Below are 144179 nucleotides of genomic sequence, written 5' to 3' on the forward strand. Positions count from 1 at the left end.
CGCAAACCTGCCAACTTAAGACTCTAGGTGTCCAATTATAGCCTTCAGTTCTTGCTGGGACTGTAAATCCCACATTTCTCTTGCATCTTTAAAGCAAAGGGCTTTAATTGAACACAGAAGCTTTAGACAAACAATAAAATCTACAGCCATGCATCTTATAAAACTCTTTTATATTATATTTTCCATATATATATGTAAGTATTTACACATTATTTTACATCATCTATACAATAAAGAATCCAATTTCAAATAGTGTTATGCAGTTAAAAAAAATAGTGATAATATCTCTGTCCTGTATCTAGTTTGCATTGTTACTGAAACCTAGTGCACGGTTCCAGCAATAAGCAGTTTCAACATAAGTATCGCTAGTTTATTCGGTTTCTCTTTGTTTTTATTTGGTAACGAAGATACCTGCCGTGCTTGGACCCTGCACTTTCTTTAAAATAAAACAAAACACAAACAGGAAGGGAAGAAAAGTTGTATATTAAAACTGAAGGTAACGCTATTGTATTTGTAGTGTCAATAGAAAGGTTTTGAAGAAGCTACTAAAGTTAATTTGGGGTCATCAATAAAATATTTTTCCCTCTATGGGGACAGCCTCAAGTAAAAACCTATGGGAGAACTCCAACTTTAGAAATACATGTATTTCTAACATTAGTAGTACTTCTTAGCGATTTAGATTAAGTAGTACAACTACCTCCCCCCCTCCTTCTAAAATAAAAATGTTGTGGGGCCTATTGAGCATGCCAATGCATCTATATGTGGAATGTTTGGCATCTTCATGCAAAGAGTGAGGATGCCGAACAACCAACCTGCAATGATTGCGGGACTGTAATTTTGAGTCACAGGCACTAGAAGTGTCCTTAGGGACAGATGTAAACAAGGCCTGTTCACAGACAATGCAGTGTTTACATTTGCCAGATTGGAAAGACAGTCTCTTTTTACCTAAACCACTACATTAAGATGTAGTAGTTCTAGTGCTTAGAGTGTCCCTTTAACATTCAAGGTTTAAAGCAAACTACACTTTGGGCACCTGCATGTATAATACTACTTTAGTAAAGGAGCTACAAAAAATTAAGCAGCCTCACTAATGTACAAATGTACATTAACATGTTCCATCTCAGGAACCTAAATGCAGAATATGCATCATATGGCTTCCATATTTTTTGGCTTGGTAAATCAGCCTACTAGAGAGAAGACATCCTACCATTGATGTCCAACCAGGGACACTCCAACCATTGTATCCTAAGCTACCCGTTATTAGTGGCTTAGTGACTTAATTAGCTGGCTGTCCAACAAATGGTCTGCAGCAGCAGGGGTGCCAAAGGTATCAGAGGCTGATCCCCTTCATTTCTATAGTGCTTTTAACTCTACAGTCAATGATTTTTAATGGTCAAAGAGAAGGAGGGTGTACACAGGCTGATGTCTTTATATTCACCCTGGCACAGCTTGGAAAATGTGTGAGGCTATTTAAACACACAGGCCATATGAAGCCAAGTGATTATTTTACAGAGATATTCTGTAATGTAGTTGTTACTCAAAGAAAAAAAAAAGTTTAAAAGTGATTTGTATCTGCAATGGCAAAATAATACAGAATACTACAAATAAATATGTGCATTAGGTTATATCGTGATGTTACTCCTAATCATAACAAAAGCAACCTGGGACATAGAGTTTGCAGGCACCTCCAGTACCAAACGGATACACAAACCCAAAAAAAACCAACCATTTGTACTCTGGTCATCTCCAGACCTTATTGTGCAATAGTCACCAAAGTCAATAGTACTACAGAGCAATAAAACACTGAAGAGATTCTTGTTTTGCATGATCTGTAAGAGCTCTGCTGTCGTACCAAACATTCATCATGCTGCGCTTGTAGTGATTATAGATCTTCAATACTGCTGCTATGAATGCCATTCAGTATTCGTTTTTGTTTTCTTTGTGCCAACCCAGCAGCACACAGCTGGCTTAATGTCAGTGTTACTGTTGCTGCACCTTGGAAGGGTCGCTCATGCTGTCTGTCCTCTGTCTGGACAGCTGCTGCTGGTGCGATGAAGCGTAAGTGTTCTGTTGTACAGGGAAAGAGGACAGGATGAGCTGTGCAGACTGGTTTCCGTGAACTAGCCGAGAAGTCTGAATGAAGCAATGAGAAAAAAAAAAAATATTAAGGCAATAGCAAAATAACATACTGCAAAAGTATAATTATAGGCATATCCAACACGAATGACTTACATTTTTTTTAGAATTTTTTTCTAAGTTGGTGAGTTTTTCCATAAGTGCCTATTTGTCTGAAAAGGGTTGACAAGTTTCAACATTTTGCTTTTTAGTGGACAGACTGACTACTACATCACAACCTTTTACGTTTTCAAAGTTCATTATGCACGCCCCATAACAACATGTGTTCACTGCATAAGTCAGAGGTCCAAATCCAGTCTGCAGGACACACCATTGAACTAGGTTTCGTCTGTATCCTCATTGGAAGAGAATAGGCAAACAACAAAACACTGTCTGCATGCTAAGAGGAGTGTGTTATGGTACAAGGAGTACAAATAATACTATGCTAATTCTGGACTCCTCTTCCATTGGCTAAACTCCAGTCTGTGGCCCGTATGACACCTAGAATGTTTACTACCTTTATTTAAGATAATTCGATCTGTCCCTCTTCAAAGAATGTGACTTTAGGCATTGAAAAACTGAATAACGTTCTAAAAAACTAATTCCCTTTACAAAGCATTAATCTGTTACCTGTAGGAACTGCTGTGGCTGCTGGGTGAGATGAGGTTGACCAGGCTGATGGTTACTGGGTATTTGCTGTTGCTCCTGTGTATTTTGCTGTTGCTGGGTAATTGAGAGGGTTTGGGGCTGCTGCTGTGTTGCAAACTGTGGGTAGGCTGCAACCACCTGCCCCATAATCATCGTGCTTGGCACCATAACCGCACTGCATCCCATTGGAGTAGTCACCAGCTTAGTCACAATCTGCTGAGCTTGAGAAAACCTGTGAAACAGCAACAGCAAATAAAATATAATTTTGATCGTGACTGGTTTATTTTCTGCAAACAAACTACATTCCCACTCCAGAAAAATATGATCACAGAGAATGTAAACATGTTTATTGCATAATACAGAGAGGAGTACAATGAATAATACATGCAGGGATTGCACAATTTAAACTGCTTTATAAGCAGGGATAACCCCATTTTATATTTATTATAATCATGTAGTATTTGTTAAGTGAAACTTCTCTATAAGCATTGACACTGGTCAAATGTGTTTGTGTTTAAACTGCAGGACAAAAAGAGAAGTCAAGCAAACTGGAAAGTAAAAAAAAAAAAAAAAAGGAACTTTGTTATAAAGATTGCTATGTATCAATGTTTAATTAGGAATCACTAGCAGACTAGAAATCTCCTCTTTTATTCAAAGACTTTTATCCTAAAAGTCAAATAACAGAGAGATCCACAATTTTTCCTTGTGAAGTTGCTATCTCTGTGACTATTATGCACAAGGGGTTGATTAAGAGAAAGACGTCATGCAATGCATCTTGTGACTGGACAGCTACATTAGAATTCCAATGACTTACTGGAGTTGGATTGGGAAGGAGTTTAGTGCTCTACTGTTTATCCCGAAACAAGCAGGTGGAAAAGTATGTTTAAAAACCAGCGGGCATTCATTATTAAACTACTGCTTACAAGTTATTTGTTGCCATAAACCGTTTATCTAACCAAAGCGGTTTCAACAGTGTCAAAAATATAAAAATAAAGATAAATCCATTTGAAGTTTCCCTTTAATTGGGGAATACCAATGGCATTCCACTTTGTTATCACAGCCTGCTGATTTAATGTTCCACCACAGTGGAAGACACTTACCATAAAAAAGTATTTTTGAAGACAAATTTCTGACAGCAAAGACAGTTTACTCACTATGTGTGAAAGGTATAATGCAAATGTAGATCTAGAAGATCTATAGAAGACTGATTACTTGCCTTATCTGTCTGTCCTGGGGAAAGGTTGACACAGTAGCTCCCTGGTTACTTTGCTGCATGCCTGGTTGCATTTGTACCATATTGCCAGTGGGTGGCTGAGAAATCACCATAGTGCTGTATAGTGGGGAAGTGAGGGTCCCCGACGTTTGATTGGCAAGTGATGTCTGTTGGTTGTGTCCTCCATGCATGTTCTGCTGACCTTGCTGAAAGTCACAGATTTCGATTAATTTGATAATTAATAACAACCTACTTTAAAACATAAAAACACACTTAATAAAAAAACGGGCACCTATACATGTAACTGGGCACCAGAGATGCGCTTATCCTCCCCAGTATTAAAACTAGCAGACACACAAACTCCCTATGTATTATGTATCAGTATGATCATATCCATATTCAGCGTGTCTCTGGCACAAACTTCACATGCTAGATTGTTTTTTTAATAGAGAACATTGTTATTATTTGCAATAAGTATTTTTTATGGCAGCAAAATGCCTGAAGGTCTGAAAGAAATATGTAGGACATAAAGCCCACAAGGGATGGGGCAGATCTTTATTTTTGTATTTCGAATGAACTGGTCATACTAGGAACTGGGGGCACCCCGGCATATGACATCAATTAGTGCTACCTTCCTCTAGACCAGACATAGGCAACCTTCGGCACTGCAGATGTTTTGGATTACACCTCCCATGATGCTTTGCCAGCATTATGGTGGATGTAGTCCACAACATCTGGAGTGCCAGATGACCATCACGAGAAGGGATGCAAAGTCATCGAGTGGTTGATGAAGTACACATTACCTGATTGGTATTTTGTAATGGCTGCTGCAATATGTGCTGACTTGTTAGCTGACCCGTATTCATGGTTCCTTGAAGTTGGTTGGTTTGGACCACTTGACTTTGCATGGTAAGCTGCGGAAGTTGCTGGATGCTGGGTGCGGTGCCTGTAGATACTTGCACTGGCCCAAAGTTTATCCCCGGTGCCGGTTGCTGCAAGAACATCTTTAGAAAAACAAACATGCTTTCAGTTTAGACAGGATGAGAGCAGGATATGGAGGCTTGTGAGCATGCAGGGCAAAACGGTGTAGAGTGCCAATCAGATGGTCTCTCTAAAACCATCTGACTAAAATGGCAGAGTTTTAAGCCTCTAGTGACTCAATTGAGGGGACGGTCATATTGTCAGCCACTAAAGAAAGTAAAGTTACCCCTCCAAATAAATCATTGTTCTTTCTTGCAGAACGGCATTGTTTTCAACTGCAGGGTAAGAAGGGGGAGAGGGCCACATGGAATCTACACCACTTCATTAAGATCAAGTATCCTTTAATATGTAGCTTAGAAGACTAACTCATTATAGATAAATACATTCCCATCACTAACTCATTATAAATTAATACTACGGTTACTAAACTGCTTGGTAAACAAACCAACATGCAGAATGGATCCACCATAATGGACCTTGCAAAAAAAAAAACCAAAAGCCAGAGGTTGTATTACAGCAGAAGTACAATTTGAATTTTCAAAGGAAGGGCAACAGCTACTTGATCACAACTCCCACTATTACAAGTCAGGCCACCTGCAAATGCCTTTCCCACAGAGACACACAGTTAACAAGCACTACTTAGAATATAACAATTCTAACAGGAGAGAGACATTGGTGTATGGTCAAGACAAGTCACACAATTATCTGTAAGAGCAAAAGACACAAGTTGGAGTTGTCAAGTTTCTCTTTAAAGCCATCTGCTTCAGCTAATACACTAACAGTCCAAACATACAAAACCTCTAAAATAATGACTGCAAAACCAATATCTGGGAGACTTGGACTAAGTTAGTTTGGAATGCTAAGCACAGCTGGTAGCTTTAAAGTATTGCAAAGAAAATCAAACAGGGATTATTATTTTTACTCCTGGAAGCATCCCTGACCTGGAATCCTTGTCCATGCACCATGTGCAACTGTTCCTGGATTTTGCGCAGTTCTTCCTGCTGCCGGTGAATATTTTCCTCGATCATCCGTGTCCTCTGCTCCAGCTGATCTTTAAGATGTTTCATCGCTCCATACTGTGATGTAAACTGGGAGAATGGCTGATAATCATTAAGAAAATTACATTGGTTTAAAAAATTTCAACAACAGCTCTAACGTTTACATTTCAACTACTGCACTGTGGCTCTGTCTGCCATGCAGCAAAGCAAAGATTTAAATAAAAGGCAGTGGAGAGGATGTTTATTAGAATTGGGAAAACAGACAATACAATACCGAGAACCCAATACAAAAGGAATAGAGAACTGCATGTGGGCTTAGATCTTGCATTTACAGCCTGTTTATATAAGGTACTAAGCTAAATGGCTCATGAGCTTACATTCTGAAAATTCTAAGTCCATATAACCACATGATTGTTTATATATAAAAAAAAAAATACTAAAAATTCAGTATACAGGAGCTAATATTTATAATATAAAATAAGTGAAATAAAATATACAAATAAAATAAAAAAGGCAGGAATATATATATTAAAATAAAATGGATAAATTGGAATAGGAAGAAAAAAAAAGGAAAGGGTGTATATAACATATGAACTATGAAAATACTGAATAAATTACTGTAATAAAGCACTGACCTAAAATACATGAATAAACATAGATCCGAATTCAATGAATAAATACAAATCTTATATGTATTTTATTATTTATATAGCGCCATAACATTCCATAGCGCTGTACAATGGGTGGACTAACAGACATGTTAGACGATGGACGTACAGGAACAGAGAAGTGGAGGGCCCTGCTCAATGAGCTTACATTCTAGTATTCATCGAGGGCGTAGTAGGTAATTTTTTGACAGTTGCAGGAGAGGAGTCATGGGGTATTGGGGATAAAAACCTGCTAACAGTTTAAATGATATGCTTTCTTGAAGAAAGTGAGTTTTCAATGATTTTTTTTGAATGAGTGGAGACTGGGTGAAAGTCTTACAGAGAAGGGAAGGGAGTTAGACAGAATAGGTGAAGCCCTGGAGAAATCTTGGAGGCGAGCATTAGAGGCGAGAGTATGGACAGAGGATATACGTAGGTCTTTGGCCTCGACTGGACATACTTGTGTATTATAGAGGATAGGTAGGTTGGAGCAGCATTATGTAGGGACTTGTAATCAAGCAGCAGAATTTTAAATTGAGCCCTATACCTAACTGGAAGCCAATGCAGGGACTGACAGAGCGGGGAGGCATGGGAGGTGCGAGAGGACAGAAAAATGAGCCTTGCCACCGCATTCATTATAGATTGCAGCGGTACAATCTGGGAACACGTAAGATCACTGAGAAGGGTATTACAGTAGTCAAGGCGAGAGAGAACAAAAGCATGGACCAGCACCTTAGCCGCATTCGGGGTTAAATAGGGGCGAGTGCGCGCTATGTTTTTGAGATGGAATAAACTCCAAGTGTAAAAGACACAGAGAAAACAATAACTATCCCTTACTGAGATAGTGAGTGATATACTAAAGTGCCTGAATAAAAGCAGCTCAACACAAAAAGTGGAATACCTTAATCCACAATAAAGTGCAAAATACAAGAAAAAGAAAGGTATAAACAATATACCAGTATACCACTGTTAGCTAATAGCTAATAGTTTGGACTTTTATACTTGGGCTTTCTATCATTTAGCTTATATGAAGTCTAAATATTGTTTTTATTATTATTTTTTATCTCTACAATAAATTGTTATTTTTTTTATATTAGTCCATATAGTCCTTTCTAGCCTCCAGGAACACTATGTGGGGAATGCTATCCCAATAAATTAGCACATTGCCAACAAACCTCAGAGCCAGGAATTCAAGGCTCTGTTTAAGGTGAGCATAATCATTACTATCTCACTATTTTGTATACACTATCTGTACAATACCACCTATGAGGTTCTCTCTCTCTGCTTGTTCCATATCTTCTGGAGAACATCGTTTGCGATAAAGGGGTGTGTTGCTGCCTCAAGAGCAAAAAGGAGTCACTTACGGAGCCAATAGCTTATAGGCTCCAACCCACGTGAGTGGTTTCAACCAATTGCTACAATTATTCATTTTTTGTAAACCATCTGCACTATATTCTCTCTTTTTGTTGTTTTACTTTGTATGTACATTTGGACACATTGTATCACTATGTTGGAGGGGTGAGTATACCCCTTCATTATTTATATCAATATTCATTATAGCGCTCCACTCGCTGGTATATTGTTTATACCTTTCTTTTTCTTGTATTTTCCAAGTGTAAAAGAGTCCATATAAAGTCCAAAGTGTAACAAATCAAATAGGATAACAAATGAAATTTGAATATAGAAAATCAAGTTTTAATGTTGCTGTGGTATATGCAACCACAGCAGCACAGTAACCAAAAGGTAATGGTTACTGTGACTTGTTTTTTTTGCTAAATTAATATAGTACTTAGTATAATAAATTCAACTCAACAAGTAAGTACATAGCACTTGCCATATACAAAAAGTGACTATATACAGTACTGAAAATGTCCACCTGGAGGCCCCAGCCTACCATAAAATAGTAGAAAACGCTGATATATTTTAAGAAATCGACCTTGTGTAGTAATAAAAATATCCACTGGGTGGCCTCAGTGTACCTAAAAAGATAAAGTGCAATCTATAGATACAGAGATAATGCTTACCTGATTCATTCCTGGGTGCAGCTGTATCATTGTTGGGGGTTTCATTATTGGTTGAGATGACGTAGTGGCAGACTGTGAACTCATTGACTAGAAGACAACAACAAAAAAAGTTATTGATTACTTGCTGTTAGAACATGTACAGTACCAACCTGTGATTTAATTAGCAAAATAACTAGCAGAACGAATAGACAGAAGTTTTCTGCTAGCATTGTGACTAGAACAATATATCAACTTTTCTCTACTACCAATGAGACCAGCACAATGAATAGATCGACACCACATTGACAGATGTCAGTTATTTAACAAATGTGACTGGCAGAATGTTTAGATGGAATTCTAATCTCAGAAAGGAACCTTCATGACAGATACACTGTGTAATCGCCACTCTCATTAACCCCTTAAGGACGCAATTTCCGTCATGCTGGTCCTACCCTTAAGGACGCATGACAGAACATTTCCGTCATGCAGTATTTTTCCAGCAGGGTCTATTACCTTGCTGGTAACTATGAGCCCCAGGTATCATTTGATTCCTGGGGCTCCCCTCTCTCACCTGGGGCCAGAATTAGTGTCCCCAGACTGACTGATGCTCTGTTTGCAGAGCTCAAAGTGAGCGCTGCAAACAAGCATTTAAATGGGGATTTAAATCCCCACTATTACAATTTGGTGTGATCAGGGTTAAATACCTGCTAACACAAGGGAGTTCCAGGTATCAATGGAAACCTGGGGCTCCCCTCTATCAGCTGGGGACATTTTTAGTGACCCCAGCCTTTTTGGTGAGTTACATGCAGTGCTGGAAGTCAGCGCGGCATGTATCTGCTTAAATAGGCATTTAAATGCCTATATCTAGATTGTGGTGTAAGCAGGGTTAAATCCCTGCTCACACCAGGAAACCCAGGTATCATTAGAAACCTTGGTCTCCCCTCTGTCAGTTGGGGTCATTTTTAATGTCCACAGACTGACAGCTGAGCTGCATGCAGAGCTCAAAGTGAGATCGGCATGCAGCTGTTTAAATGGGGATTTAAATCCCCATAGAGCACAATGCAGTGTGAGCAGGGTTAAATCCCTGCTCACACTAGGAAACACAGGTATAATTAGAAACCTGGGTGTCCCCTCTGTCAGCTGGGGCCATTTTTAGTGGCCCCAGGTTTTTTGATGAGCTGCATGCAGAGCTCAAAGTGAGGTCGGCAAGCAGCTCTTTTAACCCCTTAAGGACCAAACTTCTGGAATAAAAAGGAATCATGACGTGTCACACACACGTCATGTGTCCTTAAGGGGTTAATGGGGATTTAAATCCCCATAGACAGCAATGTAGTGTGAGCAGGGTTAAATCCCTGCTCACACTAGGAAACCCAGGTATCATTAGAAACCTGGGGGTCCCCTCTGTCAGTTGGGGCCATTTTTAGTGGCCCCAGACTTTTTGATCAGCTGCATGCAGTGCTGAAAGTTAGCACTGCATGTAGCCATTTAAATCCACAAAGAACACTGCAGCTGAGCGATCAAGCTCAGCTACAGTCATTCTCTCAAGTGATCTGGTGCTTGGGAGACCCCCAGGGTCTGAACAAACCCTGGAGGATCACCCTCTATGCCCAAATGCCATTCTGATCAGTGCTGGGCATTTTTAGTTGCCCAGCACAGATCGCATTGCATTGGGAATAATGTCTTCAATGTAAGAGATGGGAGACTGCAATACTGAAAATAGCCAGTAGATGGCAGCAACATACCACTGTGTTTTAGTTTAAAATCCCTTTACTAATATCAGCACTGATATTAGTAGAGGGAAACCTTTGGGATTAAGATTAAATTAAGGATTACAATTAAGGATTATTATTCGGTTTAGCATAAGTACTAGATTTATTATCAGGTTTATTACTGGGTTTATTATTAAGTTTATGTTTGAGATTAGGTTTATAATTAATTGTAGTATTGGGATTATGTTTCAGATTATGATTCAGATTATGGTTCAGATTATGGTTCAGATTATGGTTCAGATTATGGTTCAGATTATGGTTCAGATTAGGATTAGGGTCAGCACGGGCATCCCTTGCTGAATATAGCAAGGGAATTCCTCGGCTGACACCAGCAGGGGGAATCATTTTAACACTATTGCTAAAGGTAGGATTGAGATTTGGATTAAGGTTATAATTAGGGTTACACATGGGATTACGTTATGGGTTAGGATTGTGGTAATGGTTTATTATTAGATTGAGGGTTAGATTTAGGATTTGGTTTAGAATTAGGGCTTGGTTTGGGATTAGAGATTTAGATTAATATTAAGATCGCTACTTTCCAAAGATATGCATATGGGGTATATTTGTACTGAGAAGATGTTGCTGAGTACAGCTAAGATAATTTTATGACAGTGGGAAACAGGATATTTAAAAAAATAATCATCAGAAATACTATGTGTATGTAAAAATGTTAAAATAAAAATGAATACCACAAACTTTGAAACAAAATGGTAACAAAATGTCACTTCAATAAAGCTTATAATATTTTATATGAGGGTCCCCATGTTGTCCCCTTTTGTAAATGGTATGCATTGGTGGCGTTATTTAAATATATGAGCGACTAAAATGCCCCAAAATGAAACGATGACCATTCGTCAATTTGCCATTTAAAAAAACCTGTAATGGGCCGGGTATGATTTTAGCCCTGTATTTTTTCACAAAAACCTAGCTAAGGTGTACAAAGGGGGTAATTTTGTACTCAGGAAATATAGCTGAGAATAATTTCGTGATTTAATTTACAGTAACATATATCAAGATTCCAAAATTAACTACTAAAATACATGTGGGTATAAAAATGCAAAAATAAAACAATATGATAACATTTGAAAGTAATTGGTGCTAACATAACTGTATAATAAAGCTCAAAATATACCATATGACATAGCCCGTGGTGTCTACTTTCACAAATGGTATGTATTTATGGAGTAATTTTAACTGTCAAACTGCTACAATGCCCTAAAATGTGATATAGACACACCAAATCCATTTATCAAAATTCTAATTGTAAAAACTGTAATGGTCAGGACTCGTTTAAGGCACTGTAGCTTCACAGGATAGTGTCAAAGACATACATTGGGGGTATTGTTTTATTCAGAAGAGTTTGCTGAGCATAATTATGGGGTTTTGATCACAGTGGCACATACCAGACTTGAAAAATGACCCCAAAAAATGTAATGTGTATGTAAAAAATGCAAAAAAAATATTTTACCACAAAGTTTGACATAAACTGGTGAAAAAATTGCATCACACTAAGGCACAATATATACCATATGAGATACACTGTAGTGTCTACTTTCACCAATGGTAGGTCATTGAGGGATAAATTCAACAGTTAAACTGCTACAATGCCCCAAAATGAGACTTGCCCCCATCAAATTCATCTATCAAAATTATCACTGTGAAAACTGAAATGGTCAGGTCTCTTTTATGGCACTATAACTTCACAGGATAGTGGCAAGGACATAGATTGGGGGTATCATTTTACTCTGTTGATATGGCTGAAAACAATATGGGGTTTTCTACAGCAGTAGTATATATCAACTTTATGAAATACACATTAAAAATCCTTGTTTTATGTGTGTATGTTAGAAATCTGAAAAAAACAATTTTACTACACGATTTAGCAGAGATTGGCAGCGAAATGGCTACGTAAAAAGTGTCAGAATACACTTTGGTAAATAGCCTGTGATGTGTGCTTTATATAAATATATACTTTTGTGCAGCAATTTTGCTTTCTGTGATGGCTATTAAGCTTACAAGACAAACATGCCAAATTCTAAAATTGCTCCACATTAAAAAAAGTTTTTACTCCTTGTATTTTGTGACCTGTAACTTTCAAAATAAGCTGAAATCCTAGACATATTATGTACTCTGAAAATCAGAACAACTAATTGAATATTTTTTAAATTACTTTCCTTAAGCTGCACTTATTATACACACATTATTATTGCCTAAACTGTGAAAAAAAAACAATTTATTTCATTTTTTTTTCATTTTTTTGGATTTTTTTAATAATAAATAAGAATTTATATATGTATATGTCACATCAGATTAAAGCCCTTTTTGTCCTTTAAAAAACGATATACAACATGTGTTGGTGTAATAAATAAGAAAAATGCAAACAGAGGTTGAACACAAACAGCAAAAAATGCAAAAAATGCTTGTGTCCTTAAGGGTAAGTCCAGTTTTTGAAGCTGCGTCCTTAAGGGGTTAAAGGTAGCGAGTATGGAACCGTATAAAAAGGACAGTGCGGTACCTGACTGCTGAATGATGATGATCTCCGCTTGTCAGGGCCAGGCAATGTTTGTCGGGGAGGGGTGCTTGTATCTGTTGTGACCTTCGTTGGGGTGGCTAGAGAAATATGAAAGTCATACATTATAGATTAGAATAACTGTTCTGTTTAAATAAACGAAAATACTTGTGCAATATATCCCTAATTGAGAGTGTCACTCATGAGAGGAATATAGAAAGGTTTATGAAGGCAACAGCAGGATCAGGAATTGCTGAGAAATTAGCGTCTTGTCTCTGCAGTTGTCACAGAAGTAGCTGAGACTTGAGATTTGCTGCAAACAAGGGGCACAGGGATATTTATTTTATGCATTTTCTCTAAAGCATTAAACCTAAACCGCTTTTGTTTAAGTGAAGAGTAAAGTTGTGAGCACTCAAGAAAATGATGTGCAGTGTGTCCAATCTTATACACAGTTTCTCTAGATGAGGCATAAAATATAACTGGGTCATGACATAAAACTGGATCGCTGTAAATGAAGGTCTATTTGTGTCAAGTCTTAAAGGGACACTGCAAAATTTCGTCTAAATTACTGTTTAGTAAATATACACCCAATGAAAATATACATGCATTTATTAATATTTTTAAAAATGCTAAGCTCTTCTCTGAAGCCTGTGCAAGCCCCCATCCTCCCCCTCCCCTCCCTTCTAACCCAGCCCAGACTTTCTGTGGCTGTCCAATCACAGACTTCTCAATGCGGTTCAAGAGGAAATTGCTGCCACAAAAACAGAGGACACACACACAAAAAAAAAAAATCACTAGAGCTTGCTGAAGTGCTTTAGGAATCTGGAGTGACCTTTAAAATATTTAACAAGAGATTGATTTCCTCTGACGTTGTTTTTTTCATGTCGAGGAAATCATTGCAAAGAAGAACATGCTCTACAGGTAATACTCAAAAATTAGAATATAGTGCAAAAGTTCACAAACAACGTCAGAAGAGTCTTACCTGGGCTAAAAAAAACAGACCTGGTCTGTTGCTCAATGGTCCAAAGTCCTCTTTTCTGATGAGAGCAACTTTTGCATCTCATTTGGAAACCAAGGACCCAGAGTCTGGAGGAAGAATGGAGAAGCACACACTGCAAGATGCTTGAAGTCCAGTGTGAAGTTTCCACAGTCTGTGTTGTTTTGGGGAGTCATGTCATCTGCTGGTGTTGGTCCACTGTGCTTCATTAAGTCCAGGGTCAACGCAGTCGTCTACCAGAAGATTTGGAGCACTTCATGCTTCCTTCCGCAGACGAGCTTTATGGGGATGCGGACTTCATTTTCCAGCAGGACTTGGCACCTGCCCACACTGCCAAAAGCACCAAAGCCTGGTTCAATGACCGTGGGATTACTGTGCTTGATTGGCCAGCAAACTCGCCTGACCTGAACCCTATAGAGAATCTATTGGGCATTGCCAAGAGAAAGATGAGAGACATGAGACCGAACAATGCAGAAGAGCTGAAGTCCGCTATTGAAGCATCCTGGTCTTCCATAACACCTCAGCAGTGTCACAGGCTGATAGCTTCCATGCCACGCGGCATTGAGGCAGTAATTGCTGCAAAGGGGGCCCAAACCAAGTACTGAGTCCATATGCTTTTCAGAGGTCTGATATTGTTCTATGTACACTCCTTATTTTATTAATTGCATGTAATATTCTAATTTACTGAGAGAGTGGATTTGGGATTTTCATGAGCTGTAAGCCATAATCATCGCACTTATGATAAATCATGGCTTGAACTATCTTGCTTTGCATGTAATACGTCTATCTCATATATTAGTTTCCCCTTTTACGTTGCAATACTGAAATAAATGAACTTTTGCACAATATTCTAATTTTTTGAGTATCACCTGTATGTTCCTTTCATTTTGTCTATGATGCACAAGGTTTCCCATATTTCATCACTAAATTACATTTAGCTTCAGCCGGTTTTAAAAAACAACCTGCATTAAGATCACAAAATATGTAAATTCCCAACACTAACATTTGAAACTAAATGGGAAATGAAATATTAATCAGTGAATGTGTTTTTTTCCCTTGATGTTGTGGAATTTCTAGTAAACTATGTAAAAAAAAAAAAATCTGAATACAAAATCGGTATATTCTGAATTTGTATTTTTAAATGTACAGCAATCGGCACCAACATTACAATGGTTACCATGGTGACTGGTCCACTTTTAGAAATGTGCACAAAGATTATTCTTTAGTCATAACCCCCTTTGTATTTATGTCTTTGTATAGCCTTGTACACCATATAATTACCACACTAACAAATACAACGTTTTGGAACCCTTAGCTTTGTGTTAACCAGTGATGATCCACTTAGCTGTGCAGTAACGATGCTGTACTCACAAGATGGGTCAGAAACGGCTGTATGAGATGATGATTTGATGGAGCTCTTTGACGATGGAGACGGCGTTCTGCTGTCATCAAACCTTTCCATCACATCCTTCAGGATGTGATTATCGGACCTGTAATCCTGATTCTAAAACAAGACACATTATGGTATACTATTAAGACTGTGGAAAGAAGGTGATAACATAGTCTAGAACGTATACATTGGAAGGGAAAAAAACCAAAACATAATACACTATGCTCGGAGACACAGAGTCGATAAAATATTATTTGGCTACACAGCGCTATTCTGTCAGCAGATAAGGGATAGCAGTAATCCTTCCAACTCCTAAAGAATCCTCCTCTGAAAATATGCTGCAGTGGAATTACTGCAATGTAAATGATGCCATTCTAAATAAACAGTATCAGTGTTTATTTCTTAAAAAATGCTAAATTAATAAAACACTGAACATAAATAATAAAACAGATATAAGTCTGGTGTTACAAAGCTCACAGATGCAAGTAAGAAATGAGAACAGAAACACAGAGATTATAGCTTTAAATCAAAATAGAGTAAACACCTAGAGGGCAGACGTTTGACACTAAACGACAAAGAGACAAGACAAAGGTAAGACGGGTAAATGAGTCACTCCCAACTCGTGAATCAATCACAGTTTTTTATGAATCACTCATTTTAAGTATGAATGAGACTGATATCCCCCCTGTAATAATATTACTTTATATATCTTCCTATCTACTGGCTGCATGACATTTAGGCTCATATAACATACATCTTGGTGTAACCATGAGATTCCCAACCTCTGGGCAGGGTCATCCATTATTAGTAGCTCTAAAGCTACATACGATTCCAGGCACAGACTCTGTTTAAGCAGCAACGATTTCTATACAGTGTAATTAGGATTAAGTAATTAAGATCTGCACTATTAGCTATGTGTGTTCATATTTAATTCAAATATTTTAATGCAGAATTCTTCAAAGCACGTATCTTATTATTTAAAATTTATAAAGATTTTAGCATGTTCCGCGCATGCCCACATTGCTCCCCTCCCCCCTTGTTTTGTGCATAGGTAAGGGCTCACTTTATCTGCAGTCATTGCTGGAGGTGAGTCTTCATTACCCAGTTCTCGTCTTCTCTCTGCTCCCACCTCGGCATAGCTGCAAAACAAAGCAAAACGTCTGTCTGTTTAGCACATAAAGAAAAACGGGCAGCGTTATTAACACCACAAAGTGTAGTGACCCGAAACCCCAAAAATGGCAAAATTCAGGCCAAAGTAATCAAGCTGTGACTAATTTAAATACAAGAGACACATTTAATTATAAAAAAGTCTATAGCAACAGAATTGTACTGAAATCCTTTAAAAATGACAGTGGGCGGCATATGGAGGACATAATTAGCAGTAAGGAAGTAGGTGGATGATGTCAAAGTAAACACATAATGTCATTAATGCCTTACATAAAACAGCTACTTGGAATTCTTAACTCCCACACCAACAAGTACAATTATATTCCACGTATATGCAGTCTATATGCGAAGAGTTACCCCACAGGATCTCGGGTGTCAATCCAGCTCATGTTATTACCTGTCATGACAAATGCAACTTAAAGGGACACTATAGGCACCCAGACCACTTTATTAGTGGTCTGGGTGCAATGTTCCTATCACACTTAGTCCTGCAAAGTACACATTGCAGTTTTGGAGAACCTGCAATGTTTATATTGCAGGACTAAGAACGCCTCTAATGACACTTGTATATTGGGTGACATCTACAGCATGATAGCAGCTGGACATGGATGCATGTGGCTGTGTTCAGTTGTCCAACCCAAAGTATGACACATTTAAGAGCCTACATATTTGCTAGTTGTTTATCAAACACAGTTAGAATTTGCACCACAACAAGAAGTTCTGTCATGTTGCCCTGACAGACTCTTTAAAAAGAAACATTCTAAGCCCTAAATGATTTCATCTATTTGAATTCGTTATGTTGACTAGAGTCCCCAGGCACAGTTCCTTCATTCAGTGTTAAATTATTTTTAAAGCAGTTTAAAACTAAATAAGGGTCCATGGCCACCCAGAGTACAGCCCCTTCTGTGGGTGTGGCTAAGGCAGAGATTATACATTGCCTTGTAGTCATACCCTTCAGTCAGTTGGAGCTCTGATAAAAGCAGTCAGCAGACACTCTCAACCACTGCTTATTGCTGCTCAGGCCAATACTTCCTCTTTAGCCAAAGCAGCACAGAGGGGATGGGCTGCCAGGGACTCTCACTTAGCATTAAAACATAAAACTATTACAGACTGCTACAGTGCTCCTACAGTGTCCATTAAAATGCTTTAGAGAATGACAGAGTCCTCTCTTTGTCACTTTATAAAAGTTGTACTCACCCAGCTACTATCAGATAGACCGGAGTGCGGTCTTACTAAACCCTCTGTGGTCCTGCACCAGCGATTGCAGGGCACGCACCTATTGGCTGGTAAGAATATCATTATTGATGATCACTTGGTAGGTGGAGCAGAGTTGTGGTGCTGGAGCATCAGAGTGTACATTAAATAGAAGCAAGTCTGTCCAGAGGCACATACTGAACACACGAGTGTACACTAGTGGTTTCAGGATGTGATTTTCAACTGACTCCATATTTGTATCAATTTGTGCTGCTTTTAGAAGTGGTAGGAGTCTATATACACAGCGTTTCTGCTCAAAACGCTGCACATACTGAAAAACTTGTACTTTTTTTCGCGAGGCCAGTTGCTCCTCCAGCACATGTTACTTAAGCAATCCAGAAATCTGTTCTGGGTTGCCTAATGTCAATTCTGTGCAAAAATGACTTCTGTCATCAGAGCGCAGAGCTCAACGGCAACAGGCATAATGAGGTTCTCCCTTGCTGGAAGCCTGTATCTCCCCGCCCCCTTCTTTCATTTAAGCACTTCCTCCACCTACCTATACACTTAAAAAAACATTAGGAATGGAATGTTTTGTTTTTTTTTTTGTTTTTTTTAAATATCCCCTCCCACCCCCACTAACGCAAATATTCCCTCTGAGCCAGTGAAACGGCCAAATGAGAGGCTTTTGATTGGATCACTAGAGGAAGGGGGTGTGGAATCCATCCATGAAACTTTACCCAGAGATGGATTCTAGGTAGGTTTACAACTTAATAGTGATTTTTATATTACAAAAACAAACAAAAATAACAGTGGTTGGACACACATATTAGGGCTTTATAAATTAAAAAGGGAATACGGAGGGGGATTACAGTAACTCTCTAAGAGAGTATTAGGTCATCTGCTAAAATAACAGAAATCTCATAAAAATCTCTGTGCCTACCCAAAATCCAGAACATACCTCATTCTTTTCTAAGAACCCAGGAACTGGGGGCTGGGCTGGACGCCATGCCGAACGGACGCACGATAGTGCAGCTCCTGCAATTTCACCCAGTTTTCATACAAAAAAAACCCCGGCCTTATACAAACTTACCGACTGGCAACAGCAACCCAGTGCAAGAAACCACCCTGGTTCCGAAGAGAGATTTGCTGCAAAGTTTTAGTCCCTCGGGGGGGCGCCCCCTGTCACCCACAACGGGTCCGCTCGGGCAGTGAGCAGGGTGGACGGCCGCCTTCCAGCTATACTGCCCACCAACGGTATGGGCACAGCACAAAGCTAGGGGGGTCCGGCCCTGCCCCCCCCCTTTGGGCCGGCGGGGGTGATCCCGTCCCCAACCCTGGGCCTACCGGCATGCAGAAACACCAGCACTCCAGGCAGCGACGGAGCTACCCCCCAAAAAACATGGAGAATGCATGGCGAGCCACCTAAGCATGAAGGGTGGCGGATGCATCCGCCGAACGTTGTCAGCAGGCCGACATGGGAAGCCGGAGCCATGCTGTACCTCCGCAGGCAGCATTACAACAACTGGCGAAGACCGGCGCCTGGGAGCTGCCACCCCCACGCACACCAAGGGCTCCCACAGAGTATGTACCCACAGCGAGAGATGGAGCCCCAGCGATAAAGGCGCACTCTCGGACCCTCTTGGTGAGCCCTGCAGAAAACAGGAACACTGAGACTGACAGCCCGCGGCCGCGAGACCACACAGGGGACACGGCATGGCTACAGGGAGCTGTCTCCCACCCAAGGCAGGCACTGGACTGAACTGTGAACACACCACAGGGGACCGATTACTCTGCAATTTAACTGGTCTGCAACTAACAGTTGGGCTCCCGAGCTCATGCTCCTATACATTACCTGGATGGGTCTCATGCCACACAGCCATGGACTTACATCTTGCATGTTGGCCGGCTTAAACTGTACATATGTGAACCGTTGACATGCTAACTATGTTGAATAAGCTTACCTACTTTATAATCTACTCTGTTTGCTGGTCAGTTAACCCTTTAATGTCTCAGAACGTGGCACGACAGATTAGTATGTAATTCTAGCACAGTTTATTTACTATAAATTTGTACCTAGCTTGTTTCCTATAGCCTAGTATGAGATTGTGCAGAACCAGCAAGAATGCCACATAGTGTATTATTCCAGACCGAATACCTTACTAAGTAAAGTGTCCTACTAGCCTCAGGGGAAGATAAGCATATACTATACATGCCACTTAAAACCTGATTGCTCATATTAACGTTATCTACCTGTTTCTATCTAACTGTTTTTGATACTAGGATAAAGCTACCAACTATAACCAATAAAATGAAGCAGTCCCTCTGGGGAGAATGTCACTTTTCAATGTATTCTTGCATAGATATCAGTTCTATATCTCCTCCTCTTCATCTCTGTATGATCACTCAATGCTTCAATAAAATAAAGAATGATAAAAAAAAAAACCCCAGGAACTAAACATGCAAAATGCAATTGTTTTTTATTAAGCAAAACGTTACTATTTTTTTTTTACCTTACTACAGTGTGTGTACAGACAATGAACTCAGGCCTGGAATTCCACTGATGGTACGTGATGTAGTATTGTGTTTGTAGCCATATCCACTGTTGTCCTTTTGTAAGAAATCTGTAATAACATGACTTGCCTTTCCCATACTGCATTACTGGAAAAACAAACAAAGTACATTTTAATAAACTGACCAACCAACAGAACTGTTGTGAAGAGAAACAAGTAAAACAAAACATTCCCCCCCATAGTATTAATTTCAAATATAAAATTGAAATGTGACAGCTGTATATCATGAGGCACATCAACTATTTGCCTTTTGCACAGCAGATCTAAATTATATGTTACCACAAAACACCCAAAATGCCATACAAATGAATACAAAGACCACCTATTGCCAATATATCTGTATGTCTTTGCAACATCCTCCTATTATAAACATAACTATGCAGCCAGACATGTGCTTGAAAGGTTAGGGTATAAATAAATAGCCTTTTTATTTATTTTCTCCACTGAGGGTTCCTTAGACTTGAGACTGGGTTAGTTCATAAATGGAATCTTCATCAAACTAAATATTAATAAGGTTGCAAGAAAAACAAAATATATACAAACTCATATGATTTCAGTATATTGAAAGGGACATTCCACACTCCGAAATCACTTCGACTTGCTTCACTTCACTTAATTTAATTGCGGCTTATAAAAGTGCAGATTTTATTGAAAATCGGCACATTAACAACTCATTTGAGAAACACCTCTGTGGATGTCAGACAGCCAGGGAGGTTTTCTTTCCAATTCTGTTAGCTCCATGGAGTAACAGAAGTGTCACTGGAGCTCTGCTAGAGTTCTACTGCCTTTTGCCCCAAATGAAAGTGCACCCACAGAGCACACTGTAGCCCTGTTAGTGGACTTACTGGCTTTTAGCCTGGAGAACTCACAGTTCAAAATTATATTGGCTGGTTACCCAGCACAAACGGAAAGTCTGGCCTGCGATAGAAGAGAGGACATGCCAAGACTGCAGACAAAATTTTCTAGCTGTTTTTATATATACCCCCAATTAATAAATTGCATGCATATTTTCATTGTGGGTAAATTTACTATTTTGTTAAGAATCACACTTTTTCATTGGAGTGATCCTTTAAAATATATTAAAGAAAATAAAGAGCTGTCCGGTTCACAGCAGCTCTGCATTTGTTGTAGACAAGCAATCATTCATAGATGCGGTGTTTTGGGCAGGTATTGTATTTGCACTATATGCACGTTATACGTAAGTATTTTTTACAATAACAAACCAAATAGCAACGTGACATCTCATTTACATAAGAGCTACTTTGTGAGGTGACCGGATTTTTTTTTCTTCCTTTGGTCAATGATTAGTTAGTTCCACAGTACCAAGGTCACATATTCTGTGAAACAAAAAGCGCCCGAGGGGTCAAGAAAGGCTCAATTTAAGTCAATAGCATGAATGTATGGACAATAATGCTAAGTGCAAGGCATATCATAGATTGAATAAACCCCAAAACAACAGGTGTCTTAAGTAGAAACTACATAAAAAAATAAAATAAATCAGTGGATGAAAAAAAAGGATGTAAACAAAAAAGTGCTTGTCCCCAGATCAGGTCAATATTCACCAATCATTCACCAGTTATCTAATTTTTATTGTACAGTGAACTACTGGGTCACAGTTAACTTTCCATTGATTAACTAGGAATGAGGCTTTTACAACCACATCATAAACACGTGTGTGTGTCTAAGCATTATTAATGGAGAACTGTCATCTCAACCCTATTTTTTATTTCATATAATAACCCTTTCATCAAGTTTTTAAAGTAAATTGTTAAATAAAGTATATGAAAAATTTAGAAAAACTAATCTCTACCTTTAGTATGTATCAGGGTCATTCATCCATATACATACACCTTGGGTCAGACAGAGTCTGTGTAGTTCAAAACATCTGGAGTGTCGAAGGTCGCCTATGCCTGCTCTATGGTCTTTCCTGCTTCACTCATTGGACAGTTTCAGGGACATCAGCAGACCCACTAAGTGTCAAACCCAAACACTGTCTGATCCAACGTGTATGTATATGGCTGAAGAATCCTGTCATATAATACGCACATTTTGGAACAAAAATATTATATATTACATACAATAATATTGCATTTACATATACAATGTATACATGAAAACAGAGAGCAGAATTAGCTCACAATATCCACTTAATATATAGTAATGTTCAAGCACAATTGGTTATGGAACTATTCCAGCAAGAAGTCTGCAGAGTTAAAACTTGTGAACTCTCCCAGTCTTATCCAGAGTGGTTTCATACCAGATGAGAAGTGGGCCGCGATATGTGGGTCTATGATATATGGCTGGTGCATGGGGCAGAGCAAGATACGCGTGTGAAAACCCAGAAAGGTGCAGTTCTTACTTCCTTAGTTGTGGAACTATAAGTACGTACTATAGACCAATAGTTTTCAGCTGGTCTATAGTAAGTCTCTAGGTATGCTCTTGGGCCAGTTGGGGACATCATACAATTTCCAGATAAGCCACCATTTACATAAGGGGCATGACGCCTGTGGTGCTTCTATTCCATGCAGGAGGCAGCATTAGTCTCTCTCTCTCTCTCTCTAGACACTAAAAGTAGAGCTGGCCACCCCAGTGTTAAGTCCTCCTTGACCTCTCTAGGAGCAAGCTGGGTCTGCAATGTGAAGCTCACCCTATGGTACAGGAGCCCGATTTATTGCACAAGGCTGGTTGCTAAAGCAGCCCAACATTACACTGTAAACCTTGTGCTGTCAGCAGCCAATCTAATCACAGGAATTTATGCTGTGCTTGGGTCAATTGTCTTAGACTGTTCTTTCTAAAATGTTTTGCTCAGAGTAGGAAGTGGCAGGTAGACACATGCTTGCAGCCGCGCAGATGAGCCAGGCAGCATTAATAGTAATGGTATTTTGTTTTGGGCTGTTCTGGCATATGTTGCATTCTCTGCTGGCCAGCTATTATTCCCTCCTAAAAAAACACTGTGGAATAATGTAAAATGCGGTGTATATGTGTGTGAATTTTATTTGCAGTGTTTTACTTTGTGTGCTGGTGGCAGTGTGAATGTTTTTGCAAGACTTGAGTGCACTGCTGTATGTTTGCAAGTGCTTGGCGGGATTGTAAGCATGTCTGAATAGTATCTGTAAGCGTACATGCAGACTTGCAGATACCAATGCTCACCCATCCTTCACTATGATATCTGAATTTTTTATTAAATGTTTTATTTTATTTAATTACACTTTAATGATATATATCCACCTACTTTAATTCCACACAGATCTTTTTAGCGGGGCACTGGATAAATGTTGGTGCTATATGAATGCTAGTAATTTCATAAGGGTCTTTTGCAACAAATATTCATATACTTTAATATTACATGATAAGAACTTGCTGGAATTATAAACATCTCGAGTTAAAAGGCACACTTCACTGCTGAAATATTTTCTCTTTTCTTTTTTTTTTTTAAGACACTGTTTAGTATATATACCCCCAATGAAACATGCATGCATTCCTGAAACTAAAGTGCCTGTTAAGGTCCCAGACATCCCTTTGATTTTTTTCCTACGCCGCACCGGTCTCGCAGCGACTGGCCTCATAAGATCCTGCCTCAGTGGCTGAAATTATCAGTTTTCAATGCTTTCCCATAAAAAAATAAATAAAAAAAAACATTGAAGACTATTGTGCATGCACAGCAAAATGCTGCACCAATCAGGATCTCCTCATAGCGATGCATTGAATCAATGCATCTCTATGGGGAACGTTCAAGCGCATCCATGTGAATAGTGGAGACGCTGAAAGCCAATGTGCAGCACTGACACAGAAAGCACCTCTAGTGACGACCACTAGGTGTTACTAGGCACCAATGTAAACACTGCCTTTTCTCTGAAAAGCCTCCAGAGACAGGCTACAGACACCACACCACTACTTAAGCTGCTTAATTATGCATTTTTGGGGGTTATATCTAAAAACAGGATGCAAAAGCTGCTGTTTACTGATCTGAAGCCTTTGCAAGTCCTTCCCCTTCTAACCCCGGCCAAGACTCTCTTTGGTTTTCCAATCACAGACTTCCTAATACAATAAAGTCTTTGCAAGGCAGGTGCTCTGGGCAATTGCCTACCTCTTGTGTTTAACTCCACTGAGATAACCAAACCAGGAAATAACAGGAAATTCTATTGAAATATGCAAATTTTGTAAAATGAAGAAAAAAGAAAAAGGAGGGCACACTCATCACACATAAAGCACTTCCGCAAACTGAATTGCTTTAGGCGTTTGGTGCATACTTTTATGGTACCAAAAAACCTTTGAATGTGTTGGCACTCTTCTACTAAATGGTGCTGGTATTGGAGGTGTTCCCCATAACAGCCTCAAAATAATAAACAAAAAATCAATAAGTTTATTATAAAAATTCTATACATAAATTCATGGGTAAGTAATCTGATGATATCCTTATGAATTCATAAATTTTACAAACTTCATCGTATATACATCCCAGAATATGTACAATTATTTACAGTCTACATACACAATATGAATGGAGTTTGACAGTTCATTGGTGTTTCAGGTGGATCCATCACTAAATAATTTTTTATATTTAGAGTAATACATATACTTCTCAGAGAAAAAATAAAAATAAAAAAAAATCAAAAATTCGAATGTTGAGAAAAAGGAAAAATATAACGAAAAAAAAATCGATAATAAAATGTTCAAAGAAAATAAGAAAAAAACAACTTTTTTTTCCCTTTTTTCTTTGAACATTTAATTATCGATTTTTTTCACATTTGTTTGTTATTTTGACTTTTTTTCTTTTGGTCCTTTTTTTATATTTTTCCTTTTTCTCAACATTTGAATGTTTTAGTTTTTTTATTTTGATTTTTTTCTCTGAGAAGTATATGTATTACTCTAAATATAAAGAATTATTTAGTGATGGATCTACCTGAAACACCAATGAACTGTCGAACTCCATTCATATTGTGTATGTAGACTGTAAATAATTGTACATATTCTGGGATGTATATAAGATGAAGTTTGTAAAATTAATGAATTCATAAAGATATCATCAGATTACTTACCCATGAATTTATGTATAGAATTTGTATAATAAATAAATGTTTCTTTTTTGCATATATATCAATTGACTCAACTCTTTTTTACAAATTCTTGTAATTAAGTGCGGTATTGAACTTATTGATTTTTCATACTTTTATGGTACACTAGAAGGTTTGCATCACTCCAAAACAGTCATAAAAATACTTACAATGCTCATGGCATTTTGCAAGGTTTTCTAGATCGTCCACATGGTAATAATCATACCCAGAGGTCCCCAGCACTTCAAAAGGTAAATATCCTATTATAGGAGGTGCTCTAAAAAAATGAAGAATCTACAGTCAGATGTAAAGTGTTATATTTTTATAGAATGAAAAATAGAAAAAAAGAAAATGGAGCAGACATCCTTGTTTTAGACAAATTGCTGTTCTAAAATGTACCTATGGTCCAAGAAGAGAAACTTCCATTCCAAACTGTGCCTGGATGTGAATTCTTCATTAGGCTCCTCCACAGTACACATTTCCTGAAAATAGGGGGCCATATCAGAATGCTAATGAAAATAAGTACACATTTATTTTTCATTTAGCCAAATTGTGTTCCTTTTTAATTCTAATTTAAAAAAAAAATAGTATAGTAGATCTGTTTGAAAATGAAGACTAGCCTTCTTACCAAAATAATTTGTCAACCTGCATTAAGAGTGGAGGTAGAACACATAGGTATATACACATACGTTATACTAAAAACAGACTTGAATGCACTCTGTGTGCCTCTATAAAACTAGCCTAATTATTGGGCATGATTTCATTTAAAGGAAAAGTCTATGTTAAAAATGAATATGTTATCTGTTTCTAGTTTATTAATGTTTATTTTGTGTACTTTTGGTTATGTAGACACACATAGCTTTTGTGTACTTTCCATTGTTAAAAGGACACTATAGGCACCCAGACCACTTCAGCTCATTGAAGTGGTCTGGGTACAGTGTCCCTATTGCCCTTAGTGCTGCAATGATAAACATTAAAAAATGGAACCTAACAGACCTTTGGTCCGGTAACTGATGCTGGGTGTCCTCACACTCTGCATGAGGACACCCAGCGTCAAATTTTTCCCCATAGGAAAGCATTGAATCTGTGAATAATAGTGCATGTGCTGCATTTTACGCGCATGCGCATTAGCGTCTGCTTGTCACAAAACGTCTAAGGAGATGGAGGTAAGTAAATAAAGGGCTATAAACCCTTTACTCACGTAGGTGGGGGCGAATCAGAGGGAGGAGGCAGAGGAAGCTATAGTGCCAGGAATACAGCTTTATATTCCTGGCACGTATAGTGTTGTTGGATTGGAAAAATCACAATAAAAACATAAATTACAAAAATGAATATATTTTTGAATGAAATGGAACAAGGCAGTTAAAAAAAAAAAATAACATGCATTTCCCTATGTCCCTAAAAAGAGGTAGGACTCTTTTGCATGTTTTACAGCTCAGCTGATCCACCCTCTTTTTACCCAGCACTTATTCACTAGTTCATGCTAGCCAGTTCTAAATCAAACGCTTCAAACATTAAATAAACACGGTTAGGATTAATCTAAAATAGTTTTGTGCTCATCACGTCCCTTTAAATATAACAAGCCCCTGCTTATCTATATTTATTATGTTATGCAGTCCATTCATTTCAAACTAAATATACTGGTCAACTGTACACTTGATGGTGCATGTTTATTTCGGATGACTATTTCTTTGACCTGCTATCTGCTTAAATAAAGTCTTAAAATAAATAAATGATATAAAATTGTCAGCTTATCATCCTTCTCTTCTTTTCAGTTCATCGTTCTTCCATTTCATAATACATGTACTCTCCTTCTGTGTAGTGTGAGCAGTGCTCCAAATCGAGAATACCTTAATAAACTGTGGTGTTGCCAGCCTCACTGTAGCTACAAAGCAGACTCTCTCTTCATAGGTAGATCTGAGAGATCGCTGTAATGCACCATCAAAACCGTTATGCATAGAATTGGACACTAAGAGAGGAGTGAAAACAAAAGGATTAACACTTAATAAAACATAACTGTTACTTTATAATACTCATCTGGAGTCTAGGTAATAACACGCAAGTTATTTTCACTAAACCAGGAAATATAGAGAAATGCAAATAACAGGCTAAACTAATCAAATCTGAAAATACATTTCCAGCTAAATTGTTCAATTCTTCACATTTCTCTGTTCAGTTAGTTTATACTATTAAAAAATCCCTCCACACATTCACCCACACCATAAAACAAACAAGTGTGGATTGTACAAAGCACTTGCTATGTACATACAATGCTATAGTATGTCAGCCACACAATTCATCACTCACTAGTCATATCCATATTATAAAAAGCAGTGCTTCATGTACATGAGTGTTAAAGGTCTACTAAAGGAATCCAGACCACGTCATTGAGACAAGATTGTCTGGTGCAGCAGGGGCCATTTAGCCTTAACCATCCAATTAATCTAATATATTGCCGTTTAGTAGATATATATTGTAATTGCAGGGTTAGCACACATATAGTGGCTGTCTTTCTGACAGCTGCTGAGGTGCTTCCACTGTGAGAACAGAGTCAAACTTGGTTCTCACAGCTCACCTCCATTTCATTGGAAAAGCAGAGCGGTCCGAACATGCACTTTTCCATTCTCAATGTTTCTCAATGTCGAGCAATGGTTTGGACGTTTAGAAGTGTTGGCGTGATGTCACGGGAGGTGGATCAAATTGCTGCAGGCACTCTATCTCAATGCTAGAAAAAAAGGTAAGTCATACCCTTTATTCCAGTTTCTATTTAGATTTAGGGACCTGGAAGCTATCTAGTTATACAGTAACTTATTAACTGTGGAATATATACACGTTTTACCCGTAACAATATGTATGACACAGAGGGCCCACAAATAACTTACCATTGTTTAAAGACTTGAAATTTCCAATAAACTTTACAAATTCGTAAGTAGCCGGCTCTTTTGGATCAACTGTGCCCCGTAGTATGTGACAGCAGAATTCAAGTTCATTTTTTGCTGAAACAGAAACATTAAATGATAATCTCCCTAGTTTGCAAAGCACAAACACAATTTGCCTCTCTTCTCAAGTGTACTCTACACATAATGGGGTTTCTTCGCAACACAGCAAATTGTGGAAAACTGACAAGAGAATTGCAAAATGAAAGCTAAAACCAGCTGAGCTCAAGAACTTTTTAAATTGTCTTTTTTTTTTTGGCAAAATATATAAATATAAATTCCATCTACTGATCCTGGTTCAGTGTGGATATGTATTGCACAGTGTCCTTTGATATTATTCTGTCCTGAAAATGAAATGATTTTGTTGAACTGGTTAAGGATCTTTGCAACACCCATTAACTACATAATTAGAAATTCATTCTATTTCCTTTAAAAGGCTGGGGAATGTATTCACTTAATAATAGGTGTGGTACGTTGACTCAAAACACATGCCAAATTGTAGGATTTTCCATATTTCCTATTTTGGATTAAAAGTAACAACAGTGACAACAGCATATTTTAGAAAAAGGGAGGCAGATTCTTAGAATCGCCTTCTAGAGTAAATAGTAGAAGCAAACATAGTTCAGGAAATTTAAAAACATGTAAATACATATAGACAGCCAAAGGAAAACCAAAATTTACCGTATACAGATATAGAACACTTAAAATATCTGCCCTATTCACCACAGAACAAATAAGCAGGATCAAACGTTTTTTTTTTTTAATTTGCTTTTTATTTCTTGTTTTTAATGGAAACAAAGATCAGGTTTGAGAAAAAAAACAAAACAAAACTTTATTAGTGAGTAAATCTCACAAATTAAAATCACTGTGGTCAGATCCAGCAGGAAACATGTAACTAACCAGTGTGTCTTGTGCCTAAGCATGTTCTTACCAAGTTTAGACTATTTACATCCAAATGTGCAGTATCTCAATTTAACTTTACTGAAGAAAAGTAAACTGTTTTTGTAAAATAGTTGTTTTTCCAGGTCAGCGCTGGCAAAATCAAACAAGGTCTGCTGTTTTCATAACTCCCAATAGTCCCCTAACTGTTGGACTCAGTCCCCTGCCCCCTCTTTTTTCTCCTGAAATCCCACTTTCTAGGAGCTCCACATTTCTGATGTGTGCGCATTTATAACTCACACGTGGGGTGCTTTAAACTAAAATAAACACATTTAGAAATTATATTCTTTGTAAATAAGAAAAATGTTAGGGTCTTGTTTTATACTGAAAACTTTTCATTTCATTTACATTTAAATTGTTATCAGTAAGTCACAAGGTCATCTAAAATAACCTGGAAAAGTCCCACCCTCAGCCACATTTCCAAAGACCCCATATAAAACGAAAGTGACCCATCTTTGGCCACTTGAAATGGTGAGTGGTATGTGTTACTGAACTGACAACTCCCATAGACCTCTGCAGAGAACATTGCATTGTGATGTTCAAATGCCAAAGGATAAGCAGTAAGACTAAATTGTGCAGGATACCAAAAATTACAATATTCTCCACTGAAGTACCTACACAAAAGTTGTTATTCACAAATGAGTTGTAATGAGTTGGCAACCAACACAATTTGGGCCAAAACAGTCAAGTTGAGCAGAGAGAGGATTTGAATACACTCAGCTATTTGGCCTTACTTTTGGAAGTCTCAGTCAGTCCAGCACAACTCATTACCTACTGAATACATCCCAGGAGGTCGGTAAAGAAGTATGACATCAATTATGTGATTTCCTTGCAGCACAAACCAAGCAACGAAAAAAGCATGAACACAGCTATAACCAGTTTTCAAGCAATCACTTACTTTTTAGATAGTCCGAGTTCAACGAACCACTTTCCAATGTGCGTGTAGAAAGGATTTTATAAACTTCTGAATGTTCCCCCTCGGGGACAAAATTAAATACACTCTGATCAACAAGATCAGACTAAAAAAAAGAAAAAAAGAGAAAAAGATATATTTTTAGTGTCAGAAAATCAATTGTTTGTTATACTGCTTAACAGCTAGTTTGTGAGATAGAAAATGTCAGTTTGAAGGGAAAAATATGAGTCATTAATATGGAATTTGTGAGCCATGAATGCTGGTTAGGAAAATCATTTGCAGAGCTATTAGTTCACTAGACTTCTAACACACAAAACACAAAAGCGTAATCAAATGTTTGTGTGACGGCACGATATGCAAATGTATAGATTAAGAAGTCACTTAATCTGTAAAATCAGATCCAGAATCACAAAAATTGTCATGTCACTGAGAATTGTGCATTTTTTGTTTTAATTGTTCAAAACATCCAAACCCTGAATATACCGGTAGTTTATAAACCAAAAATTATCACATACAAAAAAAATTTCCTTCAACAGGTGGATCATGCAACATTAAATGTATTCACAAAGCAACTTCCTAAGGTGACCGTGCAGTAAATGTAAAACAATTCCACATTAAAGGGCACATAATGTGTATATAGTTGAAGTATTCTACCCTGCATCAAGCTGAGATTGATTAAATGCCTGTATAGTCTAGACTAGAGCCAACTTCTACCTGGCTCTTTAATTTGTGAGAGTTCCAAGCTGTCTCACCATTCTGATTTGGGTTTACATACTATACCTGGATATTTTTATCATCTTTTATATTATATAGGTTAATTACCATCACCAACTGCAAACTTTTACCACTGTGTGCGCAATCACCTTGTTCCCGGTTAGATGAATCATTATTTTGGTAATATTGGTTGGAAATATTTTGCACATTTGTTTTGCTTGCAAAAGTGTCACAATTTAGTTGAGCTTTCCTGGGCCTAACTGACCAAAGACATTTTGGAATTTCTCCCCCTGTTTATTCAACAGTTTACTTCTTCCTCATTTATTACATCCATTGACAAATTTAGTTTCCAAAACCATATAGTCCTGCAATATAAAGACTCTTGACTACCGTATATACTCGAGTATAAGTCGAGTTTTTCAGCGCTGAAAAACCCCCACTCGACTTATACTCGAGTCACTGTCACTGTCTGTATTATGGCAACTTACATTGCCATAATACAGACCAGGACCGCCGGGCTCATTACAAGCCCGGCGGTCCTGTTGGGGGCTGGCAGCAAGCTGTAACTTACCTTTCCTGCAGCTCCTGTTAGCTCCCTTCTCCTGCGTTTCGGTCAGCTCCACTGTAAGTCTCGCAAGAGCCGCGGCGTCAGAGCGTTGCCATGTGTTACCGTGGTAACGCTCCGCGCGGCACTCAGACAGCGAGACTTACAGTGGAGCTAACCGGAACGTAGGAGAAGGGAGCTGACAGGAGCTGCAGGAAAGGTAAGTAACAGCTCGCTGCCAGCCCCCCTCCTACACAGCCCATCCACTGGACCACCAGGGAATGAGAGCCCCCCTCCCTGGCCAGCTAACAAACATGGAAAAAAATAATAATATAAAAAACAAAAAAAACAAAAAATATTAAAATAAAATAAAAAAATCAAATAATAAAATAATAATATTAAAATAAAAAAATTAAATTAAAATATATATTTTTTAAATATTAAAATGATAAAAATGCCCTCCCCCCACCCAGTTCAAACACACACACACACACTGCATTATATACACACTCATACAAACACACACTCTGCATTATATACACACACACTCATACAAACACACACTCTGCATTATATACACACACACTCATACAAACACACACTCTGCATTATATACACACACACTCATACAAACACACACTCTGCATTATATACACACACACTCATACAAACACACACTCTACATTATATACACACACACTCATACAAACACACACTCTGCATTATATACACACACACACTCTGCATTCACACAAACACATATTCTGCATTATATACACACACAGAGTGTGTGTATATAATGCAGAGTGTGTGTTTGTATGAGTGTGTATATAATGCAGAGTGTGTGTTTTACCCTCGACTTATCCATGAGGCATAGCATATTTCACAATTGTTGGTCACAAAACTGCACTCAACTTATACATGAGATCGACATACACGAGTACCGTATATACTCGAGTATAAGCCGAGTTTTTCAGCCCATTTTTTGGGCTGAAAAACCCCAACTCGGCTTATACTCGAGTCAAGGTCTGTATTATGGCAATTTGCATTGCCATAATACAGACTGGGGGGAGAGGGGGGCTGGCAGAGCTGTACTTACCTGTTCTGCAGCTCCTGTCAGCTCTCTCCTCCTCCGCGCCGTCCGTTCAGCACCTCGGTCAGCTCCCAGTGTAAGTCTCGCGAGAGCCGCGGCTCTCGCGAGACTTACAGTGTAAGCTGACAGAAGAGCAGAACGGACGGCGCAGAGGAGGAAAGAGCTGACAGGAGCTGCAGAACAGGTAAGTACAGCTCTGCCAGCCCCCCTCTCCCCCCCACTGAACTGCCACTGGACCACCAGGGAAGGAGAGCCCCCCTCCCTGCCATATATCAAGCAGGGAGGGGGACGAAAAAAAAATATATAAATAAAATAAGAAATAATAATAAAATAATAATAATAATAATAATAAAATAAAAATTAATAATAACAAAAAAAAAGGGGTATAAGGACCACTATGGGAGGGGGGGGGGTATAAGGACCACTATGGGAGGGAGGGAGGGAGGGTATAAGGACCACTATGGGAGGGAGGGGGGGGATAAGGACCACTATGGGAGGGAGGGGGGGGGATAAGGACCACTATGGGAGGGAGGGGGTATAAGGACCACTATGGGAGAGAGGGGGGGGATAAGGACCACTATGGGAGGGAGGGGGGGTAGAAGGACCACTATGGGAGGGAGGGGGGTATAAGGACCACTATGGGAGGGAGGGGGGGTATAAGGACCACTATGGGAGGGGGTGGGATAAGGACCACTATGGGAGGGAGGGGGGGTATATGGACCACTATGGGAGGGATGGGGGGGGATAAAGGAACACTATGGGAGGGAGAAGGGGGATAAGGACCACTATGAGAGGGAGGGGGTGGGATAAGGACCACTAGGGGAGGGGAGGGTAAGGACCACTAGGGGAGGGGTGAGTCAGGACCACTGGGGGGGGGTGAAGGAACACGGGGGTGGGGAGGTAAGGACCACTGAGGGAGGAGGAGGGGAAGTCAGGACATATGATGGGGGGGAGGGGGCGGCAAAATGTTTTTTGCCTACGGCGGCAAATATCCTTGCACCGGCCCTGCACACACTGCATTCACACACTGCATTCCTACACACACACGCTGCACTCATGCACACACACGCTGCACTCATGCACACACACGCTGCACTCATACACACACACATACGCACACACTGCATTCATTATACACACACTGTAAATAAATATTCAATTAATATATTTTTTTTAGGATCTAATTTTATTTAGAAATTTACCAGCAGCTGCTGCATTTCCCACCCTAGTCTTATACTCGAGTCAATAAGTTTTCCCAGTTTTTTGGGATAAAATTAGGGGCCTCGGCTTATATTCGGGTCGGCTTATACTCGAGTATATACGGTATATACGGTAATCTATTGTTTAAAAAAAAAAGCAAAAAAAGCCCAGTTTTGCCTGTAAGAATATATTTAGTGTACAGAAAAGTATTTGAAACACATGTCACATATTGGTACTAATCTAATCAGTAGATCATATGTCTAGGCTTTCAATCTATATTTAGTAATTATAAATCAAAATTTATAGGAAAAGAAAAACAATCAAAATGTGTTCTGTTCAATAGACAATACACACATTATGATCAATGATATGTATAATGTCTGATTTACGTGTGAAAAGTGTGCTTCCTTTTTCTTTTTACACAAAAAGTGCTGATCCTCATAGAAATCTGCACTTTTATAAAATAACCTTGTTACACCCTCCTCCCCCCACCGGCTGTTGGACACCCATCGCTGTTACTTCCTGGTTGCTTAGCTCAGTGGGGCTAAACTCAAGAAGCAGCAATTGCTTAGCACGTGCCTTGCAAATACTTCTCTTTCAGATGCATTGGGAAGTCTGTGATTGGACAGCCACAGAAAGTCTGCGCTAGTTTACAAGATAAGGGCTTACAAAGGCTTCCCAATCCATAAATTGTCTCGTCTTGTCTCGTGCCTTCTCTAACACACATCTTCAACTGCTCGCTCTCTTCTGGCATCGTCCCTGCTGACCTTAAACATGCCACTGTAGTACCTATACTAAAAAAAACATCCCTCGACCCATCCACCCCCTCTAACTACCGTCCCATATCCCTGCTCCCTTTTTCCTCAAAGCTTCTGGAAAGACTTGTCTTTACCCGTATGTCTCATTTCCTCAATTCCAACTCTCTCCTTGACCCCCTTCAATCTGGCTTCCGCCCTCTCCACTCTACAGAGACTGCCCTTATCAAAGTTACTAACGACCTAATCGCAGCTAAATCCAAAGGCCACTACTCCATACTAATTCTTCTTGACCTCTCAGCGGCCTTTGACACCGTTGATCATGCTCTCCTTCTTCAAACTCTTCAATCGCTTGGTCTCTGTGACTCTGTCCTCTCGTGGTTTTCCTCTTATCTCTCCCAACGCTCATTCAGTGTCTCTTTTTCTAATGATACCTCCTCCCCTTGCCCTGTCTCGGTTGGAGTTCCCCAAGGCTCCGTCCTTGGTCCCCTTCTATTTTCTCTTTATACTGCCTCTCTTGGCAAACTTATTACCTCTTTTGGATTTCACTACCACCTGTACGCCGATGACACCCAGCTATATCTCTCCTCCCCGGACCTCTCCCCTGCCGTCCTGCAACGTGTCACTGCTTGCCTTTCTTCCATCTCTGACTGGATGTCATCCCGCTTTCTGAAACTCAATCTCTCAAAAACTGAGCTCCTTGTCTTTCCTCCTCCTAATACTGATCCTCCTCTTTCCCTTTCCCTCCAAGTTTGTGGTACCAACATCAGTCCATCCTTGCAAGCGCGCTGTCTTGGCGTCATACTTGACTCTGGTCTCACCTTTGAGCCTCACATCCAGCATGTTGCCAAATCCTGTAGATTCCATCTTAAAAACATAGCCCGCATCCGCCCCTTTCTTGCACCAGATACTACCAAGGAGCTTGTCCATGCTCTAGTAATTTCCCGCATGGATTATTGTAACCCTCTCCTGATTGGTCTTCCCAATAGCCGTACTGCACCCTTACAGTCTGTAATGAATGCTGCTGCTAGATTGATTTTCCTCTCTAGTCGTTTCTCTCACACCTCACCCCTCTGCCAGTCCTTACATTGGCTTCCTGTATGCTATAGGAGTCAATTCAAGGTACTAATTCACACCTATAAAGCACTGAACAACTCTAGCCCCTCTTATATCTCCTCACAGATCCATAGGTATGTCCCTTCTCGGTCTCTCCGCTCTGCCCGTGACCACCTCCTGTCCGTTGTCTGCACTCGTACGGCCAACTCGCGCTTGCAGGACTTCTCACGGGCGGCTCCCTTCCTATGGAATAGCCTGCCTACCGCCATCAGACTCTCCCCTAGTCTTGCATCTTTTAAGAAGTGCCTTAAAACCCATCTCTTTAGGAAAGCTTATGGCCTCCAAGACTAACCCTTACCTCACATACCTGTCTCTTGCCCTCTCCTAAAGGGCAGCCCACCTTACTTGATTGTAAATTCCTGTCCTAATGTGTTTTACACCCCACCTCCTATAGAATGTAAGCTCGTTTGAGCAGGGTCCTCTTCAACCTATTGTTCCTGTAAGTTTATTTGTAATTGTCCTATTTATAGTTAAATCCCCCTCTCATAATATTGTAAAGCGCTACGGAATCTGTTGGCGCTATATAAATGGCAATAATAAATAAATAAATTGTAACGCTCACATTGGAGAAATGTTTGTAATATATATATATATATATATATATATATATATATAGTTGTGTTATATCAAATGTATATGTTTTTCTCTGCCCTAGTCTCCCCTGCTCCTCCTCTGCCCCAGGTGTACGTATGTACACACACACACACACACACACACACACACTGCAGATACACACATTGACATCCATGCAGATAAACAGACACTACAAAGAGATAGAGAAACACAATCACACAAACACTGCCACACATGCAGATACAATGACACACAAATACATTTACACACAAGTAAAAACACAGACACACAGATACAAATACTGCAAAACATACACACACTGCCACATACAGATACACACACAGATACACACACAGATACACACACAGATACACACACAGATACACACACAGATACACACACAGACACATTCAGATATAGAAGCAAATAAGAACACTACACAGATACAAATAGATACACTGACCACATAAAGATAAAGAAGCAAATAAAAACACACAGATACAAATACTGCAAAACATGCACACACACTGCAACACATACAGATACAAACACTGCCTCACATGCAGATAAACAGCCACAGATACAAATAATTACACACAGATATACAGACATAAAGATACACAAATTGACACACAGGCAGATATGGACACATAGATACACTGATACACATATGGATACAGATACACAAATACAAACACTACACACATACATATAGACACAAAAAGACACAAATAAACACTGACACAGATACAAACACTGTTACACGTGCAGATACACAGATACAAACACTGACACATACAGATACAGACACACACATACAAACACTGGCACATAGAGATGCACAGACACAAGCAATGACACACACACAGAGATACAAACACTATTTACACACACACACACACTGGTCACAACTTTAGCCACCCTCCAGTCCCCTACCTTTTAGGTGCAGAAGAGTGGCTTCTGCTGGCTGTGGCTGGTGGGACTTAGGGGATTGCTCCTCTCATGGTCCGGTCCCTCTTTGTGCTCGCTGCTCCCCCTTTCGACACAGCTGGGTCTGGGTGAGCTGTGAGGAAGTGACTGGCTCTCAATCCCTCCCAGCTCTCCATCTGGATTCGAAGGGGCCCGGTTGGGCTATTAAAGCGCTGCAGTGCACAACCGAGCCCCTGAAGCCAAAATTTCCACACTTTTTTTTTTTTTTTTAAACAAGTTAAACATCCAGTAACCCCAAAACAATAGCCTGGAGTCTGATTAGCAAATTGTATATGTACTCTCTGTAATGGCACAAGTGAAGGAAATTTTTTTTTTGAGATCTGTATGGGGGACTTTCCTAAGGGCCATCTACTGATATAGCTACTGCCATAACCATAGCTATATGCAATGCTCAATTTAAGCTCTGAATAAAGTTAATTAGCCAGTGATAAGCTTTTAGACCAAGATTATGACGTCACCCCATAGTCTCTCTTGTTCCAGCAAGGGGACAGCCCATTCTGATGACAATTTGAATGGTGGAGATTGTCGGTCAAAGAACATTTTGGCTCAGACAACGATAATTATATTCTTTAGGACATGGGCTTGGAGAGGAGTAAATAACTGAAAAACATACAAATCTTAGTTATTTACAATACATACGCCATTTCACTGTACTGAAGGGCAGTGAGGCTTCAACAGTAATGTCTAATCTGTAATGACAGATGTTTCTGAACTACACTTTCTGTGATACTAACCAGACATTAAAGGAAATGCATTCCACAAAACTTATGTAACACCAGGACTGGCCATCACTGACCTCTAAGGAACCTGCAAGGTTCCTGTAAGAATATGTAGCACCAGGATTTTCCATTAGTGCCCTTTGAGAAACAATTCTGTTCCTGCATGACACATCGGGAAGAAAGCAATACTTAAACATTATGCAGAAACAATGACTTGGTTACAGCATTGAACTCACTGGTAAGTGTTCAAGTAAGGGAGTCACGCTCTCTGATACATAGATAATATTCCCGTCTGTCATAACCGCCAGGAAAAACCCATCAAGTGCCTGAAATGAAAACACACCTTAAGTTATAAATTTAATGCCACACTGTGTTCACCTTTAGTAAATCTTCAAACTATCTTACCAACGATACGCAAATACATATTTCCACGCAAATACTTACGATACAGTTAATTACAGTTACAATTAAAAGGACACTTTTTAAAGAAGTTTTATTAACCTATTTAACTTTAATGAGGACAGCAGGTCACCTTTCTAATCACAATTGAATGATTACGCATTTTGAGCAAAAAGGCACGACCCAGACGAAAGCAGGATTGTTTCCATAAGTAAAAGCAATATGTCCAAAACTACAACACTGCTGGAAAATCAGAACTTTTGTGAAAGGATAACATGATAATAAAATCACAGAGTGACAGAACCACTTTTAGAAAGCCTTTGACAGCTGAAATATATATTTTTAATAAAAAAACAGAAAATCATAGAATATCATAGAACTGTTAGTTTGTTTTCTGTTTATTACAGATGGCATTGATTCTTTAATCCTGTTTTAAAAAAATCCTTGAAAATCTTTGTAACGGCTACCCAGGTTGTGAGAGGGTATCAGCCGTTGGAGACGTCCTTTTTCCCGGCAAGTGGCTGTATAGTAATGAAGTTGGTTATTCCCATCCACAAGATCCAAGAGGAGAGTCAATTTCAGCTGTTAAAAGTAAAGTAATAATGCAGTAAAAATCCCCTTCCAAGAACGAGACGAGGCTACATTTTGAAGGGTCAAGAAGAACTGAGGTTTAATGACAGGGATTCTCCTTTCATGCAGTGCTCCCATGCAAGGGAGACGCCCACAACCAATTAGACGTTAACCAATCAAACAATGGTTACAACCCACAGATTCCCTCCCCTCTGCTTGGGAGATAATTGAGTTTCTTACTGTATCTACTCAATTATCTCCAAGCTAAAACTTATATTTTTTATGCATTTTAAGAACTTTCCCATTTTACATAGTACATGAATAAAACTTACATTTTTATGAACAACATAAATCATGGAACAACATATTCAAAATTCGTGAGAATCCGTCCAGTGGTTCCAGAAATATTAAAAAGTCTCTTTGGACCGACCGCACGCCTGTTTGCATGCCCAAAAACAGTTCCACAGATTCAGGCTGTGCGGTCGGTCTATTTCTGCTTTGAAAATAACAAAGTCCCATCCGAAGACGGCGTTCGAATCGTCGAACTCACTTCGACTTTTGTCGAAGTGTCGAAGTGGAACTGGGGTGCGTTTTAGCAGTGTTCACTAGTCTAATGTAGGTCTATTTTACGCCAAAATGACAAAGTCCCATTCGAACGGGTGTTCGAATCTTTGAACGGGACTTAGTCTCCAGCCGCAGTGTCGAAGGGTAGGGGAGGTACAGGTTAGCGGTGTTCGTGCAATCGTGTGGCCGATTTACGTTCCATGGATTTGACGGCACACACCGCTGACCGCGTTCGACTGGCTGTATTAAAATGGCCGCTGCCACGTGTTCGACTGTTTAATGGCAGCCACTTCGACTACTTCGGCTGTATACGAAGTGCCATATCAAATTTACCAATCCTTTGTCCAAAAATAGTTAAAGGGCCAGACAGTCTTTCTTTAGGCAATGTGTATAATGGTAAAAGCAAACAAAAGGTAGAGGTTTGTTACAATGGTAAAATGTCCCGAACTGTGTTAAAAGTAATCCACATGAACCAGCTAAGCACATTCCATTGTGGTTATAGTCTCTGTTAATGTGCAGATACCTAGTTAGTGGTTAAAGGGCCGGTTTAGTAATAAATGTTCCCAAGCAAAGGTAATGTTCCGTTACAATCTTATACCTAAAACATTGTAGAAAAAGTATTTGTCTAATTGTCCTCGTCTGTCTCAGGGCTCACTGTGTGCATGAATCTCTCCACCCCCCCCCCCCCCCCCCAACGCATTTCTTTGGGAATAATAAAGCAGATACATTGCATGTATATTAGGCAAGCAAATAAATTAGAAGAATATAAACAAAACATAGGGTACTTCTGCACCACTAAATAATTTAAAGATATGGTGCATTCAATTTTTTTTATATTTTTAATTCTCATTCTTATGCTAGTGTCCTTATAACACTGTCAGTATCACAAACCATGCATACCTCCAACATGAGCTGGGTGAACTCTTCATTACTAAGGAATGTAGGTTTCCAGTCTTGTCGAATTTCACTGGCATCAGACTGTGCGCTAATTTCTGCAGGGGGACAGAATTCCAAAATTAAAAATAGAATAGCCAGAATTTCACATGCTAGATTTCATTTTGGGAAAATAAGAAAAGGCAGACAAATCAATATATGGTATAATTCACACATAGCTAATTGGTAGTGTACAGCCATTAACAAGCAGCTCAGTGAAGTAGCATTCTATACAAAGATTATTTCTTCATAGGGCAATAAAAATCATTCATGGTATCTACTGAACATAAAAACAAAATTAAAATAAACACGATTAAAATGTATGTCTATTTACTCACCATGGTTGAGCCAGTGATAGGCTGAGAGTGCCACCTGATGCTCTCAGCAAATCAATGCCACCACCTTGCCACTAGCACTAATGATGTTCATTAAAGGTTGCCATGAGTCTCCCGGCTACATCCCAGTTTGAAATAAAATGCTATTCTTAACTCAGATTTCACAGAAAAGCAAAGTTTCCTGGACCTGCTGCTTTGCAATAAGCTCACCTTAAGAGATGGCGGACACATCACAGCTAACTCTAGCCTTTGTATGCTCTTTTATTGATGTGCTGAGTATGCACTTAATACCAAAGAGAAAGACATTTGAAAGTCAACACGATGTTCATGTCTGGCTAATGTCTCTCCTTGTAAAAAATTTCTTGGATTAATTAAGTGTTCGTTGATTTAATGCATTAATGTTTACGTTAATGAAAAACTGGCAGACATTAAAGGCAGTTTTGTATATTCTGCTAAATTATCATCTTAAAAAGGAATTATCCCATATATGAGTTCTATCATTGGAAGAAGTTATCTGACCAATCCTTGTTTTAAAAAAAACAAACCCAGGGGCAAGGCCCAACTGCCGCGGAGGAAAGACGCATCTTGCATGAGCTCCTCCACAATCTCGATATAAAAAGCATTTTACAGCCTAAAAACTCAACAGGATAACAGCAGTCCCTGCTCCTGACACAAGGGAAAGCGATCAGAGACTCGACCGAGTGGAGTAGTTCCACTGCGGCAAATGAGGCATAACGGGTCACGGGAGGCAGCCGATCCCCAGAACCAGAGCCCGGGTGTCTTCAATCCTGTGCAAGCACCCAGTTACCTCTCCCCTTGGACCAGCAGGGGTGATCCCGGTCCCCACTGGAGTGCTACCCACTCAACTCTGCTGAATTCTGCGATTCCCGCGGACCTAACACGACGTACTAAAATGGCCGCAAATGGGAAACTCTCAGCTCCAACAAAGACCACGCTGTGGGCATCAGATGAGGAGCGACTCACTAAAGCCTTTAATTGCATATGGTAGCAATTCTGCCTCAGAATCCAGCAATAAGCAAACAGACCTGGAGTCATTCCTGCAATCCAGCCTGACCCTCCTGACAAAGTTTACTTACAATGATCAGCTGACAGAAGCCGTCGTCTTGGACCTGTGCTGGAGAGAGAGAGGCGGTCACCTTGGAAAGCGCAAAGACGCCAGAACCTCTGTTACTACTGACAACCAACGTCTTCCCAGGCCACGGTTCAACTTGGGGAAATATCCTGTGCACAACTCACACCCTCGGCAGGCAGTTGGCTCAACAGGCGCAGCATATGAAGGTCCTCAAGACCATGTCCTGGACATGAACCGTACTGGGACACGTGAGACCGGTGCTGTGGACTGTATACAGGCCTGGGGCCGATGGGGAAATGTTAAGTGGGGCTTGAGTCATCAGGGGTAACCAGGGATGAATACAAAAAATGTTGTATATTGGCTGATTTCTTTAATGTATTCTATTATCCCAGTGGCTACTGCCTACTAAACTTCTGCAGATAGCTCTAAGTTTCTTTTGCTTCTTATGTTTACTTTTGCACACCACATGCTTAAGCAATTCCTCACCCAGTGGTACTACTCATGTTCTATTACAGGTGGTCCACATTTAGCGGTGGCTCGCACTTATGACCAGGTGTAAGTGCGAGCTGTCTTGGGGATTTCCTGCTTTGGTGTGCCTGTCTATGTTCGGGGGAAACTTCCCCGAACATAGACAAACGCACCAGAGCAGGGAATCCCTTAACTCCTCACTTACCGACCAATTTGTTCTACGACCGGGTCGTAGGAACGGAACCCGTTGGGTAAGTGAGGAATGTCTGTACTTGTGTTTACTCTTTTCAACATATTCCTCATGTCCAGTTTATCTATCTAACTTAGCACTTCAAGTGTAGTTTGGCTACCAGGACCTACATATCTAGCCTGTATTACTCTTACTATTAACAAATATGCAACTTTATCAAAGCCATGTAAATGTTCCTTATTTGGTACTCTGTGCTTGCAAAGGCTATTGTGGCTGAGCAAGTCTTTCTGTATATCTATGCACTCAAAAATAAAGGATTATTTAAAAAAAAAAAAACCAACAAAAAAAAACAACAACACATATTTCATATGTATTTACAGTCTTACAACCTCAAACAAATATCCTTTATGAAAAACACAGACACTTCCTGCATTTGAATAAATGACCTACATTCCACCACTTGGTATTGCAAAGTTTCAAATCTGATATTGCTTCTTTTAAGCCCACGAACAAAAGGAATGCACAGAAAATTCAAGGTGTATCCGAGGTATTTTAGCTTTCATTTGTGTCTGGCCAGGACAGAACCTGGACTTGCACAAGCTGGTGATAAAATATGCAGTACTGCTACTCTCCTGCATCAGCCACAGCAATGTATGTAACAAGGGTGTTATTTTATTATTTCTATAGGACCTTTCTTTTTTTGAAAATCATGACTGCCATGAATAAAAGCCACCGTTTGCAAACATACCTTTGTGCTTCCGCAGGAAGTCGATGCTTTTCTGCAGGACAGTTGATTTATCCATTTTTCGTGAATTCCCCGGCAGCATAGATCCCAGCTCTTTAATGAGGACATTGAACTGATCTCTACGCTTCTTTTCAGACTTGTTCCTAGACTCCCTTCAGAAATAAAAGAGAAAAGAAGAATATATATTACCTTAAAGTGCAAGTTACCAAGAATATTTTACCTTCATTGATATAAAGTTAAAGCAACATGTTTTTAGCAACTGCATTGCAAGGTGTCGACTGTCTGTTTATTATGTTTTTTTATAACTATATTCTAATTTACATTTAAAACACAACCTTAGAAAAGCAACTGGCTAACTGCAACTGGCTCCAGGTGGGATTGAGGAACAACGCTTTTCTCTGAATACTGGCATGCATCGAATCTGTGAAATCAAATAATGAGGATTATTCGCACACTACACTAACAACGGACCCTACAATTTACTAGTGAAGATACAGTTTTCCTATCCTAAATCCTCCTCTCATTTCAAAAAGCAGAAGAGTCTCATTTAAGATTTTTGCACAACTGAGTGAGCGAACGGTTGTGATAATCATTTTAAAAAAATCTCTCACGTTCCGATTTCAACTCTTTACATGGGAGTAGTGACAGGCTGAGAGATTTTTAGGTGAAACTGCTCAGAAAAGAGTATGACACAAATCAAAGGATGGCACCAGTGCAGTGGTGGAACAACAGGGCTCATGTGATCAGGTGATCTGTGTTCTGCCTATCACAGGGGGCCCAAGAAACAGCCAGCTGGCTACGGTAGGTAGGGTGCCTCAAAAACAGGCAGCTGTGTGCTAAGGCAGAGTAGGCACCTCTCAATCCAGACAGCAGGTGCCTACTTTGAGGAAATATACCATGTGGAGAGCAAAGCAACTGTGATCTTCATGCTCCAGCAGCAAAGGTCCCACATGCACCCTGCGGTAATGCCGGGATTTGACCTCACTACGGCACCAGCATCCTTAAAGGCAAACTGGGGAGCAGTGCAGTGCAGGAAGTTCAGACTAACCTCAAGAGTCCTCAAGGAGAGGATCCACACCAGCTTTTTTTTTTTTTTTTTTTTTAAAGTCCGAGTGCCCCATTGGGCATTATTGTTTAGATTCTCCCCCCCCTCATAAATGTTAAAATAAATATCACACTAGGCTAAAACCTAACCGGAACCCCATCGCCGGGCAAAGTTTCCAGCACTGCTTGGCACTCCCCATAAGACGTCAAGCCAGCTGTCACAAGGGAGGGAAGGAGGCAGGGAAAAAATAATAGAGGTAATAGGAAGGTGGGGAGGGTTTCCGAGCAAAAAAAGGAAAGAGGGAGGGGAGATAAACGCCTCCCTTGCATGTGCTGCCTACAAGGGAGAACCTAATTAAGTTTGTTGCCAGCGTGCAATGCGCTCTGATGACAGACTTATTTTTTGCACACAACGAACATATGGCAGTCTGGTAATGAGATCCAATAGAACAATGTAGATCAGGACACAGGGAATGAGTTCCAGGCGGCCACGGTCAAATGTACACGGGGTGTAACTAGCCATGCACAAAAGTGCAAATATCTCAGTTTGTGCCGTGTTTCAAGCTGAAACCCTGCACATACAGACTCTTACCACCATAACCACCTCTAAAAGCAAACGTGATCACAGTGGTTGAGGTCACCCTTTCAAAAATAGTATTACAGAGAATCCATCAAAACAATAACAAATGTTGGTTAGAGCAGCCAATTAATAGGTATGCCAGACAGTGTCTTGCACCCAAAGAATATTTATATTAGATTACATTAGAAACAAACAGAAAGGCAGGCAAGGCTACAATGGCTCTGCCATTAAACTCCACAACTACCTTTATTTTCATAATGCAAAGATTCAATATCAGTTAGTGAAAGAGTGAAACACGAAAGCTACTAATACTTTTACCAGAGGAAGAGGTTCTATTTCAACGGTCAAAAGTAAAGACAAATAAGTCAATGGGACCTGATGGAATACACCCAAAGCTATTAAAAGAGCTTAGTGGTGTACTAGCCAAACCATTAATAGATTTATTTAACCAATCATTGTTAACAGCAGTAGTCCCAGAAAATTGGAAGTTAGCATTAGTGAAAATCTTAGAAAGCACACGTCGAAGAGACAAAAAAATGGAAGACTGCAATGTTTGGGTTTAGAAACATTTGTTTGATGTAGTAACACATTAAAGAGAGAGAGAGAGAGAGAAGGCCATGACCCTGTACTAAAGTAGCATTTCTATTTAAAAGACAATGCTTGTTTAACAATGGGTGGTGGTGAGCTGAACTGGCTGAACTATGTAATGTGCAACAAATGTCAATAAGTACTTGGGCCTACAAAACATGGTAAATACTTTGCTCAGTGGTAAGTGTCAAATTAAACATATATGCTATCAAGTCGAGGATAATTGTATTACTGCAAATTTTCGAGAATAACATTTTCACAATCACCTCCACAGTGACAGGGTTAGCCAATACTGAATAGAACTGATGAGCCTGATATACAGAAACTGTAGAAGCAATGACCCTGGCCTCAATTCACACCATTCTTTCCTTCTCTCCACCTTTTTTCTAATCAACACATTCATTAAAGGTGTGCCGATAGCACATGGACTGAAATAATGGTGTTTTATTGTATTTTTTCCATCATCATTTCTTAGCCAGTTAAAGCAATAATGATTGTCTCTTTACAGCAGTTGAAGAAAACAGACCTGTTTTTACTGTTATGTTCTGTGCTTGTTCGGTTTTAAAATCACTATATCAATAAGGATGAAGCATCCCATCATTGTTTTGCTTCTATTACATAAATGTAATTAGAGCATCAAAAAAATTTAGCTTAATAAAGCAGTTGTAATGTATAGCTCATACCCCTGCAGTCTTACTGCTAAATTCTCTGTCATTTAGGCGTTAAAACCTTTTCTGTCTGGGACTTACACAGGCCCGGACTAGCCTTTGGGAAGTTATTACGCATGTTCTCTATGGGTAACATTCAGCACCTCCATGCAGAGCGTGGAGAGGCTGAACAAAGGTGCTGCACACTGTGCACTCTGTAGCACTAACATAAGACTCTAGTGGCGTCTGAGTGACTGTCACTAGAGGTGTTACTAGGCAGCAATGTAAAGACTGCCTTTTCTCTGAAAAGGCAGCATTTACATTGAAAAGGCTACAGGACAGGCTATTGGCACCAGGACAACTACATTAAGCTATAGTGGTTCTGGTGACTATAGTGTCCCTTTAAGAATGGTATATTTCTCGTAAATTAAACTTTAAAAAAACTGGCTCCTAACTTTTTTAGCTGGCTCCTAGATGCCAAACAAATTTGTCAAGCCCTGCATTACACACACCATGCATTCACACACTCTATATCCCCTATAAATACAGATACTATAACCCTATCCACACACTAAACTCCTTAAGCACACGTATGCGCTACAACCCCTATGTGCATACACACACTAAAAATCCTAGATATACACACAATGCAACCCCCTGCAGCCTCTAGATAGACGTACAGTACAGTCCCTAGATGCACACAAAACATCCCACATGTCCACTTACTCGACAGACCCAATAAAAACGCACATATTTTACAGCCCAGAATTACACACACAAAATCCCCTAGCCACACATAGTATGCCACAAACAGACCCCTTTACACACACACTACAAAACATGCAATCTCACAAGTAACCTCCAAACACAAACAACACCACGTGAAGCATCCACACATATGCACAACACACTTGTCTGGTATCCCACTATTAAAGGACACCACAGACAAGTTAGACAGCAGGGCATGACCTATTCACCAAAACCACTTTATTAATATTGTTAACTTGTTTTGCTGCTTAGAGTATCCTTTAGGGTCGGAGTTACTTATTTGGACCCATCATGACAATAAATGTTAAGAAAATAACCATACCTTTTGGCCTTATCTTTGTCATCGTCTTCCACCAGTTCATCAAAAATACTACCATCATCCCTGTGATAAAGCACAAAGGTTATAAAGTGCGCACAGACTAAAATATACCCAAAATAGAACATTTACAATATATATATATATATATATATATATATATATATATATATATATATATATATATATATATATATATAATATAAATATTTATCATGTGGGTGTAATACACATATATAATTATATATATATATACACACACACACACGTATTACATATCATCTTCCATACTAGATTTTCAATACAATTCTTCTATCCTCTCCTCAGACAACTATCCTACTGTATGTTATATCACATTTCTGTAAAAAAGTTCTGGTTTGGGATGCCTCAATTTTGCAAACCCTTGATTCTTTTTGTTTGGTTTTCCAATGCAGACTACCTGTATTGTTTTTTTTCTTCCAGTACATAGAGGACTCAGCTGACCTTTAACACCCATTGTAGAGCAGTACACTATTTGTGAGCTTTAAAAATGGATCTTGTCAGCACAGCTTTTTCAATAGACAGTTCATGGTCCCACTTGTTTCCTTTTGATGATTTCCCTGTTTGCTCAATATTTAATGTCTGCTGCAAGTAAATCCTTATTTACTTTTGTTATTTTGCACTTTCCTGGTCTTCAACAGTATTATTATTATTATTATTCCCTATGTCCTGTCTTATCTGCTGAAACAGCAGGAAGAGAAAATTGAATAAGGATAAATATCCCTCTGTTAAATTTATGGGAATAGCCTACAATTTTATTTTCAATTTAAATCCGTCTTCAACTGCCATATAATAGAGTTTACAAAAAAAAAAACAAATAGAACTGCAGACTGATTTACAAGAAAATAATGTGTAAATTTGCTAATTTGTAAAAGCAACTATACAGAACAGCTCTTGACATTGACTTTTTTTTCCCCATAAATTTATATTTTATTGTGTTAATTACATCATTGTAAGACTTTTTCATTATATAGTACAAATGGACAAAGGCGTATGGTAATCAACATAGTAAGTGAGTATAACATCATAACTACTAGTGGCATGACATTATTGGACTGTCACTTGGGATCAAGAGGTATGGCAACAGATGAAAACCCGGTGTATGGAACCCGGTGGTTAAGCGATCAGTGCTAATTAAGTCTAGGCCTCTGAGCGGGATGTGGTTGGGTTGCCAGACCGCGGCACCTACAGAACTGACTCGCTTCAAGTGAGGCGTCTGACACTGAATGGACTGATCAGTGATCTCGAAGTGTCGAGGTTGGCGTCTGTTTCTTGATATTGGCTGCACTTTCTTGTGTATGATCTTTGGTGGTTGTGTAGTCTTGTGACTGCCCCTATATTCATAGTCCTGGTCTCTGTTTGTTGCCTCTGGGGTAGCTCCTCGTAGGTTGCTATACAATCCCAGTGCCTGCTGGAGCATTTCCGGATCCTCCGCTGACGTCAGCGGAATGGTCTCTTCTTTATTCTCTACCAAAAGGGACCCCTCTATTCCCCAGCGGTATTTCATGGAGTGTTCTCTTAAATTGACTAGCAATCTGAGTCAGCTTCCTCTTCTCTATCAGGACTGAGAACAGGATATCTGCAAATGTAGCGACAGTGTGCCCCTTATATTGTATCGTCCCCATCTCCCTCGAGCAGGTCATAATCACCGATCTCGCTGTTATATCCCGCAATTATATCTCTGGGTGCGCCACTTGGCGCTGTGGCTGATTTCCTCACTCTGAATGCGGAAGTTATCATAGGCTGTTCAGGGGTGTCTTTAATGCCCATGCTTGTAAGCAGATATTTGAGAAACATAGGTAGTGTCTCTGTGTTTACTTGTTCTGGGATGCCCCTGAGGCGTATGTTTTTCATTCTGTGGCACATTTTTAGGGTGGTCACCACTCTGTTGAGGTGCTGAACCTGGGTGGTAAGTCCTTCAAGGTTTTCATTGGTGTCTTGTAGTTGTTTGGATCAGTCAGTCTCTCTTCCCTCCAGTTCCCTCACCTTTTTGTGGACTGCACAGCCTGGGCCACATGGAGGTGTTCTTTCCAGGTCCTCCGGAGATCAACCAGGAGCCTCCTTCGTGGAGGGTGCCTCATCCTCACCTGAATCCGAGGTAGGGGGTCTTTGCCTTTGAGCAGAGGTGAGAGGATCTTCCTCCTCCAACGAGGCCTCTGATGGCTCCGGCGAGCCTTGTAGTTCCAGTGCCATTTTACACTGCTGCTGCAGTCTCGGTCTCTCGAGGGGGGAAACGAATATCCTAATGACAGGGAGCCTCTGGTTGGCGGTCTTTTCTATCTTTTCTGGTGTTTCCCCTAGGCCCGGTCGAAGCTCAGGGAAAATACGTCTGTGTTGAAGCTCTGTAGGCCACGCCACCTCTTTTTTTTTTACATTTTTAATGGCTGATACAAAGCACTTTCATGTAAGTCGGGAAAAACAAGCATGTGTCTTCAGAATTGTTAGCAGCATTTCAAACACAGACTTTGCAAGACAAATTGCTGACAAAAGTCCATTTGGAGCTCGCAGGGTTACTACAAGCTTAAAAAAAGCTCTTCTAATCAGCCACATCAAGGATATTAATCAACTCTGGGCTGCAGAGGTCTCCTGGGCACTGGCTTGAGGATTTTAAGAAATATTTTGTTCCTGTATCATACAAGGATGTCACCATCCTGTCATGGATATATCACATTATCAGGCTACATATATAGCATGTATTCTCCCAAATTTTAACTTAGAAGAAGAATCATACAGACACACACTGACATGCGGGGGATGGGACTGCAATCTTATTACAAAACATATGGACTGAGAACTGGATTTACCTGTCTGCAATGGAGCTCATCTTATGGCTGCTTAAGGAAAGGAGCAGAAAAAGCCACACTTTATCCTCGTAGGAGACATTTGTACGTTTGTCTGTGAAGAAAAAAACAACAAAAAAATGCATTAAAAACTCTGAGATCCCAAATATAAACATTATAAATATATATAACAAATCTAAATGACAGCTGCCCCAGAGGTCTTAATGCATGCTTCAAAACTAAATGACAACTGTAACCCCAAAAATAAAAAATAAATAAAAAAAAAGTCATAATGTTTTCATCAAGTGTTGAAATTAAGTAGATTTTTTTTATTTTTTTTATTAACTATATGTAAAAAAAAAAAAAAAAAAGATAAGAGAAATCAATCCCTACATTTAGTATATGACAGAGTCCTTCAGCCATATACATACACCTTGGGTCAGACTGTTAGTCTCTATGATCTCCCTTGCTTCAATGCCTGCAAAGAAGCAGGTAGGACCACAGAGACTAAGTGTCAATTTTCAAACAGTCTGACTCAAGGTGCATGCATATGGCTGACTGATCCTGCCGTATGCTAAAGGCAATGATGAGTTTCTCTCATTCCTATGACACATACTTCCTTTAAGAGAAATCCATTTTCTTTCAATACTTGATGAAATAATTATATTAAAAACAATTGAGGTGACAGTTGTCCTAGGAAAACAAATAAAACCGAAAAAGATTTCCCAAAAGTAACTTTAATTCACAAATCCCGATGTATTTAGTGAAGACTGAAAGTTTAGATTTTTATTTATTTACTGAAATGTCTTTACGGTCTTTACAAGTACATATTTTTAACACTGAAAAGTATTCCAAAAGCAGTGGGTAAGACAAAAAAAACCAACAACAAAACCTGAAATTTGCAATTCATTTAAGAATATTTTATTATTTATGTTATGTGTATAGTGAATATTAATACATTAATACAATTAACTTATAGATGTGTGACTTCTGCACAAAGACACATGTTAATGTGAAGTTTAAGAGGAATATTTGCTGCTAAGGAAAATACATCACTTAATAAAACACTGGAAATCACCCTTAACCCCTTAAGGACGCATGGCGGAAATGTTTCCGTCATGCCAGTCCTAGCCTTAAGGACGCACGACGGAAAATTTCCGTCATGCAGTATTTTTCTAGCAGGGTCTATTACCTTGCTGGTCAAATGATACCTGGGACTCCTCTCTCTCACCTGGGGCCAGAATTAGTGGCCCCAGACTGACTGATGCTCTGTTTGCAGAGCTCAAAGTGGGAATTTAAATCCCCACTATTACAATTTGGTGTGATCAGGATTAAATCCCTGCTCACACAAGAGAGTTCCAGGTATCAATGGAAACCTGGGGCTCCCCTCTATCAGCTGGGGACATTTTTAGTGACCCCAGCCTTTTTGATGAGCTACATGCAGTGCTGGAAGTCAGCGCGGCATGTATCTGCTTAAATAGGCATTTAAATGCCTATATCTAGATTTTGGTGTAAGCAGGGTTAAATCCCTGCTCACACCAGGAAACCCAGGTATCATTAGAAACCTGGGTCTCCCCTCTGTCAGTTGGGGTCATTTTTAATGTCCCCAGAATGACAGCTGAGCTGCATGCAGAGCTCAAAGTGAGATCGGTATGCAGCTGTTTAAATGGGTATTTAAATCCTCATAGAGCACAATGCAGTGTGAGCAGGGTTAAATCCCTGCTCACACTAAGAAACCCAGGTATCATTAGAAACCTGGGGGTCCCCTTTGTCAGTTGGGGCCATTTTTACTGGCCCCAGGCTTTTTGTGGAGCTGCATGCAGAGCTCAAAGTGAGGTCGGCAAGCAGCTCTTTTAATGGGGATTTAAATCCCCATAGACAGCAATGTAGTGTGAGCAGGGTCAAATGCCTGCTCACACTAGGAAACCCAGGTATCATTAGAAACCTGGGGGTCCCCTCTGTCAGCTTGGGCCATTTTCAGGCTTTTTGATGAGCTGCATGCAGAGCTCAAAGTGAGGTCGGCAAGCAGCTCTTTTAATGGGGATTTAAATCCCCATAGACAGCAATGTAGTGTGAACAGGTTTAAATCTCGGCTTACACCAGGAAACCTAGGTATCAATAGATACCTGGGACTTCCATCTGTCAGCCGGGGCCATTCTTAGTGGCCCCAGTCTTTTTGATGAGCTGCATGCAGTGCTGAAAGTCAGCACTGCATGTAGCCATTTAAATCCACAAAGAATACTGCAGCTGAGCGATCAAGCTCAGCTACAGTCATTCTCTCAAGTGATCTGGTGCTTGGGAGACCCCCAGGGTCTGAACAGACCCTGGAGGGTCACCCTCTATGCCCCGATGCGATTATGATCAGTGCTGGTCATCTTCAGTTGCCTAGCACAGATCGCATTGCATTGGGCATAATGTCTTCAATGTAAGAGATGGGAGACTGCAATACTGAAAATAGCCAGTAGATGGCAGCAACATACCACTGTCTATTTTAGTTTAAACCCCTTTACTAATATCAGTACTGATATTAGTAGAGGGAAACCTTTGGGATTAAGATTAAATTAAGGATTACAATTAAGGATTATTATTCGGTTTAGAATAAGTACTAGATTTATTATCAGGTTTATTGTTAAATTTAGGTTTAAGATTAGGTTTATAATTAATTCTAGTATTAGGATTATGTTTCAGATTAGGATTCAGATTATGGTTCATATTAGGATTGGGGTCAGCACGGGCATCCCTTGCTGAATATAGCAAGTGAATTCCTCTGCTGACACCAGCAGGGGGAATCATTTTAACACTATTGCTAAAGGTAGGATTGAGATTATGATTAAGGTTATAATTAAGGTTACACACGGGATTACGTTATGGGTTAGGATTGTGGTACGTGTTTATTATTAGATTGAGGTTTAAATTTGGGATAAGGATTTGATTTAGAATTAGGGCTTGGTTTAGGATTAGAGATTTAGATTAGGATTAAGATTGCTGCTTTCCAAAGATATACATATGGGGTATATTTGTACTGAGAAGATGTTGCGGAGTACAGCTAAAATAATTTTATGACAGTGGGACACACGGGATTTAAAAAATAAGCATTAAAAATACTATGTGTATGTAAAATGTTAAAATAAATACCACAAACTTTGAAACAGAATGGTAACAAAATGTCACTTCAATAAAGCTTATAATATTTTATGTGAGAGTCCCCATGTTGTCCACTTTTGTAAATGGTATGCATTGGTGGCATATTTTAAACATATGAGCGACTAAAATGCCCCACAATGAAACAAAGACCCATTGTCAATTTGCCATCTAAAAAAAAAAAAAAAACTGTACTGGGCCGGGTATGATTTTAGCCCTGTATTTTTTCACAAAAACCTAGCTACGGTATACAAAGGGGGTCATTTTGTACTCAGGAAATATAGCTGAGAATAATTTAGTGATTCCATTTACAGTAGCATATATCAGGTTTCCAAAATTAACCACTAAAATACAACATGTGGGTATAAAAATGCAAAAATAAAACAATATGATAAAATTTGAAAGAAATTGGTGCTGACATAACTGTCTTAATAAAGCTCAAGATATACCATATGACATAGCCCGTGGTGTCTACTTTCACAAATGGTATGCATTTATGGGGTCATTTTAAAGCGGCACTGTCATGCCGAATTCCGTTTTTTTTTTAACCCCCCTCCCGCCTCAACTACATCCAATCGACCCCCTAGTCACCCCCAAATGCCCCTATGCCCCCCACATTACCTATTTTTTATTCTTTATTTTCTGCCCCGATCTATATTCAGGGCGCCGCCATCTTTGTGTGGGTAGGTGAAGTCCCTGTGGGACACGTCATCTACCCACACTAGATAGCCCTGAGATTCCCGCACATGCCCAGTGAAACATCTGGACATGCGAACGGGAATTTCACCTATTCATTCATTCATCAGACAGACGAATGAATGGATAGAAAAAATCAGACGAACAAACTAACACTGTGTATCAGTGTTCGTTTGTTTGTTCGCTTTTATTACAAGGAGGGAGCTACCGGCGTGCAGCTCCCTCCTTGCAATATGTAAAGACAGAAGCGGCAGGGAGCAGTGCTCCCCACCACTTCATAAGCCCCCCAGGTCCCCTCCTCACTCTATGGGGGTCAATATGACCCCCATAATAGCACAAGGGAGATTAAAATTGGATTTCAAGCCATCCAATCACAGTGCTCTGTGTCATTTTACAAGCGTGGGAAAATTCCAAAGAACTTTCCCACGCTTGTAAAATGACAAAGAGCACTCTGATTGGCTTAAACCCACCAATCAGAGTGTTCTTAGGCTAATTGCAGGGCGGGGCAAGGCTTTATAAGCCTTGCCCCGCCCTGCGGAGCTCAGTCTGCGCGGAGCCCTCCATGGGTGAAGATGGATTATTTTTTTGTGCGCTCGGGTTTTTTCTTTTTCGTCGGGTTTTTTATTTTATTTTTAGTTCGACGGCTATGATGGTTTTTTATTTGGCCTTTTTTGGGGCTGAAAAATGAAGATTTTAGAAAAAAGAAGACGTCGAATGGTAAGTTTAATTTTACTTTACAGGTTAGCAATTTTATTCCCCCCTCACTATTTTTTAGGGTGAGGGGGGTAGGTAGGGGCATTTTTTATTTGGGTGGGGGGTGGGTGACTAGGGGCTTGGGCACCCCTAGTCACCTTGATGGGGGGGGGGGGATTTACTTAGTGCCCCCACCCGCCGCCCAGGGGTGGGGGCTGGGGGGGGGGGCAGTAGGTCCCCCCCCCTCTTATTACCATTATGGCCCCCACCCGCCGGCCAGGGGTGGGGGCCGGGGGGAGGACAGTAGGTCCCCCCCCTTACTACTATTATGGCCCCCACCCGCCGCCCAGGGGTGGGGGCCGGGGAGGGGGGAGGACAGTAGGTCCCCCCCCTCTTATTACCAATATGGCCCCCACCCGCCGCCCAGGGGTGGGGGCCGGGGGGGGGGAGGACAGTAGGTCCCCCCCCTCTTATTACTATTATGGCCCCCACCCGCCGGCCAGGGGTGGGGGCCGGGGGGCAAGATAGTAGGTCCCCCCCCTCCCTACTACTATTATGGCCCCCACCCGCCGCCCAGGGGGGAGGACAGTAGGTCCCCCCCCCTCATTATCTTTATGGCCCCCACCCACCGCTCAGGGGTGGGGGCCGGGGGGGGGGACGACAATAGGTCTCCCTCCCTTATTTTACTTTACAGCCCCCACCCGTCGTTTAGGGGTGGGTGGCAATATTTTTTTTTTTTTTTTTTTTTTTTTACAGTGAGCAGCCACAGGCTACTCACTGCTTACTAGACATGCCCCTCCTCGCGGTATAGCGAGTAGGGGCATATTATTTACTAATACCAAGTCATTTTTACTTAGTGTTAGTAAATGTGGCTGAAATACCAATTTAGGTCTTTCAGCCTTTTAGTAGATAGCTCCCTGATACCGTGGGAATTAGGGAGTTATCTACTAAGCGGCTGCAAGATGCAGCCACAGCAATGAATAGGATCGGAGTTTCATTCATTTGAATGAAATTCCGATCCGAACAAAGTACCGAATTGCATCCTAACACCAATGGAGAAACAGTGCTCATTCTGTTAGGATGCAATTCGGCAGTTTTGCCGGCGTTCTGTCTAAGTGACAGGACGTTCGGCAATACTGACAGGAAGCATTGTGGGAACTGGGAGGAAAGCTAGGGATCATGGGAAAATTGGTCTGACCAGCGGAAATGAAGCACACTTTGCTCCTCCGCTGGTCAGAGCTGGTCAAGCGGAGGAATCCTCCATAAGACAGAGTCCCTACTTTGTCTTATGATTTTAAAGAAAACTAAAGAAGACCGGAAGAAAAGAATAACAGATCCCGAGAGAGGGGGAGAAGAGGAAGAGATTGAGGAAAGGTAAGTTCGGCATGACAGTGCCGCTTTAACTGTCAAACTGCTACAATGCCCTAAAATTTGATATAGACACATCAAATCCATTTATCAAAATTCTAATTGTAAAAACTGTAATGGTCAGGACTCTTTTAAGGCACTGTAGCTTCACAGGATAGTGGAAAACACATACATTGGGGGCACAGTGGCACATACCAGACTTGAAAAATGAGCCCAAAAAATGTAACGTGTATGTAAGAAATGGGGAAAAAAAATATTTTACCACAAAGTTTGACATAAACTGGTGAAAAAATGGCATTACGTTAAGGCACAATATACACCATATGTGATACACTGTAGTGTCTACTTTCACCAATAGTAGGTCCTTGAGGGATAAATTTAACAGTTAAACTGCTACAATGCCCCAAAATGAGACTTGCCCCCATCAAATTCATCTATCAAAATTATCACTGTGAAAACTGAAATGGTCAGGTCTCTTTTATGACACTGTAACTTCACAGGATAGTGGCAAAGGCATAGATTGGGGGTATCGTTTTACTCAGTTGATATGGCAATCAAACAATATGGGGTTTTCTACAGCAGTAGTATATATCAGCTTTATAAAATACACATTAAAAATCCTTGTTTTATGTGTGAATGTTAGAAATCTGAAAAAAAACACAATTTTACTACACTATTTAGCAGAGATTGGCGGTGAAATGGCTACGTAAAAAGTGTCAGAATAACCTTTGGTAAAGAGCCTGTGATGTGCGCTTTATATAAATATATACTTTTGTACGGCAATTTTGCTTTCTGTGATGGCTATTAAGCTTACAAGACAAACATATCAAATTCTAAAATAGCTCCACATTAAAATTTTAATTTACTCCTTGTATTTTGTGACCTGTAACTTTCAAAATAAGCTGAAATCCTAGACATATTATGTACTCTTAAAATCAGAACAACTAATTGAATATTTTTTTAATTACTTTCTTTAAGCTGCACTTATTATACACACACATTATTATTGCCTAAACTGTAAAAGAAAAAAAGTTTTCATTTTTTTTAATAATAAATAAGAATTGATATATGTATATGTCACATCAGATTAAAGCCCCTTTTGTCCTTTAAAAAAAGATATATAACGTGTTGGTGCAATAAATAAGAAAATTGCAACGGAGGTTGAACACAAACAGCAAAAAATGCTTGTGTCTTAAGGGTAAATCCAGTTTTTGAAGCTGCGTCCTTAAAGGGTTAAAGAGACACTATAGTCACAAGAACAACTACAGCTTATCGTATTTGTTCTGGTGAGTAGAATCATTACCTTTAGGCATTTTGCAGTAAACACTGTCTTTTCAGAGAAAATGCAGTGTTTACATTACAGCCTAGGGATACCTCCACTGTCCACCCTCTGCATGAAGACACTAAACTTTCCTAATAGAGATGCACTGATTCAATGCATCTCTATGAGGAGATGCTGATTGGCCAGGGCCGTGTTTGACTTGTGCTGGCTCTTCCCCTGACCTGCCTCCTTGACAGTCTCAGTCAATCCTATAGGAAAGCATTGTGATTGGCTCACATAATCACTTCTGATGATGTCAGACATGCAGGCAGACCAGGGGCAGAGGCAGCAGCTGCAGACTTGAATACAAGTAAGATTTTACTATATTTAGGGAGGCAAGGAGGAAGGGGGGGCTAGATGGTGGTTTTAACATTATAGGGTCAGAAATACAGGTTTGTGTTCCTGACCCGATCATGTTCTTTTAACTAGTGTTAAACATTTTTAATTATTATTAAAAAATATTTTAGAATATTTACTAGAAGTGAATTTTTCTGTCTATTTTCCCACCGCTATAAATTTGTCAGTCTACTAAAACAGAAATTTCTGTGAAAACTACAAAACTATTTATTGAAAACTGTCCATTTTTAAGACCACTTTGATAAATATCCCCCATTGCTTCACTAAGCCGACTACTAAGTTCAAAGAGCAGAAAATACCAAAAAATATTGATAGAGGCACCCAGCAGTAGGACAAAGAGGTTCAAATTTCTACTTTTATTAGAAAAGTGCAAAAAATGGCACCTTTACTGAAAATATCATCATTGTAATATCATTTATCATTTTGAAACACTAATATTTGTGTTCAGCGAAGTCTCCCGAGTAAAACAGTACCCCCCATATAAAGGTTTTATGGTGTCTTGGAAAGTTACAGGGTTAAATATAGTGCTTGCAAATTAAATTCTTTGCACTTTCTGCCTTGGTTGTCAGGCACGTCAATCAAATTTGAATTCGTAAAATCACATAATTATGTTAAACGATTACTTAAATATACATGTAGAATTTTAATACATATACATATGAGTATTTAAATTCTACATATATACTTATGTAATTATATATATATTTATCTATTTATATATATATTTGCGGTTATTTGTATTTTATATATAGATTGATATAGAATGTCATTCTAAGTGTAGTTTGTTATATATATATATATATATATTTAAAAAATACAGTTAGAATGAAATTACATATGTATATTTAATTTATTTTCATTTTTTTAAAATATTTTATTTATTTATTTGAGTTATTGTAATTATACATATATATGTAACTTCATTCTAAGTGTATTTTAATATTATATATGTACTTTATTAATATTGACATACACTACGTATGACGTTACATATATAAGATGAATATATATATTATGTATATATACATACACACAATTTATTTTACATGTTTAATAATATATATTTTTTTAACACTACCCACCAGCAGGGGTACTGTCTGACAGCCCAGACAGTCCCCCTGCTGGCAGATCCACAGCCAGCTATTGCGGCCATGTGATCGCTCTTTGAGAGCAATCACATGGTCCCCGGGGGCCTGGTTTGCCGGGGGAGGGCTGCCTGGGCTGTCAGGCAGTCCTCACGAAGAGGATTGCAGCGGAGGTAAGTACCACGGAGCTCCTGGGGGCTCAAGCCGTTACAGCGGTCTATGCCGCCACAACGGTTTTAAAGCCCATTATAATGGGGACTGCATAGAACGCCGTAACGGGGTTAAGATAACAGTGTTTTGATGCTTGTAGTGTTCCTTTACCCTGCAATGTAAACATTGTAGTATCTCTGATATTGCAATGTTTTGACTTGCAAGGTTAAGGGGACAGGGCTTCTTCAACCAGACCACTTCAATGAGTTTCCTGGGTGCCTACAGTGTCCCTTTAACCCCTTAAGGACACATGACATGTGTGACATGTCCTGATTCCCTTTTATTCCAGAAGTTTGGTCCTTACGGGGTTAAGGATACATTTCAATTTACCTGGGGAAATAGAGGCACTTTTTCACCCATTCCCCAACACTTCGCCTAGCATATGAAGGGAAGAACAAAATTACAGCCACAGAGAAGCAGAAGCCTGGCTGCAGCCTGGAATAGAGTCCCAACACGTCTCTGTGTTTATGGGCTTGTGTTGCAACTGGTATGCCTAGGAACAGACAACCTCCAACACTCCTAATGCTGTGGAGCAAAGCGTAAAGGGGCACTCCGGGATTAAACTGGAATATTAACAGTGAAGTGGGCGGAGTATAAATTCTTTGCCGCCACATTAAGACTGCTATTAAATTTGCTGAGCATTTCCAATAATGCTCTTTAAAGATAAACTATTTATCCTATAAATCGCTACTAGACAAAAATATTACGGGACATGATTAGCCCCTGTAGACCAGAATGAGCTGCACATGATTAAAGCATCTCACCCAGCTGCAGGTGGACACAACCTAATCCAACACTGTCACAGGCTTGTGTCAACAAGTCACAGGCGCCAGGTTCCCACGACGACTTGGAATTTTCACCTGGCGCCTGTGTGTTTGTCAATCCGTTCAGCACCGACAACCTTAGCCCACTCATCCCCTCCCCCGGAGCAGACAAATGCGTGGAATGGGAACGGGCAGCGAGGGAGCTGTATTCTTCCTGCTCTTCTTGCTCTGTGCCTTCGCACCCTGCTGTGATGCTGGGAGCTGGAATATGACGTCACTCCGGCCCCGCTAAGGTAGGGAGCAAAGCAAAAAGAGCAGGAAGATTACAAGATCAGGGCAGCTCCAATGGGCCCCCAATCTTGATGATCTCAGCCAATCCAACCCTTTCCTATAGGAAATCATTGGGAGGCTATTGCACATGCGCGACAATACCTGCACCGCAACAATCAGCATTCCCATATAGAGAAACATTGAATCGCTGAATCTCTTTGGGGAATGTTCAGTGCCTCCATGCAGACATTTTTCTGAAAAAGTAGTATTTACATTGAAAAGCCTGCGGGGACAGGCTATAGACGCTAAACATCACTAAACTAAGCTGTAGTGGTTCTGTTGACTATAGTGTATATTTCTCATAAATTAAACTTTGCTAGTTTAAAAAAAAAAAAAAAGAAACTGGCTCCTAACTTTTTTAGCTTGCTCCAAGATTCCAAACAAATTGTCAAGCCCTGCATTACACACACTCTATACCCCCTTATAAACAAACACCGTGTTTTTTTTTTGTTGAAAAAAAAACTTTGATAGTTTAAAAAACCTGTCTCTTAATAAAATGTTTTAGCTGGCTCCCCGATAAATTTGTCAGGCCCTCCACTGAGCACTGCACCAAGATGCATAAAAAGAAATGTTGTTGTCAATATATTTCAATGCATTACTAAAGTGTAATCTCATTCATCAAACTTGTTAATGATCACTATAGAAAATCCTCTTCAAAGAGCAGCTGTGCCTTAACATTTGCAGTGTTTCACAAGTCATCACTTTTCGGAAAAAAAAAAAAACACAGGTCACAACCCGATTTAAGGTAAGGTAAATATTTTAATTGACTTCTTCTTGTCATTTCCCTCACTGTGTGAAATAAGCAAAAGAATAACACAAGTGAAGGATTCAAAATAAATACAATGAAAAAAAAAATAGAACTCTTACTTAATAATTCCCAATAGCGTGGTAACAAGTTGCACTGTGATTAATAATTACATTGTGCTATGCTTAAAACCAAAATAGCAGCAATAAGACTGCTCAGCTACCAGGGCATTTGAAGGTTTACTTCCTGTTAGTGAAAGAGTAATCAGAAAGCTGCCAAATAAAGCAAAGAGAGATTGGGAGAAAACATAGTGCAGGAAGGAATGAACAATTGAAAATAAAACAGACTGACTGAACTGAGAAATAGATTCGGAAGAGAAAGATCGTTCCTTACTTTTACACTTTATTCTATGTTGTGGTTTGCCCTTATACAGCCCACAGTGTGGCACAGGAGTGGCAAACAGTGCACACGCACATCCAAATAGTAACTTTATAAGAGGGAAATTACCATAGATTTGGCATGGTGAGAGTGTGCCTGACATGGAAACCCCCCTCCCTCCCCCCCCCCAAAAAAACCCTAATTTAACGGGACACTCCAGACCCCTAAAGCACTTTAGCTTGCTGAAAAGCTCTATTTGTGAAGAGTAGAACTCCAATGAAAACAATAATAATTAAATGCATACAAGTTTTCATTTGGGGTATATCTACTAAACTGATTTTTATTTATTTTGTATTTGAGCAATGGCGTGTCCCTTTAACTTACTCTTACATGATAGAGCAGGGGTAGGAAACCTTTGGCACTCCACTGTCACTTGCCTATCCCTGTGATAGAGAATCAAATTATACTAATCATAGTTGTAGCAAATGTATAGATCTCTCTAAAATAAAATAGGAGAAATAGCCCTATGCACCTTACTTTGATTGATATAAGTGAGTAGTCAGGGGTAGGCAACCCTTGGCACTCCAGATGTTGTGAACTACATCTCCCACAATACTTTTATAGTGATAATACGGTCACTGGTGACTATAGTGGGTAAGCCTTTAAAGCAGTAAAGTTGGCTTACTGAAGTATTTTAATTGGATGACACATTTATCCAATCAGTGCAAAAATATCCCACTCATAAAAGGGTAGGTCACGGATGATACTGCGGTTTGTGAATCTCTTAAACAAGTTATACATACATTGTTTCTGACTATACATTTTTTTTTGTTTTGTTTATTTGTATTGCTTGGCTACTTGATTTCTTAAGGACAGAATTACTTCTATGGAACAACCTACTTTGTCCCATCAGACTTTACACCTAATCTCCAGTAATTTCAGAATTCTTTCAAAACCCATATATTTAGGCAAACTTATCAGCCCCCTGGTTATTTGAATCTCTTATACCAGCCTGCGTTGTCCCTTCTAAAATTAGTGGCTCTACAGTCCATTTCTCTGTCACTCTCCAACCTATAGCTTTTCTGTACATATGTTAGTGATCTATAAATGCATCAAATGGACACTCCACTGCCCAAATACAGCAAAAATCTATATTTAGTAGATGTACCCCAATGAAAGCATGCATGCATTTCAACGAACACTATAGTGACAGAAATAGTTTAAAAAGGGAATAAGCTTGCTTCAGCTGGGATCCTCAAAACGGACGATCTCACCCAATCCAATGCTTTCCAATAGGAAAGCACTGGAAGGCTACTGCACATGCGCTGAAAACTGCAGCACTGCCCCAGTCAGCATCTCCTCATAGTGTGCGCAACACTGATCCAGGAAGCAACTCTAGTGGACGTCTGAGTGACTGCCACTAGAGGTGTTCCTAGACTGCAATGTTTCATTTGGGTAGATCTAAAAACAATTTGCAAAAATCTGCAGATTTCTTGCCTGAAGCATTTGCATTGCAAGCCCTTCCCTTCTTCTTCAGTCCAGACTTTCTGTGCCTGTCCAATCACAGACTTCCCAATGCAGCTCAGTGAGAAGTCTTTGAAAGACAGGTGATCTGAGTAATTGCTTCCTCTTGAGTTTAGCGCCACTAAGCTAACCAAACCAGTAACAGGACCGGGTATCTGATTGACAGCCAGGGGGGTGTAACAAGGTTCATTTATAAAAATGCCAATTTCTACTGAAGTCTTCACTTTTTGTAAAATGGAGAAAAACATGTACCTTTAAATTTAGAGATTTCAAGGAGCTAAAACCAAATACGTTTTTATTTGTTACAGTATTCATCCCTCTTTATTTTAGTTTTTAGGCCCATGTGAGGGAGACATGGTGGGCACACCAAGCGTCTGAATCCTATCAATGCCATCCGTAGCAGTGGGATTTGCATGGCTATTGCAGAAGTAAAATTTCTGAAATCTAAGCAAATAGCAGAGGGGCCAGGCTTTGGGTTCCAAGACATATTTAAATGGTGCACTTGTACCATGGAGATGTAATGGAACCTTTGGGTTCCAGGAGCAGCACAGTTTTTGTCAAGGTTGGAAAACTGTGACAAAAAACAGGGGGGTGGCATTCAAAGTGCTTGACAGGATAAGCTCTGGTGGTCATGGTGCTTAAAGTATCTTCTTAGTGCTACAAAACATTTTTTAGGGCTTCATATAAAGGACGTATATATACACATGAGAAAATACCAAATTAAAAGAAAACACATTGTTTAAAGAGTGTATTCATTAAGAATTACCTTTTTGTGCTTTAGCTTTAGTTAAGCTTTGGTTAAAGATCTTCAAGGTAGGAGAAGTAGCTTGGTGAAAAAAATTCAAACCTCCATTTCTGTGAACAGCATCTCCTCACTGAAATCTGTAAGGAAAAAGGAAAATATGAGAAATATATTCAACAATAGTTTGCACATTGGCTAAATCAGTACCTAAAGTATGCCTACAAAGTAGACAATAATGGAACCTTTGAACAAAAAAGTACTTTTGCATACAAAAATATTTCCAAAGCAGAGAGATTCACAACACAGCAGATTTCAGCTTTTGCAAAACAATGTCATCGGTTAGGGCGTTTGCCCACCCCTGTTGCAGGTAACATATTGATTGTCATGTGAATGGCATCTGGGCCACTGCTTGCATGAAACAGCATTTTTCAGCCTCTCCTTACACGTTCATATCTCACTTTATCAATCTTTCACCTGCAATCCTGTCCAAGTTTGTCACTTGTATATTATACAAATATAATAAAAATGGGGCCAAAAACCCGCAGGCATTTTTTGTGGAATGCTTAAACATACCATAAAAAAGAAAAAAAAGCTATCTAAAAACATATGGAGTTTGCTAATGTAACAATTAAACAACCGAAATTTTATTTAAAAAAAAATCGTGAAGAACAACAAAAGCTGAACTGCACGCCTGAAGTTACAACATAATAGGGCAAAACTGTGCACTCAAGAACAAGAGCAAAAACTAAATATATAAACAAACTAGATTACAAAATCAGAGAAAATAAAATAGTATATTATACACTATAGTCACCTTAATGTAGTTGTTCTGGTGAGTATAATCATTACCTAAAGTATTGTCATGCAAACATTGCCATTTCAGAGAAAAGGCAGTTTTAACATGTGCCCTACTGGAGGTGCGTCCTGGGGCAGTGCTGCACAGTGTGCTGAATTTCTCTCATAGAGATGCATTGATTCAAGCCCCAAAAATATGAATAGAGCTGTCAGTATGATAACATCATAATATAAGATAACAACAACCATGCTATTACTGCTATCAGTGTATTCAGCAGCTCCGCTCACCAACTGTGTGCTTGGACAGACCATCATCAAACTCCTGACATGACGTAACGCTGTATCCTAAGGGGTACCTCCAAGCATTATAATCAGTACAGAATCATATTCACAATAGATTATCCCTTTTCAGTGTTAGGGCCACATTTGGTTACTATAGCCAAACTGCAACCAAATTTAAATTCTCAAATTTACTAAAGCACAACATGGTTTGTATTTGGTCCCATTCAGTGTATGCATTGAAGTCTATAATTCTCAAATGTGAGCGCTATATACGGTAGCCTATACAGTGAGGCAACTTGTAAAAATGTGCAAAAAAATCAAACAGGTCTCTGTGAGTTAGTAGTATACAGATAGAAACACTTAAGTCCCACAGTAGTTTAGATTTATGCACAAAAAGATAGAAAAAACTTGCTTAAGAGTCCATATAGTCTTATAAGAGAGTCTTGAAGGGGTTAATCCTGTGTTGTAGTGGGAGATACACTGTAGCTTTTACCTTCAAAAGATACAAAAGAAAACTTTCATAGTGTAAAACCGTTTTAATAAATCACAAGATACCCTTCCCCCCAAATAGGAACCCTTACTTTAGCAAGTGGTGATACTTGTTTCCAAGATATCACGAAATACACATTTGTAAAGTCAGAGGCTGTGCAGCCGTTTACCGTCCGCTGCTCTCAGCAGTTTCAAAATTCCCGCCCGATCTCAGGGCTGATACGGTGGGTTCTATCCTGCAGAATGTGAGCATCAGCGTGTGGACGATTCTAATCCAGCTGTAAACATCAGACCTCTGCACCCGATGACACTTCAACGCGTTTCGCCCGCTTTGCCGGGCTTTTTCAAGATAGTGTATCGGATAAGAACAGCATCTTTAAATACATTTTCTTTTGATCAGCTAATAATCAACTGCTGATCGACTAATAGTCTTTAACATATTAAATGCAGAGGATAAACAGGATCCTGTCATTGCTTAACAATTTAAAAATGTATATAGCATACACATACTTCATATTAGTTAAAAATATTGAAACATGTGTATGCTATATACATTTTTAAATTGTTAAGCAATGACAGGATCCTGTTTATCCTCTGCATTTAATATGTTAAAGACTATTAGTCGATCAGCAGTTGATTATTAGCTGATCAAAAGAAAATGTATTTAAAGATGCTGTTCTTATCCGATACACTATCTTGAAAAAGCCCGGCAAAGCGGGCGAAACGCGTTGAAGTGTAATCGGGTGCAGAGGTCTGATGTTTACAGCCGGTTTAGAATCGTCCACACGCTGATGCTCACATTCTGCAGGATAGAACCCACCGTATCAGCGCTGAGATCGGGCGGGAATTTTGAAACTGCTGAGAGCAGCGGACGGTAAACGGCTGCACAGCCTCTGACTTTACAAATGTGTATTTCGTGATATCTTGGAAACAAGTATCACCACTTGCTAAAGTAAGGGTTCCTATTTGGGGGGAAGGGTATCTTGTGATTTATTAAAACGGTTTTACACTATGAAAGTTTTCTTTTGTATCTTTTGAAGGTAAAAGCTACAGTGTATCTCCCACTACAACACAGGATTAACCCCTTCAAGACTCTCTTATAAGACTATATGGACTCTTAAGCAAGTTTTTTCTATCTTTTTGTGCATAAATCTAAACTACTGTGGGACTTAAGTGTTTCTATCTGTATACTACTAACTCACAGAGACCTGTTTGATTTTTTTGCACATTTTTAGAGGTTGCCTCACTGTATAGGCTACCGTATATAGCGCTGACATTTTTTATTTTTTATATACTAGGGCATGATCGTTAAGGAGTTTTGCTTTATGTCTAGCTGCTAATTTTTATACTACCACATTTTTACTATTTACTATTTGTATCTTATTTATATTTACTTTTTAAAGGTGCGCTCGCCTGTATTTTAAAATTTATTTAATTCTCAAATGTGAGCAGAGATGTATCTATCGCGAGGCAAACAAGGCATTGGCCTTTGGCGGCAATTTTCAGGGAGCGGCAAGAAACGCCGCCCCCAAATGCCCAGGCTAATGCCTTGTTTGCCTCATTTTATGGGGGCCCAAGAGCTAGGTGGCTGGCCACCTTTAGGCTGTCCCGTGCTCTCTCTGCTCAGCTCCCTCGCGTGACCCGCAGTGATGCCGGGAGCCAGAATATGACGTCAGTCCAGCTCCCGGCATCACTCTGCGGCGCACGAGGGAGTTGAGCAGAGAGATCACAGCTCCCTCGCTGAAACTTAGAGCGCCCACCCGCCTGCACGTCTGGCCGCCTTCCTGCACAGCAGCCCCACTGGACCCCAGGTGAAAAGTCCACCCAGCTATCCCAAAAGTAGGGAGGCTGGGTGGATTTAAATTTAAAAAAAAATAATAATAATTGTGAGTGTTGGAGGGAAATGTGTTTCAGTGAATGTGGGGGAAGTTAGTGTGTCAGTCTGTCAGCGAGTGTGTGTCAGTCTGTCAGCGAGTGTGTGTCAGTCTGTCAGCGAGTGTGTGTCAGTCTGTCAGCGAGTGTGTGTCAGTCTGTCAGCGAGTGTGTGTCAGTCTGTCAGCGAGTGTGTGTCAGTCTGTCAGCGAGTGTGTGTCAGTCTGTCAGCGAGTGTGTGTCAGTCTGTCAGCGAGTGTGTGTCAGTCTGTCAGCGAGTGTGTGTCAGTCTGTCAGCGAGTGTGTGTCAGTCTGTCAGCGAGTGTGTGTCAGTCTGTCAGTGAGTGTGTGTCTTGGTGATTTTAACACTACAGGGTCAGGAATGCATGTTTGTGTTCCTGACCCTATAGTGTTCCCTTAAATATTGTAGAGTTAATCCATAATATTTATAAACTAATGATATAAAATGTTTTTATATCCTTATATATTTGAATTATTAAAGGAAAACTATACTAATACATACATTTATTCCTAACACTATAGTGCTGGAATGGCTGTTTGTGACCAGTCCCCCTCTCAGTGGAGTTTAAAGTTAATTAAACTTATCTTTTCTCTATCGCTGCACCGCTGTCACCATGGCAGGCCCAGCCTCCATGGCGGAGATCAATCTCCCATAGGAAAGCATTTTGCGGCTACGGTGCATACAGGGCAAAATGTCACGCTGCGCCAATTAGCACCTCCTCAGAGATACATTGTACCAATGCATCTCTATGGGGAGTGTTCAGTGTCTCCATGCAGAATGTGGAGATGTTGTATGTAGGAAGCATGCTATACACCTCTTAGGTTAACTCTGACTTCCTACGAAATGGTTATCTAAATGGAGCAAATGACAGATTTTTGCTGTATATTAGCTTGTAGTAGCAAGTGGCCAGCTGCCTGAAAATATGACTCAACTGAATTTGCAGCAGGCAGTGGCTAATTATGTTTAAAGTAAGCACTCCGTTGAGTGCTTCCATAATTTGGTTCCAGATTTTGGCCATTCAGTTGCATCTGGATAGTTGAAATCCAGATTACATTCAATCTAATTCAAAGGTGGGAATCCAAAACCCTAACATTGATAAATACTGAGAACAATGTCCAGATTTTGCAGTTCAAATGTCCTAGGATGATACTGGATTATATGTGATAATTCAGAACAAAAGCATTTGGACTTTAGTGAGTAACATCCTGGGTGTATTGGTCTTGTAAACAAACCGTTTCTATTAGTAAATATAGCTTTATGAAGGCAAGAGCATAATAGTGTGACTTGAGAAAGGGTCACAAAGCCGCATGGTAAACACTATGGTCATTGCTGAACTGCTGTTTGCTAAAATATTGAGCTGTACGTTTGCGGAATTTAAGACCATCCTGTGAATTTTCCATCTATCCCTATCTTCCTGTGGAATTTGACCCTAGTTATTTGCCAATGGACTTCTCAATGTGTTTCATGTTAAATGATTTAAGTAATTTTGAAGTTGCGTGATCAGTTCAGTGACAATCTGGTAAGCTAGTATGTCTCCTTGTAATTAGGGGGGAAAAAAGTTATACATCAAAATGCAGTCAATGTCGCATTATTTTGTCCACTCCTTTAGGTCTCTGCACAAAGCCTTATAAGCAAGGTAATAAAATGAAAGAAGAAATACATAAAATGTCAACACATACTGACATATGCACACAAAACTACATGGAAACATAGTGCAAGTGTATCATTTAGACTACTGTGCTATGTAAACAGACCTAAAGGGAATTATCTGGCACGTACTGTAAAACAATGTCAGATTAAGTCAATGAACTCCCGTATTCTATATTGTCCCAGTGACCTGCTGGCCCAGTTACCTACTTTCCACCCAAGTGCTGAGTTCATAGCAGCTACATTGCTGACTTTTACTTACTTGAACAACCAAAGCAAGCTGACAATATTAAACCAAATAACAAAACCGTGTAAAACTTTACACTGTAACATGTACAGAGGACAAAAAAATATTGCAAAAACTCAATGCAAAGAATGTTACATAAATTACTTCTATTTCTTTACACTTGCATGCTAATAGAAGATATGTCACCTTTTACATCATTTTTAATCCAGAACACAAAAGCAACTATCACTTGTGATCCTTAAAATTACACTAAAAAAAAAGCTCGTCGCCACTAAAGTGGACATGTCTACCGCCAGCTCATACAGATTTGGAATAGAAAAATAAAAAACAAGTTCATGCATAAAAACCTGGTAGAGGGAATCACAGAATTACAAACACATCTGCAAAAATCAAATACTAATTCAGTAGCTTAAAAGAATATAAAATAAAACCAAGATCATAAACAAAGTTGCTGAATCCCAATGCACTCACATGTTCCGTGCAAGCAATGTACTGCAAAGCGTACTTTCACTTGAATGTTAATGTTGTGACCTTCGTCCCTGTCCTTGGGTGGACAGAATGCACTCGTTGACATGAAAACTCAGGACGATAGGAAATATTTTACTGCATTCTATCACTACAGTAATCTAGAAACAAACATTTGGAAGCAAACATTACACAGTACCTCTACAGAGAAATACCTTGAAGTTGAAGTGTCACTATTGTTAATTACAATAGATTTTGTTTTATAATATGCAGTGTATGCCTAGGAGTCCTGTAAATTAGTATAATTGCTGCAATACTGTATGCGTGGAGGCAGGCGTGCACATGGCGCGAAGGAAGGCATGTTCAATTATGCATGCACTGGTATAACATTTCTCTGTAGATGCCCAAGTACAAATGAGGGCAACTAGACCATCATGAGAAAAGTGAGTATGCCCTGAATACAGAAGTGTGGCAAAGATACATGTATTTTGTTTTTAATCTTCAACTTTTTATTCCTCTTTCAGAGTTTTTGCAAATCCTTTCCCGTGATGATTTTACCACTGATTATGTTTACAAAATAAGATAAATCAGTATTATTAGTAAGAAGAAAGCAAGAAGAGAACACTGCCTTAAATATATACTATAAAATATAACTTTTAATGGTGAACTAAATAATTGTGCTAAATGATCACTTTGTATTTCGTTCACCATTAAAAGTTATATTTTATAGTATATATTTAAGGCAGTGTTCTTTCTCTTCTTGCGTTCAGCCACATTTCGTTTAGGGTTAACCCCTTCACTGCCTTTATACTTTATACCAGGCTTTCACTTTGTTAAACAGTATTATTAGTAGGAAAGAAAAAAAAATACGTTTTGTTCTTTCCTTATTTTTTTATTCCCTACACAAAAACTGTGCAAGCTGCCTATCTGCCTCTGCGAATTTGTCAAAAAAGGCATATTCTTATATCAGGTGTATAAAGTGATGGAAGAGGCAGAGTAAGAAATATGTTGGCGCATATAGAAAACCGTCTAAATAAAGCGCAACACTATTTATACAAAACCCCCAATGAGTCTAAACTCTGAGTATCTAATGTATCAAATATAACATTACTGGCAAGGATTATTGACTGACAGAATGCATTTCCCTGCCAAGCATTACATAGATAAATACATCATGGTGCCCAAATTGACAAACAACGCATTCAAAATATCTCTTGTATCAAATCCCTGCTCTGGCCTGAATGTCACCTGACAATTGTCTGAAATCCCTGGTTAGCATTTGAAGAAGATAATTGGTAACCATAAACTACAGTCAGATTTAGGGGTCAAAATAAATAAAAACACATTTTACCTTACATTTAAAAAATAGATCTGACCTAAAACACTAGTGACATATCACATTTACATGAATAAGGAAATGTTTATATGTGGTGCCTGTCGTACTTGTAAAAAAGTACTTTACCTAGTTAGCTGCTCGTGGGCAACAGTATGTGGGACAAATGAGACGATGCTTGAAAATTCAGTGAATAAGATTTGGATAAATAGGTTATTTTAAAATTTAAAGGAACTTTGCTGCCTACTGGATTCAAATTGAGGTTTAAGTGAATTTTAACTCTGCCCTGTTTTTGTTTGAAATATTGCATTTATTTCTAAATTATGCATAATATACATTTACGAACAAGTTTTATCTTACGCTGGAAAGCCCCATTTTGTTTGTGTAACGTCATAGATTTGGGACTACTCCTTTAAAAACAGAAGTACAGGACACTATATATACACAAGACTTGTGCTGCACATGCTGTCTTGAGAAAGGCTGCTAGTACGGGTGAAACGCATAGATTGTTTATTTTCTGTAAAGCCTATAACAGAAGCTGATAGTGTGGAGCAAGGAGTAATCTGCCTGCTGATGGGCAGTGAACTTCGAAGAAAGACCAGAAACAAGCAATAACAGATGTCCGTTGTGCTGGGCAATGTTAGTCTCGCTACCTTACACTGTAAGGATTCTAACTGCACGGTTTTGGCGGAATAAATTAATAGTTTTACCCTATGCCGTTAAGTATAGGTCTCTAGTAAGCATAAAGAGACTAAATTGGATACAAAACCTTATTTGGAATCTGCCAAACTTGTTACAAAGAGTTACAGTAATCAGTGAATAAGCTTACTTATTGCAACTTTGTGGACACTGTAAATAAGTATATCTGCCTTGAATGGCAACTGTATCCTCAACAGCACTATTCTTGCCCTTGTATTCATTTCCTTTTCAGTTAGGTTATAATTGTGATTATTATTGCAATTGTATTAACCCCTTAAGTACTGAGTTTTTTTTTGTTTTTTGTTAACTTGGTAATTTGCATTGTGGTGTCCGGGGAAAGGGAGATGAATGTGAATCTTTCCTTCCTCAGCTCTAGAGAGATAAAGTTTTGTCACTACTGTACTGTGCTGCACACACACAACAAAATATCAGAGGCCTCACTCGACTTTTAATATTATTGAATGTCTTGGAAGTTCTGATATTCCAATGAAATATATAAGTGGTATACAATTCCTGCTTTAAGTAGGTTTACTATGTAAGAGTTTATCGCACTGTTGTGTTAATTTGAATTCTTGTTAATGTTTGCCTCAGATTACAAATGTATTGTTTTTGAATCTAGGAGCCAGCTAAAAACAGTTTAAACTAACAAACCTATATTTTAAACGACAAAAATAAAATTGTTAAAGGAACACTAGTCACAAGAACTACTGCAGCTTAATGTAGTGGTTCTAATGTCTATAGCACGTCCTTGCAGGCTTTTCAATGTAAACATCGCTGTCTTGTAAGACAGTCACTAGAGGTGCTTCCTAACCCAGAGCTGTACAGCATCCATCACCTAAATTCAGCGTCTCCTCGCTCTCCATACAGATGCATTGATTCAATATATCTCTACAAGGAGATGCTGATTAGCACGCCATTATGCTGTGCATGCGCAATAGCCTCCTGATGCTTTCCTATTGGAAAGCATTGAATTGGCTGAGATCATCAAGATAGATTAGCTCAGCCATGGAGATGGGTGACCGACATTTTAATGAACATTTTTTATAAGAGGAGTTGTCCTCTCTCAGTGACCGACGCTGCTCTATTCCGAGGAGATGGTCAGCACAGAGTCTACCCTTCCTCTTCAGATGATATTGGCATATGTGCGCTATATGCCGCCAAGTGGCTTATTCAAAACCCAGCAAAGTCAAGGAATATGCACCTTCTCTCTTACTACATAACCTATTCTTGAAATAATGCCCATGATCCAAAATTTTCATTTAAGCAAGTCATTTTTGAATCCTGTTCCTTTAATTAAGACACCCATGCACATGTTTACGGTCTTCTTATATGTGACTTGAATTTGATACTTTTATAAACAGCTAATACTAGTTTGTTTTAATGGGCACTACAGGTGTGATTATTTTTTTGTAATTGACTAAATAGATAAAGCATTTCAAAATATTTATAAAATCAACATCTACAAGATAAAAACAAAATACATAAAAAGATATTCACATGAAGTTTCAGCATCATCAATACATTCTCAGGATTTACCTATACATCCATTGCCCAGAAACAGAAGTGACTAGCCAGTCTGGGTGCTCTAATACTTTTCTATGGCAATTTGGAAAGTGCTGACTTTATCCCACAAAGCCCCGATAGCAGAGATTTCTGGAAAGTGCAGTACTACTCTCGGCTTTTTACTTATCAAAGTTGTCAGCGGAATGACAACTCGAGAAACCTTTGTTGTGACATGAACAACTGTATTATTGGATAAACACAAAGGTTGGGAGGACAGGAAGGGAGTTGTCACATAACCTGGCAGCTCTTGTAACCAGCAAGAAGGAAATATTTACAATGGAGGGGCAGGAGAGTCAAGATTAAGAAGCACACTCTATTTTTTCTTTTCTTGCAAAAACAATATCAAATTGAGTATTTTGTGGGGAACTCAAAAACAGATATCTAAGTAATTCAAAGCTAGGCAGAACCGATTTATTTCTCAAGTGTACCATCTCACGAAGCAGGTGGGATAAAGTGCTCTCCTAGCAACTAGTTCTAAAATTAACCAGCACTCATCCAATAAAAATCAATTGGCTCTCTGTCATACATTGTGCACGAGTCATCAGGTTAACTGCATGCAGAGATACAAAAAAAACGCACTGAATCCAATGCTCCATTTGGGAACAATAATGTGGCGTACTTAGATAGGAAGAAAAAGACCAACAAAATAATACAAATTGTGTTGCAGTGGAAAATATTCTGATCCCGTGAGCAGAAATGCAGGACTTCAACAGAATTACAGTAACCACAAAGGTTATGTGGTCTGTGGAATATTTCCTGCTGACACACATTATGCGATTTGTGGGCCTGCGTATTTAATGACCATGCATGAATGAACAGTTTGCTTATTTTACAAGACGAATAACAGAACTTTTTGGAGTTTGCCCAGTTCAGATACAAATGAATTTCCAGGTACAGCACAACCAATAAATATTTGGACACTGAATACTAAAATGAAACAAATTAGAGGGCTCGTCGCAGTGAAGTGGTTATGGTGCATGGGATCCACTAGCTCCATCTTACTTTTAAGGGTTAAGTTGTTTTTGAATGTCAACTATTCAGGTTAATAACTGATGGTTAGATATTGCAAAGGGAAACACAACTACTTCTTATGTAAGTAGTAGTTATGGAACCCGAAGTGTTCCTTTAAAAGTTAGTAACAGCTGTAACTGTGGACATGGTTAAGAAAAACAGCACTTTTTGAATACAGTCATTCCACTTCATGGGACCAAATATATAATGGACAAATTATCAGTTGTTCACAAATTCAAATTATTTTTAGCAGGGGTCTAAATTGAAAACCAACCCACTAAAAGCAGCAAGTTTTGACACTGTGCGGTTTTATTTTAGTAGTGTTATTATACAAACAGTTACTTGCTACATACCAGCAGCATGCAGACATGGGTGGCTGTTTCATGCACGCCATTCTAGAACACGAGGAAAGAGGGAGAATGGGCTGGGTAACGGCAGTGGAAGGTTGGAGAATGGGCTAGGTAATGGCAGTGGGAGGTTGGAGAATGGGCTAGGTAACGGCAGTGGAAGGTTGGAGAATGGGCTGGGTAACGGCAGTGGGAGGTTGGAGAATGGGCTGGGTAACGGCAGTGGGAGGTTGGAGAATGGGCTGGGTAACGGCAGTGGGAGGTTGGAGAATGGGCTAGGTAACGGCAGTGGGAGGTTGGAGAATGGGCTAGGTAACGGCAGTGGGAGGTTGGAGAATGGGCTAGGTAACGGCAGTGGGAGGTTGGAGAATGGGCTAGGTAACGGCAGTGGGAGGTTGGAGAATGGGCTAGGTAACGGCAGTGGGAGGTTGGAGAATGGGCTAGGTAACGGCAGTGGGAGGTTGGAGAATGGGCTAGGTAATGGCAGTGGGAGGTTAGAGAATGGGCTACTATGGACATTGGGCAATAGAAGTGTAGGAGGTAGAATGGGCTACTACTGGCAGGATATTAGAATGAGCAATCATACATACACACCAGTATTCCCACACTACAAAAAATACCCCTTAGCATGCAATGGGCAAGTTTGGATTCCATAAAAAAACAAATGTTACTTGCGCACTATCCCAAATCCCTATGTACATTTAAATAACTGGCGATTTTTTGTATACCTCAATGGCCATTCAAGTGCAAGCTCACCTGCCATGTCAAGGCAAACCTCTTAGGTGATTGCTACACAAACAAGTCACCTTGCTGCTTTCAGTTAAAAAGGTGTCATCTCTAATGAGACAGAGAATTTTGAATTGTATTGTTGTCATTGAAAATAAAGCTGGCTCTTAGATTCAAAGCAGATTTGTCAAGCCCTGATTTAAAGGAATACTCCAATAACCATAACCGGAAGTGATGTAACAAATGACCTGGAATTAGAATTACAGACTATTCACACCAGAACTGAATAGAGAAATTAAGAGACTATTTAAACATCAACTGACCTGAACAGCAGACATTCACTTTTGAGAAAGCTGTAAGCGAAACATGTCAAGTGGAGATTAAGGATTGCCTACAAGGACTGGTTTTATTTATAGTTCTTTTTACTATATAGTTCCCTTTTAAATAGTTTTATTTATTCTGTTTATTAATAAAGATTCTGTTTTAATACCCAGTCACTCTTGAGCTCCTTATACTCTCACCATCACTCTGCTGTTCCTGATCTACGTTTATCCTTAGGTGGGGATTGTTCCACCTACAGCTCCATACACTAGAGCAGGTCATTGCTCTAGCAAATGTAAGTAGGTCAAATATTATTTACTTATCCTACTTTTACATACGTACTGTACCATTGGTATACATCCTTATTTTTTTCATATGATGAATCGCACTACCTTGGGAATCTGATACCAGCAAAAAGAAATCCTTAGACAGGGATTGTTCCGTCCAGGCTCCTAAAATAGAGCTTTTTAAGCTCTGGAAAACGTGAGTGCCCCTTTGGAATATATCTTTATAACCATATTATTCATACTGCACTATCATTGTACTTTTATTTCCCCCTTTTTTTTTTTTTTTTTTTTTTTTTTAAGAGTAAGACACATAATTGCGAAATCTGCTGCTACCTGTGTATGTATGATTTTATTATAATAATTCTTAGCGCTGTCCACCTAATTTACTAACCATAAACACTACACCACTGGTTTCAAACACTCTAGACTAGCGTTTCCCAATTAGTGTTCCGCCATTATCTGACCATCAGGTGGGCCATGCACTTAGGGTCACCCGATGGCTATTATTGCTGAACCGGAAGCCGTTTGGTTGGGTGCTGTAGCTCTTTAAGAGCCTGACTGGGCCCCTGCACTATCAGCGGACTCCTCCTCAGACAGGACAGACCTCCAAGCAAGCCACCCTCCTGGACACCAAGGTAAGCTAACAGGAGGGTGGCAGCAAACAAACATTTTAACATGTATGTGTTTATGTATGTCAGATTGTGTGTGTATGTGCCAGAGTGTGTATCTGTATGAGTGTGTCAGTGTGTATGTGTGTATGTGTGCACGTGCCCGTGTGTGTATCTGTGTATCAGTGTGTGTAACAGAGTATTTGCACTTGTAGGTTTAACCAACATCACAGAGCACATTTCACAGATAGTTCCATAGTTTTTGCTGAACTGAGTACTAAACTATCCGCCTCCGCCAGAACCTCTTCCTGCCCCGGCTGTTACTGTCAATGCTTTTCCAGGAATCTAGATTAAGATTCGATATACCTGCTCTACAAGTGCCGTGTAACTCTAGCATGTAAGAAGCCTCTTCTGGAGTGAGCAAAGCTCAAGGCAGATGATGTGTGTGGGATTTGCAATATGGAAGGGATAATGTGTGGGGAGTTATACAAGGAGGAGGAACATTAAGTATATAATATGATCTTGGATTAGTTTATGCATATATTAAGACGGTATCTATAAACGCATTTTTAAAACAGAAATGCAATTCTGTCTTTTTTCAAGGAATGCTTTATTTTCTTTCTTTGAACCTACTATGTTTTATATCCTTGTCTTAAAAAACAAACAAAAAAAAAACACTCCAAGCACCATAACTACCATGTGGTTAAGGTGCCAAGAGTGCCTGGTCTCCCCCTCCCCACGCATATAAGTAATCAAACAGTTTAACTTCTTGATGGGGTCCACCGGGTGCCACCACCTGCCCCTGTGTAGCCAGAAGTGAGACCTGCTACATGCTCCTGTTAGCTCTCCTGAGCTGGCTGAGAGCATCACCTAATCTGGAAAATGAGCTAAGCCCTGCATCATCTCATTTGCGAGAACGCACTAGCAGCAGGGAGTGAAGCTCGGTGGACTGTGGTTATGGTGCTTAGAGTGTTTCTCTAAAGAGATACGGTCACGCCTCTCGAAATTACAACATGAAATCAAACAGATTACAATCTATTTCAGTCATTTAGGTATGCTTTCTCTATTCTGTCAGGTACAAATTACAGTGTTTATAAAAAAGGATTGACAGGGAGCTAAAACGGAGACACCTATTTGCAGAGCTAAGAAGTGAGGATTAACATAGTTTCCAAGTGTCCCGATTTAGGAGGGATAGTCCCTATTATGGGCAAAAATCCTATTTCTAGTATCTCCATATTGTAGGTGTATCTAAGTGTATAACAGAGCTCCACATCATTAATACGGCAGCATGTCTTTAAAACTACAATACATTTGTTTAGAAATCAGTCTTTGTAAACAAGATATGTTATTCTTATTCTAAATTGTGTTTTAGTGGCATTCTCAATTTTATTTGGCTTCAGGCATTGGTTTATGCAAATATTATCTAAAGATATTTTGTTAATCTATATATATAGTCTGATTTCCCCACACATGTCTAGCAGCTATCATGTCAAGGAAGTTTTAACTCCTATCATAAGTCACATGATCATATAAACTATGGCCTACTAAACTTTCTGGTATACCCCTAAACTAAAGCTTAAAAACACACCTGTCACTTTTCTTGAAAAGACAGGTCCTTGATCCCTCACCACAGTAAGTACCATTGAAGCACAGAGTTGAATAGTGCAGCAAAGGTAAGAAAAGAAAACACAAACAAATATCTTTATTCAGGGTAACTTCGCTCCATGGTACATGCACGCACACTCTGGAATATACATAGAAAGGGTATATGAACACACACAGTCTCAACTATCCCTTCAGTAGCATTCATTCATAAGGTATTGCCAAGGCTAAATTAGTTAACATGTCTATGGCATGTGCCTGATTACATACTATAAATAATTCAGCCCTTCAGATATCTCCAAATTACAACATATACCACAAGTATTACATGTACAACAGACAACAAAGTATGCCATATGCTTCAAATGACACAGCCACTTGACTAACAAATACTGGAGCTATAATTAACATGTTCAATAGCTAAATATTCAGCTTAAAATTAAAAAGTATTTACATGCAAAAAAGGCCAAGTTATAGGGATTTTGTATTTTTTTTATTCAATTAGATAATTTTATAAGAAATGTAATTTACCATTTAAACCCCTTACTTCTGATATTATTAGCATAACATTTATATTCATGTAAGTGATGCATAAATGTATAACAAAACAGCAATTTTGTATACAAATTCCTTCTCAGAAAAACGTAAACAATAAAATTATGTACAAACAGTTTTATTTTTCACTTCATTTGTTCAGCCTTTATAAAAAAATAAATAAATTGGGTTACAAAAAGTTTTGGACAGTATTTCACACAAGGTTGGAAATGTTAGTATAAATATGCACTTATTCTCACATATCGGTGTGACAAAAATAAATAAAAATGGGCAAATACCTTGTTTATATGTATTTGTAAGGACACTGAATGCATTACTATCAAGACAGTTTACTAAACATGTCTAAATTTGAGGATAATATCCACATACAGTAAATACTCAAATCATATTTCTAATACAAAGGTGTTTAGCAAACTTTATCAAAATCAAGAAAGACAATGTAATGCTAGAAGTGAAATGGCAGTCCATTCACTCCTCCTTTCACATTCCTCACTGAATGTAGGAATGATATGAGCAATTTAAACTTTTTGGAAGCACAGGGTGAGCTTCATGCATAGACTGGCCGTTGGATAAAAGCCCGGTGGGCTGGGAAGGCCATGCGCAGAGGTCAACAGGGAAGATAAGAGGATCTGCCCTGCCAGTCCAGCACTATTGAGGCGCCTACCTTGCTGTGTGCCTTCATGGGCCAGTGCAGAGAGAACTGGCAGTTCATAACAGCAGTGAGGGGTAGAAGGAGGAACAGGGGCCCTAACCTACAACTCTGATGTGTTCCGAGTGTCCCTCTTGAAAGTTGCGAGTGTACTGAGGTTACCACGGCAGTGTTTACATTACAGCCTAGGACCACCTCTAGTGGACACTCCTCAGGACGGCCGACATTCAGTGTCTTAAAGCTATGCATGGAGAAACTGAACTTTCCCCATAGAGATGCATTGATTCTCGATGGCTACTTGTGCGTAGAATGCAATTAGGTTAGTTTGACGTGACCTATGTTTCATAAAACCATGCTGCTTATTGTTAATAATGTTCTTCCAAATGAATTCCTGGATAATATCCCTTAACACTTTAAAATTTTCCCCGCCACAGAAATGAAGCTGACAAATCTATAATTTCCAGGCAATGGTTTTTTTTTTTTCAATTTGACAATTTTTATTTTTCATGTCCAAATATCAAAACTGGGATACAGAAGGAAAAAAGGGGTGGGTAAAGAAGACACAATGCGACATTCCGTTTACAGTGATACATTTTCAAAGTCACAATCGGAATATACTTATGCATGCTACTGGTGCTTTATCATAGTCACATCTGTGTGGGCTATCTCCCAGTTGGTTTTACCGTGTACTCCTGGGGAGGGGGAAGGGGGGTGGGGCTGTAGGAGAGGGGGAGATGAGAACTGGGTACCTTACTTCGCTATAAATGTGTACATAGTGGGTATATTGCCTGCCTCTCTGCCTTTAGGGCCGTTGACCTTATATTCCTCGCCTTCTTCTCCCGAATGTGGACGCTCGTTCCTGATTGTTTGGTTTGTCTATTACTCCTGTCTTAGTGTTTTCTTGTCCTCCCTTCTACCTGTTTATTCCCTTTGTGTGGAGGTAACGCTTGTCCCTATCCTCTTAGGGGTTCAGCTCTTTGTCCCTCTCTATGTATGCCTCCCAGTCTTTCTTGGCCTGTATCATGTGCTTCGATGGGTGGAACCCCTGGTAGGTCCCAGTCTCATACGTCAGGTTCAGTGTGGTTTGCTGGATGACATTAGATCTTATAGGTGCTTGCGTTTGTTTCCAATTCCTAGCTATCGAGAGGTTAGCTGCCATTAGTATGTGGAATATTAGGCTGGCTTGTGATTTAGTGTAGGTTTCTAGCGACATGAACAGTAAAGCTGTTTCTGGATTTAGCTTGGTGTCTAAGTGTAGCGCTCCATTGATGGTCCCTTCTACCCCGCTCCAATATTCTTTGAGAGCCGTGCAGGCCCACCAGGTGTGGAGCATTGTGCCTTCTGCTTTGGAGCATCTCCAGCAAAGCCTGGAAGTGCCTGGGTATATGTTGGCTAATCTGGTTGGTACCAGGTACCATCTGTATTGCAGCTTGCGGAGGAGCTCTAGGTGGGAGGCGCATCTGGACCTACCTTTGTGTGCAATGAATGCCTTGTTCCATTGCTCAACTGTAAGTGTCATGCCTAATTCCCTATGCCAGGCGTCTCTATAATTGTCCTTTTGTGGTTGGTCTGTGGAGTCAATGAGAGCGGCATACATAAGTGACAGCGGCTTTGTGGGCATGGTCATAGACGTACATGCCTTTTCTATGCTTTTCGTTTGTGTCGGAATGGTTGTGGTGGTGTCGTGCGACAGTATGCCTTTTAATTGGAGGTAGGAGAATATCAACCGCTGTGGTAGGTCAAACTCAGCTTGCAAGTCAGGGAATTGTTTTAGGAGTCCATGGCTAAACAGGTGAGTAACCAGTGTGCACCCTTTCTCAGTCCAACCCCGGTGGTCAAAATTGGGGTGTGCTATATGTAAGCTATATAAGGGAGTGGCCATTGTCCAGTTGGTGGTGTACCCCAGTTGAGGTCTTGCTTTGTCCCATATCCTCAGTAAGGTATCGGTTGTGGTGGGCATCTCAGGGAGCGCCGGGCGTTTCCCATGAGGTACCCAGAAAAGATATTTGAGGCCTTTGGGACAAGTCCATGTGGACTCCATCTCCACCCATTGTGGTGGGTTTTGTGTCGTGTGTGCCTGTAGTGCTGTAGTCAGCAGTGCTGCTCTGTAGTATGTCTGGACCTCTGGCAAACCCAGCCCTCCCTGCGACACCTGTCTGGTAAGGATCTTTGTGGCTACCCTCACTTTTTTGTGCGCCCATACGAAGCTAATGAGGGTGTTTTGCAGCTTTCGGAGGTATATGTGAGGTAGTGGAATCTGTAGTGTTCTGATCAGGTATTGGTATTTTGGCAGTAGCATCATCTTTACCGCCGCTAGTCTCCCTACCCAGGACATGTATTTAGTCTCCCATTGTTTTAGTGTGTCGCTAATTTCCCTCTGCAGTCTCCCATAGTTGAGCTCCAGGAGACCTTGCGGCTCTTTTGGGATTCTCAATCCCAGGAAGGTGAGGTAGTCGTCTCTCCAATCTAAGGGGAAAGTGTGTTTCAAGTGGTCTATGTCGCTTTGTGGTATCCCTATCCCCATTGCCTGCGTTTTCGAGATGTTGAGCTTGTAATATGAGTGCCCTCCGTATGTTTCTATTTCGTGTAGGAGGTTCGGCAGTGAGATGTTAGGTTGCGTGAGGGTGAGCAATATGTCGTCGGCGAATAGGTTCGCCTTGTACAACTTGTTTCCAATCTCCACCCCATGAATCGCCGTGTTCTCTCTTATCCTAATCGCCAGCGGCTCCAGCGCCAGGACGTAGAGCAAAGGGGACAGGGGGCACCCTTGTCTCGTTCCGTTTGTGAGCTGGAACGGCTTGGATAAAAAACCCGCATTAAGTACTCTCGCTGAGGGGTCACTATAGAGGGCTTTGACCACCGACACAAACCCTTCGGGGATGTCGAATTTGCCTAATACCTGCTGAAGGAACCCCCAGTGCAATCGGTCAAACGCCTTTTCGGCGTCAAGGGAGACCATGAGACCCGCCCCTTTTTTGAGTTTCAGATGGTGGAGTATATTGATAACCTTCCTCGTATTATCTGCCCCCTGCCTCCCTTTTATAAAACCCACTTGGTCGTTGTGGATGATATGCGGTAATATTTTCCCCAGGCGGTTGGCGTAGAGTTTAGCGAAAAGCTTGGCATCGGTATTTAGGAGGGAGATAGGTCTAAAGTTCTGCGGCACCGTTGGGGGCTTGTTCGGTTTAGGGAGTGTTACAATATGCGCTGCTAATGTTTCCCTGGGGAGTTCCCCTTTGAGAGCCGCCTCTGTGAACAGTCTAGCCAGGTAAGGTGCCAGTATGGTGCTAAACCTCTTGTAATAGTGGTTGTCAAACCCGTCTGGCCCTGGAGATTTCCCCAACGGGAGGTCTTTGATCAGGTCTATGATTTCCTGTTCCTCGATCGGTTTGGTGAGCGCTGCTTTGTGTTGAGCTGTGATCTTAGGTAATGTGATCGTGTCTAGGTACTTTCTAATATTGAGGTCTGTCGGGTGCGTCGTGTGTGTGTTGTGCTTTATGTTATAGAGGGAGGAGTAGTATGTAGCAAACACCTCACTGATTCCCTTTGGGGTGGATATTTTGGATCCTGTTTGGTCTGTGAGGTAGGGTATTTTTTGATTCGCCTGCCTGGTTTTTAGGCGTTGCGCTAAGAGCTTACTAGCTCTGTTGCCCTGGACATAATGTGACAGTCTGAGTCGTTGCATGTTTAAGTTGACCGTGTCTAGTGCGTGTTGGAGTATGAGCTTATTGAGCTGGGCTATCCTGGTTTTTGTCTCTATAGTCGGTGCGATTTGGTTTAGTCTGTTTATCTCGTATAGTTCTGTTTGCCATGTTCTGAGTTGTGTTTGCCACTGTTTTTTCACGTATGCCGCTCTGCGTATTAGTAAGCCTCTCGCTACTGATTTGTGTGCCAGCCACAAGGTAGCATCTGAGATATCTTTGGTATCGTTTAGTTGGAAATATGTGTGGATATCACCTGCCAGTGTGTCTGCAAACCGCTCGTCCCTCAGCAGGGAGTTATTAATTTTCCAGGGGCTGCGGTGCTTAAAGTCGTAATTGTTTTTTAGTTCTAGGGTTACTGGTGCGTGGTCGGACCATGTGATCTGCTGTATGTCGCTGGATATGATTTGGTCAAGTGCTGAGCCTGCCACCAGAAATCCGTCGATTTTCGAGTAGGAGTTATGCACAGCTGAGTAGTGAGTGTACATTCTCTCTGTTGGATGTGTGATTCTCCAAGCGTCATATAGGTGATGGGTATGTAGGAGTTTCGCTATGGCCCTACATTGCCTATTCAGGGGGCGGTGACGTAACCTATGTGTCGGTAGTGTCGTGTCGAGTGTCGGGTCTAGAATGTGATTGAGGTCTCCTCCAATCACTGTGACGCCCTTTTGGACAGAGCTCGTTTTGGTCAGGATTTTGTGCAGGAAATTTCGCTGATTGGTGTTTGGGGAGTAGATGTTTACGATGTATCTGCCGTTTGGGTCTATGTCTGAGGAATGGAGCTTAAACGAGACAGCCTTACTAATCAGGATGGACACCCCTCTAACTTTCGCTGGAGACGTGGCGTGGAATTGGTTCGGGTAGTCATTAGTCAATACTGCTGGGTGGTCATTATGCCTAAAGTGCGTTTCTTGTAGGCAAAGGACATCAGCTCCTAGGGCCCTAGCTTCTTTGGTGAGCAGGTGTCTTTTCACCGGGGCGTTTAGACCTCTGACATTGAAAGAACAGACTATCACGGTGGGTCGTGGGATCGGTACTCTGCACCTCTGAGGTGGAATTCGATAGTTTCGGGGGTCTCTGCTCTTCCCAGCTCGCTCGTGCTGAGCAGAGTCCTCCCCTGTGTGTAGGGTAGTTCCCTTAATGTGCTTATGGAGTCGTTAGCAGTCTCGACCCCCTGGCATTCTGTGTTAGGTATAGTTTGTATATCGCTGATCATTGAATCACCCACTAACCCTGTCCCCGGTTTGGTGGTAAGGTACATAACATAGAAATCAAAAACATAACTGAAAACAACATACAGTAATGCAGTAACTTTAACCAAAGTATATACATAAACATTCTTTAGTAATATTGGTGCCGTGTATTCGGCATGGCACTGCATTGGCGTGCCGTGGGGGAAGAGGTCTTATGGCCTCCTGTCCTACAGGAATATCAATTCCCTGTGCGGCTATACCACATGCGTATGCTGCGTATGGGCTGGGCTTCGCGACTTTGCAGCTTTCGTGTAGACGTAGTGTCTTTTGTTGCTTAGTGCTTTTTTTTTTTTTTTTTGCTCGTTACATTTAACATGTCAGTGTATTCTCGCTTATTCGCTCTACGGAAGAATATTTTAGAGTCATGTGGGTGGCCCCTCTGGTCTTTTTTTTTTTTTTTTTGTGTTTCTTTTTTTTTTTTTTTTATTAATTTTCTTTTTTCCCTTGCTTTCTTTTTTTTTTTTTTATTGTATAAAGCTACTTGGTGTGGGTATGTTGTGTTGGTCCGGCTCACCTTAGTGAGCTAGGAGGGGAGAGCCGGAGCATGTTTCTGTGCTACCTTCCTATCACTTGTGCTCCCTGCGGCCCTCCCTCCCTCATCCTCTCACTCTACCAGGGGCATATGTGATGTAATGTCCATGCATTGCAGTTTCATACATTACCCAGCCTTGCAGCTTAAATGTCCATGCATTAGGTCACCATAGGGCGCCCACACTGACAGTCATTGTCTTATCTTTTTTTCGCCTTTTTCCAGTCTTGTGTCACTCTGGATCTGTCTCCTTCTTGGGCCTTCGTTGGCGCAGCTGCGATGTTCCATTCTCTCAAGATTTTCTGGCCTTCCTCCGGGGAGCCGATGGCAGTAGTCTTCCCTTCTTTCAATACCAGGAGTTTGGTGGGATATCCCCATCGGTATGGCAAGTGGTTCTCCCTGAGTCGGGTGGTTACCTCTCTGAAGTCTCGTCTCCTTTTCAGTGTGTAAGAGGAAATGTCCGCATATATGGCTATGTCTTTGTAAGCCGGTGGCATCTCCCTCCGTTTTCTGCAGGCAGTGAGAATCGCCTCCTTAGCATGATTATAATGCATCCTGAGCAAGATATCTCTCGGAGTGGATGGAGGTAGAAATGTGGGTTTGGCTGTCCTGTGGATTCTGTCTAGCAGGAGTAAGTCTTGCGGCAGGTCCGGGGCTAATTCTCGTAGTAGGCCCGTGATGTGGGCAGAGAGATCCTCAGTTTTCACCGTTTCCGCTACTCCTCTTATCCGCAGGTTGTTGCGGCGCGCCCGATCTTCCATGTCGGCTATCTTTAGGTCTTGATCATTTAACCTTCCAGCCAGGGCCTCTACCGTGTCTGATAGGGAGTTGTGGGCCCCTGCCAAGTCTGCAAGCTGATCCTCGGCGTGCGACGTGCGCTGGCCTATATCTTGGATTTCTTTTTGCAGGTCTTTAATAGCGGTGTCCAGCTTACCCACTATTTTGTCTGACATCTCCTCCAGCAGTTTTTTCAGGGAGTTGTGTGTCAGTGGGTTTTCCTGGTCGCCCGTATCTGCTTCAGATTCTCCTTCGGCGCCATCTTGGAAATGTTCAGCCTGGCTTGGGGCCTTCCCCTGCGCCATCCGTGCGGCGAAAAAATTTGCCTTCTCTCCCTTCTCACCCGCCCGTTTGCCTTTAGTCTGAGACATATTAGTTGGAGGTAAGTTTTTGTAGCGTTTCGTCGCGTGATGGGCTTAGTATTCCGCCTTTAATAGCCGCCGCGGCACGGAGCTCCACTTACATGCGGCTGCTCCGGTCTGCGTCCAGGACACGCCCCCCCCAGGCAATGGTTTTTAACCCTTTTTTAATATAGGAACAGATGCCTTCCTCCAATCCTCAGGTACAATTCCTGAAAGAAAAGTATACTGAATGGTTAAAATCAGAGGCTCACTTATTTCTACACTTAGCTCTTCAGGTACTTGTGGGTGAATACCGTCAGGCCTCTGGGCTCTCCTTAACATTAACTTTCTTTAGTTTTTTCAGCAATCATTTGCACATATCTTGCCATAGGATCCTCTAATATATACAGAGGAAAAATAGTTATTTAGAATTTCTGCCTTTATTAACAAGCACCCCTAAATATTTTGGGGTTGGTTTTGCTCTCTTTGGCAATCACTTTCTCATTTTCTAGTTTAGCCACTCTAATTGCCTTCTTGCATGCATTATTACTTTTCTTATATCTTATAAAGGATGCCTTTGATTTATCCGAATAAAATGATTTAACTGCCCTTTTCCTATTTTTAATCTCTTAGCTTACTTTCTCACTAAGTCACATTGGTTTCAATTTGTTTCTTTTATATTTATTGTCCCAATGGAACATACTGAGAAATTTACCTTTATAATATTTGTTTGAAGAGATTCCAATTTTCCTCAATGTTTTTTTTCAATAAAGAGTTTATGCCAGTCAATATCTTGTAAAGCTGACCTTATCTGCGGAATAAGCTGGCGCTATATAAATACCAATAATAATAACAATCTTATTGAAATTGTCCCTTTTAGAATTATAGCTTTTGCTTTTTGAGTTTATTGCAAAATACACCAAATTATGATCTCTACTAACAAGTGCTTCCTTGCTTGAATGTTGATCAAAAGATCAACATTGTTTGTTTGAACCAGATCACCACCCTTTTTAGTTGGTGCTTGAACCAGTTTTGTCATTAAATGTGTTTGCGCAACGCAGAACAAATATAGCACCTTTTTCTCATATGAGATCTGTGCACACAACAACCAGTGGCTTCTAGCAGTGATATCCATTCCTCTTCAGGCTGATAATTATCCATAGAGTATATATGAGGTTGAATGAGGCTTTATAGATTAACAATGCCGTAATGCATCTCTATGAGGAGATGCTGATTGGTGAAGGGGTTTGCCACACATGCGCACTAGGCCTCCAATGAATCCTCAAGGAAGCGTGGCATGGAGATTAGCACAACGCAGGAGATAAGGTAAATACCAAGCTTTTTTAAATTTTCCAGAGAGGTGGGGGGACATCTAAATAGTGAGCAGAACATTATAGAGTAAGGAATCCATGTTTGTATTCCTAACGCTATACTATTCCTTTAATTCAGCAAAATATATGGAAGTAGAAATGTATATACTTCATTTTGGGACTGAAGTGGTTATGCAAGTCCATCAAGGAATGTTATCAATCATGAAGAGGTTCAACCAAAATGTTATGGCAAACAATTTCTAGAGTTTTAATAATGCTAAACCCAAGCCTCAGGGTCAATTCAGAAAACTTCAGGTTGGCAGATTTCATTCCTCAGATGAGAACTGATTAGAATCTGCAATTTGACACGTTGGATGTTTAACGTGCGTTTGTAAACTGCATAAAACTCAGAAAGTGCAATTCTGCCAGATACAAATAGTGATGACTAACCTCTGGCAGCTGTTAAGGACTACATTTCTCAAAATGATTTACCAATGACATAGGTGGCAGATCATTCTGGAAAATTATTTCATAGCAGTTGGATCAGCAACCACTGATAAGGGAAGTGGAGAAGCCCAAGATAAAATGCATTCATCAGAAAGGTAGAACTGATTTTAATAATGTCCTGCAGAACATTTCCATAACTGCTCAACGTTAAAGTAGACATTGGGCTGTATAGATTTTAGTGTTTCCTTAGATGCTAGGAAACCAGGGCAGTCTGGCAATAAGTGGGCTGCTAAAACAAAGCATTCGTGGACAAGAACCTAGACCTGCTTGAAAGCTACTACACAAGGCACAAGTGAGTGGGGCTACATGAAACATATGTGGGGACTAAGCTTGTATAAAAGACCATTATCCGCACATATAGAAACCTAACCTGTACACCTAAATAGAGTAGCTGCAGATATAAGAGGGATGACCTAGGAAGAGCTAGCAGTCCTTGATTAGATGTATTCATTTCACCAGAATAAAAGAATGCGAATTAAGATACCAATATTGGCTAAAATGTTTTCTGGTGGTGGGATCGCATACCCAGATATTAAGAAATATCAGGAAGCCTCCCTTCTGGCACACACATTGAGATGGGAGGAAGAGGCACAAAATAACAATTGGGTATCGACAGAAACTCTTTTTTTTTTTATTTTTTTAAAGAAATATACCTGAACTCAATTCGTGAGGATTTAACTAGTGGTTTAGTACATAGTACAAATTCACCACTATGGTATATTCTCAAAGGCTGGCGGAAGTTGAATCATAAATATTCTTTGATCCCATTTCCAAGCCCGATCACGCCTATTTTATGGATTCAGGAGGTGATTCAATCTCCTTTGCTAGAGATACTACTAAAGGCGGGATGTAGTTATCTAAGAGATTTGTATGTTGATAATAAATTCCTTCAATTTGATTATATTCAGTCTAATTTTAAAATTCCAGCCAATATGTGGTTAGAATATAATAGGTTGAAATTGAGCATTTGTTCATCGATTTATTCCCTTAAAGAGTTTAGACAGTTGACTTCTTGTGAAAAAATAATATGTTCAACAAATAGGAAGCATATGCTATCGAAATGCTTCAGCCTTTTGAGAGATGGGGATTTAAACATTAAACCTCTGAAAGTAAGAATTTGGGAGGAAGAACTAAATCAATCCAGGCCCATGGAGACATGGTTGGCTGCTTTTGTCTCAACAGATACATTAATTAAACATGTCTCATATAGGGAGTTATATTTTAAAATTGTAAATAGATGGTATATAACGCCGCTTAAACTATGGCAAATAAAGAAAGATGATACATCTAAACTCTGTTGGAGAGGCTGTGGTCAAGTAGGTTCAGCGTTACATATGTGGTGGCTTTGCCCTTATATACAAAAATATTGGAACGAGGTACAATATGAGGTGTCTCGTATCACTGGTGAAAAGATTGTTTTAACCCCAGAATTGGCTCTGTTTCATTTCATGCCTAGATACTGCACAAAAGAATTAAAATCCCTCCTGCTTGGTATTCTTTCAATAGCGAAATGGTTGATTGCTGTAAATTGGAAAGCAGGGAGGTTGCCAAAATGGTTAGATGTGGAAAGGATCATGTAGAGAAATAGAGCATTAGAAAGATAGGCAATTAGGGGTATATATAGCCCCGAATTATAGGTGGGCCATCTGGGATGACTATTGTTTAACTCATGGACAAAACTCTTTATAATCTAGACTATTCATCCATCAGCTCACCTCCCCATGGAACTTCGGAACTAGGTATGTGAGAAGTGTGTGCTTGTGGTTCATGGGTATTGAGGTTTTGTGACCCGGATATATCCCATCTTCCCGGGTTTACCATTTTTACAACCTCTAGAATATTTTTTCACTCTTACTTATATAGAGTGTTTTTTATGTTCTAGGGCTCTTTCTCTAAGATATGGTTGGGGATGAGGTTTAATATGTGGATTTGGAGTATCCTCTTAATTTAGGATCATCAGGGGTTTGGTGAGGAAGGTGGGCAGATAGGGGAAGGGTTATTTGTAATTTGGGTTTACCATTATAATAAGATAGTATGTATTGATTCTTGTATATGCCTTTTGTATTTTTTTTGTGTAACCTGCTTCAAACCAATACCTATGCTGAGTGTAATGTATGACTTTATGTATTTTGTGATAATATTAATAAAAAATATATTTAAACCAAAAACAAAAAAGAAATCCCAGACTCCAGATCGCAATGTGCTTCCTTTGTCCTATGTGATCTTTTGTAAAATTCAGGCAATAAACACAGCTGGGGGAAAAAATGTAAGCCAGTTAAAATTCCCAGGAAAGTGCAAGGGCATCTAGGAAGTTTGGATTGTCTGATGAGTTGATTGAGGCAAACCTTCTGGTTTTCTTTTTGACCTTGATGCCATCAAATTTATTTTGGGATTACCGAATCAGGCTACAATTTCCTGAAATGTCTGATGTGAGAGAGACCACTAGCCCTGCATTCAATGGGTTTTCTGATTAGAGCATATTCTTTAGGCAATTATGCAAAAAATTTTGATGTACAGGCTTATTTATTTATTTTTATTTTTTTTGAAGGATCCTTCCATTCTCTTAACAACAGATTCTCATCCCATTCTTTAATTTAGGATTGAATGAAAAAGACTTGAGAAAATGGCAAAACTTGAGGAAAAAAAAAAAAAAAGTTTTTTTTAAATTTCCACTACCTTGCTCTGTCAGTGCCACTCATCTAATGAGATCTAATAGGAGTCCTGGTAGAAGATAAAAAGTAAAGGGGAAAAGCGGAGAGAAGAAATAATCTGGTAAATCTACCTCTAACCTGGCACCTTCCATCCAGCATACGGAAAGGAGGGATTTGCTAATATCCAAAGGAAAAATTAAATATGAACAGATTCTGCAATAAAAATAGGTTTATTTTCAAGAACAGATGTACTTCAAGGATAATGCTGGGAATACAAACATGTATTTCAAATACTATATTACTGGCGTGGCTGTTTAGGGATCCAGCCCCCTTCAGATGCAACTTTTTCTTGCCACGGCTGGCCACTCCTCCATGGCAATCTCCATGGATGATCTCAAACAATTCAATGCTTTATCATTGGCTATTGCACATGCTCAAGAAAACACAGCCCTGGTTGATAGTTCAGGATTTCCATGCAGAGCGTGGAGACGTTGAACGTATGTGCTGTACTGAGATAGGAAGCAACTCAAGTGTCAGTATGCGTGACTGTCACTAGAGGTGTTACTAGGCAGCAATGTAAATTTTGCCCAATCTCTGAAAAAGCAATGCTTGCAGTGCTAACATTGCAGAGATATGCTATAGACACCAGAATTATTACAGTTTAACCCCTTAAGGACCAAACTTCTGGAATAAAAGGGAATCATGACATGTCACACATGTCATGTGTCCTTAAGGGGTTAATGTAGTGGTTCTGGTGTCTATAGCATGCCCCAGTAGTGTTCGCACTGCAAACACTGCCTTTTCAGACAAAAGGCAGTGGATACATTGCTACCTAGATGGCCACTAGTGGTGTTTCCTATCACAGTGCGTTCCGCATCTTCACGCACTGCATGAAGGCGCTGCAAGCTGCCCATAAAGATGCATGGATTCAATGCATCTCTATGGGGAGATGCTGACTGAAAATGCCACAGTGTGGCATTTTGCAGCACATTTGTGCAATAGCCTCCAATACTTTCCTATGGGAACTATTGGCTTGGCTGAAATCATCAAGATGGAGAGGATGGTGACCTAAACAGCAATTCCTGCACTATAATGTCAGGAATACTGGTTTTTATTCCTAACACTTTAGTGTTTCTTTAATGTAATTTGTCCATGTTTCAATAAGGGTATTACATTATTAAAGGAACACTATAGGGACAGGAACACAAACATGTTTTCCTGACCCTGTAGTGTTAAAAACATTATCTAGCCCATCTGACCCCCCTAAATATCGTAAAATCTTTCATGTATTCCAGTCTGCTGCTGCTGGCTCTTGTCCTTGATCTGCCTGCTTGGATGACATTATCAGAAGTGGTGATCTCAGCCAATCACAATGCTTTCTCATAGAATTGTCTGAGACTGTCGTGGAGGCAGATCAGGGGAAGAGCCAGCACAAGCCAAGCAAAGCCCTGGCCAATCAGCATGTCCTCATAGAGAAAGTTCAGTGTCTCCAAACAAAAGGGACTGCCCAGGAAGAAACTCTAGTAGTCGTCTGAGGAGTGGCCAGTGGAGGTATCCCTAGGCTATAATGTAAACACTGCATTTTCTCTGAAAAGACAAGTGTTTACTGCAAAAAGCCTGAAGTGATGGATTATACTCACGAGAACAAATACAACAAGCTGTAGTTGTTCTGGTGACTATAGTGTCCCTTTAAATTAAAATATTAAAGCAGCTCTTTGACTTAACATGTCTTGATGTCAAATTAATAATTTTATGTTTTCCTAGTTCCCCTAGTCTTTCATTTTTTTTTTTTTTTTTTTTTAATTATCCGTTGTTTTTAGTTATACAAAGTAAGGGCTACATTTTATTTTAGGGAGAGTGGGTTTTTAACCATTTTTGGCAATAGGTGAAGCTGAAGCAAAGTTCCTTATTAATTCCTAAGCTAGAAAAATAATACATTAGTCGAAAAGAATCCCACAGAAGGACCAACTGCAGCCTTCATGGAGCTAGGAGAACAAAATGTAAGTGGCCAGTTATTGAGCTCCATGCAAGGAAGAAAAAATTATTAAAGGAACACTATAGTCACCTAAATTAATTTAGCTAAATAAAGCAGTTTTAGTATATAGATCATTCCCCTGCAATTTCACTGCTCAATTCACTGTCATTTAGGAGTTAAATGGACACTATAGTCAGCTGAACAACTTAAGCAGTTTTGGTGTATAGAACATGCCCTTGCAGCCTCACTGCTCAATCTTCTGCCATTTAGGAGTTAAATCCCTTTGTTTATGAACCCTAGTCACACCTCCCTGCATGTGACTTGCACAGCCTTCCATAAACACTTCCTGTAAAGAGAGCCCTATCTAGGCTTTCTTTATTGCAAGTTCTGTTTAATTAAGATTTTCTTATCCCCTGCTATGTTAATAGCTTGCTAGACCCTGCAAGAGCCTCCTGTTTGTGATTAAAGTTCAATTTAGAGATTGAGATACAATTATTTAAGGTAAATTACATCTGTTTGAAAGTGAAACCAGTTTTTTTTTTCATGCAGGCTCTGTCAATCATAGCCGGGGAGGTGTGGCTAGGTCTGCATACACAGAAACAAAGTGATTTAACTCCTAAGTGACAGTGAATTGAGCAGTGAAATTGCAGGAGAATGATCTATACACTAAAACTGCTTTTCTTTAGCTAAAGTAATTTAGGTGACTATAGTGTTCCTTTAACCCCCTTAAGGACTGGCCTGTTTTTGCGATGTTTGTACGTTAAGGACCAGAGCAGTTTTAACACTTTTGTGGTGTTTGTGTTTAGCTGTAATTTTCCGCTCTTTCATTTACGGTTCCCATACAAGTTATATATTGTTTTTTTCAAGACAAGAAGGGCTTTCTTTACATACCATTATTTGTACTATGTCATATATTGTATTTAAAAAAAAAAAATAAAAATATGGTGAAAAATTAAAAAAAAAACATGTTTTTGAACTTTTACTTGAAAAATCTTTTACTTATCTACAAAAGCTAATGAAAAAAACTGCTAAATAGATTAAACATTTTGTGCCGAGTTTAAAAACACCCAGTGTTTACATGCTTTATTGCTTTTTTTTGCAAGTTATAGGCCTATAAATACAAGTAGGAAATTGCTGTTTCAATATATATATATTTTAAATGTATCAATAGTGACATTGTAACACCGTTATCTGTCATAATCCCGAAACACACCTAACATGTACATATTTTTTTAAAGTAGACAACCCAGGGTATTCAAAATGGGGTATGTCCAGTCTTTTTTAGTAGCCACCTAGTCACAAACACTGGCCAAAGTTAGCATTTATATTTGTTTGTGTGTTAAAAATGCAAAAAACGCTAACTTTGGCTGGTGTTTGTGACTAAGTGGCTACTAAAAAAGGCTGAACATACCCCATTTGCAATACCTTGGGTTGTCTTCTTTTGCAAATGGTATGCCATCATGGGGCTAATTCACATTCCTTGGCTACCATACGCTCTCAAAGGCAACCTAACCAATCTGACAAATTTCAATAAAAAAAAAAAAAAAAAGTAAAATTAAGCCTTATATTTGACCCTGTAACTTTCACAAACACTATAAAACCTCTACATGTGGGGTACTGTTATACTCAGGAGACTTCGCTGAACACAAATATTAGTGTATCAGAACAGTAAAACGTATCACAGCAATAATATCCTCAGTGAAAGTGCTGTTTGTGTGTGAAAAATGCAAAAAAACTTCACTTTCACTGACAATATCATCGCTGTGATATGTTTTACTGTTTTGAAACACTAATATTTGTGTTCAGCGAAGTCTCCCGAGTAAAACAGTACCCCCTATGTACAGGTTTTAGGGTGTCGTAGAAAGTTACAGGGTTAAACACAGTGCTAGAAAATTAAATTATCTGGACTTTCGGCCTGGGTTGGCAGGCAGGTCCCTCAAATTGCAATCATTAAAATTACTTAATTAGGCAAAAATATTACATAAATACGCACGTAGAATTTTAATATATATACATATTTATATATTTGACGTCTACGTGAATATTTATGAAATTATTTATGTAATTATGTATATTGACATATGTATATTTCGTATTATTTTTATTTATTTATACATAGATATATATATCATTACATTCTAAGTGTATTTTGATATAAATATATATATTTCAATATCAAAATGCTGTTAGAATAAAATTGCATATATATATAATTTTTTTTAATTATTAAAAATTATTTTTATTTGTTGTTATTTATTTTATTAACATATTATTTGTATTTTATAATAATATATATATACCATATATAGTAATTATATATATATATATATATATATATATATATATATATATATATATATATATTGTATATATTCGTGTGTAATTTAAATATAAGTATTTTTATATTAATATACGTATATATAAATATAAAAATACACTTAGTATGACATTATATATATATATATATATATATGATACATATATATATTATATATAGATATAATACATGTATATATATCATATATATATACACACACACACATACATATTTTTTTACACTGATTGCTATTTTTTTAACTTTATTTTATGATTTTACAGATGCAGGGAGACTGCCTGTCAGCACATACAGTCCCCCTGCATGCAGACACATGGACACCTATTGCGGTCATGTGATCGAGTGATCACATGGCCGTGGGGTCTTGATCTGCCGAGGGGAGACTGCCCGGGCAGACAGGCAGTCCCCCTGGACCGGGAGGAGCGCTGATCGCCGCCGTGGGACCGACGGCGATCAGGTAAGTAGCCCCAGACCGTTATGACGGTTCAGGACCGTCAGCGGTCCAAACGCACGTTTTACCGCTGACGGTCCTGAACCGTCAGCGGTCCTGAAGGGGTTAAATCCCTTTGTTTCTGTTTATGCAGCCCTAGCCACACCTCCCTTGGCTATGATTGACAGAGCCTGCATGAAAAAAAAAAAAACTACAGGCAATAAAACAGTGACTAATGGCCTCCATCTGTCAAATTAGTTTCTCTAGGGGCTGGTAATCCTTACCAGATTATTAATAAGGGCGAGTGAGGCTTAATTTCACCAAATCTCATTCTGCTAAATAATGAAAGTAAAAATGTTTATACATTAATTCTAGCAAAAGTGATTAAGATACAAGCTGGCAAAGGAAAACTGAAAGGAGAAATAAAAAAATAAATAAAAGAAACCATGAGTATCATTTTAAACCTGACCAATCCAGAACATCGCTCATTGGCCTAGAGCAGGGGTAGGCATGTGTGCCATGCACGGCACTCAAGGTGTCTTTGCACGGCACGCAAGGCTGCTAGAGACAAACAGGCCTCTCTGGAGTCCCCGGTGAAACTTCAGATATCTGCTACTATGAAGAGGTGGTGAAGGACAATCCACAATTTATGCATTGCAGCACGTAGAGGAATTGATTCCAGATCACTACTTCCCAGCACTTGTGTATGGGAATCCACACTGGAGTAGAGCAGGTTGCAGCTCCTGTCCTTGAGTTGTACCTGGCCAGCATGTTCCCAACTGGAACACAGGGAAGCCATTCACACTGCTAGATATACACAGAAATGCAGAATAACCCTCCCCTCATACAAATAATACGAACAGCCCACACACATACAATCGCCACAAACTCAACACCACTAACAATCCACATACATGCACACAACCCCACACACAATGTGACATATACACACACACACACACAATTCCACAAGCAGCCCCCATACATATGTATCATACACAACACCACAAACTACTCATGAACATATACAATATAATAGCTCATATACACACACAAATACAACGATACAAAGCAACTGCAGTATAAATAACACAAGCACAATAAGGCAACATGTACACCTCAATTTATAGGACATCACAACCCTATTTCGGCACAGTGCTGCTACAAGCTTGCCTACGCCTGGCCTAGAGAGTCAGCTGGGCACTAATAGCCAATGAGTCTGGTCCTGCATTGCCCTACTTAAGCTCTCTAGAGTGTTCCTAAAAGGGAACCTCCATTCCTCAAAAAAAAATAAAAAAAAAATAAACGGGTTTAGTAGATATACACCCATAAAAACATGGATGCATTTCAATTGTGCAGTTTTTCACTAGGGGTATACCCAAATCTCGTCTGCTCCCTTTTCAAGCCCTTCCCTTCTAGCCCAGCACAGACTTCCTATGGCTGCCCAATCACAGACTTCCCAATGCAGCTAATTGAAAGGATGCACTGAGCAATTGCCTGCCACTTGAGTTTAGCTTCACTGAGCTAAACAAACCAGGAAGTAACAGGACTGGTGTCTGACAGCTAAGGGGGATGGGAAACTATTAATTGTGTAGAAATATGCACTTTTTGTTATACAATTACATAGCTGAGAAGAGACGTGTGTCCATTAAGTTCAGCCTTCCTCACATTTGTTTTTTGCTGTTGATCCAAAAGAACGCAAAAAAAACCCCCCCAGTTTGAAGCACTTCCAATTTTGCAACAAACTAGGGAAAAAAATTCCTTTTTGACCCCAGAATGTCAGTCAGATTTATCCTTGGATCAAGAAGTTATTACCCTACATTGAAAAATTATAACCTTAATTATTCTATTTTTGCAAGTATGCATCTAGTTCCTGTTTGAACATCGGTATAGACTCTGATAAAACCACTTCTTCAGGCAGAGAAATCCACATCCTTATTGTTCTTACAGTAAAAAAAAAAAACAAATAAAAAAAAAAAACCTCTCTTTGTCTCAGACGAAATCTTCTTGTTCAACAAGCTAAAAGTGCCTTAGGTGCTTGGATTGTTCCTTTATAAAAAAAAAATAAAAAAAATATAAGGGATAATTTTTACCCCCTAACTTTATTTAAAACAAAATTAGCAATTCTTTACAATGGAATGAATATATCTAAAACTGTAAACCCTTAAGAAGCCAACAAAAAACTGTTGATTTGACTTGCTGGGTTTACTGGCTCCTGCCAACAACAGTGTTTGTAAAATCTTATCTTGTAAATTATATCTTGTTATTGGAACACTGGCTAACATTTAATTGGCCTGATTCAGCTAGCACAGTAAAGTGAGAAAACAGACGTAATAGTATACAGTGTGAGCCCTACTGGCAGGCAGAAAGCACATGACAGCAGAACACTGAGGAATTAGGAGGTCAAGCTTAACCAAGGCAAGGAACAATATTGTCATACAAACATATCTACAGCGTATGATGAACAGTGCAAGACCAATTAAAGGGACACTACTACATGGTTGATTTATGAGCTATTCTGAAATATATTACAACTATAATGGTTTTTACAGAGAATACACAGAAAAAAAACCACTCAAAGTCCCTCTTTTCATTCAGCACATCAGGGGTGTGGAATTGTTTTAATGTTATTTAGTTTAAATTGAAGGATTAAAACTGCAGCCCATTCCATGATAATCTACCACCCTGAAGTGGGGGGCTGTGCAAAATAGAGACGGTGGAGAGGAAGAGCTTCTTGCTCTGCTTCCCTGTGCGCCTTGCTGGAGTATGGTGCCACTCCAGTCCCGGGATCACTAAAAGGCATGCGAGGGCACAGAGTAAGAACAGCTAAAAGATTACAGGATCAGAGAAGCCACATTAGACCCCAGGGAAAGGATCCACAGTTAGGGAGGCTGGCTGGACTTAAATTAAAATAAAAAATAATTTGTGAGTGTGTGAAAGAATGTAGGTGTCTGTCAGTGTTTGTGTGTCTCAGACAGCGTGCGTGCTTGTCTGTGTCAGTGAGTGTGTCTGTTTAAGTGACTGGCCCATCTCTGAATGCATGGGAAAGGTGTGTTTTACTCACCTTTATTTGCCATGCTGTGCAGGTCTCGCAACGCCCCCACGGCAGAGATAATTTACCTTGATGATCTCAGCCAATCGCATGCTTTCCCATAGGAGATTATTGGTAGACTATTTCACACGCACAAAACTCTGCGCCAATCAGCATCTCCTCATAGAGATGTGTTGAATCAATGCATCTCCATGGGGAAAGTTTAGCCCCTCCATGCAGAGCGTAATGACCCTGAAAACCAGTGCTGACCACTGTGCAGCACTAGTGGCCATCTGACTGACTGCCACTAGAGATGTTACCAATAATATGAACAATTTTTCAATCAGGGAAGAGACATCTCTGTCATTCCCCTACCAATACTTCCGCCAACCCCATTCCTTCTGCTGTTCTATGCTCATTCGCACCTGCTACAATGGAAGATGTTACTGCTCTGCTTCGGTCCTCCTGCCCTACCACCTGTTTCCTGGATCCTATTCCCTTGTATCTCATCCACACTCTGCCTCCTTCTTTTGCTCTACCTCTGACTACAACTTTCAATCTCTACCTCTTCTCTAGCACATTTACTTTACCCTTCAAACATGCAGCTGTAATCCCAAATCTGAAAAAAGCCCAACCTTAACCCTCCCAATCAAACTACCACCCTATCTCGCTACTGCCATTTGACTCCAAGAGCCTTAAGAGAGTTGTGTATGCGAAATTTACCGACTTCCTCGAATCCAACGCTCTGCTTGACCCACTTCAGTTTGGAATTCGCAATTATCACTCACTGTCGAAACTGCTGTAACTAAAGTAATCCAATTACCCAATCACAGCAAAATATCGTGGTCACTATTCTAATCTAATTCTCCTTGATCTTTCTGCTGCCTTTCACACTGTTGATCATCAACAGCTTCTTCTCATCCTTCGTACTCTCAGTCTAGGAGATATTGCTCTGCCCTGGTGCTACTCCTAACTCTCCCAGTGCTCTTTCAGTCTTTATTCCTTGGCTCTGCTTTTTCTCCCCAACCTCTCTCTGTTGGTGTTCCCCAAGATTCTGTCCTTGTTCCCATACTGTTCTCAATCTATACTGCCTCCCTTGGTAAACTCATCCTTTGGCTTCCAATATCATTTTTATGCAGATGACACACAAATCTATCTATCCTTTCCAGAATGCCTGTCGTCCCCCTAGACTTGTGTATCTGACTGCCCCGTTGCTATTTCTAATTGGATGGCTGCTCCCTTTCTTACACTTAACCTGTTCAAAAAAGAAGTTCTGGTGTTTCCTCCCTCAAGTGTTGATACTCCCGTGTCTCCCTCCCTCCAAGTCACTAGCACAACCATCAGCTCTACCTCGCAGGCTCGCTGCCTAGATGTTCTCTTCGACTCCAACCTCTCCTTCAAATCCTGCCTGTTCCATCTTAAAACCATATAGTGCATCCGTCCCTATTTAATGCCGGACGCAGCTATGTTGCTAGTTCATGCTCCTCTCTCAATTTAACTACTGCAAACTACTGCAAGACGCAACAACGCGCTACTTACAAAAATTCCAACCTGACGCATTAACACAAGAAGAAGCGGAACTACTGGAGGTCCCGATCACCACGGAGGAGGTACAAGCGGCGATTAAGGCAGCGAAGAAAGGGAAGGCTCCGGGACCAGACGGACTCTCAGCGGGATACTACAAGCTATTCAGAGACATTCTGACCCCTCACCTCATGGCAGCCCTCAACCGACTCCAACAGGGGGACAAATTCCACCAGGAAACATTAGCAGCTACCATCACGGTACTCCCTAAGCCTGGCAAAAACCCCGAAAACTGCAGTAGCTACCGGCCGATCTCGCTTCTTAACGCGGATTTGAAGCTCTTCACCAAGATCATTGCCACCAGATTACAAAAATATGTACCGCGCTTAATACACCCAGACCAAACAGGATTCGTACCAGGAAGAGAGGCCAGAGACTGCACACTTCGAGCGTTTTCCATACAAGCACTAGCTCTTAAAGAGAAATCGGCCCTACTACTGCTCTCAACGGACGCCGAAAAGGCGTTTGATCGGGTGAATTGGAGTTTCATGATGGCGACATTACGTAAAGTGGGCCTAGGAAGAGGGATGGTAACCTGGATAGAAGCACTCTATACCGACCCCAGCGCCAGAGTAAGGGTGAACGGCGCACTTACGGACGCCTTCACCATTCACAACGGCACTCGGCAGGGCTGTCCATTATCACCGCTCCTGTTTGCCATCACGCTGGAACCGTTTCTGGATAGGGTGAGACATACACCAGAGATCAGAGGATTTAGGCACGGGAACCAGGAACATAAGGTAGCTGCATATGCAAACAACATGCTCTTTTTTGTGAACAACCCAGCTGAATCCATGCCGGCCCTGATGCAAGAATTCGACGCATATGGCCAGTTATCAGGGCTGAAGCTTAATTTTTTTTTTGTAAATCTTTCTTTTATTATGGCATATGCGTCATGGGGTACAGAAGAGAAAGAGGAGGCATTGTGGGATAACATGAGTTAACAATATCAAGATAGTGTGCAATGCACCTCAAAGAAAGATTGCCATGGTTTTTTTTTTTTTTGTGGAACAATCATGTAAACAGAGTGGTAGGCTGAAGCTTAATTTAACTAAATGTGAACTACTGAATGTCTCGGCTTCGACGAGTATAGGAGAGCAGATCAAACGCGAATATCCCTTCCATTGGTGCCAGGACCAGATGCGATACCTGGGAATCTGGATACCCAGAAACCCGAAAGAACTGTATGTCAGGAACTACACTCCCCTTTTGCGCACAATACTACACGACCTTAAAAGCTGGAACTATGACCACATCTCCTGGCAGGGACGTATATCGGTGATTAAGATGAACATTCTTCCACGGCTGCTCTACTACTTTCACACCATCCCCTGGCACGTTCCACCAGAATTTTTTGCAACTCTTAAGTCAGCGGTGATAAAATATGTCTGGAAGGGAGAGAGGGCACGACTCAGCTTTGACAAGCTATGCCTACCTAAAACTTGGGGCGGCCTAGCTTTACCAGATATCCGCAAATACTTCCATGCCGCGGTACTGCAGCGGATCAGAGACTGGCATACAGCGTCTGATAACAAATTATGGGTTGCACTGGATAGAGAAGGCATGAACAAAGCCCTTTACAGGCTCACATGGCAAGGCTCGGCGGACACGACATCAAAACTGGGCACTGAATCACCCATCACACAAACGCTAAAGACGTGGTCTCTCATAAGACGAAACCAACATATCTCCCCGCAGCCAAGCCCCCTGATACCGATAACTCATAATTCTGAGATAGGTGGAGGGCTGCATCGTTCTTCCTGGCCAATAGAGGGAGACAGAGACTATGTCCCGATATTCGAAGTCCTGAACAACTCTGGAATACGGAACATTCGGGAATGGAGTGAAACACCACAACCGACGTTAATGCACAGATTTCATTACGCACAACTGCGGCATTTCTATTACAACCTCCCCAACAGGGTAGCGTTACACAGAGAACAGACATGGTTCGAACGCCTCTGCATGACCGGCTCCGACGCAGATGGCAGAGTCTCAATCATCTACCAACAGCTAATAACAGGAGATCACACACGGAACACGGCGTTCAAGAGAAGATGGGAAGAGTTGACGGATAGGACGTTCACTGAAGCACAATGGGAACAGATATTGATATTACAGCACAAGAGCTCCATAAGTACCAATTATCAGGAGGTCAACTTTAAGATACTCTCCCACTGGTACAGGACTCCAACTTTACTGCACAGAATATTCCCGGGAACTACCGACACCTGCTGGAGATGCGAAACCCACACGGGTACAATAAGGCACATCTGGTGGGATTGCGCAAAGATTAAGCCATTTTGGGAGGACATACAACGGGAAATGACGACTATCCTGGGAGACCTACCAGACTTCAACATGGAAATGGCCCTACTACATCACACGGAAGGCTCAATAGCCCAATACAAGCGCTCGATACTACGACACCTGCTGAATGCGGCAAAAGCATCCATACCAGCTAGATGGAAACAGACCCAACCACCGACTGTGGCAGAATGGCTTCAGAGGGTGGAGGACATACACACGGCCGAGGCGCGGTACGCAGATCTGCTCGGACGGAGCACCAAACACGTCGCCACCTGGACCCCGTGGTACGTATACCTTTCACGACCGAGAACGGGAGGAACATAACGCACACCATTGCACATGGGGTTCGAGGATGCCCGGGCGCACGTTGACACATGGTGCCCCCATAAACCCCCCCTCCCCTCCCTCCCATCCATCCCCCCTCTTTCTATTCTCATATACTGTATCTACTCAAGCCCACGCAACCTATTTGTGGGACATCATTGCGGCGTCTCGAGCTGCGCCCAAGGAGGTCGGGAACGGGGGTACCCGACTGGGAGGATGCGCGAGTTATAGGCATAGAGCGTAGTAAATACCAAGGATGCGAGCCAATGTCATCACTAACTGCTGACTGAAGGAACAACTAAGGAACTGAACATACAGAGCGGTAACCCCCAAACTATGACACACTTAACTGACGGGGGGATGGGATTACAACACCCGCCCCACGACACTCCAAGGCACCACATCAGGCGCCTGACTGATGGGCTACTCCAATGGACAGACATATCCAAGCCACTTCTGTTGCACAGGCGACCCCTGGAGCTCCCTTCTTTGGGAGATCTCTAGTTAAGGCTCGGATTTGGGGGTTTGCTCTCTTAGCCGTGAAGTGTGTGTACTTGGAACTTACAATCTTAACTGCATCACAATACACTTAGTGCAGCAAATGCCCACATATCATAGGCTCTACAGCCTGTAGGTCAGGCGCACCCAACCGGGGAAGTGCAGGCTTTTTCTGCTCCATGTGTCAAATATAAACATGTTGATATTGAAGATATTACCTCGTTTTTAGCTATAAGGTCTATACGCCTGGTTCCTTAGAAGGACCATGGAATGGGGCTCCAAGGTATCCCCTTGTTTAAATTCACTTGATCGGTTATTGATGTTACTGAAATTGCTTTAGCTTTTAAATATGCATCTACCTATAATTGTTTAAATTACCTTTATTCTATTGATTGATCGACAGCTTTCGTGATGCTTGCTGCATGTCAGATGATCAGAAGACAACAACGCTTACTTTCAGTGTTATTCTCCGACCTGACTATACGTATTTACACTGTTGTGGTGTATGTATATATGAGATTCTGTACTCACCTGATCGTCATAATAAAGAATTTACAAAAAAAAAAAAAAACTACTGCAAACTGCTTCTCAGTGAAACTTTATGCTCCCAACTTGCCTTGTTAAAAAGTCCACAATGAATGTGGCAGCAAGGCTCATCTTCCTCTCCCGCAACAGACATTAAAAAACATTTATACCCTATTCTTACACCTTTTGTGTCACTCTACCCCACTACCTCCAGCAGGTAAGCTAATTGAGCAGGGCCTTCATCGGTTCCTGTGCGTCCGCTTAATAAATAATAATTAAAGGCAGGGTTTACATTGAAAAGCCTGCAGGGACAGGCTATAGACACAAGTACCACTACATTACGCTGCAGTCAGAGAAACTACAAACCGGTAATATCCTTTCTACCATATTTTTCAGAATTTAAGACGCATTCATATCTTGCATGGCTTGACAAATCCCAGGCACCAGGATGCCATGGCGAATAAGAATTTTGCCTTGGCGCCTGGGATTAATCAACCTGTTCCCTCTTCCTGATTCAGTCCCAGTGTAGCTCTCTGTGTGCCAATGTACCGGTAGGAAGTGAAGGCAACTGTAATTACTTCCTCCCAACGCAGAGGAGCCGTAATTTCGGCTCTACTCTCACCTGCCCCTATTACACATAAATGTTTAATTAAACCACACAAAGTATACCAAACAAAAATCAAAAAATCAAATGGAGCAAAAAAAAAAACCAATAAATTAAAATGACAACAATAAGGCAAATAAATTACACAATGGCAATAACCACAACTTACACATTCCTATTCTGGCAAAAACACGAGCCCCTAATACCCCCAACGTTTTGGCACCTCCTGGCTGCCTTTCTCAAGGGTGTTTGTCATAGAGAGAGAGAGTGTGAGTGAGTGAGTGAGTGAGTGAGTGTGTGTGTGCGTGTGTGCGTGTGCATCTATTTGAGTTTTTAAAATAAATAATACTTTGTGAGTGTGTGAGAGAATGTGTGTATGTCAGTGAATGTGTGTATTTTGGTCACCAGCCCCCCTCCGATCGCATGGGAATTTTGTTTTTACTTTTACAGCACTGTGCAGTCTCACCGCAGCTGGCCTGCCTCCATAGCTTAGACATTGAAAAGCGTGTAGGGACAGGCTATAGACACCAGAGCCATTAAATTAAGCTGTAGTGGTTCTGGTTACTATAGTATTCCATTAAGTATTGTATTTTTGTTGTTGAAAAAAGAATGGCTCCTAACTTTTTTTTAGCTGGCTTCTAGATTGAAAGCAAAATGTTTCAAGCCCTGATATATTGTAAGTGAACATTTTAAAAAAGTATGTGTGAATGTATAGGGAATCCAGTGTGTGTGTAGGGGATAATCTCCCTGTCAATCCAACAATCAACTTACAGAGGAGGGACACAGATTTATTTAAAATGTTACATGTTTGCCAGCAATTCCGCAAATACAGATTAAATTGTATGGTCTTTTATTTAAGCTATAATAATGACTACTATGATGTACACTTCTGCAACAAAATTATTGAAATTTCCATCAAACCTGTTACTCTGTTTTGAATTATAAAAACACATTAAAAGACACATCTGTGTTTAGGGAAATCCTATTGAAACATGCACTGACAAAGCTTGTTCAAAGATAACAAGAAAAGCACTTAGAAAATTGATTAGTAGAATACATTCTTACGAACAAAGAATGAAACATTTTTTTTTTAATGAACAAGAACCCATAAGTAGCTCTTTTGCACTCAATTACATTTACTTTAAGCATGTGCCTACTCAGGGGTGAGAAACAAGTGACGTGAGGTATGTTGCCATAGGATTTGCATTTATGCGTGTGTGGGGGAAGGGGGGGACGCACGACATGCATCTGCTATCAAGCAAGAAAAATAGCACGCAAATCATTTTACCATTAGTATGTCTGAAACTATAGTATAGCAAACAACTACAAAAAAAACAAAAAAACTATGCTAGCTTTTTTTTTTTTTTTTTTTTTAAAGACATGGAAGTCTATTTACTAAACCAGGAATTTTAGACCTTTGATGAGGAACTTGCAAAGTGTAGGCCACATTAGCGGAGCTGGAAATATAAATTAAATGGAGAATATGTAAATTTCAGTTACTCTGGCATAAAATGTGAAATCCCATTGTCCATCAATGACGATTGCCAATTTAGTAAATAAACCTAATAGTTTTTAAGTCAAAAGATGTACCGGTATATTATGAATAGATAGAAAACACAGAAAAAAAAAAATCAATACAAAAAGTAATCATATACTGGGGTGACAGAGCACATAAAATGTATACTACATGGACACATTAAATAATTACTCTCTAGCACGGTGCATATTAAGTTACACCAAGGGGAAGTCAGGCCAGCTTAAAGACAGCTCCAAATGCAACTTCATTGTTAAGGCTTATACCATTAACATCATCCAACTGATACCTTTGCAAAGGTAATGAAGAGTTCACAGTGAATAAAACAGATGGCTCTTATAAAGTAGAAACACAAGGTTTATATAGTAACTGTGCTTTATATAATAAACATTTACAATGTAAGTAAAATACACTAAGTTCAAAGAAAACTTGAGCTTAATGAAGCAGCTTTGGTGTATAGATCATGCCCCTGCAATCTCACTGCTCAATTCTCTGCCATTGAGGACTTAAAGGGACACTACAGTCACCAGAACAACTACAGCCTAATGTAGTTGTTCTGGTGAGTATAATAGCTCCCTTCAGGCATTTTCATGTAAACACTGCCTTTTCAGAGAAAAGGCAGTGTTTACATTGCCCCTAGGGACACCTCCAAGTGGCCACTCCTTAGATGGGTTTCCTGGCTCAGTGCTGCACAGTAGGCAGCTCTGCCGTTCAGCGTCCACACGCTCTGCACGGGGACGCTGAATTTTCCTCATAGAGATGCATTGATTCAATGCATCTCTATGAGGAGGTGCTGATTGGCCAAAATGGCATTTGGCCCAGGCCCCTTTCGATTTTAGTCAATCGAATGCTTTCCCATGGAAAAGCACTGGATTGGCTAAACTTCTGCAATTTTGATGATGTCACCAAGGAGGCGGGGCCAGCGCCAGCAGACCTGTGGAGTGCTGAATTCTCTGCCATTTAGGAGTTAAATCACTTTGTTTATGCAGCCATAGTCACACCTCCCTGCATTAAATATATATTTATTTATTTATTTATTTTAAACAAAGAAGCTACTTTTAATTTCAATAAGATAACTAAACGTTTTTATTTCCTGCACTGTAAATTGAACTTTAATCACACACAGGAGGCTCCTGCAGGGTCTAGTACGTTATTAACAGTGCAGGAGATAAGAGAATCTACATTAAACATAATTTGCAGTATAAACATTAGATGACTTTTTACAGGAAGTGTTTAGGAATGCTGTGTAATTCACATGCAGAGGTATGACTAGGGCTACTTAACCCCTTAAGGACACATGTCATGATTCCCTTTTATTCCAGAAGTTTGGTCCTTAAGGGGTTAAACAAAGTGATTTAACTCGTAAATGGCAAAGAATTGAGCAATTAGACTGCAGGAGCAATATCTATACACCAAAACTGCTTCATTATGCTAAATTTGTTTTGGGGACTATAGTGTCCCTTTAACCCCTTAAGGACCAAACTTCTGGAGTAAAAGGGAATCATGACATGTCACACATGTCATGTGTCCTTAAGGGGTTAAAGGAACACTAAAGCATTAGGAATACAAACCTATATTCCTAACGCTTTACTGTCCCTGCCCCTATTTAAAAAAAAAAAAAAAAAACGGTGTGTCCCTAATTTGCCATGTAAGATAATGAAATTAAATGTTTTACTTACCTTTTTCTAGCACTCACGTCACGGAGGAGGTATGACATCCGCTGATATCCAATGCTTTTTAGAGGTGCATTGAGGACCGAATGTGCATGCATATACAATCTTTCCCATAGGAAAGCGCTGAATCAATCAGTATGCTACTAGAGGATGATTTAATGGGACTCAACAGTGCCAGGAAAACAAATCCATTAAAACCCCTTCAGTGACTTACCTGAATCCAGCGCCGATGTCCTTCGGCGTTGGATCAGGCTCCGCCCACGCTCGTCGGCGGGGGAAACTTAATGCACATGCATGGCAATGGCCACGTGCGCGCATTACACCTCCCCATAGGAAATCATTATTCAATGCTTTCCTATGGGGATTCTGGCGACGCTGGAGGTTCTCATGCATAGCGTGAGGACGTCCAGCGTCAGTTAAAACACTTTTTGTGTTTTAAGAACCCAGAAACCAGTCTGATAGACAGCCACTAGTGGAGGACTTAACCGTTCAAGTGTAATTATTGCAGTTTATAAAAACTGCAATAATTACACTTGCAAGCTTACGGGTGATGGGAGTTGGCACCCAGACCACTCCAATGGGCAGAAGTGGTCTGGGTGCCTGGAGTGTCCCTTTAATCCTTGAATGTACATTGATACATTGCAGGGTTCCAAGGACAGGACCACTACAGCCAGGCCACTTTATTGAGATGAAGTGTCATAGATGACTTAAGTGGTCATTGAAAACATACTGAGCTGTAAGATCTGATCAAAAATTAAAAAAAAATAAAAAAATTTAGGGAGACTGTATGATTGTGAGAGATGGGCAGGGGAATGATCCATAAAACAACTGTGCTTCATTAATGTAAATAGTTTTTCCCCTATCTTTTTTTAACTTTTTTTAATAAGAGAACACGTACTATTAAAAAAAAATAAAAAATGAGGAGCTAGTCGCCATTAAATGAATAATTTTCATTTAGAACAAAGTATGTAGGTTTTAAAGCAGGCTGGGCCAAGCAAAAAATATATATACATTTAAAAAACAAAAAAGAACACATTTAGTCCATAACCCTTCTCTTAGTTACACCATGTTGATGTGTTATAACAATAGACATACTACAAAGCAACCCTATGTTTGGCAGAAAAGTGAGCACCAACACAGAAATAAACAAAAACATGTTTGACAATCATAGGAGCAGACAATACCATTATACTGATACCCTTTAAATGACTGCACCCTAAATAAGCAGCCTGGCCTAAAAGCGTGTAAGTGGATAAAGCAAATGTTTAAAAACATGCCACTTCCTTCCAGCAAATCTTCCCTTGGGGATCTACTGGAAATACAGCACTGAGGCCTGCACAGAGCCATTCTATTAGGTAATAATCTCCTTAAATGCCTTAGGGTAAAAACTAAATAGGTACCATGACACCCTCAGTATCCATCCCATAATCCACGTTCCGAAAGCAGAAACCTTGCAGGAAACACAATGCACAGGTCTGCTTCCATGCTGTCAGCCTGTCCATTCACTGCAGAAAACACATGATTTCTCTAAACATTCAGATCATGTTATTAAATCCTTTAGAAACATAGAATGTGACGGCAGATAAGAACCATTCGGCCCATCTAGCTTGCCCAATTTTCTAAATACTTTCATTAGTCCCTGGCCTTATTTTATAGTTAGGATAGCCTTATGCCTAATCCCACGCATGCTTAAACTCTTTTACTGTGTTGACCTCTACCACTTCAGCTGGAAGGCTATTCCATGCATCTACTACCCTCTCAGTAAAATAATACTTCCTGAAATTATTTTTAAACCTTTGCCCCTCTAATTTAAGACTATGTCCTCTTGTTGTGGTAGTTTTTCTTCTTTTAAATATAGTCTCCTCCTTTACTTTGTTTGTTGATTCCCTTTATGCATTTAAATGTTTCGATCATATCCCACCTGTCTCGTCTTTCCTCCAAGCTATACATGTTAAGATCATTTAACCTTTCCTTTTAGGTTTTGTCCTGCAATCCACGAACCAGTTTAGTAGCCCATCTCTAAACTCTCGTTAAAGTATCAAAATCCTTCTGGAGATACGGTCTCCAGTACTACATACAATACTCCAAGTGAGGTCTCACCAGTGTTCTGTACAATGGCATGAGCACTTGTCTCTTTCTACTGCCAATACCTCTCCCTATACAACCAAGCATTCTGCTAGCATTTCCTGCTGCTCTATTACATTGTCTGCCTACCTTTAAGTCATTAGAAATAATCACCCCTAAATCCCTTTCCTCAGATGTTGAGGTTAGGACTCTATCAAATATGCTGTACTCTGCCCTTGGGTTTTTACGTCCAAGATGCATTATCTTGCACTTATCCACATTAAATGTCAGTTGCCACAACTCTGACCATTTTTCTAGTTTACCTAAATCATTTGCCATTTGGCTTATCCCTCCTGGAACATCAACCCTGTTACATATCTTAGTATCATCAGCAAAAATACATACCTTACAATCAAGACCTTCTGCAATATCATTAATAAATATATTAAGGAGAGTGGGTCCAAGTACAGATTTCTGATGTACCCTACTGGTAACTAGACCTTGCTTCGAATATACTCCATTGACTACAACTCTCTGTTGCCTGTCACTCAGCCACTGCCTCACCCATTCAACATAATTGGAATCCAAACTTAAAGATTGCAGTTTATTGATAAGCCTTTTGGGCTAGGTAAGCAATGTGTACTATAATTAGATTGTAATCTCACGGGCAAGGTGCTCTACCTGTTGTATTGGGCTATTCTTATGATGTGTTTTCTTTTTCCCAATTGTATAGCGCTGCGTAATCTGTTGGCGCTTTATAAATGCCAGTAATAACTAAATAAATGTGTGCAATTAGCATGTAAATAAAGTTTTTATGCACGCTGAATAATATGCACCATCCTGCCACCTAGTAAATTAGGAGTTAACGTTAAAAAAACAACAAAAAAAACCAGACACCCTTTCACAGGTAAAGGTGTAACCAGAAGTCTGTCAAAGCTTCTTGGGAGTTGAAGTTCTAAAACAGATTGGGGTGGGGGAGCGTTACCCTTTTAGCCACCCCTTATAAACAACAACATGTGACTCAATCACAGCCCCATAAAAAAAGGACCCAAGTCAGGCACCCATTGATGTCTTGCAGTGGAAAATTGAGATTTTATATCAGCTCAGGCACAGCATGCAAGGCAGCAGGTGGAGCCCCCTACTGGAGAAGCAGTAAAGTTTCTCTCTCTCTCCATACATGTCAGGGGGTGTGTTATTATACATATGGTGAGAGCAGGATGATCACACAGTGCATGCAGCCCAGCCATACATTCACACCGCTCCCCTCGCAGTATACAGAGTCTGAGGCCCAGGCCTGCTTGCTTACCTTGACTGCTGACACTGTCTGGCTCGCTGCCTGCGCACTACACACACACACGGTTCGCCGAGGACCTCACTCTCCTCCACCAACAACACGAACGCCGCCCCCACGGCGCATGCGCAGCCCTGCCCAGAAAGCCGCCAAAGGCGATCCATGGCCAGGATGGGGTTCTGCTGGCTCTGCGCATGCGCGGGGGGTGCCCGACGTCACCTGCTGCTGCTGCTGCTGCTGCTTCCCTGAGTGCTTTAGTGCTGGAGCTGTGAGTCCAGTGCTGTGTGATAGGGTCCAGTGTGCGGCTATACAATGCTATTATCCGCTTACACCAGTGATCTCTAACATGGCTGCTGGCTTGTTTTAGTATATCATGCACACAGGCAGCTTTACAGTGTTTGCAGACTTTGTATTGTGGTCTTTATTTCTCTCTCATACTATATATGTGTTTTGTATATACCAGTAATGGCTAACCTCTTATATTGACACCATTGATAAACTGACTACCACTCTCATTATACTCAGCTAATGATTAAAACAGTGTTTTGGGGTTTTGTTTTTTTTCTGTAGAGGCAGCTGTATTTACATTTTATTTATTTTATTTTTTCCCTTTCTTTAATTTAATAGGCTTTGTAATTTTTAACCTCCCCTTCTACCATATGGCTTTATTTATATTTATTATCTATTTATATTTATTATCTTTTCTCCCTTTGTCTGGGTCTCAACACCTCGGTGTCTCCATTTCGTTCTCCTCTGTCCGTGATGTCTGCGGTTTGCTGTTCTTTGGGATTTTTTTGACTGATGGATTTAAAAAAATTACACCCCTCATAAGTAGTTCCTACTTTTTCTCATGTATAACTAAAACACTAAAGGGATCCTATAGTCCCAGGAAAACAAAGCTGGGTCAGCCTCTCTCAGCGCTGGGTCAGGCTCCACCCATGCTCTAATGGCCGCGCTTGCATTAGGATTTACCCTTAGGAAAGCATTAATCAATGCTTTCCTATGGGGAAAATCTGACGCGTGAGGACGTCCAGCATCAGATAACGGACCAAAGGTCAGTTTCGATTCCAGAAGCCCTCTAGTGGCTGTCTGGTGGACAGCCACTGACGGCAGACTTAGAACTGCAATGTAAACATTGCAGTTCTATGGAACTTCAATGTTTAACATTGCAGCACTAGGTGCAAAAGGGACACAACACCCAGACCACTTCAATGAGCTGAAATGCCTACAGTGTCCCTTTAACATGCTTTCCAACAATAAAATGGCAGAAGAAGCCAAAACTCCAAAATGTTCTGGATCTTGTGAAACCTTCCCAAATTCTGTACCGCGTTCTTCGATTTGTTTTGCAGTGGCATACATCTGGGGACACCAGGGGAATGTCCCCAATCTGTGTAGAGCAAACACATCAGTGATCACCCTGCACAGAGTAAACTCAAGGTATTAACTCCCCTTGTTCCATGCTAACACTGCATTCTCGTCCAATGACATTGGGGGCTTTAAGTCATATCGTGACAGATTCTCACAATACGATTTAGCAGCAGAGGGAATAATCCATCCCATTTTGCAAGTGCACAGTACAGAGCTCTGCACTCTAAGGGAATCCCTCTGCTGAGATCAATAGAGGGTATTCCTCAAATACTAACTATAGATTTAGCATTGTGGCCAGTCAGTGGTTATGTTTAGTTAAAGTTGATGTTTAGGGTTCCAGTTAGGTTTAAAATGAATATTGAGGGTTAGAAGATTGGGTTAGTTAGTATTCATGTTTAGGGTTACTGTAAGAGTTAGCATTACAGATGGCATTAAGGTTATGATGCTAGGGTATCAACATAAACACAAAATACAACCTGCATGTAACTCATTTGGCCCTCATTTGTTTTTGTTTTTTTGCTTAAACTTTGCAAAGATGTACAAAGTGTAGCTGAGTATATTTTAGGGAATTGGCATGAGATGTAAAGAAATATACAGCAAATTGTATGTAAAGAATTATAAAATGAAAATGAATACCACAAAATTTGAAAGTAAATAATAAAACATGGACTCAATATATAATGAGAGAGTGCCCATGGTGTCCACCTTTGCAAATGGAGTGATTTAAATGACCCAAAATGCACCGTAGACCCATCTTCACTTGCCACAATGGTATGCGAAGTGGGTCATTCTGTACACAGGAACTATAGCTGAGCACAATTTAGTGATTTGTATTACAGTAGCACGTATCAAGTTTACAAAATAAATCACTACATTGCATTGTGCATGTAACAAAAATGAAAATAAAATACTACCATAAACTTTAAAGTAAATTGGGCTTGCGATCTGCCCTAAGGGGCGATCTGAGAAATTACTGGGAACTAGTCAATCTTATACATTTCGATCTTTCCTAGCTGTGAATGACATCTTTAAGATGTTTGTCATTAGTGAGGATTGGCCAGAATTTCTGCAGGATAACATGGATGCTCTGCCAACCAGCAAAACAGAGGCCAATACATTGAATCAATTGGTTATTCTAATTACTTGAAGACAACTCATTCCATAGTTCTTCAAGAGTGGCATGTAGCTTGTGTGTATGCCCTTTTAAGGCACCGGTTTGGGTATCCTTTTTCTCTGAACTGTGATCTGAGTTGACATGACTTTTAAAAAAAAAGTCTGCTTCAAATGTGCAGTTCCGTCTCAGTCACAGATACTGTCCTGTAGGAATACCTGCTTTCAGACAGGTAGGGTGAACGCTTTCCCAATGGTTATAAGTAACTGTTTTCTTGTGAAAGAGGGTGGTAGCTAAGATACCGTTAAATTCTATAATGATGGTAATATCCAAAAAGATTTGTAGTCATATCCTCCCAAAGAATGAGCTTGTTATCAATGGAGGACCTCCAAAACGAGCCATGCCTAGTATACTGTGACATGCAGGGGTAGGTTCTTCCCAGAGCCCTAGAAATAAATTGGCAGACAATGGTGCACAGGCCATACCCATATTTGTCCCCCTCACTTGGTGGTATAGACAGCCCTTAAAAAGAAAATAATTCCTAGTTAAGATAAAACGTAATGATGAAGTGAGGAACATCAAATATGCTGGACAGAAACTGCTGTTCGTACATACAGGGAGTGCAGAATTATTAGGCAAGTTGTATTTTTGAGGATTAATTTTATTATTGAACAACAACCATGTTCTCAATGAACCCAAAAAACTCATTAATATCAAAGCTGAATATTTTTGGAAGTAGATTTTAGTTTGTTTTTAGTTATAGCTATTTTAGGGGGATATCTGTGTGTGCAGGTGACTATTACTGTGCATAATTATTAGGCAACTTAACAAAAAACAAATATATACCCATTTCAATTATTTATTTTTACCAGTGAAACCAATATAACATCTCAACATTCACAAATATACATTTCTGACATTCAAAAACATAACAAAAACAAATCAGTGACCAATATAGCCACCTTTCTTTGCAAGGACACTCAAAAGCCTGCCATCCATGGATTCTGTCAGTGTTTTGATCTGTTCACCATCAACATTGCGTGCAGCAGCAACCACAGCCTCCCAGACACTGTTCAGAGAGGTGTACTGTTTTCCCTCCTTGTAAATCTCACATTGATGATGGACCACAGGTTCTCAATGGGGTTCAGATCAGGTGAACAAGGAGGCCATGTCATTAGATTTTCTTCTTTTATACCCTTTTATACCCTTTCTTGTGGAGTACTTGGACGCGTGTGATGGAGCATTGTCCTGCATGAAAATCATGTTTTTCTTGAAGGATGCAGACTTCTTCCTGTACCACTGCTTGAAGAAGGTGTCTTCCAGAAACTGTCAGTAGGACTGGGAGTTGAGCTTGACTCCATCCTCAACCCGAAAAGGCCCCACAAGCTCATCTTTGATGATACCAGCCCAAACCAGTACTCCACCTCCACCTTGCTGGTGTCTGAGTCGGACTGGAGCTCTCTGCCCTTTACCAATCCAGCCACGGGCCCATCCATCTGGCCCATCAAGACTCACTCTCATTTCATCAGTCCATAAAACCTTAGAAAAATCAGTCTTGAGATATTTCTTGGCCCCGTCTTGACGTTTCAGCTTGTGTGTCTTGTTCAGTGGTGGTCGTCTTTCAGCCTTTCTTACCTTGGCCATGTCTCTGTGTATTGCACACCTTGTGCTTTTGGGCACTCCAGTGATGTTGCAGCTCTGAAATATGGCCAAACTGGTGGCAAGTGGCATCTTGGCAGCTGCACGCTTGACTTTTCTCAGTTCATGGGCAGTTATTTTGCGCCTTGGTTTCTCCACACGCTTCTTGCGACCCTGTTGACTATTTTGAATGAAACGCTTGATTGTTCGATGATCACGCTTCAGAAGCTTTGCAATTTTAAGAGTGCTGCATCCCTCTGCAAGATATCTCACTATTTTTGACTTTTCTGAGCCTGTCAAATCCTTCTTTTGACCCATTTTGCCAAAGGAAAGGAAGTTGCCTAATAATTATGCACACCTGATATAGGGTGTTGATGTAATTAGACCACACCCCTTCTCATTACAGAGATGCACATCACCTAATATGCTTAATTGGTAGTAGACTTTCGAGCCTATACAGCTTGGAGTAAGACAACATGCATAAAGAGGATGATGTGGTCAAAATACTCATTTGCCTAATAATTCTGCACTCCCTGTAGAAGGTAACCCACATGTTCTATCCCCAGATCATGCTGGATTGAGCTGTAGAGAACCTCTATGTTTAGGATACACAGAATGGCCCCAGAAGGTATTTTAAGGGTACAGGGTCATAGAGTGTCTGTTTGGTATTCCTCAGCTATGAGGGCAGCGTCTCAAAAAAGGTTATTAAAACCCTATCGATATATTGACTAAGGTTTTGGTGCAGGTTTCCCACACCCGAGACAATAGGTTTATCTGAGGGATCTATAATGCTTCTGTGTACCTTGCGGAGGCAGTAAAAGGTGGAAATGACTGGCTTGGTATTGAGCACAAGCAAAAATGTATCTATGCCAATAAAGTGATCACTTAATGCAAGGAACTCAAGGAGGTCCATGAGTTCTGCAAGATAGTGGACTGCACTGTTTGAGAACGTGTTAAGTCAAAGAGTCGTTTAATAATTTCTCTACCATTACTATATAGTTGCTTTTACCAATGATGACAATATTCCCCCCGATTGGTTATATGGCGTGTAATGTGTTGGGTGTGGGGTTCCATCTGGCTGGTGAGTGGTTGTTCAGCCCATTCGCACACCATTTATTAATTGCTGAAATGATTAAGGATGAGTTGTTTGGTCCGTTTCACCCACCCGGGCATATTGATTTGTATTTTAATTGAATTGTATTTATATGGGCCCCCAAGCGCCTATTGATATTACAAAGGTGACGTCTTTTTTGGCGCCTTCATAACCCCCCTTCCTTTCACAGCCCCCTGGTCTGCCCAGTTTTCATAACTTGTGTTCTGCATTTGCCTCTGACAGAGCACCGAAAGTGCGTCAGGCGTGTGTTAACTTTCACTCACTCACCTCACTATGGGGAGCACTAATTTTGTTTTTATTTATTTGCATCGAATCCAGTGAAAGGGTTGTACTCAGCAGGCACATGATTTATATTGCCTCCTCTACGAGTAGTTAGGAGGCTTACATAGGCAAAGGCTGCCTCTCCCCCCTGCAGACAACACCCTGTCTTAGAATATCCTGGTCTTATTCTGCCTCCAATACTGGTGAAGTATGCAATAATACAGGTTAGATAACCCAGAAGACAAAGTCCTCAAAATTCACGCCAAACTGCTCATGATAAATACCCACCTGGTTCCTTCTCCAATGATTGTGGGTTTGTTTCTCTCTCTTACCAATCAATAATTATTATTTTTTCTCCCTATCAATAATCTTTTTTTTTCTGTTGCTTCAGAGGGAGCTCTGAATCATGAATCAAATGAAGAAGCTCATCCATTGAGCAATTGTTTCTTATACATCCATATATTGCTTCAGAGTTACGGAATTTGGATTACCTCCTGTCAGTCAGTGTAAATTCGGATGAATTGCAATTTGGATAAAAACAAATGCACAAGTCTATTGACAACTTTTAGCTGTGAAACTGGTATGCCATACTTTTTAATCTATAATAGATAAAAAAAAATAAAAAAAAAATTGGAATACTACACATGAGGAATTCCCCAAAACAGGACAAGCAAATCTATGTTAATTTATTTTGATTATTCAGTTTTATAGATAAATATACTGTATCTATCTAAAAAGAAGAGTCAGGGTTGCAAATATGTCTTGCCCATATTCGTCTTGCAACTGGTCAAAATGGAACTTTGGAACTTCAGTGATCTGAAAAAAATGGCTGCAGCTCTATGCCCACTCCTTCTCAGTGAAGTCACAGGGAGAGCTTTCACAGCAGGAATATGTCATACAAATCCTTTGTAACTATTAGACTTTCTTATAGCTGCCCGAGAGACTGGATAGCAGCTGATATAAATAGCTTCAGTCATGAAGAAACATCAATTAAACAAGTCAGCATACAATATAAGATGTGAATTAGCATTTTATATAATTTCATTGATTGGTTTTCCATAACTAAAAGTACCTATGCCAGCTAGACTTTATAGCCTAAAAGTCTGTTCGGTAGTGGTCTATGTAATATGTATAGCACGCCAATTAAAACTAATGTGAGGATGAGGGCTGGCTGAGAAAATGTAGACATTTCATTACCTCTGCCCTTTACCACCAGTGATTTTTATATACCTCCAAATGTCCTGCAGCCACCGTCCAAATGAACAAGGTATCTATAAATCAGTACGCTATATAAGACATTAAAAACATATAACATGAATGAAAAAAGTAGTAAAATGCAAATCTTATAATAGTCTGTATTTATTTTCAAAATTTGCATATCCAGTTTGATTGTAAGAAAGGAATACTTAGTTGCCCTGTCATTTATGAGTCCATCCAAGCTCATTAACAAATGCGTTTTGAAAAATTTTGGGAAAATACAATTTTGGAGCCCACAACCTTTCATTTGGTAGTCATGCACCTTCCCAACATACAGAGCAGACTTTAAACTTAGAATTTTTCTGGAGGAAATGCTCACTCAGTCTTACATCTCTGCATTAGATATAGTTGTATCACTGTGGTGCTAGAATAAGGACTTAAGTCACACCGCCCCGGGGAGTGCAGCATCCGGCTGACCAGCAGGAGGGGTGCGCACTGCACAGAGCTCTCATCCTGCTTGTCTCAGAATGTAGCGTGGCCCAGCCACAGACCAGGATAGAGCAGCTTGTGCACACATTGAGAGCGCCGAACTGCTTCCTGTCAGACCGAGTTGAGGGAAACAAGCTCCTCTAGCCTGCTTCACGGCTCGGTCACACTACAAGGAGGTAAGCCAACACATGGGGGAAAGGTGGATAAAACACATAGAGGGGGGAGGTAATGAGACACATAAGGCTGGACTGGAGACTGAGATACATGGGTGGCTAGGGGAATGATACATATGCGGGGACTGGGGGAATGAGACACATGGGGGTGCTGGGGGAATGAGACGCATGGGGTCCTGGGGGAATGAGACACATGGGGTAGTTAAGGGAATAAGCCACATGAGGACACTAGGGTAATAAGACATGGGTGGGGCTGGGTAAATGAGACACATATTGGACTGGGGGAATGAGGAACATGGGCATACTGGGGGAATGAGACACATGGGGGTACTGGGGGAATAAGACACATGGGGAGGTTGGGGGAATGAGACACATGGGGGACTGGGGAATGAGACACATGGGGTACACTGGGAAAATGGGACACATGGGCAAACTGTGGGAATGAGACACATAGGGGACTGGGGGAGAGACAAATGTGAGACACATGAATGGAGGTACTGGTGGGATGAGACACATGGGGGCTAAGCAAATAAAACACATGGGGGGACTGGGCGATTGAATTTAGTTCTGTTCAATACTCCAATAAAGGTAATTGCGGCTATTGAATGTTTCAAAGTTTTTACCAGACATGACGTTTGGCCACCCCTGACATATATTTTGGAGGGGCTTTTGACTGAGACGACACCAGTTTGGAAAGTGGTTGGTAAGTGTCATATACATTTGGTAAGTAAAGGCTATATATTTGGATGAGGGTTATCTCAACGAATTTCCTGAAGGGGCAGTTGAGGGTTATTTTCTTACATTGTCTAAAGGACTATGGGTGTAATATATCATATTTTGTGAAATAGGTGAGTATAATGCAATATTTTCAGAAGGAGTAGCTTGAGATATATTTGTATATGTTATGAACAAGTGATAAGACAAATCATATTTTGGGAAGTGGTAGGTGAGGGGTTTGCCAGTCTTTTTTAGTAGCCACTTGGTCACAAACACTGGCCAAAGCTAGCGTTAATATTTATTTGTGTGGGAAAAATGCAAAAAACTAATTTGAACTCCAATTTTGGCCAGTGTTTGTGACCAAGTGGCTTCTAAAAAAGACTGGACATACCCCATTTGCAATACATTGGGTTGTCTACTATTGCAAATAGTATGCCATCATTGAGGTAAACAGTCTCAAAGGCAACGTAACCAATCTGGCGAATTTAAATGTGAAAAAAATGAAACGCAAGCCTTATATTTGACTCTGTAACTTTTGAAAACACCTAAAACCTGTACACGAGGGGTACTGTTATACTCAGGAGACTTAATACAAATATTAGAGTTTCAAAACAGTAAAACATATCACAACAATTATATCGTCCGTGTAAATGTAATTTGTGTGTGAAAAATGAAAAAAAAGTCACTTTCATTGACGATATCATCGTTGTAATACATTTTACTGTTTTGAAACACTAATATTTGTGTTCAGCGAAGTCTTCCGAGTAAAACAGTACCCCCATGTACAGGTTTTATGGTGTCCTGGAAAGTTACAGGGTTAAATATAGTGCTAGCAAATTAAATTCCCTGGACTTTCAGCCTGGGTTGTAATTGTAATTAATAAAATGACCTAATTATGTAAATTTTTTACATAAATATATACGTAGAATTAATATATATATATATATATATATATATATATATATATATACGTATGAATATGTGTGTGTATATATCTATATAGATATATATCATTTTTTAAATTATTTTTATTTATATATAGGAGACTAGTTACAAGCAAACATATAAAATTTAATAATCTCAGTACAGAACACTTACAATATAAAACATCCCAAAAGTACCTCCGATATACATGAAAACCCCACACAAGTCGCATCCCCTGATAGCCCCAATCTGGGTGGCCAACATATTTAAAACTCACCGAGATCGGTTCAGGTGTTCGGGATTTTCCTGGAAGTCACTTATTTGACCGACCGCGCACATGGTCCTATGCCCAGAACAGTTCCACAGTTTCAGAGGTAGCAGTCGGTCCATTTTGGGGGTTTCAAACCGAACAAATCCACGAACGGTTCCCCTGGCTCATGGGTAGCATTTGTTCACCTAGTTCGTGTGAACAAACCTACCGAATAGCGCTCTCCTGGCTGGTTGGTGAAAAGAAGCAGGCGTTCATGAAGTTGACAGGCATTCGGGAAGTCAAGTGTCCGATTTGGAGTTCCAGACACTCGACAACCAAGTCCCGCTGCCTCTTTTCGTGCGACAAGATGGCCGCCGTTTTTTTCCAGCAAGTGGCGTTCGACCATATGAGCAGCGGCCACACACAGAGAGCACTTAATCTTGCTGTTTTCTTTATAGTTAATGATCCAGAGGGGTGGTCGATGATCGGTAGTTTTATCTACCAAAAGAGAAAAAAAATTGAATTTGCGAATCAATCGTGTAATTTCTTCACAGGCAAAATTACATTTTCATCCCGATAATTTATGCCCCTATTGATACATGACAAAACCATACTGGCCTTAGCGACTGCAGATTGACATTGCATATTGCGGCCTAATTTTTTGTCTATAACAATTCCCAAGTCCTTCTCGTGTGTGGTTATCCCTAGTTCACTACCATTTAGGGTGTAAATTGCTTGTGCATTCTTGAAGTGCATAACTTTGCATTTCTCTACATTAAATTTCATCTACCATTTTAGTGCCCAGTCCCCCAATCTATCTAAATCCCTTTGCAGCAAAGCAATATCCTGCTCACATTTTATTACTTTACAAAGTTTTGTGTCATCTGCAAGCACTAAAACATGTCTTTCAATGCCTATTTGAAGATCATTTATAAATATGTTAAATAGAAGCGGTCCCAAAATAGAACCCTGAGGGACACCACTTACCACTTTTTTCCACCTTGAAAATGTACCATTAATGACAACTCGATGTACTCTATCCTTAAGCCAATGTTCTACCCAAGAACAAGAAGATTAATCTAGGCGAATTTCTTTGAGTTTGAAGACTAACCTATTGTGAGGAACCATATCAAAAGCCTTGGCAAAATCCAAGTAGATCACATCTATTGCAACACCCTGATCTATACTTGTACTTACTATGCTTCATAAAACAATGCTGATTATTGCTAATAACAAAGTTCTTCCCAATGAATTCCTGATTATTATCCCTTAATAGCCCTTCAAATATTTTCCCAATCACAGAAGTTAAGCTCACAGGTCTATAATTTCCAGGAAAGATTTTGTACCTTTTTTAAATATAGGAACGACATCTGCCTTCTTCCAATCCTCCGGTACAATACCTTAAACAATAGAATCTTGAAAGATTTTAAATACAGTGGTTCACTTATTTCCCCACTTAGCTCCTTAAGTACTCGTGGGTGAATACCATCAGGCCCCGGAGCTTTTTTTACAATTATTTTCTTTAACTGCTGTAGCCAGTGGTGTGTCTTGGTTTTGTGCTGCCCTAGGCGAGACTAAACTTGGGTACCCCCCTAATCTAAATTTATACCACCCTTTCTTGTCAAAGCTGCACCCCTTCCTGTTTCAGAACCACCCCTTCCTCGGTAAACACCACCCTTTCCTGTTAGAGTTTCACATCTTCCTTTCTGTATTTAAAAGTGAATAACGAGGGCCAATATTTTGTTGTTTTGTGTACTATTTCAAATGTTACATCTATTATTTTAAGAGATAATCTTAACATATAATAATATAAAGTGTAAATTCAACCACTTTACAAATATCAGTCATCCAGGTCAACTATACTATATTGATCGCAGACACTCACATTGTTTGAATTAGCACGTGCTTAGTCCACATGAGCAGTAACAGCAGGCTTCAACAGCTGTTACTGGACATGCATACACCATTTGTGTCATTCATACAAGACAATGCCACTGTACTTATCAACACTTTTACTTACATCAATCCATCCATCATGAAACTGACATGATGAGGTTTTGAATAACTTTAATTAAATATATAAATATATTAAACTGAAATGCAACTTGTTGAATACAACAAATAAAACTGTAAACATTTCTAACTTAAATAAGTGCAAACTGTTGAATATTGGACTATTAGATCTAATACATACCGTATTTATTGGCGTATAACACGCACTTTTTCTCCCTGAAAATAGGGGGAAAATCGTGGGTGCGTGTTAAACGCCGATATCCCATAATTACTTACCTTTCTTGAAGCGTGGGCTGGTGTTCAGCGCGCACCGCGGTACTGGAACTTCAATTTCAGGTTCCGGTTTCCGGCGGGACTGAAAGGAAGTGTGCACTGTGAAGCCGACCCACGCTTTAAGACAGGTAAGTAATTATGGGACAAGGGAAAGTGCACTAGGGGACACTATGGGAGGGGGGGGGGAGAATACTATGGGAGGGGGGGAGAATACTATGGGAGGGGGGATAATACTATGGAAAGGGGGGGGAGAATACTATGGAAAGGGGGGGAGAATACTATGGAAAGGGGGGGACACTATGGGATGAGGGAGGGAACACTATGGGTGGGGGTGGAGAATACTATGGGAGGGGGGGGAAATACTATGGAAAGGGGGGGGACACTATGGGTTGAGGGGGGGACACTATGGAATGAGGGGGGGAATACTATGGGAGGGGGGAAATTTCCTGGAATTTCCTTCTTAAAATGAGGTGCGTGTTATACATGTGTGATAAATACGGTACTTGTAAACTAAAGTGGCTTTTGCCGAACTCTCTGTGTGGCAAAGCTGTTGATAAGCTCATCATAGTCCAAAGATTTTGTGAGCTCAGACTCTATTGCCAACACTGCCAGGAAGTTCAATCTTTCCTCTCCCATTCTGGATCGCAAGTAGTTCTTCACGGGCTTCAAAGTCGAGAAAGAACGCTCAGCTGAGCAGTTAGTTGGAGCAGTACACAAAAACATTCTGAGAACAATGTCCACATTTAAATACATGCTTTGCAATCCTTTCTCTCTTATCATTTGGGACATCAACAGAACAGAGGTATCTTCTGCAGAAGAACTTATGAGGTATGAATGAAAGTGGAGGCACTCATCAACAAAACATTCCAAGTCTTTGCTGTAAGAAGAACAAAGGTTATTTGCTGTGATATTGCTGATGGCTTAGTTTTTGATAGATGAATTTAAAAACTGATGAATTTAAACTTTCCAAAGAAAGAGTCATATACTGTTTTTTTCTCATAAGCTCTGCAACCAAGTTGTCACAAAGAACATAAATGGTGTTAATGCGAAGATTTTCTTGGGTTCCTCTGCCTGTGTCTTGCTGGAAGTTGCTGAACCTTTCCTTGCGTGTACATCTTTCCGCTTAGTCTCATAATCCTTCACAGCTGATTTTTCAATTGCAGCAGCTTCGAAAGCCGGGAATATGTCTCTGGTTTCTCAAAAAAACTTGGTCAGTGGCTCATACAGCTACAATTCCAACATCAATACCAATGCTTTGGAGTTTTTTGCTAACTGCACCAAATCTTTGCAGGATAGTACCCCACAAACCACTCATAAGTCTCCAGGTGTTGTATTTTATTCAGAAGACCTTCAGCTACCTTGCATTGTCCTGGTGCCTCTGCTGTATTTTCCTTAATTTTTGACAAGGCTTGGATTACTTGAGTCCTATATTGGCGATACTCCGGCACTCTCACAAATCGAGGTCAGCCTGCAACGACCAAAATGGCGGACGCCATTTGCAACTCAGCACCACAGGACCTGCAACCCACTCTCTCTGAGAGATTAGACAAACTACTTGCCGACTTCTGGCTTAAGTTCACCTGTCCCCTGAGTGCATTGGCTGAGGTCCTGAAGGAGTCTCCCTTGCATCAGACAACTCCACAGCCTGCAGATGCCGGTCGAAGCTGTAGCGCTGCATCGCCAGTGAAGAAGCGGATGCAGGCGCCCTGGAAGGCGCATCGGCACCGAAGACTCAGACCCACGCTGAACCGCCACCCTTGTGTTCCGCAGTCCAGATGGAGACAGTCCCCCAGATCCCCTCTCCTGTGGAAGGCCATCACCCCACAAGTACGAAAGCTGCATGCCAAATGGCCTGGAGACCTGGTAGTGTCTAGCAAAGGGACTTGGGTGCTTCGTGCTCAGGACTCGGTAAGGGGCTGGAGAGGTGTGGATATATGGGACTCAAAACCTCAACATTACTGTATCCATCCAGCTGTATCCATCCAGACTCTCCAGATTCCATGCCATACCGGACGCAAAAGGGGAGCGGTTAACTCACACACCAGCTCCGATTTGCTCCAATGTGCTATCTTTTATGCAGGGGCTCATGTCTCTCCCCTCTCTCCCCTCTCACGACCCAATAAGCGGTGAAATGTTAAGCTTGTTTTCAGTGGTTTAAACAACTACTTACACATCCTGCATGGTATTCAAGAATAGTTATGGTTATGTTAGATGTCACTCAATGGTGCCATGCTTCTGCTCACTACTTTCATGATCAACAGGCTATGCCATAGACAGTGTGTAGGACTAATGTCTATTGTGCACACTCTCACACACCACAAACCATGAAGGGCAGGGGCCAAGCCTGGGGATAATGCTTTGCAGCTTAATGTGGGCAGGGATGCAGGCTACCTGTGTTGTTTCCTTATCTTATCCCCTTTGAATTCATACCCGGTGGAATTTTTACAAAAGTGGAAGGTGGTTCGTTCTGTCGTTAAACAGTCCTGGTGAAGCCAGTAAGTCGCTATACACACTATGCAATTTTTGGAAGTATAACACAATGCAGAATGAACTTTTTCTGGTACAATTAACAATAAGTAATTTGGAAGGTAAACTAGAATACAGTATATAACCTCAGTATCACTCTATGAACAATTTACAATGGTTCGGTTTTGTGGTTGAACCGTCTGGCGAGACGGTGTGGTAACCAAAGTTTGTTACACTCAAATAACTATAGGTGCTGGTGTCTGCCCCTGAGATATTCCTGAGTCTACAGTGGGCTGTGGAATTCGGTAGATGACACCGCTTGAAGGGTTATGGGTCGTGGAGTCGATGTATTAGAGAAATTTAGCATTTACAATCCTAATGGTGGTTTGAAGACAGGATGTCTTCCAGTGGTTTCCCAGTAAGGGAGGTATTAGCTTGTAACTGGGTTTTGTGGGTGGTGTAACAACGTGAGCTCTGGGGGCCAAATCACGTGAGATTTTGGTGGAGGATGTTTAGTAGAGTTTATAAGCGTTTGTCGTAGGAATTAGAATTAAATTATGGTCCCAGATGGAAGAGGTTATGGTCCGTATGGAAGCGTTGGGGCTGTAATTCTGGCCTGACTGACTGACGCTCAAGGTATATGGTCCTATCTAGCTTGTGGGGATATTTATGGGATAATAATTGTAAACAGATGAGAATTGCCCACGATTTTCAATTCTCAGATCCCTAAGAACGTTTATCGTTATAAGTGAAATGTATATCATATCAATTACTTCAAAAATTGTTATAAAAATAGACAATTTATTGTGACATTTTAAAATATAATATTAAGTAACATGCGTGATAATAATCAATGGAAATTCAATGGAAATTCAATGGAAATTCAGTATAACACAAATATGCAATACAAAGTGGCAATACATTTCCTGGTTAATACAGTCTTATCTATAGCATTAGCTGTCAAGACAAGATTTATGACCCTTTCTTCACAGAGAAGGAAACAAAGTTTTATGGAGAGAAGAGAATTCCTTGCAGCTTAAAGCCATAAAAACTTTCAACTGGCAGTTAGAAATAACCCTTTCAGTGCTGGCTAGACCTCCTAAGTAATTAAGATCTACTCCTATGTAATTTTAAATAAAATAATATTTAACAGTCAGTAACCACTTCCTTGATCCATCCAATGAGAAATCTATATGTTTAATAAGCTGATATTTAATTAATTTGTCTAACAGATATTTTATCTTATTTTAGAGCAAATCCATACAGCTGGATAAAATTATATGCTAACGTGATATTAATCACATAAATACATTAATGGCTATATTAATCCCAGCTGCAGATGGGATGCCATAACCATATATATATTCTTTAATAATTAAGATTTCTAAATATGGAAATCTGAACGTGCTTTTATCCAGTCATATATCATGCTATTAATTTTAATTAATTTTAATTAATTAATGGAAGCCAGTATATTTACCAGTTAAGTGGATATTTTCTCATCAGATATTCTCAGGTAGCTAAGCGTCAAGGAATGTTTCTCTCTTGCTCTGCATGGAGTGTCTTGATTTTCTTGATTACTCTGATCGCTCGATTCTGCCTGGATCTCTCTCCTCCTCTTTGAATGTCAATCTCTCTGAATGCTTGACTTTTTAAAGGGGAAACTTTGTCTGTTCGTCACTGGTTTATGAACCAATCAACACTGTGGGTGTGGTTCCCTTCTAGATAACCATTTTAGTATTTGGACTCTAGATGGCAGTCTTGTCCCACTAAACATACCTATCCAGGAAAGAGTTAACTTTTCCTGGTGGCTATTTTGACGTAATTTTCGTTATCTATATGGTGGCTATAACTTTAAATATCCTTTCACTTCAAAGGCTTTTTCTCAGACTTATCCAGACTATGCGTCTCCATTTTCTGTAGTAATTCCTAATATGACAGTTTGTAATACTACAAATGAACTCAAACTTACAATGGGACTCTGTACATATAGAAAGTAAAATTTAATTATTTAATCTCCTCTGTCACCTATATCTGGGAATAGAATTTATTCTATTCCATTAGCACCTAGACAGTCTCTTATCACTTGGTTTGTTTATATTACACATTCCATTCAGCTCGGGCAAAGCAGTCAGTTTTAGAGAAAGGATAGAAATGTTGTGTCTTTGTTAACTTGGGACTCAAAACCTCAACATTACTGTATCCATCCAGCTGTATCCATCCAGACTCTCCAGATTCCATGCCATACCGGACGCAAAAGGGGAGCGGTTAACTCACACACCAGCTCCGATTTGCTCCAATGTGCTATCTTTTATGCAGGGGCTCATGTCTCTCCCCTCTCTCCCCTCTCACGACCCAATAAGCGGTGAAATGTTAAGCTTGTTTTCAGTGGTTTAAACAACTACTTACACATCCTGCATGGTATTCAAGAATAGTTATGGTTATGTTAGATGTCACTCAATGGTGCCATGCTTCTGCTCACTACTTTCATGATCAACAGGCTATGCCATAGACAGTGTGTAGGACTAATGTCTATTGTGCACACTCTCACACACCACAAACCATGAAGGGCAGGGGCCAAGCCTGGGGATAATGCTTTGCAGCTTAATGTGGGCAGGGATGCAGGCTACCTGTGTTGTTTCCTTATCTTATCCCCTTTGAATTCATACCCGGTGGAATTTTTACAAAAGTGGAAGGTGGTTCGTTCTGTCGTTAAACAGTCCTGGTGAAGCCAGTAAGTCGCTATACACACTATGCAATTTTTGGAAGTATAACACAATGCAGAATGAACTTTTTCTGGTACAATTAACAATAAGTAATTTGGAAGGTAAACTAGAATACAGTATATAACCTCAGTATCACTCTATGAACAATTTACAATGGTTCGGTTTTGTGGTTGAACCGTCTGGCGAGACGGTGTGGTAACCAAAGTTTGTTACACTCAAATAACTATAGGTGCTGGTGTCTGCCCCTGAGATATTCCTGAGTCTACAGTGGGCTGTGGAATTCGGTAGATGACACCGCTTGAAGGGTTATGGGTCGTGGAGTCGATGTATTAGAGAAATTTAGCATTTACAATCCTAATGGTGGTTTGAAGACAGGATGTCTTCCAGTGGTTTCCCAGTAAGGGAGGTATTAGCTTGTAACTGGGTTTTGTGGGTGGTGTAACAACGTGAGCTCTGGGGGCCAAATCACGTGAGATTTTGGTGGAGGATGTTTAGTAGAGTTTATAAGCGTTTGTCGTAGGAATTAGAATTAAATTATGGTCCCAGATGGAAGAGGTTATGGTCCGTATGGAAGCGTTGGGGCTGTAATTCTGGCCTGACTGACTGACGCTCAAGGTATATGGTCCTATCTAGCTTGTGGGGATATTTATGGGATAATAATTGTAAACAGATGAGAATTGCCCACGATTTTCAATTCTCAGATCCCTAAGAACGTTTATCGTTATAAGTGAAATGTATATCATATCAATTACTTCAAAAATTGTTATAAAAATAGACAATTTATTGTGACATTTTAAAATATAATATTAAGTAACATGCGTGATAATAATCAATGGAAATTCAATGGAAATTCAATGGAAATTCAGTATAACACAAATATGCAATACAAAGTGGCAATACATTTCCTGGTTAATACAGTCTTATCTATAGCATTAGCTGTCAAGACAAGATTTATGACCCTTTCTTCACAGAGAAGGAAACAAAGTTTTATGGAGAGAAGAGAATTCCTTGCAGCTTAAAGCCATAAAAACTTTCAACTGGCAGTTAGAAATAACCCTTTCAGTGCTGGCTAGACCTCCTAAGTAATTAAGATCTACTCCTATGTAATTTTAAATAAAATAATATTTAACAGTCAGTAACCACTTCCTTGATCCATCCAATGAGAAATCTATATGTTTAATAAGCTGATATTTAATTAATTTGTCTAACAGATATTTTATCTTATTTTAGAGCAAATCCATACAGCTGGATAAAATTATATGCTAACGTGATATTAATCACATAAATACATTAATGGCTATATTAATCCCAGCTGCAGATGGGATGCCATAACCATATATATATTCTTTAATAATTAAGATTTCTAAATATGGAAATCTGAACGTGCTTTTATCCAGTCATATATCATGCTATTAATTTTAATTAATTTTAATTAATTAATGGAAGCCAGTATATTTACCAGTTAAGTGGATATTTTCTCATCAGATATTCTCAGGTAGCTAAGCGTCAAGGAATGTTTCTCTCTTGCTCTGCATGGAGTGTCTTGATTTTCTTGATTACTCTGATCGCTCGATTCTGCCTGGATCTCTCTCCTCCTCTTTGAATGTCAATCTCTCTGAATGCTTGACTTTTTAAAGGGGAAACTTTGTCTGTTCGTCACTGGTTTATGAACCAATCAACACTGTGGGTGTGGTTCCCTTCTAGATAACCATTTTAGTATTTGGACTCTAGATGGCAGTCTTGTCCCACTAAACATACCTATCCAGGAAAGAGTTAACTTTTCCTGGTGGCTATTTTGACGTAATTTTCGTTATCTATATGGTGGCTATAACTTTAAATATCCTTTCACTTCAAAGGCTTTTTCTCAGACTTATCCAGACTATGCGTCTCCATTTTCTGTAGTAATTCCTAATATGACAGTTTGTAATACTACAAATGAACTCAAACTTACAATGGGACTCTGTACATATAGAAAGTAAAATTTAATTATTTAATCTCCTCTGTCACCTATATCTGGGAATAGAATTTATTCTATTCCATTAGCACCTAGACAGTCTCTTATCACTTGGTTTGTTTATATTACACATTCCATTCAGCTCGGGCAAAGCAGTCAGTTTTAGAGAAAGGATAGAAATGTTGTGTCTTTGTTAACTTGGGACTCAAAACCTCAACATTACTGTATCCATCCAGCTGTATCCATCCAGACTCTCCAGATTCCATGCCATACCGGACGCAAAAGGGGAGCGGTTAACTCACACACCAGCTCCGATTTGCTCCAATGTGCTATCTTTTATGCAGGGGCTCATGTCTCTCCCCTCTCTCCCCTCTCACGACCCAATAAGCGGTGAAATGTTAAGCTTGTTTTCAGTGGTTTAAACAACTACTTACACATCCTGCATGGTATTCGAGAATAGTTATGGTTATGTTAGATGTCACTCAATGGTGCCATGCTTCTGCTCACTACTTTCATGATCAACAGGCTATGCCATAGACAGTGTGTAGGACTAATGTCTATTGTGCACACTCTCACACACCACAAACCATGAAGGGCAGGGGCCAAGCCTGGGGATAATGCTTTGCAGCTTAATGTGGGCAGGGATGCAGGCTACCTGTGTTGTTTCCTTATCTTATCCCCTTTGAATTCATACCCGGTGGAATTTTTACAAAAGTGGAAGGTGGTTCGTTCTGTCGTTAAACAGTCCTGGTGAAGCCAGTAAGTCGCTATACACACTATGCAATTTTTGGAAGTATAACACAATGCAGAATGAACTTTTTCTGGTACAATTAACAATAAGTAATTTGGAAGGTAAACTAGAATACAGTATATAACCTCAGTATCACTCTATGAACAATTTACAATGGTTCGGTTTTGTGGTTGAACCGTCTGGCGAGACGGTGTGGTAACCAAAGTTTGTTACACTCAAATAACTATAGGTGCTGGTGTCTGCCCCTGAGATATTCCTGAGTCTACAGTGGGCTGTGGAATTCGGTAGATGACACCGCTTGAAGGGTTATGGGTCGTGGAGTCGATGTATTAGAGAAATTTAGCATTTACAATCCTAATGGTGGTTTGAAGACAGGATGTCTTCCAGTGGTTTCCCAGTAAGGGAGGTATTAGCTTGTAACTGGGTTTTGTGGGTGGTGTAACAACGTGAGCTCTGGGGGCCAAATCACGTGAGATTTTGGTGGAGGATGTTTAGTAGAGTTTATAAGCGTTTGTCGTAGGAATTAGAATTAAATTATGGTCCCAGATGGAAGAGGTTATGGTCCGTATGGAAGCGTTGGGGCTGTAATTCTGGCCTGACTGACTGACGCTCAAGGTATATGGTCCTATCTAGCTTGTGGGGATATTTATGGGATAATAATTGTAAACAGATGAGAATTGCCCACGATTTTCAATTCTCAGATCCCTAAGAACGTTTATCGTTATAAGTGAAATGTATATCATATCAATTACTTCAAAAATTGTTATAAAAATAGACAATTTATTGTGACATTTTAAAATATAATATTAAGTAACATGCGTGATAATAATCAATGGAAATTCAGTATAACACAAATATGCAATACAAAGTGGCAATACATTTCCTGGTTAATACAGTCTTATCTATAGCATTAGCTGTCAAGACAAGATTTATGACCCTTTCTTCACAGAGAAGGAAACAAAGTTTTACGGAGAGAAGAGAATTCCTTGCAGCGTAAAGCCATAAAAACTTTCAACTGGCAGTTAGAAATAACCCTTTCAGTGCTGGCTAGACCTCCTAAGTAATTAAGATCTACTCCTATGTAATTTTAAATAAAATAATATTTAACAGTCAGTAACCACTTCCTTGATCCATCCAATGAGAAATCTATATGTTTAATAAGCTGATATTTAATTAATTTGTCTAACAGATATTTTATCTTATTTTAGAGCAAATCCATACAGCTGGATAAAATTATATGCTAACGTGATATTAATCACATAAATACATTAATGGCTATATTAATCCCAGCTGCAGATGGGATGCCATAACCATATATATATTCTTTAATAATTAAGATTTCTAAATATGGAAATCTGAACGTGCTTTTATCCAGTCATATATCATGCTATTAATTTTAATTAATTTTAATTAATTAATGGAAGCCAGTATATTTACCAGTTAAGTGGATATTTTCTCATCAGATATTCTCAGGTAGCTAAGCGTCAAGGAATGTTTCTCTCTTGCTCTGCATGGAGTGTCTTGATTTTCTTGATTACTCTGATCGCTCGATTCTGCCTGGATCTCTCTCCTCCTCTTTGAATGTCAATCTCTCTGAATGCTTGACTTTTTAAAGGGGAAACTTTGTCTGTTTGTCACTGGTTTATGAACCAATCAACACTGTGGGTGTGGTTCCCTTCTAGATAACCATTTTAGTATTTGGACTCTAGATGGCAGTCTTGTCCCACTAAACATACCTATCCAGGAAAGAGTTAACTTTTCCTGGTGGCTATTTTGACGTAATTTTCGTTATCTATATGGTGGCTATAACTTTAAATATCCTTTCACTTCAAAGGCTTTTTCTCAGACTTATCCAGACTATGCGTCTCCATTTTCTGTAGTAATTCCTAATATGACAGTTTGTAATACTACAAATGAACTCAAACTTACAATGGGACTCTGTACATATAGAAAGTAAAATTTAATTATTTAATCTCCTCTGTCACCTATGTCTGGGAATAGAATTTATTCTATTCCATTAGCACCTAGACAGTCTCTTATCACTTGGTTTGTTTATATTACACATTCCATTCAGCTCGGGCAAAGCAGTCAGTTTTAGAGAAAGGATAGAAATGTTGTGTCTTTGTTAACTTGAATATAACAAAATGGAGTCTGGTATGTTCAGATTACTTCAGAATATATACTTTGTATTTCTATCATAGCACAAAATGTCTGTAAATACCCTGACAAGCTAGTGTCTGATCTAGCTTGCACCTCTGATATAATGTGGGTGCCACCATAGGTGCTTCTGTTGCATATTGTCATAAAACATGTACAGTGGCAAACACATACGACCTGATGAAGAGTCTAAATGAAAGTCCGTTTCGCTCAGTGGTCATCCGGTCTGGTGTTCGGTGATCCGTGCGTTGATTTCCTTGATCTTGGCTAAGTCTTACTGTCTCTGTGCATTCTCTGCCTTCTGGGTATGTTGCAGTCCGTCTGGGATGCCAAGTGATTTCCGCAGTGGTAGTGGGTGAGTCTCTCTTAGGTAAGTCCAGACTATGTGGGAGTATACGCTTGGGATAGACTTGGGGCGATTAGGTTGGGTATTTGTAATCCATCTGGGAGCCTTCGTGCGTGAGGGTCATTATTCCTCAAGAAAACCTCTTGGACGTCTGTCGTCTCGGTGTAGCGGGTCAGCCGGTCCCACTCTCTTTATTTTTCTTTATTGGCGATCGCCATCGCTGCCCGTGTGGTTGTAAGCTGGTGAGCTGAGTCGGGTCTGGAGCGTACCAGTCCATGATGCGTGTTTCGTTCAATTCAAATGCTTTAAGAAAAGGGGTTACATCCTGATGTGTCGTTATTGTGTGATTAGTACCCTGACATTACCTATGAGGGCTAATGGGAAGCCCCAACTATAGCAAATGTTTTGTGCCCGCAGCTGGAGTGTGAGCCAGGAGAGGTCTTGGTAAATTTGAATTTTGTTGCCCTGGAATAGCAGAGGCGTTGTGGTGTCTCTCAGCTTTTTCAGCACCTCTTCTTTGAGTGGGAAGTGGTGTCAATGGCATATTACATCCTATGGTGCTTCACCTGCTGCATTTTTAGGTCTTGGGGAGCGGTGCGCCCTGTCAAGGGCTACTGGTGTGTCTCTTGCTCGGCCTAAAATTAGGTTGAATAAGGTGGTCAGTTGAGTTGTCAAATTTTCATGGTAAGCCTCCGATAGACCCCTTATACGGAGGTTATTTCTCTGTCCCCTGTTGTCAATGTCATCTAATGATCTCTGCATCTGGGACATATGTCGGTCTTGGCAGTCAATTCTAGAGGACAGCGCCTGTATTTGGGCTTGAAAGGATCCCCTTTCATCCTCCAGGCCTTGAACTCTGCGACCTACCTGCCGGATCTCTGAACTGAGGCCTTCCATCTTGTGCTGGAACGTGGTCTCCAGTTTCCCCAACATTGTTGCCAAATCGTTTCTGGAAGGCATGTCCCTTAATAGTTCTTTAACATCCATATCCAGGGAGTGTGAGGATAACTCAGATGCTGTTGGGCTCGGTGGATTTGAGTCTGCAGTTCCATATTGGATTCGCCGGAGTCAGACATGCGGTCAGCCGGGATACCGTCCCCGTTTTTCCAGCCGGTGTCTTCCCCACTCCTTGGTGAGTGCTTTTAGAATGTTTGGGGTTCCCCATGTTTTGCTTTGGCTCTGTTTTGAGTGATTGAGCTCCCGTGTAACTCAGAGCTGAGTTAGTGTGCTGCCAATCAGTTCAGCAGTTAGCCACGCCCCCCTCTCCTTCCCTTACTCTTGACTGCTTTCATGTTCGATGATCTCATACTTTAGGGTAGGACACACCTACCACGGACACAACTAACTTCTGTATTACATTTTTGGCATGTACTCCGGTGGTGCTTTCACTCACATGACCCGTAGGCGGGTTTTCTACTATTAAAAACAAAAACTCTAATTTCACATGCATACTAAAGCACTACGCACTGCAGCTCTTCCCTTCTCTTGATATCTACTGCACTCGTTGATAAGTTGATAATGTGGTATTCATCTTGACTATGCTTTACGAACCTCTTTGTTGACAACCAATGCGTTATGAGAAAAATAAAGAATTTTTTAAAAAAAAGATCAACATTGTTTGTTATAACCAGGTCCAGACAAGCATCCTTTCTAGTTGGTGCTTGTACCAGTTGTGACATAAAGGTATCATTTAAAACATTCAAAAACCTGATTTCCCTTGCTGAAGTACTAGTCCCTCTATCCCAATTTTTGTCCGGGTAATTAAAATCTCCAATAATTAACGTGTTACCCAGATTTGCAGCTTTCCCAATTTGCTCTAACAGCCATTCTTCCTCATCATTAATATTTACATTAGGTGGTTTATAACATATCCCAACCAATAATTGATTCCCCTTTGTTTACCTCAAGCAGATGTCTACCCATAAAGCTTCCACATTTTCCTCGTCACACTCCACATGCCTAAGATTTGACTTTAGGCATGTTTAGTCTGTTTAGTGTATGCTATTGCCTCTAGGTCCCCCATATTGTTACTTATAATATGCTCCAAGAAAGAGCAGACTTGTTGGTCTTTTTCAATCAACTCAGTTCCTCAGTAGTTGTTATTCAATGACGACATATACTGATTTCATTAAAAAAAAGACCATTCTTTCTTGATACTATATATTTGGCTGGTGTTTAAGCAATGTGGGATATTGCAATATTGTTGATGATACCTGAATGCTCTTGGAATAAAATCCCAAAGCTGTTCAGGGCATGCCTGTTATTTATCGTTCAGTGAATGAATGTGAACACTAGATGGCACTGTCATCAAACATATATTAGAAAAGAAAGCCACTTATTCTATGTATATCAATGTAAATGCGTTTACCTCCCAACATTTTAAATGACCAAAACTACATTTTTTAAATTGTTTTTATTTATTTTATTTTTAATGGAGCACGATTAGAGATGTGTCAGGGCGATGGAGATTACTGAGAATATTTAGGGGTCCTTACATTCTAACACTAATGTAACTGATTCTGCATTATGAACAAGAGCTACCTATTCTATTTGCTCATAATACATTTTAAACATATTCTCTGCAGCATAAATAATATGCAAAGGGGTTCTCTATACAAAATAGCCAATACAGCTGAGGTGTACCATCAAAATATTATACATTCAAATTAGTTATTTATTATATTTGTTTTAATCTGTATAATTACCGTATTTATTGGCGTATAACACACACTTTTTCTCCCTGAAAATAGGGGGCAAATGATGTGTGCGGGTTATACGCCGATATACATATTTTTTGCTCCATAAGACGCACTTTTTTTCCCCTCAAAAGTGAGGGGAAATGTCTGTGCGTCTTATGGAGTGAATGTGAAGGTTTACTTACCTGTCTTGAAGCGTGGGCCGGTGTTCAGCGCGCACCGCGGTACTGGAATTTCAATTTCAGGTTCCGGTTTCGGCGGGACTGAAAGGAAGTGTGCACTCAGTGTGCACACTTCCTTTCAGTCCCGCCGGAAACCGGAACCTGAAATTTAAGTTCCTGTACCGCGGTGCGCGCTGTGAAGCCAGCCCACGCTTCAAGACAGGTAAGTAATTATGGGACAAGGGGAGGGAAAGTGCACTATGGGACAAGGGGAGGGGGGGACACTATGGGAGGGGGGTGAGAACACTATGGGATGAGGGGGGGAACACTATGGGAGGGGGTGGAAAATACTATGGGAGGGGGGAGAATACTATGGAAAGGGGGGGAACACTATGGGATGAGGGTGGGGGAACACTATGGGGGGGGGAGAATACTATGGGAGGGGGGGAAATTTCCTGCTCATAATACATTTTAAGCATAATCTCTGCAGCATAAATAATATGTAAAGGTCTTCTCTATACAAAATAGCCAATACAGCTGAGGTGTACCATCAAAATATTATACATTCAAATTAGTGATTTATTTTGTTTGTTTTAATCTGTATAATTACCGTATTTATTGGTGTATAACACGCACTTTTTCTCCCTGAAAATAGGGGGCAAATGATGTGTGCGTGTTATACGCCGATATACATATTTTTTGCTCCATAAGACGCACTTTTTTCCCCCTCAAAAGTGAGGGGAAATGTCTGTGTGTCTTATGGAGTGAATGTGAAGGTTTACTTACCTGTCTTGAAGCGTGGGCCGGTGTTCAGCGCGCACCGCGGTACTGGAACTTCAATTTCAGGTTCCGGTTTCGGCGGGACTGAAAGGAAGTGCGCACTCAGTGTGCACACTTCCTTTCAGTCCCGCCGGAAACCGGAACCGGAACCTGAAATTTAAGTTCCTGTACCACGGTGCGCGCTGTGAAGCCGGCCCACGCTTCAAGACAGGTAAGTAATTATGGGACAAAGGGAGGGAAAGTGCACTATGGGACAAGGGGAGGGGGGACACTATGGGAGGGGGGGAGAACACTATGGGATGAGGGGGGGAACACTATGGGAGGGGGTGGACAATACTATGGGAGGGGGGGAGAATACTATGGAAAGGGGGGGAACACTATGGGATGAGGGTGGGGGAACACTATGGGAGGGGGGGAGAATACTATGGGATGGGGGGGGGGGGATTTCCTTCTTAAAATGAGGTGCGTGTTATACGCCGGGGCGTGTTATACGCCGATAAATACGGTATTTAATAGCCTGTGCCAGTGACTGGATTTGTTTAAAGATAACAGTTGTGAAGCGATCCGTATTGCATCTTTTAAATTGATTCCAGCTTTCTATTTATATTCTTATGAGTAGTGACGTTTAAATATTCTATTTAGGTTTTTCATTTAAAAGTAATTTTATTTTCTATCACACACAAGTTTTTTTTTTGCCAACAGTTAGGAGCTGATTTAGAATGAGTTTTCTGTTTGTGCAAAAGTTGAGAATCTGGTTCTTTTAATAAAAAAATAAAAAAAAATAGATTTTTTTCTCTACTCATTTTTATTGAGGATTTATAAGATAAAATATAATAAAAAAAATAGGGAAGAAAAAGGTTTATTTAATATACATAGGGCCACTACAGGGCCCAGCGAGACCTGGCCCTATATACACAATATGTATGTAGATATATAACAAGTATCACTATATATGTCATATATCTCCCTCCCCAGGTCTTTGCAGCTATACACAGGGGGCTAGGAGGCTCAGCCTTTACCTCTGGTGGTTGGTCCTCTTATTCTTGCCAACAGCATATTTCAGAGCGTATTTCACAGCGTTGCCGCGGGTTAAATATTATTATTATTATTGGAATTTATAAAGCGCCAGCAAATTCCGTAATGCTTTACAATATTACAAGAGGGGGAGAGTTAACAATAAATGAGACAATTACAATAATTTACAGGGAAAATATGATGAAGAGGACCGTGCTCAAACAAGCTTGTAGTCTAGAGGAGTTGGGGTATAAAACACAATAAGATAGGAGATATAATAATTTTTAAAAATCTGCTCCACTCTCTTACCCCCCCTCAAAACCAAACCCTATCCTACCCCACACACTGCATATATCTCTTACACACACACACACACACACACTATATGCACCCCTTACCTATAAGCACACTACAGCCACTATTTACATACACTGCATCTCCTATATACACACACATGCACACACTCCTTAGACATAATATATACACTGCATCTGAGCCACTTAGAGTACCAACAGGGAATGTAGCACCCCGATCAGAGCTAAAAACCCAGGAGGAACAAATTCAATAATACAAAAAAATAAATTAAGAAAAAAAGAAGAAAATATAACGCTGCTTCCTTCTCTTATCCCTACACTGAACACAGTTCCTCTTCTCCCTTGAGCTGTGTAAGAAGCCCCAAAATTTCTGATGGCAGTCCTGAATGTATATATTATATCAGAATTGGATGCTCTAAAGCTACAGTGGAGCATAAAGAGAGTACTATTACCATACTCAAATAAGACTGATCCATCGCAGTCCCATCTCAGGTTTTGCAAACTAGGTAGTAGGAGAGTGCAGGGGCCAGATCTAACACACCTGGCCTGTTGGGCCTCGGAAATCAGAAGAGCATATACAATACCTGTTATAAGGACCAATGGGTACCTATTATGGGGCCATTTGTCCAGGATATAACTATACTATCCAAAATGCTGGACTCACTATAAGCCTGCAAGACCAGAAACCCCAATCCCGCCTGCCGGCCATTACAGGGAGTTGCAATATCCTAATATGTGAATGGCAATTCTAGTTTTTTACTTTTCCAAATACATTTAAGATATTATTTTATTTTTGCAAATAAGTCTTAGGTACTGGAATTTTAAAGTTACAGAATAAATATTACGACTTGGGAAGAATTATCATTATAATAGCTGCCATGCGACCTACCCAGTAAAGAAACTTATTTAGCCTTGAAATGAGAAGTTGTGAAATTTCCTAATTTATTCTCACAAAAAAGCCCTGCAAAATCAAACCCAGATTTGAGTCGATCTGTAACATCATGTTTTATTCCAATCCCCATTGGCTGAGAACTAGTAATGTTTAATTTAAAACAGAAACATACAAAATGAAGCCTTGTGCTCAAACTCACACTACTCCTGGGTGGCAGCAATAGCTAGAGTATACCTCAGCCCAAATACATTAAAACAAAAACAACAGCTGCTTTTCCAATCCATCCCCTTATCTCGGTGCCAAAGCTGGAACTCCAAATCATGACATAAATCAAATGTGTTGGTCAATGTTTAATTCATCCACTTTGTGATTTGACCACATGTCATTTCAGAGCGCTGAATTTCTGATGAGTTGATGCTCCCATAAATTTCGACGAATTGTGATTTGGACAAACCTAAATGTACAAGACTAAAAAAAAAGCATACCGTTGTAATCAAAATTATTCAACCCCAAAATGTACAGACTTTAAGCTGTTTGCAATGAAATTGAAAAAGATCAACACATAAAATGCTTTAAGTGGTTTCCCCAAATGCAACTGCAACTTATAATGACTTCTCCAGTCTCAACATCATTCAACCCCTTTATGGCAAGCATCTTTAGTACTTAGTAGAGCACCATTTTGCTGTTATAACCTACTGCAAATAAGAAGCATTCCTGAAGAATCTTAGCCCATTGCTCATGAACAATGGCCTCCAGTTCAGTAATATTCTTGGGTTTGTGTGCTGTAACCACCTTCTTCAAATCCCACCAGATATTTTCTATGGGGTTCAAGTCAGGCAAGTGTGATGTCTACTGTAGAATTTTCCAGGACTTCTTCTGAAACCAAGCCTCACTGAAATTTGAGGTGTTCTTGGTACCATTGTCTTGTTGGAAGGTCCAATGATGCCCAAGCTTCAGCTTCCTCACAGACGGCATGACGTTTTCTTGATACTTTAATGAATCCATTTTTCCTTCCACGCACTGCAGGTTTCCAGTGCCAGAGGATGCAAAGCAGCCCCAAAGCATCACCGAGTCAACACCACGCGTAACTGTAGGCAGTGTTCTTTTCAGCATATTCAGTATATTCTTCTATTCTTCTTATATTATTCTTCCTCCTCCAGACACACAGCTCATCCATTGGGCCAAAAAAATCCAGTTCTGTTTCATCACTCCATAGAACAGAATCCCAAAACTTCTGTGGCTTATTTATGTGATTTAGAGTATATTGGAGCATACTTTTCTTGTGCTTTTGGGTCAGTAGTGGTGTACATCTTGGAGTTCTGGCATGGAAGCCTTCTGTGTTTATTACGTACCGTACTATGAAACCTTAGTGCCTGTTGCTGCCAAGTCTTGCTGCAGGTCTTTTGCAGTCCCTCAAGAGTTTTCACAACCTGCCTTCTCAAAAATCCATTTGCAGCCATTGATAGTTTCCTTTCACTGCTCGTCCAGGTAGTGTGACCACTGTTCTTTAAACTTTGAACTGGCAAACTATGCTTCCTATGGTGTCTCTAGGAATATTCAGTGCTTTTGTTATCTTTTTGTATCCTGCTTCTTCTTTGTGAAGATATATGATCTCTTCTCTTAACTTTGTGGACCATTCGTTTGACATATTTTTAACATACGGTAAAAGTGACACTCCACAAACCCCTAGCTAGTTCAGGTATTTCAAGCATCCCTCTCAAGCACACCTGATGCAACTAATAAAACCCTTGATTAGTTGCATCAGGTGTGCTTGAGACAACATCTGTTTTGCATATTTGTACTGTTGTGAGGCTGGAGAATTCACTATAAGCTGTTGAATTTGGGGAAACAACTTGAAGCATTCATTGTGTTTAGCTATTTCAATTGCTTTTGTTTGATTTGTTCATTTAAAAAAACAAGTCTGTAAATTTTGACAATAAACCCGATTTTCCATGGGGGTTGAATAATGTTGATTACAACTCTAACTATAGTAAAAGAAAACAACCCTAGCAATCAGAAACCAGTAGGCTGCTGGATACGGGCAAAGGTATTTTATTTACTACACCTGGAACTTTGTGGAACAGACAAAGGAATTACATATTTTAGATTAAACTAGTCTTTTTTGGATATTAGGTAGTTAGATATCTTTTTCAAACTATCTATTTTTTTTCTACAATTTGCATCACATTTCATCTCTCCACAATTCTCAAGTTAGTGAGTAAACCATATAAGTAAATAAGAAGGCAACTAAATAGATTTACTTAAGTGGATACTAAGTAGATCAATAGAATTATAACATAAAAGAATGAATTGTACAATCAGAATAATCACCCACTTTTAGTATCTGAAACAGAACTGCTTGCTATGCATAATCCGCCATGTCCCTATACCAAATATTTCATAGATTGCTAGAAAACTATCCATTTTGTTAACATTGAACAGATCACTGAAATTCTACACCTAATCCGATTATGTTCAATTAACAAGATCTATATTTATGGATAAAAGATTACCTGTAAATTTCAATCTCTCTCTCCTTCCTGAAACATATCTTTTGCTTCTTGTAAAGCTTCAATGGTCATTTTTTTCATATGATCATTTTTTTTCATATGGTTTAACTAAATGTAAAAAAAAATCATATTATTGGCATAATTTAATTTCTTATTGCAGCCAATGCAGATATATACTTTTTTTACGAAACCAAATGATCAAAGTATTTCTAAAATACATATAAATTATCACAGATGCATCTTTAATCGAAATGTACTAAATCAAATTTCTTTATAATATTAATAAATATATAAAGTGAATTAATTTTCTTATAATCCCAGTGTCATTAAATATTTGTAATACTTTTTAAAAAAATAAATGGCTTAAGAAAACAGGTTTGGGGGGGGCGGAGTCAGCGCCCATGCGAGACGGTCGCATCCTCAGCGAGCTCCGAGCCGCCGCCCGACTGAACGTCGGATATACAGACCCACTGAGCACAAAATCAACCAAGCCGAGCTCCACAGGGTCCAGAGAAAATGGGGCGCCGCTCCAAGAAACAGCGGGCGGATCCGGGGACCGGTTGCCGAGATATAGGAAGCCTTTTCAGGCAGCCGCAGCACCCCGTGCAGCCCAAGATGGCGCCGACCGCGGCCTACTCCACGGCTTTGTCGGAAGCTGAGAGCACACAGGAGGATGATTTCCCTGCCACAATACCAGCCACACTACCTACACAATCACGGTATGTGGGACTTGGGGATGCTGCCCCCTCAACTAAGGCAGACATTAAAGCCTTATTGCAGGACCTTAAGGCCATGTTTCAAGCCGACATAGCAGTAGTGAGAGAGGACGTCGCCACACTGACAGGCCGTGTCCAGGCAGTGGAAGGGGAGCTAGGGGGTACACATTTGGCACAATCAGCCACAGATGCTGCACTTCATACCATACAAAAGAAATGTAGCGAAATGAGCCAGCGCTTGGCAAGTCTGGAAGACAGGGCTAAAGCCCGCAATATACGGATAAGAGGCATACCCGAATCCATCTCATCAGAGGAACTGCCTCACTATATACGGCGAATGATAGCCACATTACTATCACCTAGGCAAGTTAAGCAAGCGGCAACTGACAGATGCCACCGATTGCCCAAGGCAGCCAAGGCACCCCCTGAAGCCCCAAGGGACGTGCTCCTGCAACTTCAAAGGGACTCTGACAAGATAGCAGTCCTGGAAACCACGAGAGTATCCCCCTCACTGTCTTTTGAGGGCTCGCAGCTGTCCTTTTACAAGGACCTTTCAAGAGCAACCATGAAATGGAGGCAATCACTCCGCTCCACCACAAAGCTTCTGAGAGAGGCTGAAATCCCGGACAGATGGGGCCCGCATCACCTAGTGGCAGAGAAAAACGGCAAGAAGTTCCCACTCTCGCAACTCCAAGACGCACCTGCCTTCCTTCAAGCATTGGGAATCTCGGCGGGAACCCTACATACACGGGACAGATGCATACGGGCAGTAGAGGAAATCCCTCCATTTGTCCCAAGAAGTGCACTGGCGGGGTTGACGGATCCTCCAGCTTGACACCGTCTGAACGAACTATTTGTTTCTTTATGTCATAATTGACAGTTATAGAATTTGTGAAAGTTTTATCTGTTTCTTAAGTTCTGTAATTATTTCTCTGGCTCCGTAGGCAAACTTGCTAAGTCGTAGCAACGCAAAAATTATCCCCCCTACATACCTACCCCTACTAATGCCACACATACTACGCTCATACCAGCTTTGATTTAAGCGCTTTGGCGCACACGTAGCGCAACATAGATCCTCAAGATGCAACCCGATAACATATAGCACAGTAAACGCAGAGGATGTAATGCCAGTTTTATATATTTACAGTTATTTTTATCTCTTCTATTTTTACAAGTTGAATGTTCTTAAGCTTATAACTTCTGCATCTCAAAGCAAAAACCTCATGTCGCATATACCTGAATGTTAGGTGGCTACGCATTAATGATTGCTGCTGCAATCTGTAATCTGCTTCAAACCTGTTTCAACTGCTAACGGTACCGTAATGCAATCTAAACTATTTACATATGTGATGTGAACAAAAATAATAGGATCAGCGGTTAGACCATCTACTGTTAATTACCTAAACTATCTCTAAATATAAAAATTGTGCTTGATTTTGCATGTACCTATATGTTTCAAATGTCTTTTATGCGTTGGAGGAATGCCTTTGGGGTACCTCGCAACAACCTGTGATCAGCTTATGCACCTCAAAAAAAAAAGAATAAAAAAAAAGAAAACAGGTTTGTTTGATAATATAGAAACTAGAAGAAAGGTAGAAAAGCCAGAGGCAGTTCACCTATATGAGTGGAGCATACAGGGATAATAATGGATACCTACCCTATAACAAGGGTCGTCTAGTCCTGATATTGTTGCAGTATCACTTTAAATTCAGCGTATATATACAAAAAAAAGAAAAACATATACAGGGAAATAATAGTGCAAATCTGTATGGTAATTAACCGTTGTGCAGTGATCAAAACAGAATGCTAACTCACATTTTTTAGAGCCTAAGATGGGATAGGCTCAAATCACTTGCGCTTTAGTACCGTCTGGTGGTACTTGTCCCCTTTTTTTTGGAAGCGTTGGTGGAATCCCTTATTCAGAGCCAGGTACACGGCTCTGAGTTTACCAGCTTGAGTGTCAATAAGGGAGACACTTTCCCTTCTTGGAGCAGGTTTGGTGAAGATCAGAGGAGACTTGAATTAAAAATAAAAATGTATTTTGCCAGCAGGCAGTAAAATACAAACAAATAAAATAGAATAAAAAAATGTCCCATAAGCTCCACATATGGTGGTCATGCTCACTTATCACGCCATACTGGCGGTTGATACACCAAACGATTAGAGAAATTACTGATGCGGATCTCCCATTTCAACCCCTGCCGATGCTGCTTAACCACACGCAGGAGCCACTAACGAAATACAAGAAGGGACTGACCATTCACCTGCTCACGGCCGCGAAAACACTTATACCAACACACTGGAAAAGCACAACGGTACCCACCTTCCAACAATGGGTCGACAGGGTGGAGCACATATACAACATGGAAATGATGACGGCATCCCTACAAAGTCGGTCAGAAAAATGCGCCCTGACCTGGTTCCCGTGGATGGACTTCATGGCCAAGAGGATTGCACGAGCCAGAGCGCAGGGGGGGGGTGCCGCGTCCGCCGGAGGCTCTGCTCCTAACCCCACACCCCTCTACCCCACCGCACAAGACAGTCGACAACCTTAGACTAATCAGGGGACGGGACGGCAGACCATTGAGATAGAAACGCAACGACCAAAGCCCCTAAGATACCTGGTTAGAGACTAGGGTGCCGGAAACCACGGACTTTATGTGACAGAGACAAACCCATACTACCCCAACACAGGTACCTAGTCTAAACACAAAAACACACCCCGACATCAGGGACACACGTTACAGGGACGCGCCCGACACTTCACTAGAATGCAGGGCGAGTAGGAAGATACAAATGCCGCTTCAGACACTCGGGCCAAGATCTAGACAGTGAGAGCACCGGGACTACCAGAGAACGAGTCTTGACAGAGAACAACTGTTTTCCTCCCAGGGAGCCTAGACCTACATCAGCCAAGCTTGCACACAACCACAACAGACTATTGTGAGACACAGGTGGGAGGAAGGGACCTGGGAGGGAACAACGTTTAGACGAGGATAACCACGACTATATAAAATACGCAGCCATTGACTTAGATACCAGTCCTGGTGATAACTTGGAGACACACAATATCTTAGCAACATGACCCGGCATGACACGCGAGACCACGGTAGCCGCAAGACTACAGCCAAATGCAACTAGTAACACACGCACACACTGCCCAGGAAAATGACACAGGCATATAAGAAGGACCCCAAACACATGCCGCCTGGCATCCTCAGTGACACAGGTCAAGAGGGCC

The 144179-nt window shown here is 40.2% G+C and overlaps 1 protein-coding gene across 3 annotated transcripts; it reads right to left on the reverse strand.

The window, feature by feature from the left end:
• Nucleotides 1–1112: 1112 nt before the first annotated feature.
• CLOCK (clock circadian regulator) lies at nucleotides 1113–110035 on the reverse strand. Of its 3 annotated transcripts, none has more exons than XM_063458021.1 (22): nucleotides 109943–110035; nucleotides 63185–63300; nucleotides 49831–49921; nucleotides 46994–47053; nucleotides 43048–43196; nucleotides 40181–40272; nucleotides 37984–38073; nucleotides 30029–30149; nucleotides 28138–28251; nucleotides 27106–27224; nucleotides 25655–25737; nucleotides 25426–25532; nucleotides 20142–20289; nucleotides 16334–16409; nucleotides 15252–15384; nucleotides 12890–12984; nucleotides 8627–8713; nucleotides 5899–6045; nucleotides 4780–4980; nucleotides 3980–4182; nucleotides 2746–2995; nucleotides 1113–2133 (listed from the first exon to the last, which is right to left on the reverse strand). In XM_063458021.1, the coding sequence occupies exons 3-22, from the start codon at nucleotides 49848–49850 to the stop codon at nucleotides 1981–1983; spliced, it is 2448 nt and encodes an 815-aa protein (XP_063314091.1). In that variant the 5' UTR covers nucleotides 49851–49921; nucleotides 63185–63300; nucleotides 109943–110035; the 3' UTR covers nucleotides 1113–1980. The 3 variants fall into 3 exon arrangements, with proteins under 3 accessions (XP_063314091.1, XP_063314089.1, XP_063314090.1); XM_063458019.1 differs by having other exon boundaries at nucleotides 5899–6057; XM_063458020.1 differs by lacking the exon at nucleotides 109943–110035 and adding an exon at nucleotides 68986–69003 and having other exon boundaries at nucleotides 5899–6057.
• Between the last annotated feature and the right edge of the window lie 34144 nt (nucleotides 110036–144179).

The sequence above is a fragment of the Pelobates fuscus genome, chromosome 6 (genome assembly GCF_036172605.1).
Source record: "Pelobates fuscus isolate aPelFus1 chromosome 6, aPelFus1.pri, whole genome shotgun sequence".
Classification (NCBI taxonomy): Eukaryota; Metazoa; Chordata; class Amphibia; order Anura; family Pelobatidae; genus Pelobates; species Pelobates fuscus.

Coding starts and splice junctions, on each gene's coding strand:
- CLOCK (XM_063458019.1), bottom strand. CDS start 49,850: ATGAGCTCCATTGCAGACAG. Junction 40,273..43,047: donor CTTCCTGCGGAAGCACAAAG/GTATGTTTGCAA, acceptor GTCCCCCTGCAG/AAATTAGCGCACAGTCTGAT. Junction 4,981..5,898: donor TGCATGGACAAGGATTCCAG/GTCAGGGATGCT, acceptor GTTTTTCTAAAG/ATGTTCTTGCAGCAACCGGC.